This window comes from Myxocyprinus asiaticus, chromosome 4 (genome assembly GCF_019703515.2).
Source record: "Myxocyprinus asiaticus isolate MX2 ecotype Aquarium Trade chromosome 4, UBuf_Myxa_2, whole genome shotgun sequence".
Classification (NCBI taxonomy): Eukaryota; Metazoa; Chordata; class Actinopteri; order Cypriniformes; family Catostomidae; genus Myxocyprinus; species Myxocyprinus asiaticus.
The window spans coordinates 7,051,486-7,192,058 of record NC_059347.1 but is presented as its reverse complement, the minus strand read 5'-3'; the positions used below and the strand labels follow the sequence as shown (position 1 = coordinate 7,192,058).

Genomic DNA, 140,573 nt, shown 5'->3' with positions numbered 1-140,573 from the left:
CAAGCAGGGTTGAGCCTGTACCTGCATAGGAGACCTCCTGGAGAAATAAAGGCTACTGCTGGAAGACATACACCGATCAGCCACAACATTAACCACCTGCCTAATATCGTGTAGGTCCCCCTTGTGCTGCCAAAACAGCTCTGACCCATCGAGGCATGGACTCCACAAGACCTCTGAAGGTGTCCTGTGGTATCTGGCACCAAGACGTTATCAGCATATCCTTTATGTCCTGTAAATTGCGAGGTGGGGCCTCCATGGATCGGACTTGTCAGTCCAGCACATCCCATAGATGCTCAATCAGATTGATATCTGGGAAATTTGGAGGCCAAGTCAACACCTTGAACTCTTTTTGTCATTTTTCTTTTTTTTTTACAGTGTGGCAGGGCACATTATCCTGCTGAAAGAGAACACTGCCATCAGGGAATACAGCTGCCATGAAGGGGTGTACGTGGTCTGCAGCAATATTTAGGTAGGTGGTATGAGTCAAAGTAACATCCACATGAATGCCAGGACCCAAGGTTTCCCAGCAGAGCATTGCCCAGAGCATCACACTGCTTCCACCGGCCTGCCTTCTTCCCATGGTACATCCTGCTGCCATCTCTTCCCCAGGTGAACGACGCACACGCACCAGGCCGTCCACATGATTTAAAAGAAAACGTGATTCATCAGACCAGGCCACCTTCTTCCACTGCTCCATGGTCCAGTTCTGACACTCACGTGCCCATTGTAGGCACTTTTGGCGGTGGACAGGGGTCAGCATTGGCACTCTGACCGGTCTGCGGCTACGCAGCCCCATACGCAGCAAGATGCGACGCACTGTGTGCTCTGACACCTTTCTATCATGGCCAGCAATAATTTTTCAGCAATTTGTGCTACAGTAGCTCTTCTGTGGGATAGGACCAGACGGGCTAGCCTTCACTCCCCACACGCATCAATGAGCCTTGCGCGCCCTTGACCCTGTCGCCGGCTGTCCTTCCTTGGACCACTTTTTGTAGGTACTAACCACTGCATACCGGGAACACCCCACAAGACCTGCCATTTTGGAGATGCTCTGACCCAGTCGTCTAGCCATAACAATTTAAAATTTTAAATTGTGCTGTGTTAATTTGATGTTATTGTAAATTGGTACTGTCTCATCACTGTCACGACTGCTATGTTGATCGGAACTGCACCCAAGAATTTCACACACCATTGCACTTGTGTATATGGCTGTGTGACAATAAAGTGATTTGATTTGAGTTGATTTGATTTGGCCCATGTCAAAGTCGCTCAGATCCTTACGCTTGCCCATTTTTCCTGCTTCCAACACATATAATTCAAGAACAGGTTATTCACTTCACCTGTCAGGGTTTTAATGTTGTGGCTGATCAGTGTATAGGCCCTATGCAATATCAAAACATTTCCAAAAACTGGAAAATGCTGCCTTTGGAGGCTGTTTGAAAATAAGGTGCTTTTTAAAACTGTACTGAGACCAGTTTCCTTAAGAGTTCCATTCATTCAAAAAACGTTGTCGGTTAAGCCGCTAACTGATTAAGCAGCCAGCAAGGCATCATAACCGTTAAGCTAAAAAAAAATATAACATGCAAATATAAATGTAATGTCAGTTGTAGAGGAGGAGGTTGGGGGTTATTATAATTAATTATTTCATTTCCATTTTGGACATTTGCCAGGTAAAATGAGATGTGTAACATATATAGGAATGCTAATTACTACACATTACATCAAGAGGTGAAAAAGGGAGAAAACATGCCAGTAAAGTGAAACGATCAAGCAAGAAAAAGGTAAGTGTTTTTATCATATTTAAAATTCTTACATTGATCTTTACACTATCATTAGAAAGCTCATACTCCAGTTCTCCAGCTTCAGTAGTAGACCAATGTTTTACGACAGAAATGCCACATCAAAAGTCAGGAGTAGGCTCACATCATAGCATACAAAATCATACAGTATGATTTGTAATAAAGAATATAATAGTCACATTGCATACCTGTTTCATGCAAGCTCTGCTGAATAGGCCATGTCATGTCAATGCTTCAATAAACAATATAAATTAGAACTTTTATTCCAGTTTTTAGTTTTGCTCAAAAATATTATAATTTATCATGGATAGATTGCTCTCTTCTGGATCATGACTTTTAATTTCTGAACATAATTATTTAAATAAATATCATGTATAGGGATGTCAACTCATTTGATGCTCATAATGAGGATGTAATGTTTAACTTTCTTTCCTTCTTTTAAAATAATAAAAAAAAAATATATAACATGTAGATTAATTAATTATACATGTTAATTATGGAGTAGGTTTAAAAATATATGATTACTGACACTAACATCTTGTTTTCTCGTACTTGCTTTTTCCTCTAGTGTCTTTGGAATTTTTTATGTATGATTTGTATTTTCTCTTTAGTAAAAATATGTAATAATAATAATAATAATAAAAAGTATTTTAAAAAAAAGAGCATTTATTCCAAAGTGTGCACATTAAGAGAAATATGCTCTTATGTTTACTTTCGATTTCTTGGGGAAAAAATATTTTTAATATTTTCTGGTAAATTTTGCATTGGAAAAGCATTCAGCGGTGCTAATTTTCAGAAAGCTAGATGGCGCTAGAGTGTTATTTTTATTACATTTATTTCATTGTTCATTTGTTTTACTCCAATTTTAATATTTTTTGTCTTTCAGTCTCCCTCGATGTTCTTAGGAAGGTGCATATGTAAACGCGTTCAGCGGGAGACTGATGTAAACACAGAGAGGGTGCGCAAGGCTAAACCCGTCCGTGTAGTGCATGGTCATCCTGTGATACAATTTTGCACCCTGACCCCCGCCCCGGTGCAACTTAAAGAAATAGTTCACCCAAAAATTAAAATTATTCACTTACCCTTATGCCATCCCAGATGTGTATGACTGTCTTTCTTCAGCAGAAAACAAATAAAGCAAATAGAGCTCTGTCACATCCTTATAATGCAAGTAAATGGGTGCCAGCACTTAGATGGTCCAAAAGTCACATTTAGGCAGCATAAAAGTAATCCACACGACTCCAGTCGATCAACAAATGTCTTCTGAAGCAAATCGATAGTTTTATGTAAGAAACAAGTCGATAATTAAAATGTATTTTTTTTTACTTTAAATCGGCACTTCTGTCCAGGGCTCTGATGCTGTTTGAAATGGCCGAACTCTCGCGTGATGTTCGTTCTGTTTTAAATAAGCACCGCTTCCGAATTCTCGTGTGAACTCGCCGACATGCTTACGTCACGCGACAGCTACGTGATGCGTCAACTGCTGGCAGGAAGCACTTTTTAAATGTTGAAAACATTTTAATTATCTATTTATTTTTTACACAAACATATATATTTGCTTCAGAAGACATTCATTGATCGACTGGAGTCACATGGATTTCTTTTATGCTGCCTAAATGTGAATTTTGGACCGTCAAAGTGCTGGCACCTGTTTACTGACAGAGCTCTATCTTCTTCTAAAAATCTTTGTGTTCTGCTGAAGAAAGACAGCATCTGGGATGGCATCCGGGTAAGTGAATAATGAGAGAATGTTTTTGGGGGGTGAACTTCCTTTAATGCGGCCCTGTGTACAGCCAGTAAATGCCATGCCAGCTGACCCTGCTGACTGGCTTAATGTTTTATATATAATATTAATGTCCCTTATAGAATTAACTCACTATATGTTGTTTGTTTACTATGAAACTGCTTTTTGAGACAAGGGGTGGAGGATCCTTTTGGGGGATACGGACACACTGATGGGGGGCCCCCAAAAGGCTAGGACCAGCACTGCTGGAAGAGATGTTATTTGTTACCAGCAGGTGGTGCTCACCCTGCGTGCGGTCTGTGTGGGTCCTAGCCCCAGTATTGTGATGCGGACACTATACTGCAAAAAGGCATGTCCTTTGGATGAGACATTAAACTGAGGTCCTGACTTTCTGTGGTCATTACAAGTCCCAGGACACTTCTCGTATAGAGTAGGGGTGTTACCACAGTGTCCTGGCCAAATTCCCCCATTGGCCCTTATAAATCATGGCCTCCTATTAATCCCCAACCATAAATTGGCTCTATCACTCTACTCTCTCCTCTCCATCAATATCCGGTGTGTGGCAAGCGTACTGACGCACTATGGCTGCCATCGCATCATCCTGGTGGATGCAGCACACAGGTGCTGGTTTAGTAGATTCTTCTGTTGTCAATGTTAAGCACTTTGAATGTAGTGTCAGAAAAGTGCTTAAGTGTAAAATTCATTTATTCATTCATTCATTCAAGGAGTCACTCAGGATCACCTTACATTGTGTAATGGTCAACCTGACTACAATTATTATTATTTCCTGTTTTTTTCCTAACTAAATAAGCACATATCCCTTCAATATCTTCCTCTGGATTAAAGGATGTAGTTGCATCTGAAAAACACACGTAGAAGCTCACACACAAAACATGTCTGAGTAAGACTGTAGATTTGACACCAGGATTATGGGAATGTATTATATTTTATTTGAAGATTATTTTGCTGTGGAGATGATTATGATACATAGAGATCAGTGTCCAGTAGGTCAGAGGAAACCTGGGAGGTCTGCAGTCTCCTCTCTGTTATTTTCTCTGTAATTACTTTGATAGTAATATACTGTTCAGATCTTCAAATCCAAATGTAATCTAAGCCCCATAAGCTGATAAAACATGAGCCCTGGGGATTTTGATTTTGTTTTTTATTTTATCTTTCATTTATTGTTTATTGTTTTTTATTCATTGTTTATGAGGATCGTTTTTGGGGGGATATGATAACACTGCATTGTTTGTACAGTTAATGGTGAGATGGGGTTTGGGTCTCTTTTATATTTAATGTTGTAAGACATTTTCTAACTTTTTTTGCAATTATTTTTCTTGTTAAAAGTCCCCTGATGTTTCACTATTTAAAAAAAAATACTTTAAAATAAAGACTACAGACTCTACAAACCTGTCATGGCACATTTTCATGCACTGGACAACTGACTTACAACTGACTAAGTTATTACCACTTGACTCCATCTTTCTTATATATTTTGTTTATTTAAATTTCACTGCCTATTTGCACTCTTCAACAAGCACCATCACTCACCCTGTAAGTGTACATGTACTGTTATATTTTGTATTGTATTGCTATTGTGTATACTGTATTGTATGTGTATATTTTGTATATTGTGATTTTTCCTGGAACTATTTACCAAGGCAAATTGCTTGTAAGCTTATCTTACTTGGCCAACAAACCTGATTTTGATACTGGGTCTATTTAATATTTAAAACCCTCATTTCATTTATAAATGTTGCAAGTATTTTCACACTTTACAATAATGTTTTAGTTGCTTTGGATAAAAGTGTCTGGTAAATGAATAAATGAAATTATGTAAATGATGTTTTGTCCTAATATATAAACACACACTACCGGTCAAAAGTTTTGGAACACTTTACCGAAATGATTCCCATGATCTTAAAATTATTTTGATCTGAAGGCATATGCTTAAATGTTTGAATTTAGTTTTGTTGACAAAAATATAATTGTGCCACCATATTAATTTCATTATAATCTAAAATGTAATAATAAAAAATAAAAAAAAGTTTTTGAAATTGATGACTTGGACTAAGTAATAAAAGCAGCCAATAAGTGCCCAGCATATAGATAGGCAATCCTTCAATACTGTTTAAAAAGCAACCCAGGGTGATACCTCACGAAGTTGTTTGAGAAAATGTACATTTCTGAAAATTCTAGGCAAAGGGTGACTACTTTGAAGATGCTAAAATATAACAGTTTTGATTTTGGATTTTGTTTAGTCACAACATAATTCCCATAGTTCCATTTATGTTATTCCATAGTTTTGATGACTTTACTATTATTCTAAAATGTGGCAAAAAAAAATAAATAAAAAAAATAAAAAATAAAAATAAAACGTTTCAAAACTTTTGACCGGTAGCGCATGTATACACAGTGCATCCGGAAAGTATTCACAGCGCTTCACTTTTTCCACATTTTGTTATGTTACAGCCTTATTCCAAAATGGATTAAATTCATTATTTTCCTCAAAATTCTACAAACAATACCCCATAATGACAACGTGAAAGACGTTTGTTTGAAATCTCTGCAAATTTATAAAAAAATTTTTTTTTTTAAAAACACACACACACACACACGCACACACGCACACACACGCACACACGCGCGCACACATGCGTACATAAGTATTCACAGCCTTTGCTCAATACTTTGTTGATGCACCTTTGGCGCCAATTACAGCCTCAAGTCTTTTTGAGTATGATGCTAGAAGCTTGGCACACCTATTTTTGGCCAGTTTCTCCCATTCTTCTTTGCAGGACCGCTCAAGCTCCATCAGGTTGGATGGGGAGCATCGGTGCACAGCCATTTTCAGATCTCTCCAGAGATGTTCAATCGGGTTCAAGTCTGGGCTCTGGCTGGGCCACTCAAGGACATTCACGGAGTTGTCTCGGAGCCAATCCTTTGTTATTTTGGCTGTGTGCTTAGGTTAATCTTCCAACAGGACAACGACCCTACGCCCCAGTCTGAGGTCCGGAGCACTCTGGAGCAGGTTTTCATCAAGGATGTCTCTGTACATTGCTGCATTCATCTTTCCCTCGATCCTGACTAGTCTCCCAGTTCCTGCCGCTTAAAAACCATCCCCACAGCATGATGCTGCCACCACCATGCTTCACTGTAGGGATGGTATTGGCCAGGTGATGAGCGGTGCCTGGTTTCCTCCAGACATGACGCTTGCCATTCAGGCCATAGAGTTCAATCTTTGTTTCATCAGACCAGAGAATTTTGTTTCTCATGGTCTGAGAGTCCTTCAGGTGCCTTTTGGCAAACTCCAGGCGGGCTGTCATGTGCCTTTTACTGAGGAGTGGCTTCCGTCTGGCCACTCTACCATACAGGCCTGATTGGTGGAGTGCTGCAGAGATGGTTGTTCTTCTGGAAGGTTCTCCTCTCTCCACAGAGAAACACTGGAGCTCTGTCAGAGTGAGCATCGGGTTCTTGGTCACCTCCCTGACTAAGGCCCTTCTCCCCCGATCACTCAGTTTGGCTGGGCGGCCAGCTCTAGGAAGCGTCCTGGTGGTTCCAAACTTCTTCCATTTACAGATGATGGAGGCCACTGTGCTCATTGGGACCTTCAATGCTGCAGACATTTTTCTGTACCCTTCCCCAGATCTGTGCCTCAATACAATCCTGTCTCTGAGGTCTACAGACAATTCCTTGGACTTCATGGCTTGGTTTGTGCTCTGACATGCACTGTTAACTGTGGGACCTTATATAGACAGGTGTGTGCCTTTCCAAATCATGTCCAATCAACTGAATTTACCACAGGTGGACTCCAATCAAGTTGTAGAAACATCTCAAGGATGATCAGTGGAAACAGGATGCACCTGAGCTCAATTTTGAGTGTCATGGCAAAGGCTGTGAATACTTATGAACATGTGATTGTTTTTTTTTTTTTTCGTTTTTTATTTTTAATAAATTTGCAGAGATTTCAAACAAACTTCTTTCACGTTGTCATTATGGGGTATTGTTTGTGGAATTTTGAGGAAAATAATGAATTTAATCCATTTTGGAATAAGGCTGTAACATAACAAAATGTGGAAAAAGTGAAGCGCTGTGAATACTTTCCGGATACACTGTGTATATATATATATATATATATATATATATATATATATATATATATATATATATAAGAAAATATTTGGAGGAATTATTGTCAGGTGATCTACTGTAGGTACAGATGTGGTAAGAGTAACTCCATATACAAAGAGGAATTGTTCAAAAGGATACCTTTAATTTGTAAAAGGAGAATGTAAATAGATAAACAACAAATGTTCTCACATAAATATCAAATCACATAATGTTAACATTTTAATCTTGATACAAAAGAACACAGAGGGACGTTTTCCCATTGCACCAACAGAAAAGCATACAGGATACACTATTAAAATGTGTACTAAAGCAGATGCTTAGTGTGTAGAAAAATATACAACAGAAAACAACACGTTCATCTCATTTTCTTCCACTAAAATGAAGTCTCACTAAAAAGTTTTTTTGCATTATTTTATTAAATACACAAAAAATAGGAAAGAACTATTACAAAGCCCAATAGATTATCAGCAGGTGCTGGGGGGGAAAAACTAACGTAAATAAACAAGAAAAAATCCTGCACACTGCTGCTGCTGAAAAGAGTAAACAATTTCAGTATGTTTTAGTCATGCGACCTTCATAAGATATTGCATTTTTTCAGTAAAAACAGCAGCTTCACAATAGCCAGTTCAAAGCATTGCAGAGCATCTTTTGTTTGTTTGTTTGTTTGTTTGTTTGTTTGTTTTGGCCAATCCAAACCTAGCTGTTCACATAAATAGGAAGAAACGGGGAAAAATGCATGTTCTGTGAGCACATACAAATGCAATGACACATTAGAGGAGTCACTTCAACAGAGATAGTATATCTTACAAAAGTGTTTATGGAGCAATACGTCAAGACTGTTTATTCTACTTGTCAGCAGTCCTCTAGATTGGTGACTACAGCTGCACTATATATGAGATCAGAGATATCTCCAAGTGAGGTCTGATGGTAGTGTGACAGGGCCTGATTCTGTCTATGTAGAGCTCCCTCCAAACTGGCTTGATGTAAAGGAATCACCTGGTCCACAGGCATGGACGAGTACATGGTCTGATTGGCACTACAATAGGATTTCACTTGATGTCCAGATAAACCTTCAGGGTGTGCTGTGAAGCAGTTCATCTGCCAGAGACCACTTGACTGATTTTGGAAAGAATAGTGGGCTGGCCTGTCTGATGCACAATCGGAGAAAGATGAAGCTCCAGATGGATCAGGGTGTCTGTTCCCCCAGGGCAGAACTCCAGGCAGGTCTGGAGAAATGGGTGGTGGGGGTGGTGTTGGATGAGGAAGATTTTGAGACCAGTGACTAAGAGCTGCAGAACTCTGCTCTGAGGTGAAAGTCGATGGAAGTCTAGCTGCAGGTAAAGGGTTCGAGCTTACTGTCCTGCCTGGACTTACTCTCCTTACTGGTCTGGTCAGCTTCTTGCTTTTCATACTGCGAGCTCGTCTGTTTTGGAACCACACCTGCCAAGAAAAGATTAAAAAGTAAATAAAAATCACTTGCCAAACGATTTTTAAAAGATAAAATAAAATCTCATTCGCCGCATGCTTTCAGCTACAGTTTAATTACCTGAATTTTGCTTTCTGGAAGCAGTGTGAGTGCAGCTAGTCTTTCGCGCAGGGTGATGTCCGGGTACGGGGAAACCACAAAAGCGCGCTCCAATTCTGACAATTGAGCGCGGCTGAAAATAGTTCTCTTTCTTTTCCTCTGTCCCTCTGGAAGGATAGTTCTTTCCAGTTCAGGAGAAGACAACGTTTGCTCTGTTGTTACATCTAAATAATGTAAATGTAATTTGTTTAGCAAAGTGTTTAGCTACTTTTAACGCTCAACAATTACACAGCCTTCATGCCGTTTCGAAAGGTTGTGTAAAAGATGGGATATAGCCTATAATTTATATTATATATTATTTCCAGTAGGCTATAATTGCTGTTTTTACTTTAATTAATTCTTTATCACTGTCACACATGACGTTAAGTTTAACATTAAAAAAAAGGCAAACATTGGGTCATTCTGCCTTTTGTGTCGTGTGTGTAACAAAGAATAGCGGATGCCAACTTTTACGACGTGTTATTATAGGCAAAAAAATAAATAAATCAATCAAGTAGCTTTGTTTAATTTATAAGTGTTTTTTTAATCAACATTTTTTTAATGATGATTTTGGCCTGTGTTTCCAACTTGTCCTATTAACAAATATGCACATTACTAAATTTAGATAGTATTTAGTATTTATTTACTCTATATTTTTTATGTTTAGTGGACATAAAGACTTAAAATTATGTCCCTAAGTTATGTGTCACCCCCCCAATTAAAATAATACACAATAATTATGTACAAATAAATGACAATGACATCATCATCCTTTCTTTTTTTATCATTTTATCTTATATTTTAGGCTTGTTTGTAGAAGACAACATTAAATTGTCATCCTTGTTGCCACGATTTTGTACAGAAGGGATAAAAGATAAATAACTGGATATTTGCAGAAATATCAGCATTAAATTTGTCAGCATTTAAATGTGTCATGACCTTATCTAGAAATAGCTAAATGAACTGTAAAACTGTCAACCCTGTTGCTTTTATAAAGGCATAGCTATCCAATATACATGAAATAAATAAATACATTTAGCTTAGATGGCACATTGCAATTTCTTAACACTTAAAGACATTCTTTGTCTGATAGAATGTTAAAAATCTTTAAAGCATTTACTAAAAATCACATTTTTCAAATGTTAAAAGCGCCGATTTCGCGGAATGACCCAATAAATTCAATTCAATAAAAAAAAACGAAATGAACTATTTTAAATCAACATAATATATGCTCACCTGTAAACCGGACCATGTTTGTGTTGAAAATAAAATCTCTTTCTCTTTCCACGCTGACTGTTTTAACCAAATCGAACGACTGGTCCAAAAATAATGCCATAGCCCTGAATTCACGCAATAACCGTTGATTTACTTTAGCTGTAGGCCTACTCCTCCTGAGTAAGAGGTTTTTGTCCTGTCCACATCCAAAGATGAAATGTTTCAGAGTGCATCTAAACCCACCTAGTTTATACTCGCTCCTTTTCACACCCACCGGCGCCTATCGTCCTTCAAGGTGTCATTGTTGGCATAGTGACAGTCTATATCTCTATGCGACTCAACACACAGTTGGAGAAAATAGTTCAACGCCTTCCACTTTGATCCCCCACCCCCAGTAGTGACCCCCCCACAAGCATGTCTGACAGCTTTGTGGACAGGAAAGCAGAGATTCAGATACTGTCTGATGTCCTGCAATTGTCCACCAGAAATCCTTTATCAGGCAAATAACCAAACACTTCACTTGCCTGTCTGTCTCACTTATATAAACTCATATAAACCAGAGAAAATGTTGGACCAACGTTGGATCACAAAACAAGTTAACATTTTACATCGTATCAGTAACATATAATAGAAACCATTAAAAAATATTTTTGTTGTTGTATATATATATATATATATAATGAAGTAAAATGATATATAACATGAATAACATAATAGCCTACAATAATAGTTGATAACTGAAACCACTTTACAACAAAAAACGCAAATAAATGAAAATGAGTAGGCTAAATCACAAGTAATATGCTGAATAAACGTATTCCCTGCATGGTTGTGTTTTTCTAATATCGAGGGATATATTATTATCTAAGGATGATATTACTTGTGCGGATTAAGAACGGTGTACAACCGAATGAACAGTAATCTAAACCCGAGATTACCTCAGTAATCTGTGCGTTTTTTTTTTAACTTTGTAGGTATGAGGCTCCAGCACTTTCAGGTCAGGATTCAAAACACTCGAAAGACAACTGTGTTACCCTCTTTATGCATATCAAGGCGTGTAGCCTATCTATTTGGGCATGCCTGAGATAGTGGCAGAACAATTCTTTGATTTGTTCTAAAAAGTCACACAAATCTAACTCGTTCATTTACAGAATTAAACCTGGTAGGCTACTTTAGTCTTGGAATACACATATTTCACGTTTAGCCGATTCCGGACGCTTTGATACTGGCCCATTCGTGGTGTCACAAGCGCCAGGTACAGGGAAGTCGGCCCAAGCACGTACATCACCCAGACGTCTATTTGATGTGTGTTTTTTTATCTGGAAGGTTTTTGCAGTTCTTGCTCTTCTTCCATACATCTATTTCCTCTTAGATGTCATAAGGACATTCAGCAGATGTCTTTGAGACGTCTATGCTTTTTGTGATGTTTATTAGATGTTTCGGAGTCAGTTTAATGTTGAGGTCAGTGTAAATTGCGTCACTTTCTTTAGGGTTAAGAACATTGAGGATTTATCTGTGTTCTGATCGACACACCATTGCGTTGGCATCCAAACTTCTTACCAGTGCCTGAGCACACTCAAAAAATAATATGAAGGTTTACGCATTTCAATTTCATTATAAATTTCCTAGGCTGAGTAATCCTTATTACAATAAAATAAATTACATATTTTAAGTTTTATTAATTTAATTTGGTTAAACATTAGGCTACACAAATCAGTTTGATGGAATTTTAATATGAAATTGAAATCTTAAATAGGCTACAAACTTTATTTTATTATTATTGTTCGATTTCACAGCCTGGTAATATTTCACGTACAGTGAACTTTATTAAGGGGTATATTGCCGGGTGATTGCATTTTTTTTCTGATCTCAATGACATTTCTTCTAACCAAAAACAAACATTTTGCAGGCCTATTCAATTTATTCAAATAGGCCTCATTTGAATCGATTTATCTAAAATCATGCATTCATGTAATTGATTTCGAAGTTAATTGATTTACAAATACGTGGATAAAAAAAAAAAAAAAAAAAGTTTGACTAAGACAAATTAATAGTGATAAAAAAAAATAAAATAAAAATAAATAAATAAAAAAAACAAAAAATCATTTTTAGCATGTGATAATTTCAGGTAGAAGGCTGTTTAAGGCTAACTATGAGTGCACTTTCAGGCTATTTTAAAGAGCCGGTGGGGTGGGAAGAGATATACGCTAAAAAAATAATTTTAAGTCATCATTTTTATTTGTATAGCGCTTTTCACAATACACATTAACAGAAAGTGAAAACTGTCAAATCTGTAACGTCTTAGTTATCATTGTGTAGTTTGATTAAATTTGATTGTAAATTGTGTATAAAAATAAAAAATTAAATCAATAAATCATAATTGTATTTAGAAACCCAGTGTGCAAGCCTAAGGTGACTGTGGCAAGGAACACAAAACTCCATAAGATGTTGGTTAATGGAGAAAAATAACCATGGGAGAAACCAAGCTCACTGTGGGGGCCAGTTCCCCTTTGGCTATAAACAGCATGAATATAATGCCAATATTAGTTATTTATGTGCAGTGCAAGTCATGGTTTAAAATAAGTAAACTAAGTAAGTGTTAAGGGCCAGTGTTTAAACAAAGATTTTGTATGAACTGTAAGATTAATGACTAATGACTTTGAAGTTCATCCTGGATTAACTGCAGAAGTTCACATAGATGCACTGTCCTATGTTAGTTGGCCGATGAAGGCTTTTGTTGGAAAATAATTGAAAATCTATGTATTCCATTTTAAGAGTGTAGTCCATCATTAGACCAAGGTGATGCAGGCAGAGATCAGTGAGGTGCATCGCAGTTCAACCAGCAGGTCATTTTGGTGAGGTTTATCCCAAGTCCAAGGTTCAGGTGGTGGCATATGAATTATCCCATGTCTTATGGTTGGAGTTGACATCAGTTCATCCCCTGAAGTCCATCGTAATAGACTGAAGTGATGTCTGGCTGGCACCGGCTGCGTTTAGTCGTCATCACTCAGAGACACATAGCAATGTGGTCCGACACCAAGCAGGAACAAAGGTGGATCTGGCCGGCTCTGGTAACCTCTGGATATGAATCCCGAGGTTGAGACAGGGAAACAAATAGAATTATATTAGCGTAGACTCCATTCAAGTTTTTTGCAGAGTTATAAAGCATTATAAAGGTTTCTGGTTCTGGCAGACCTAACTAAAGCAGCCTAATTGTGAGTTGATGGATAAATTAGGTGTATGCCAGGCATACACCTACAGGTGCATCTCAATAAATTAGAATGTCGTGGAAAAGTTCATTTATTTCAGTAATTCAACTCATATTGTGAAACTCGTGTATTAAATAAATTCAATGCACACAGACTGAAGTAGTTTAAGTCTTTGGTTCTTTTAATTGTGATAATTTTGGCTCACATTTAACAAAAACCCACCAATTCACTATCTCAAAAAATTAGAATACATCATAAGACCAATAAAAAAAACATTTTTAGTGAATTGTTGGCCTTCTGGAAAGTATGTTCATTTACTGTATATGTACTCAATAATTGGTAGGGGCTCCTTTTGCTTTAATTACTGCCTCAATTCGGCGTGGCATGGAGGTGATCAGTTTGTGGCACTGCCGAGGTGGTATGGAAGCCCAGGTTTCTTTGACAGTGGCCTTCAGCTCATCTGCATTTTTTGGTCTCTTGTTTCTCATTTTCCTCTTGACAATACCCCATAGATTCTCTATGGGGTTCAGGTCTGGTGAGTTTGCTGGCCAGTCAAGCACACCAACACCATGGTCATTTAACCAACTTTTGGTGCTTTTGGCAGTGTGGGCAGGTGCCAAATCCTGCTGGAAAATGAAATCAGCATCTTTAAAAAGCTGGTCAGCAGAAGGAAGCATGAAGTGCTCCCAAATTTCTTGGTAAACGGGTGCAGTGGTTTTCAAAAAACACAATGGACCAACACCAGCAGATGACATTGCACCCCAAATCATCACAGACTGTGGAAACTTAACACTGGACTTCAAGCAACTTGGGCTATGAGCTTCTCCACCCTTCCTCCAGACTCTAGGACCTTGGTTTCCAAATGAAATACAAAACTTGCTCTCATCTGAAAAGAGGACTTTGGACCACTGGGCAACAGTCCAGTTCTTCTTCTCCTTAGCCCAGGTAAGACGCCTCTGCCATTGTCTGTGGTTCAGGAGTGGCTTAACAAGAGGAATACGACAACTGTAGCCAAATTCCTTGACACGTCTGTGTGTGGTGGCTCTTGATGCATTGACCCCAGCCTCAGTCCATTCCTTGTGAAGTTCACCCAAATTCTTGAATCGATTTTGCTTGACAATCTTCATAAGGCTGCGGTTCTCTCGGCTGGTTGAGCATCTTTTTCTTCCACACTTTTTCCTTCCACTCAACTTTCTGTTAACATGCTTGGATACAGCACTCTGTGAACAGCCAGCTTCTTTGGCAATGAATGTTTGTTGCTTACCCTCCTTGTGAAGGGTGTCAATGATTGTCTTCTGGACAACTGTCAGATCAGCAGTCTTCCCCATGATTGTGTAGCCTAGTGAACCAAACTGAGAGACCATTTTGAAGGCTCAGGAAACCTTTGCAGGTGTTTTGAGTTGATTAGCTGATTGGCATGTCACCATATTCTAATTTTTTGAGATAGTGAATTGGTGGGTTTTTGTTAAATGCGAGCCAAAATCATCACAATTAAAAGAACCAAAGACTTAAACTACTTCAGTCTGTGTGCATTGGATTTATTTAATACACGAGTTTCACAATTTGAGTTGAATTACTGAAATAAATGAACTTTTCCACGACATTCTAATTTATTGAGATGCACCTGTAATTTATCCATCAACTATTTATAGAGTCTTTAGTCTAGACTTAAATGGAGCGAGTGTGTTTGTGTCCCGAACAGTGTTAGGGAGACTATTCCATATAGTTTAGGAGCCAAATAGGAAAATGATCTACCTCCTTTTGTGGATTTTGATATTCTAGGAACTATTAACAGGCCAGAATTTTGTGATCGTAATGAACGTGATGGAATATAGCATGGTAGAAGGTCATTTAAAGGTGCAATATGTAACAATTTCCATGTAATTGTTTTTTTGGGGGTTTTTTGCCAACGTGTGAACGGCTTGTAACGCAACTTAAAAAATGAGCCCTTCCCGGACCTCCTAGGTTGCCTATTAAAGCCTGTAGACTGATTTTCATGCGAAGGGAGCAGGTCGCTTTTGCCAGGAAAATCCAAAGGATGTGACGTTTATGTGTGCTCCTGAGAGCTCCCTAGAGCCTTGCCTCAGTGCTTCTGCTATTCAACAGTGACAACAAACTGCAACACTAGGTAACGTTATCTTAGAGATGAAATCCAGCAAACGGCCGGCTCCCAGCACAACACCGACTCCTACACAAACTCTGAGTAAGCCAAAATAAATAAATAAATAAACATTTATCTTCTGAATCCTATCTGGCTAAATGGGAAAATGATCGTGGTCGAGCAAAAACTAGAGTGAACATCGGCAGGGCATTTAATTCCTGGAGGGACCTTCATTTGGTTTTGGGGATCAAAACCGACCCTGAATTGGCATTCTTCTTATTGGACAAGTAAGCTTACATAACTGCAAAGCATGTGAAAAATAGTGCCATAAAGACTGATCTGTGTAATTTTAGCTAACTTGATCTTGCCTGCTAACACTGACGAATTGCAAGCTACCTTGCTACTTACTCTTTATACTAAAAGTCAGGTATACAGGATAAATTTAAGCTAAGCAAATATGCTGGTTTCTTATTCGTAGTACAACATATGACATACAAAACATACAATAGTGCAACATAACTGCAGTGCAACAGTAAAATGTCTGGTATAATTCGGTAGTATGTAGCTCTATGTGTGTATAAGATGCTATGTTAGCTGATAAATAGTTTTAGTTTAGTCTCAAAGTTTGTAGTAAAACAATCATAGCTGTAATTTTAATTAAGCTACATCTGTCAGCATGATGCCAGTGAATCACATTCAGCCTCTTTGTATGTTACATCATTGTTTTGGTCGATGCTCGCTGGCTCGCGTCCCTATGGAGTGTGTGCACGAGCACGAGCAAAAGGTAGCTTTTGCAGTTCACTTAATGGCCACAGGTGTCATTAATAACAAGGGTTTCTGAATCTTACATACTGCACCTTTAAGTCCTGCAGAGCTAGACCATTCAAAGCTTTGTACTAGTTAACAAAATTTTTAAATTAATACGAAATTTAACAGTTAGCCAATGTAACAATGATAAAATGGGGCTAATATGATCATATTTCTTGGTTCTAGTCAGCACACTGGATGCTGCATTTTGAACCAATTGAAGTTTATTTATTGAACTTGTGCATTACAATAATCAAGTCTTGAGGACATGAATGCATGAATTCGTTTTTCGGCATCAGCAACAGAGAGCATGTGTTGTCATTTAGCAATATTTCTGAGGTGGAAGAATGCTGTTCTACAAACATTGGAAATGTGATTTTCAAAGGATAGTTTGGTATCAAATATAACACCTAATTTCTTTGCTATAGAAGACAATGTAACAGTATTTTAGCGGCATATTTTTAGAGGTTTTTGGTCCAATAATTAGTACCTCTGTTTTGTAGGAATTGAGTAGAAGGGAATTTCTGGCCATCCAATCTTTGATTTCATTGATACACTCTGTTAATTTGGAGAATTGTGAAATTTCATCAGATTTCGAAGAAATATAAAGTTGGGTATCATCGTCATAACAATGGAAACTTATTTCACGATTCCTGATAATATCTCCCAGGGGAAGCATATACAAGGAGAAAAGCAGAGGCCCTAAAACTGATCCCTGCAGCACTCCATACTTTTGTTTGATTTGACAATTCCTCGTTTACACAAAGTGGTAGTGATCTGCTAAATATATCCTAAACCATATTAACCCAAGTCCACATATGCCAACATAATTCTCAAGCCTATTCAAGAGAATGTCATGATCTATGGTGTTGAAGGCAGCACTAAGATCTAAAAGCACTAGAAAAGAAATGCTGCTGCGATCAGATGATAAGAGCAAGTCATTTGTAACTCTGATAAGTGCAGTCTCTGTAATGTGATGGAGCCTATATATACTATTTCTCTACAGAAATTAACATAGTTGGAGGACAGTACCTTTTCTAGTATTTTCAACATAAACGGGAGATTTGAAATCGGTCTATAATTAGCCAGTTTTCCAGGATCAAGCTGTGGCTTCTTAATAAGCAGTATGATAACTGCCATTTTAAAGTTTTCTATGTCCTAAGGATAGCGAGGAGCTAATAATATTAAGATCTGAGATTACAGGAAATATCTCTTTTAAGAGCTTAGTTGGTAATGGATCTAACATATATGTTGTGGCTTTTGATATTTCGATAAGTTGTGTTAGCTCTTCATGACCTATGACAGCGAAGGATTGAAGTTGCTCCTGAGGAAAATGATGAAATACTGTTTTCTGTGGTACTGTGACAGACGATTGCATAATTCCAATTTTATTTCTGATGATTTCTATTTTAACAGTAAACAAATTAATGAAGTCATTACTATTGTGCTGCGACAGAATATCTGGTTCAGTCGAGGATTTATTCCTAACCAATTTAGCCACACTGAATAAACCCCTAGGATTGTTGTGGTTATTTTATTTTTCTCCTCTTTTCTCCCAAATTTGGCATGCCCAATTCCCAATGTGCTCTAGAAGAAGTCTTTATTTTTGTCACACATTATACATTTGCACATATACAGTGAAATTCTTTTTTCCCCCGCATATCCCAGCTTAGCTGGGGTCAGAGTGCAGGGTCAGCCATGATATGGTGCCCCTGGAGCAGATAGGGTCAAGGGCCTTGCTCAAGGGCCCAACAGTGGTATCTTGGCTGTGCTGGAGCTTGAACCCCCGACCTTCAGTGACCCAGAGCCTTAACCATTGAGCCACCACTGCCCCCTAGGTCCTCGTGGTGGCGTAGTGACTCTGGTTGTTTAGGAAGCCTGACTGGAGTCACTCAGCATGCCCTGGATTCGAACTTGCGACTCCAGGTGTTGTGGTAATTTTTTATGAGTTTGCTAAAATATGCTGACCTGGCAGCTTTTAGTGCCTCTCTGTAGCTACAGACACTATCCTTCTATGCACCGCAAAATACCATTTTCTGAGCTGCTCTCTTGAGAGCATGTGTGTGATCATTGTATCATGGTGCAGGGCTTTTCTCTTTAATTGAAGGAGACCGACACTCTCAAGAGTGCTAGAGAAGACTGTATTTATATTTTCTGATATTACTTTAAGTTCTTCTAGACTTTTTGGCTTACTGAGTATATGAGATAAATCTGGAAGATTATTAGTGAAGCTATCTTTAGTGGTTGAAAGAATAGTTCTACCTGAACAATAGCATGGTGTAGATTGAGTAACATTAGCTGATCGCAGCATACAAGAGACGAGGTAATGATCTGAGATGTCATCGCTCTGCGGCAGAATTTCTATAGTATCAACACCAACTCCATATGACAGAATTAAATCTAGCATATGATTATGGAGATGAGCTGGTCCTGTCACATTTTGTTTGACTCCAAGAGAGTTGAGAATATCGATAAATGCTAATCCCAATGTGCCATTTTCATTATCTATGTGAATATTGAAGTCATCAACAATTAAAGCTCTAACCGCAGTATAACTACTAGATCTGACAGAAAATGTGCAAATTCACAAAGAAAATCAGAATACGGCTGGGTGATCTATATGTATTGTAGCAAGCACAAAAGACGACAGAGATTTTTTTTATTTTTATCTGTCGGTGTCACGTTAAGCATTATTAGTTCAAAAGACAAACTTATATCCTATCCTCTGAGTAACACCAAAAACTTCACTGTAAATTGCAGCAACACCTCGACCCTTCAGGCGAGGCTCATGTTTATAACAATAACCTGGGGGAGTAGATTCATTTAAACTAATACAGGTGCATCTCAATAAATTAGAATGTCGTGGAAAAGTTCATTTATTTCAGTAATTCGACTCAAATTGTGAAACTCGTGTATTAAATAAATTCAATGCACACAGACTGAAGTAGTTTAAGTCTTTGGTTCTTTTAATTGTGATGATTTTGGCTCACATTTAACAAAAACCCACCAATTCACTATCTCAAAAAATTAGAATATGGTGACATGCCAATCAGCTAATCAACTCAAAACACCTGCAAAGGTTTCCTGAGCCTTCAAAATGGTCTCTCAGTTTGATTCACTAGGCTACACAATCATGGGGAAGACTGCTGATCTGACAGTTGTCCAGAAGACAATCATTGACACCCTTCACAAAGAGGGTAAGACACAAACATTCATTGCCAAAGAAGCTGGCTGTTCACAGAGTGCTGTATCCAAGCATGTTAACAGAAAGTTGAGTGGAAGGAAAAAGTGTGGAAGAAAAAGATGCACAACCAACCAAGAGAACCGCAGCCTTATGATTGTCAAGCAAAATCGATTCAAGAATTTGGGTGAACTTCACAAGGAATGGACTGAGGCTGGGGTCAAGGCATCAAGAGCCACCACACACAGACACTACAGTTGTCGTATTCCTCTTAAGCCACTCCTGAACCACAGACAACGTCAGAGGCGTCTTACCTGGGCTAAGGAGAAGAAGAACTGGACTGTTGCCCAGTGGTCCAAAGTCCTCTTTTCAGATGAGAGCAAGTTTTGTATTTCATTTGGAAACCAAGGTCCTAGAGTCTGGAGGAAGGGTGGAGAAGCTCATAGCCCAAGTTGCTTGAAGTCCAGTGTTAAGTTTCCACAGTCTGTGATGATTTGGGGTGCAATGTCATCTGCTGGTGTTGGTCCATTGTGTTTTTTGAAAACCAAAGTCACTGCACCCGTTTACCAAGAAAATTTGGAGCACTTCATGCTTCCTTCTGCTGATCAGCTTTTTAAAGATGCTGATTTCATTTTCCAGCAGGATTTGGCACCTGCCCACACTGCCAAAAGCACCAAAAGTTGGTTAAATGACCATGGTGTTGGTGTGCTTGACTGGCCAGCAAACTCACCAGACCTGAACCCCATAGAGAATCTATGGGGTATTGTCAAGAGGAAAATGAGAAACAAGAGACCAAAAAATGCAGATGAGCTGAAGGCCACTGTCAAAGAAACCTGGGCTTCCATACCACCTCAGCAGTGCCACAAACTGATCACCTCCATGCCACGCCGAATTGAGGCAGTAATTAAAGCAAAAGGAGCCCCTACCAAGTACTGAGTACATATACAGTAAATGAACATACTTTCCAGAAGGCCAACAATTCACTAAAAATGTTTTTTTTTTTTTTTATTGGTCTTATGTAGTCTAATTTTTTGAGATAGTGAATTGGTGGGTTTTTGTTAAATGTGAGCCAAAATCATCACAATTAAAAGAACCAAAGACTTAAACTACTTCAGTCTGTGTGCATTGAATTTATTTAATACACGAGTTTCACAATTTGAGTTGAATTACCGAAATAAATGAACTTTTCCACGACATTCTAATTTGAGATGCTCCTGTATATTCATCTGGTTTAAGCCAGGTTTCAGTCAAACAGAGCACATCCAAAATATGATCTGTAATAATTTCATTTACAATTTGTGCTTCGGTTGAAAGAGATCTAATGTTTAGTAGCCCTACATTTATATGAAGTTTATCTTCTATTTTGATTTTGATTCTGCAGTTTTACCGTAATCAAATTTTGTATAAATGATTTAGGGAGGAGTTTGTGTTTGGTAGTTCAGGGAACAGATTTAAGCATTTTTATTTTATAACAAAATTCCATTATATTAGATTTATTAACCTTTAATAAAACAAGTTTTAATGTAACTTTAAGCATTACACAATTCAATTTGATTGAATTTAATGAAGAAAAAGTGTATAGATAAAAATCTCATTGAACACACTTTGAGTAATGGAGTTCGTTTATTTCACTAGTGACCACACGGGGTCGCCGTATCTTTTTTTTTTTTTTTCCTTCTCATCCCGGTCTTGTGATTCTGATGTTTTCTTGTATCCATCCTTTCACAGTTCTGATCAGTTTACTGTCCTTTTCGAAATTATATAATTCGATTTCGAATGATGAAACTTGTCATTTTTTAAATACGTCTACCTGCCCCACCTTAATATGCAGAGACAAATAAGCCATTTGTAGATTGATTTCCTTGAAAACTGCAAACACTTCAGATCCACCACACCCGTGTTCATCAAATATTTAATATCTTAATCAGTATCTCCAAGCAGTAAGCATGAGAAATTGAGCTGAATACATTTCCCGTTTTTATTTAACCAATAAAAAAACTAAAATAAAAAAAACGTGACAAAAAAAAAAAAAAAAAAAAAGAAAGAAATCATAGTTTGCTTGTGGTGCATAACACATCTGCATAAAGCACATTGCATGTTATTCCAAACCCAAAGGAAAAATATGAGTGTCTTGTTCCCTCAGTTCTATCATAAAATTAACTATGGGTTTTACAACAATAACCACAGTTTAACCATAGTATAACCATTTGTAGTAAAACAATGGTAATTATTAACTGATTACTACAGTCATGCTAACTGGCATATTGCTATAGTAAAACCATGATTGATTTTCATAAGGTTGGGTAGACCTATAGGCAGGGTTACTTTTTAAGTGTAATCCATTACAAATGATAATGTAATACAAATGTAATCAGTAACAATCCAGTTACCTTGATAAGAAATGTAAGTTTGATGAGCTCAAGATCGCATTTGAAAATAAAGTCAATCGTTACAATCTGCTTCCTTTCGAGAGAACACACACACACACACACACACACACACACACACACACACACACACACACACACACACACACACACACACACACACACACACACGAAAATGGAAGCACAAATGGCTTCAGGAGAGAGCAGGGCCAAAATAATAAACAAGAAGATTTTAGTCCAACATTTAGACCTGTAACTTTCTTGTAACACAAATAAAGAATTAGACAAAACTTCCCCATCTCCCTGCTAGCCCAGATAAACAGGAGAAAAAGGATTTCCCAAACAAAAATGGCACCCACCTTCTTAATGGTTTCCTCAATCACTTATAACTTTTACAATAGAAAGATTCTCTTACAAAAAGAGATTTAGCAGTAAACTGAATTTGAAACAACAGCAGCTGTACTACAACAAAGTATTTGGGGGAATGTGAAAATGAATCCCTGTCAGGGAGACAAGTTCTCAGAATTTCTCTTTCATCTCTCTCTGTCTGTGAGGCATCCACCAGCTTTTATGCTGGCCTTCTCCTTGCAAGAGCCAGTTGGTGTGAGGTTATCAGGCAGCAAATTAGCAGCAAGTGAACACGATCAGCACCTGACTGAGCAGAGAGGTAGCGCAGCAGAAACCATGGCAACAAAGAGAAACAACAATAAGTAACAGAAACACAATTAGTCCACAGATGCAACATGAAAACAAAGAAACAACAACAGTAATAATAATACGTCTCAGGTCGTAACAAGAGAAAAGCAATATGTTCTCAATGATTTTAATCATACCTTCTGAATGCAAACAAACTGTGCTTGAATAATGTTATGAGTGATGTAGCTATTATTACAGTGCATCCGGAAAGTATTCACAGCGCTTCACTTTTTCCACATTTTGTTATGTTACAGCTTTATTCCAAAATGGATTAAATTCATTATTTTCCTCAATTCTACAAACAATACCCCATAATGATGACGTGAAAGTTTGTTTGAAATCTTTGCAAATTTATAAAAAAAAAACAAAAAAAAAAAACAAAAAAAAACACACAAATCACATGTACATAAGTATTCACAGCCTTTGCTCAATACTTTGTTGAAGCACCTTTGGCACCAATTGCAGCCTCAAGTCTTTGAGTATGATGCTACAAGCTTGGCACACCTATTTATGGCCAGTTTCTCCCATTCTTCTTTGCAGGACCTCTCAAGCTCCATCAGGTTGGATGGGGAGCGTCGGTGCACAGCCATTTTCAGATCTCTCCAGAGATGTTCAATCGGGTTCAAGTCTGGGCTCTGGCTGGGCCACTCAAGGACATTCACAGAGTTGTCCCGGAGCCACTCCTTTGTTATCTTGGCTGTGTGCTTAGGGTTGTTGTCCTGTTGGAAGATGAACCTTAACCCCAGTCTGAGGTCCAGAGCGCTCTGGAGCAGGTTTTCATCAAGGATGTCTTTGTACATTCATCTTTCCCTCGATCCTGACTAGTTTCCCAGTTCCTGCCGCTGAAAAACATCCCCACAGCATGATGCTGCTACCACCATGCTTCACTGTAGGGATGGTATTGGCCAGGTGATGAGCGGTGCCTGGTTTCCTCCAGACATGACGCTTGCCATTCAGGCCAAAGAGATCAATCTTTGTTTCTCATGGTCTGGGAGTCCTTCAGGTGCCTTTTGGCAAACTCCAGGCGGGCTGTCATGTGCCTTTTACTGAGGAGTGGCTTCCGTCTGGCCACTCTACCATACAGGCCTGATTGGTGGAGTGCTGCAGAGATGGTTGTTCTTCTGGAAGGTTCTCCTCTCTCCACAGAGAAATGCTGGAGCTCTGTCAGAGTGACCATTGGGTTCTTGGTCACCTCCCTGACTGAGGCCCTTCTCCCCCGATCGCTCAGTTTGGCCAGGCGGCCAGCTCTAGGAAGAGTCCTGGTGGTTCCAAACTTCTTCCATTTACAGATGATGGAGGCCATTGTGCTCATTGGGACCTTCAATGCTGCAGACATTTTTCTGTACCCTTCCCCAGATCTGTGCCTCGATACAATCCTGTCTCGGAGGTCTACAGGCAATTCCTTGGACTTCATTGCTTGGTTTGTGCTCTGACATGCACTGTTAACTGTGGGACCTTATATAGACAGGCGTGTGCCTTTCCAAATCGTGTCCAATCAACTGAATTTACCACAGGTGGACTCCAATCAAGTTGTAGAAACATCTCAAGGATGATCAGTGGAAACAGGATGCACCTGAGCTCAATTTGGAGTGTCATGGCAAAGGCTGTGAATACTTATGTACATGTGATTTTTTTTCGTTTTTTATTTTTAATAAATTTGCAAAGATTTCAAACAAACTTCTTTCACGTTGTCATTATGGGGTATTTTGAATTTAGAATTTTGAGGAAAATAATGAATTTAATCCGTTTTGGAATAAGGCTGTAACATAACAAAATGTGGAAAAAGTGAAGCGCTGTGAATACTTTCCGGATGCACTGTATATCTAAAGGGGAAAAAAACACGGAAAACAGGGACATTGCCTCCTAAATAGGAAAAAAGAATATGTTCAAATGTAGAACAACTCCGCATTTTTAACCAAATCAAGTGAGTCCTCTATCTGTTACAGAAAATAGTTTATTTTCTCATCAAGCAAATACAGTTAGAACGGAAGCACTGAATTATGTCTTGGTTAACATGAAAAAATCTGACAGGATATACCTCAGATTCAAAAACACTGCAAAGTTGAATTCTGCCATGTATTGCAGTTAGCACATAGACTAATTGGCATTGACAGGGGCATTGCAGTCATTTTAAAAGTGGGGGGGACACAGCTGTCAGTAAGTGGCTGGCACTGACCCAACACTTACAGTGCAGTATTAATATATTACAATATATATTAATATATAAGTATGATATAAGTATTATATTAATATATACATATTATTTACTTTTAATTTTTGTAGTATTTTAAAGAGTCAAGTATTGCAAAATACTTGCAAAATGTAGAAAAATTAGCTGCAAAAATAAAGGGCATCTTGTGGAACACTTGCTCCTGTTTCACACATGACAATAAAAGACTGAGCACAAGCTGGCCCTAAATATAAGATTTAATCAATTACAATAATGACAATTGTGTATGTGCAAAATTTAAATTTTTACTCTGTGCTAGTGCATTATGGGATTTAAATGTATCCAAGTGGCTTGAGTGTTTTGACTAGGTTACCAAAATTAGTTCAGATCCATTTAATAATTCAATGACCATTTCTGGTGATGCCAGAAGGTGGTGTCAAATGAGTTTCTTGTGTGAAATGAGCTAGTCAGTGAATAATTTTTGTATATCTAGAGACCTACAAAGAGACTTTAGTAGAGGTTTTAAGCATTATAAGAACAAAGCAAATCTATTATTTCCCTACAGTTTGTGAGCTGCTGAGCATCACTTTTATCAAAAGACAACAATAATAGTCTTATAAATATTATAATGAGTTTCAATAACATTTGTATGTTTTCATGTATAAAAAAGCATGTCTACACATCTATTGATTAAGAACACAGCAGATCTATCTTTTTTCCTACAGTTTGTCGATTGCATACCAACATAGAGGTAAAAAAAACAGGAGCTGATATTAAAAATAGCTTTGCATATTTAACACAGATCTAGTGATCTGCTTAAATTGGCAAAAACAACCCATCAAACTACAACCCCAATTCCGAAAAAGTTGGGACAGTATGAAAAATGCTAATAAAAACAAAAGGAGTGATTTGTAAATTATATTCACCCTTTGCTAAATTGAAATCACTACAACTAAACATTATATGATGTTTTTCCTTTTGAATTTCATTGTTTTATTTTTATTTTTGTGGAAAATGTACTGTAATTTCAAATCAGATGATTGCAACACGCTCCAAAAAAGTTGCGACAGGGGTAATTTAAGACTAATAATAATTTGATGAGTTAAAATAACAAGGCAATGTGAAACAGGAGATGTTAAACAGGTAAGGTATTCGTGTCAGTATATAGGGAGCCTCCAAAAACAGCCTAGACCTTCAAGAGCAAGGATCAATCAAGACTTGTCAATTGCCAACAGATGCTTCAGCAAATAATCCAGCACTTTGAGAACAATGTTCCCCAAAGACAAATTGGAAGGATTTTGGGAATTTTACCCTCTACAGTGCACAATATAGTTAAAAGATTCAAGGAATCTGGTAAAATCTCAGTGCGTAAAGGGCAAGACGAAAACCACTTCTGAATGCGCGTGATCTCCGATCCCTCAGACGTCTCTGTCTTAAAAAACGTCATTCATCTGTAATGGATATCATGTACATAGGCTTGGGATTACTTTAGTAATCTTTGTTAGTCAACACCACTCGCCGCTGCATCCACAGATGCAAGTTAAGACTTTACTATGCAAAGCAGAAGCCATACATCAACACTGTCCAGAAAGCACTGCCAAATTCTGTGAGCTCAGTCTCATCTTAGATGGAAAGTAGAACAGTGGAACTGTGTTTTTTGGTCTGATGAATCCACATTTCAAATAGTTTTTGAGAAACACAGCTGTTGTGTTCTCCGGGCCAAAGAGGAAAAGGGACCATCCACTCTGTTATCAGCATCAGGTCCAAAAGCCAGTGTCTGTATGGGCCAAGGGTGTGTCAGTGCCCATGGCATGGGTAACTCGCACATCTGTGAGGGCACCATTAATGCAGACAGATATGTACAAATTTTGGAGCAACATATACTGCCATTCAGCACCGTCATTTTCAGGGACGTCCCTGCATTTTCCTGCAGGACAACTTCAAACCACATACTGCCCGGATTACAAGTGCATGGCTGTGTAAGCAGAGAGTGTGGGTGCTAGATTGGCTTGCCTGCAGTTCTGACCTGTCTTCAATTGAGAATGTGTGGCGCATAATGAAGTGCATTATATGGCAACGAAGACCCCATACAGTTGTGCAGCTGAAGACCTGCATAATGGATGAATGGGGGAAAATTCCACTTTCTAAACTTAACAAACTTGTGTCTTCAGTGCCCAAATGCTTAATAAGTGTTATTAGAAGAAATGGTGATGTTTTACAGTGGTAAACACTCGACTGTCCCAACTTTTTTGGAGGGTGTTGCAATCATCTGATTTGAAATGACTGTACATTTTTAAAAAAACAACAAAAAACAAGGAAATTCACAAGGAAACATCATATAATGTGTAGTTGTAGTGGTTTCAATATAGCAAAGGGTGAACATTTTTCTTACTGTCTCAACTTTTTCGGAATTGGGGTTGTATTACCTCACAAACATAATGTAAAAAGCATAACTTAATGAAGACTCGTGCTGATATAAACTCCACTTACAATGTGTGCTTAAAAAGATTGTCCTTTGTTTATTTTCTGCAGTGCATTTCACGTAATGCTGCCAATCAAGAACGATATGCCGATAAATAACTCTCATTTGTGTATTCCTCATCTCAAGATTATTAATTAAATGCTCATTTATCTATAACATGGATAAATGAGCATTGCTGGAAGCAACTTTGTAGAAATGAATGGAGCCGCGTTGATTAGACTGTCTGATGGCGTAAGGTTTGTTTCGGCTCATGAAACTCACCTGTGATTGGCTAGATGGTTGCTCAATCAGCCCAAAGTAACAAAATGCAAAGAATACTGTATACAAATCCACCATTTGTACTCAGAATGGAAAAGTGCAGGGGACGCCCTAGGCACTGATCATTCATTAACTTCTGAATGCAATAGGTAGATTACATGCTATATTCATCATCATCATCATTATTATTAATGCCTCCAGTGCCTGTTATCTTGTTTTAAAGAATAGATCAAAATAGATTTAAACCCTTTTTGTGTGTCTTGATTTACTTACTTCCTACTAGTTTTAAAATGTAACATTTGCCAGTATTTCTCCCTCACCCATACTTTTGAACTGTTCTTAACAATACATTTATAATAAGAATCAAAATCAGATAAATTATCCATTGCACTTTTCCCCTAAGAACTTAATAATATTTTCAATTAATTTGGTGTTCATGTGTACAATCTGGATTTTTTTTTTTTTTTTTTTTAACAAAGAAAAAAAGAAATGCTGTCCCAATTACAGTTATCATTACAACATGAACACATTTCAGAGAACAATTTTAGAGTTTCAACTGAAGTTAGGATGGAAATGAGAAGGTTGGGGGGGAGGGGTTAGAGTGGTAATTTCTCTGCTTCTATTCGTGCTCCTGCGAAAACGACAGACCATCTGATGGCGAAATTAGGGAACACTTATGACTAATTTTAGCTAGCCTAGCTAACATGATTTTTGAATTGGTCTTACCTTTAAATGCTTCTTTAAATTATGTATCGGGTCCTTGGAAAATCACTGCACCTTCACAGATGGAAGGAAAATAGCACTGAACTGTAATGTTCCCTTTTCTCTATTGAAGTGACAAGGATATCGGAATTTCCACTAAAATTATAATAGTCCTCCAGTGGCCATTGTGATGAAACAGCACTTTTTTTTTTTCTTTTTTTTGTATTAAAATTTTTTATTGATTCAAAAATACACAACAGAGAAAAACACACCACATACACATCAATCAACATTTAACATTTAACCCCCACTAATATCCCTCCCTAATCACCAACCCCACCCTGACCCCCAACGAACAACCATGTGGTCATGTATAATAATACACACACACACACACACACACACACACAAAGAAAACAAAAAAGAAAATATAATAAACATACATAATTAAACTAAACTTCTCTCTCCCATCCCCTCCTTGAGAGTCCCCCAAAAACGCTAAATAATTACCCCATTTCCTAACAAAAAAGTCCATTAGAATCTATGTAAAATCTTGAATTGCATAAGGCGAACCCTTGCATTTCTTGATGCAGACTTGACATTTTTTAGAATCCTAGCCAACGCTCCCTCCTCCAATACCAAATTTAAATATTTTCTCCTAATACACTGATGCATCATGACCTTTTCCAAACGCAGTAATCACCTTTCCCAGAGTATCTGCCACTTTGGGGGGGGTGGTGGTGCTACTCCCAAAAACAATACATATCAGGTGGCGCAGCTGTAAATACCTATAAAACTGAGATCTGGGAATCCCAAAATGTTGAACCAAATTTTCAAAAGATCTCAACACTCCACTCTCATACAGGTCACCGAGTGTAGTAACCCCCCCACAATCCACTCTGACCAGCAGAAAGGGGACTTATTAATACATAATTTAGGGTTCAGCCATATGCTTGGGGCAACATTAAAATAAATGTCCGAATTAAACACTCCGGACACTTTTGTCCATACCGAGTGCAAATTGCGAGATAACGGGTGTAACTTAACTTCTCCGATTAGTTTGATAGAAAGGCTTTGCAATGGCAAAATTGGGGCAAGAACTTCAATACAAAACCAGGGAGGGGCTCTTTCAGCTGGAAGCGACCAATGAGCCAAATGTCTGAGACCGAATGCATAGTAATGAAACAAAATCTTGGGTAGGCCCACCTTTGTCAATCGGCCTATGTAACTTATTCAAATGTAATCTAGGACGCTTACCATTCCAAATGAAGGACATCGCTATGCTATCAGATTGCTTGAAATAAGAGAGGGGGACATCTACAGGGAGAGACTGTAACAGGTAGTTAAATTTTAATAACATTAACCTTCCCAATCATAGATGAATGTAATGAAGCCCACCTGCCTACATCGCTCGAAAACCTTTTTATTAAGGGGTCAAAATTAACTATAAATAAATCAGACAATTTGCTGGGAACTTAATGCCCTTTTTGGGCCACTGGAAGGCGCCCGACTGGAAAGCCGTTACTGGGCAGTATGCTGTCAGAGCCAAAGCTTCGAATTTAGAGCAATTGACTCTGTATCCCCAGAATTTAGAAAAGGAATTAATAATTCTATGGAGGCAAGGCATAGATCTAATTGGGTCAGGGATGAATAATAAAATATCATCTGTGTAAAGCAAAAGCTTATGCACCACACCTCCCGCCACCACCCCTGGAAAATCATCTTACCTTCTTATCGCGGCTGCTAATGATTCCAGGGCAAGACAGAACAATAATGGGGAAAGAGGGCAACCCTGCCGGGTGCCCCTATCCAGAGTAAAATAATCAGAAATTAATCAATTTGTTTGTACCGCCGCTACCGGGTGTCTATAAAGTAACTTAATCCATCCAATAAAAGTATTCCTGTATATTTCCAAAATTTTAAAAAGATAATCCCATTCTACCATAACAAACGCCTTTTCGGCGTTCGGCGTTCAAGTGAGATGGCCACGACTGGAGTCTGATCATTCGCCACTGACCACATAATATTGATGAAACGCCTAATGTTATCAGAAGAGCTGCGGCCCCGAATAAACCCCACCTGATCTATATGTATAAGAGATGTCATAACTTTACTTAATTGGTTAGCCAGAATATTTGACAATATTTTTACATCTTGCTGGATCAGGGAAATTATACGGTAAATCTTACACTCACTTGGATCTTAGTCTTTTTTAAGAATCAGACTGATCTGGGCTTGTGTCTTGGTTGGAAGAAGCTTTCCATTCTCTAATGATACCGTATAAACTTCTAACAAAAGTGGAGCCAATTCTGTAGCATAAGATCTAAAAAAAAAATCAGTGGCAAAACCATTTGGCCTCAGAGCCTTGCCTGTAGGCAAGGCCTTAATTACCTCGCCAAACTCCTCCAAGGTTATCTCGGAATCAAGAGAATTTTTTTGCTCATTGGTCAATTTAGGGAGTTCTAATGGTTCCACAAAGTTTCTAATGTCTTGTATTTTAATGTAGATTTATCCACATAACCGCCCCGAAGGTGTGTTCCTCCACAAACAAGCTCCAGCCACTAGCGGGACCAGCACAAAAAAAACCCAAAAAAAACATTCAGTTTCCTCGGGCAGTCAAATGAATGTTCAGTGAGCCGGCCCGTTTGGCCGTTACATGAGTGGAACAGATGCCCTAATCACTCTTATGATTTGCAAGAAATATTCCACAAAACAAACTCCTTCCAATGGGAGGCATAAGCACAAAGATCGTGCAGATACATCCACAAACTGTCCCGAAGGAGTGTTATTCAACAAAACAAACTCAAGCCGCTAGGCAGAACCAACACAAAAAGAAACAAAGAAGGTACCCAGTTTCCTCGGATGATCAAGTGAATGTTCAGTGAGTCAGGTCCACTTGGCTGTATCGAGAGCATCACACAATGACTTATTCATTCCATTGACATTATAAAGGACATCGCTTGCAGTGGGCATGTAAATATTTTGCAGCCATCCCTAGTTTCTATTCTCAATTTGGCTGGGAACATCAGTGCAAAAGCAACCTTCCATTGATGTAAGAGTTTCTTGCATTCCTTGAATCGATCACGTTTCTCTCTTGTCGAATTTGCAAAGTCTGGGAACAAGAAAATGCTGTGGTTCTTCCAAGAAAGCCTTCCTTTACTCCTTGCCTCGCATAACACAAGATCTTTATCGGATGATCTCAGAAATTTGGCCAGAATTGCACGGAGCCTGTCTACCTCCACGGATCTCCAAGCCAGCTTATGGCCTGTTATGTCGAGCAGACTCGGGAAGAGTTCGTCTAGGAATTTCACCATACCTCTGCCTTCTTTGTTCTCAGGAATTCCAATAATTCGGAAGTTGTTTCATCGGTTACAATTCTCAAGGTCTTCCAACTTTTCCCAAACACCTTCCAAGTCCACCTTGGTCACTAGCAGCTAATTCCCTCTCCAATGACTCCAGATAATCGATCCATTTCTCGACATCCCCCACTCTTGTAACCAACTCAGAGAATTTTGTCGCTGTTAAAATTATTCTGTTACTACCCAAGCCTGCCTATAGGTACAGTAGCCCCCATGTTTACTTTGCCCTTTGTTTGGTGCTGCTGTTTGTGTACATGTGTCAGCAGGACTCTTGGTTTATGGAACATGGTACACAGTTTATTGTCACAGTTTTTATTTTGGTTTTGCTTTAGTTTTGTTTGCATCAAGTAGCAATTTTATTAATTTTTGTGTCACTATGTTCATAGAAGACAGTTTACAGATTTTTTTCTTACTGTAAATAAAGGTTAATTAATTGTATTTTTCAAAATAATGATAGGCCTACCAGTTAAGAGTTTAAAGATGATCTCATGGAGAAATTTCCCCAGATTAAATTATAATGGAAATGGAAATGGAAGTTTTGTAGAGAATAGTCATGGAGTGTCTTTTGGGTGACTGCAAGTGAATGGTACAAATACAAGGTCTGTAACAGATCAACTTTCTTATGGAGCACACATTTACATTTTAGTATCTTATTTATTCTTTTATTTATTTGTTAATTCTGTCATGCATTCATTTATTTATTATTTATTTGATTCTGTCAATGTTCAACGCAAGAGGTCGACTTGAGGCCAACGGGAGGTGCCTGTGTCACCACGTACCCCCTTTTCGAGAAAGCGGTTCTTTATTATTATAAATGAACGTAAATAAACAAATAAATAAAAATATCAGGGGTATACAAGTTATAAAACATTGTACACAAAAAATAAATAAATAAATAAATAAATAAATAAATAAACTCAACCTATGCCACCACCCCCTATGTTGAATATGCAAAACTTTACGCCTTTCTACGTCATAGACATTTAGCGGGAGTTTTAGCTTTTTCAACCCTTTACACACACACACACACACACCCCTCTGGTTGTGGAAGTTTATCGTTTAAATAGTAATTTTATTTTTTAGAAATGATTGGACAGAAAAGTATTAAATCGTTTTTCTCGCCAACGAGCAAAAAAAGAAATCAGGACGAGATAACTTCTTGCCACGGGGATGATGTGAGTAAAACACACTACTTTGCTCTGGCGCGTGTAGGCAGTAAAACATTTGACATGTCTGCACATATGGCTTCTAAATGAAAGCGATTTTGACTTAAAATTCACTTTTGTGTGACGGATTGTTATTGCCAGAGTATTCAAGCGGGATCATTCGTGAGAAAATAGGATTGTGATATTTCACTTTTTCCCGCTAAAAAAAATGTTTGCACATGTCCGGAAATAGTTTTACGTCACTTACCAAAACAAAAACTAGTTGCGGATTATTCCAAATGACATACTGAGAATATATTTGTAGAGCCAATCGAATCAAAATCAGTCTACATTTATTTTTTCTGTTAGTTCAGTTGCATTTATTGAACTCTCAAAAATTCTGGCCTTCATTGCATTTGTTGGACAGCTGAGTAGTTTCTATGTTATTTAAGTTGTACTTTCCGCGATAAATGAACATCAGAACTTTGATGTCGTTTGAGCTGACAGTCTGTTACAAATGTAAGAGACATAATGTTTTTAAACACTGCATTTCTTAGAATTTTAATTGTACCAGTGTCATGATATTTTGTCAAACGAACATCTACAAAATACACTACAATATCGTCCCAGGCGAAAAGGCAAAAGTTGGAGAGCAGCGACTTTACATGCTCGCCTTCACTGACACCCGAGCAACTGGAACGGATCGCCAAAAACAAGGCGGCGGCTCTGGAACGACTGGCGGCGGCACACCAAACTTGCCCGGACGGGTTCGGAGAGAGCTGGCGGAGCGCGCTCAACACAGAATTTGGGAAGGCCTACTTTAAATCAGTAAGTGATTGCAAATTAGAAAATATTTCGTTATTCGAAACAAGATTAATAGAGCAATGTTTCTCTTTCGCAGTTAATGGCTTTTGATGCTGAAGAGAGGCAAAAGCATACCATCTATCCACCTCCACATCAAGTTTTTACCTGGACACAAATGTGTGACATAAAAGATGTGAGTCATGTCCATACATAACACTAGGGAGAAGATAATAGGTCAGTCCTTTGCATAAGAGGAATACAATTTCCCCCTGGAGAATCCCACAGTCTCAGCCATGATGATTTTCCCTTGTAATGGCAGGTAAAGGTTGTGATACTTGGCCAGGATCCTTATCATGGACCTAACCAGGCTCATGGACTGTGTTTCAGTGTTCAGAGACCTGTGCCACCTCCACCAAGGTAATAGCTTGCAAGCATCTTTTAAACACATCTGAACATCCAGGCATTACAAGAATATATTTGATAAGTTATGATAAGGGCTATCATGATGTCATGCCATTTTGACACTTTCTTTTTACAGCTTGGTGAATATGTTCAAAGAACTGTCATCAGACATAGAAGGCTTTGAGCAACCCGGTCATGGAGATCTTACGGGATGGGCAAAGCAAGGTGTACTTCCCCCTCCGCTCTGCTTTTAATTACTTGCATATTATGGAAATTCCACTAATGATGCAAATTTTGGTTTTAGAAATAGTAGTTTTGTTTCATCAGCAGCAATTACAGTATTTACACACCCACACAGTGGTGTCATCGAGGTTGTTGTGACATCATGAGTTTTAATATGGTCTAAACTGAAGTTCTGACAAATTAATAATCAAACTTTGATCAGAAATAAAGTCTGTCCAATCTTTTAAACAATTAACATACACATTTAATCTGCTTAAACAATGCTTTAAGTGAGCAGTTGTTCGTTTTGTAATTCATGTGTCCAAATGACCATGTGATCATAGTATTCACTTCATCTCATTTACTTCATTTTTCTGACTATCCAGCAGTTAATCAATGCCAATGTGGCCATTTTATTGGTCAGTTTTTTTTTTTTTTTTTTTTTTTTTTTCTTGGTGCAGGGACCAGAAAAGAAAAGACACCTTTACCTGTTTTAAATAATAACAGGAAAGCATGAAAATCATAGGAAAATGTAGGGTCCCTTGTAAATAAATTTTCCTCATCTGTCTATTTATTCATGTTCATTGCAAAGTTAGGTTAATTGTCAATTTTTACCATGTAGGCATATGCCACTGTCTTGTTCAGATTTGTAGTAATCATATTATTAATTGGGTTATGAAACTAATATCAGTTGGGTTGTAACAATTGGGTCAAGGCATTTAAATATCACATAACCTACATACACTGTATGAGCAAAAGTTTGTGGACACTCCCTTTTAATTGGCATAGTTGGCTGTTCAACTGTGAGGACAAATCTTAATGCTACAGCATGCAGTGGCATTCTGAAGAACTGTTTGCTTCCAACTTTGTGGAAAGGGCCGCTATTTACAAATAATGTATTGAATCTTGTGTGGAAGAACTTGACTGGCCTGCACAAAGCCCAGACCTGAACCTCACTGAACACTTTTGGGATGAATTGGATGCCAACTGCGAGCCAGGGTCTATCACCCAACATCAGTGTCTGGCCTCACTGATGCTCTTGTGTCTGAATGAGGGCAAATCCATGCAGCTATTTTCCAACATCAAGTGGAAAGCCTTTCCAGAAGAGTGTAAGATATTATGGCAGCAAAGCGTGGAAATAAACCCTATGTGGTTTTGAAATTAAAGGGATAGTTCACCAAAAAGTGAAAATTCTCTAATTTACTCACCCTCATGATATCCCAGATGTGTATGACTTTTTTTTTCTTCTGCAGAACACAAATGAAGATTTGACATAAAGACACCATTAAAGAAATCCATACGACTCCAGTGGTTTAATACATGTCTTTTGAAGCAATATGATAGGTGTGGGTGATAAACGGATCAATATTTAAGTCCTTTTTTTTTTTTTTTACTGTAAATCTACACATTCATGTCCATATTCTGGTGTGGAAGTGACTTTCACTTTCACATTAAGCCACCTACTGGTTGGAGCTGGTCAAAAGTGGAGTAAAAAGGACTTAAATATTGATCTGTTTCCTCAAACACACCTATCATACCTTCAGAAGATATGGATTTAACCACTGGAATCTTATGGATTACTTTTATGCTGCCTTTGTCATTTTTGGACCTTCTGGTCACCATTCACTTGCATTGTGAGGACCAACAGAGCTTAAATATTTTTTTCTAAAATACATTTTTGTTTGTATTCTGCAGAAGAAAGAAAGTCATATACATCTGGGACAGCATGAGGGTGAGTAAATTATGTGAGAATTTTCATTTTCGGGTGAACTATACCTTTAAATGTCCAATATGCACATATGAATGTTGCTGTTCAGGTGTCCACAAATTTTGGCCATATAGTGTAAATGTAATTTGACCAAATGAATATGGGAATGTTCTTGTGCATATAAACATGGTCAATGAAATACAACCCCATTATGAATTGTGTTTTTAGGAGTTCTGTTGCTGAATGCTGTGCTGACTGTGCGCGCACACCAGGCCAACTCTCACAAAGACAAGGGGTGGGAGATCTTCACAGATGCTGTGGTATGCTGGCTCAGCACTAACTTGCAGGGTCTTGTTTTTCTTCTCTGGGGCTCCTATGCTCAGAAGAAAGGGGCTGCCATCAATAAGGTATGTTGGGTGAATAGAACTTGACGTTCAGTTATTACCTGAAAGAATTCCACAAAATTCTGTCGAATTTTACTTGTCAGGCCTAAATGTGTGACCAGTGACTACACTGTTGAGCAAAAATAATAAAACACATGTATAATCAGATTTTATCCTAAATTTCATAGATTTTATCCTACGTCAAAAGGAACAAACTGGGATTTATAAAGGGAGAAACTGATTGTGAATATCCTCACAATGCAAGTGAATGGTGACCAGAACTCTGACGGCCCAAAAATTACACAAGTCAGCATCAAAGTAATCCATAAGACTCCAGTGGTTAAATCTAAATCTTCAGAAGCGATATGATAGGTGTGGGTGAGAAACAGATCAAGAAGGTGCCCAGTAGATGGCGAAATGCATGAATCGCCAAAAACAATAGAAAAATATCTAAGTGAAAGTGGAGATTAATTGTTAAGAAAAAAAAGGACTTAAATATTGATCTGTTTCTCACTCACGTTTATCCTATCGCTTCTGAAGATATGGGTTTAACCACTGGAGTCTTATGGGTTACTTTCATGCAGACTCTATGTCCTTTTTGAAGCAACAACATTTTTGGGTGAACTATCCCTTGAATTAGTTAATAAATGAGTGACTCCACTTGCATACATAAGAATATTCTGATATCAGCATGGAGTCATATTGAGATTATGTATGCGTCATGTAATGCTTTATTTTGGATATCCACTGGAACAGAATATTTATTAATTGTCCTCTCTGTGCATTTCCATAAGAAATACATTTTGAGACGCATGAGATAACAGGCAGGTGTAATATTGGCCTACAGTATGTAATATGACAAATTTTTGGAGCGAGGAGAGAGAATAGTTTAAAGATGGCTAAATCAGTATATAGATGGAAATCTGTGAAAGCTTTGCTGATTTTGATGAAGTAACAATACTATTTATATTGTTGCTGATATTCCAAATGAGTATTTGCTGAATTGAAGCAAAAAAAAAAAAAACTTGTGCTTGGTTAAAATTTTGTATATTCTTTAATAGAAAAAATCATATTGAAATGCATGTGTCTAATAAGATTAAAGCTTTTGAGGTATATCTCTCAATCGTCATTTCATTCATGCCAGCCACAAAAAAACAAAACAAAAAAAAAAACATTTTTTATTAACATATTTATTTGTATTTTTATATATGTAGCCTGCTCTGGCATTATAAATAGTATAATTGTTTTACATTACAAGCTATTATTATGCACTTATAACCTAATATATTTTTTATTCACATTGGATTTGCTGAACTGTCATACATTTCTAAAGACCAAGGAGAGGCATTTGTCATGGCCAAATTCCCAAGCATTTGGTGTCTCTGAAAACCCCAAACTGTGGAATGTATTGGCTAAGAGAAACTTAAAAATCAAAAGCCCTATACAAAAATTAATTGCTGGGTCTCAGGAGGATAATGACCTTTAACAAACCCTGATGTATCAAATATGATACAATAAAAAATCATATTAAAATAAAATGTGATATTTTTTTTCCCCTAATAGGTTGAGAGAACAGCGTTTTTTTTATTTTATTTTTATTATTTTTTTAATCTAATATTCTGACTATTATTTCAAATGTCAGGCTTTTGTTTTCTGTCTCAGTATATTAGGATATTTGTGGGTGTCCTGTAGGTGGAGTCCATACACTTATTCACGATTTAACAAAGTGAAATGCATTTAGGAACCCCTTTTCATGCAGACGTTTTATAAATCACTCATGGGAACATTTAGGGAATTGTCATATGTTCACATATAGTATAATGTACAAGTGCATCTTCATAAAGATTTAAAACACAAAAACAGAGTGAGACTATTTTATTACCCATAATATATTATATTATTATCCCTAATATAGTATGTTATTTTATTAGATTTGTCTAAGCAACTCCAAAAATTTTAAAGCCATTTTTCTCAGTTTCAGTATTGGTGTAATTACTGTGTTTTGGCTTTGTAGGGCAGTACATATTTAATCAAATGTTCCAAGCAAATGGCTATACATAACTGTTTTTCATTGCTGATTTGTAGAAACGACACCATGTTCTGCATGCAGTCCACCCCTCACCACTATCTGCTCACCGTGGCTTCTTCGGATGCAAGCATTTCTCAAAGACCAATGAACTGCTGAGGAATGCAGGCAAGCAGCCCATTGACTGGAAAGCACTCTGATGTTTCCCTTTTTGGCTGAATCAACCATGCAAACAAAATGGAATGTTGTTGGTCCTGTTTTTAGTTTTTTGTTGTGTTGTTTTTTTTTTGTTGCATTTTTAAGTGATCAATGTGTTCCTTCTCAGTACACTATATAGTTGTTTTATATACTGGAAGGGTAGGTAAATAGTTTATATTAATTGCTATTCATTTAACCCCGTTCTTTTTTCACGCAGCTCCATGAATAACTCTTCAGATTTGTGTTTGTTCGTTAATGTTATTTTAGCTAAGTCACACTTCTATTTTATATAGAGGAAGGTTTCTGATCAGTGTGTATTTTAAAACTTTTGTCATGTACAACACTAACAGCAGGGGTGAAGTGTTCGTGTTTGTTATGCCTGTAAATACAATAAACTATTTTCCCACAGAACATTATTGCTTTGACAATCTAAATGTGTGTTTTAAGTAGGATGGACTCTGTTTTACGTTATCGGTAGGCATAAAAATGTGGTATTTCAAATAACGTTGTTTTGACTGACTTGCACAGTGTTTCTCGTTCTCCCAGCGTTAGTCAACCAATCGCGATCGGGTCGGTCATCGTGAGGCTACGACTGTTTTGAGTTAACGAAACATCAGCAAGTTTCAAGTGATAGCATTGAGGCTAATGTTGAGGGCGTGTTGGAATGTGAGCGCTTTGGAATAGCAACTAAAGCTATCTAACTTGACCCAAGTTACACTGAGGACATGACATAGTTCACAGTGTTATAGTTGCAATATTTCTTTAGAAATTTGAGAGCATTTACTGTTCGCTATGGCTACGCGAGAGATAAGGCAGTACCGAAAGGCAACGATGATGTTCAAGCAAGAGCAGGACTACGATTCTGATGCGATGGAGTCGAACATTTCATTTAAAAAACATGATGGACGTGAGCCTCAAGTCATCCACAGTGGTCATTTTATGGTGTCCTCTCCTCATACCGATCACCCTCCGAAGAAAGGTTACGACTTATACACTGTTAATAAACAAACCTGCCAGACGTATCACTTTGGAAAGACTAGCACATCGCATCTATCCGTCGATGCTTCCCTGATGAAGCTCTTTTGAGTGCATGACCCTTGCATACAGGTGAGTTGGCTAGTCAACAAAAATGAAATTAAGTTTATGTTGACCTGGTTTGAGCAAGAACCTTTGTTAGACCACAATAAATGTAATTCTGCCAACAAAGGACTGACTACGAACAGACCAGAGTGCTGCTAGTTGCCAAAAGTTTCAAGAAAAATGGTATGACTGACACTTAAGTTTTAAAAACAAGTTTGTGGAGGTGTCTTATATCAGTCTACTCTTTGGTGGTGTTGCTGATGAGGGGCAGTCAGTGGATTGTTTTAGTAAGCTGTTTAACTGCTCACCTTTGTTTATTTGTTTAGCCTTTGTTGGTCAAATAAACAATTATAGTTTCCTTTTTCTCTCTCTCTCTCAACCCTTTTTTCTCCCCAATTTGGAATGCCCAGTTCCCAGTGTGCTTCTTGATTAAGGGCAGTGTCTCGTTTGGAAGGCTGTGTCCTCCGAAGGTCTCATTTGTCAGCCGCATACGTCATCGAGGCTGTCTTGTTTAATAAAAGCGAGTAGGACACTTCAAATGCAGCCTTCGAATGCGACTTTCTTTCACGGGAATTTGGAGGATGCATGAGGCGTATCCTTCGTGGGCACTCACAACCCACAATTCTTTGCTTCAACGGAAATGTCTAAAAAAAAAATTTAAAAAAATAACGCCAATTTGCTCGTAAATATGATGTTCAAATGCAAGTAATGTTAATTCCCAAGTTGAAGTACCTCAGTAGATGGGTGCAGAGTATATAATATATAATTAATATAAAGTATTAGACTAAACTACACCTGTAAAATCTAGTTTCTTTTCTTTACATCATTATAACTATCCTAAAATACATTCCTCATACATTCCCTTCCAAAGGGACTTTGTTCCCTTCTCACTTGAAGCTTGTTAAAGAGTTGTGTGCTGTCATAGCAAACATGTTTTGTTTCCGTCTGTCCTAAGGAGGCTGTCTGGTTAAACGAGGCTTGTTTAAAGGAGGACACTTGGTATACAGCAGCCTTCAAATGACACATCCTACCTAGCATGCAGCCTTCGAAAGGAGACACAGTTAAGAATTTTTTCTCCCCAATTTGGAATGCCCAATTCCCAATGGCGCTCTAAATCCTTGTAGTGGAGACTCGCCTCAATCCAGGTGGTGGAGGATGAATCTCAGTTGCCTCTGTGTCTGAGACATCAATCTGCGCATTTTATCAGGTGGCTTGTTGAGCGGAGATGTAGCGGTGTGGAGGCTTCACGCTATTCTCAGCAGAATCCACGCACAACTCACCATGCTGCCAACACCAAGAGCGAGAATCACACATTATCCACCAGGAGGAGGTTACCCCATGTGACTCTACCATCCCTAGTGATGGGGCCAATTTGTTTGCTTAGGAGACCTGGCTGGAGTCACTCGGCACACCCTGGATTCGAACTCCCGACTCCAGGGGTGGTAGTCTGTTTCAATACTCGCTGAGCTACCCAGGCCCCCTATAGTTTCCTTTTTTTAAAGTTATTTAATTTCGTTTTAAGATGTTATACAGGTGCATCTCAATAAATTAGAATGTCGTGGAAAAGTTCATTTATTTCAGTAATTCAACTCAAATTGTGAAACTCGTGTATTAAATAAATTCAGTGCACACAGACTGAAGTAGTTTAAGTCTTTGGTTCTTTTAATTGTGATGATTTTGGCTCACATTTAACAAAAACCCACCAATTCACTATCTCAAAAAATTAGAATACATCATAAGACCAATAAAAAAAACATTTTTAGTGAATTGTTGGCCTTCTGGAAAGTATGTTCATTTACTGTATATGTACTCAATACTTGGTAGGGGCGCCTTTTGCTTTAATTACTGCCTCAATTCGGCGTGGCATGGAGGTGATCAGTTTGTGGCACTGCTGAGGTGGTATGGAAGCCCAGGTTTCTTTGACAGTGGCCTTCAGCTCATCTGCATTTTTTGGTCTCTTGTTTCTCATTTTCCTCTTGACAATACCCCATAGATTCTCTATGGGGTTCAGGTCTGGTGAGTTTGCTGGCCAGTCAAGCACACCAACACCATGGTCATTTAACCAACTTTTGGTGCTTTTGGCAGTGTGGGCAGGTGCCAAATCCTGCTGGAAAATGAAATCAGCATCTTTAAAAAGCTGGTCAGCAGAAGGAAGCATGAAGTGCTCCAAAATTTCTTGGTAAACAGGTGCAGTGACTTTGGTTTTCAAAAAACACAATGGACCAACATCAGCAGATGACATTGCACCTCAAATCATCACAGACTGTGGAAACTTAACACTGGACTTCAAGCAACTTGGGCTATGAGCTTCTCCACCCTTCCTCCAGACTCTAGGACCTTGGTTTCCAAATGAAATACAAAACTTGCTCTCATCTGAAAAGAGGACTTTGGACCACTGGGCAACAGTCCAGTTCTTCTTCTCCTTAGCCCAGGTAAGACGCCTCTGACGTTGTCTGTGGTTCAGGAGTGGCTTAACAAGAGGAATACGACAACTGTAGTGTCTGTGTGTGGTGGCTCTTGATGCCTTGACCCCAGCCTCAGTCCATTCCTTGTGAATTTCACCCAAATTCTTGAATCGATTTTGCTTGACAATCATAAGGCTGCAGTTCTCTTGGTTGGTTGTGCATCTTTTTCTTCCACACTTTTTCCTTTCACTCAACTTTCTGTTAACATGCTTGGATACAGCACTCTGTGAACAGCCAGCTTCTTTGGCAATGAATGTTTGTGGCTTACCCTCCTTGTGAAGGGTATCAATGATTGTCTTCTGGACAACTGTCAGATCAGCAGTCTTCCCCATGATTGTGTAGCCTAGTGAACCAAACTGAGAGACCATTTTGAAGGCTCAGGAAACCTTTGCAGGTGTTTTGAGTTGATTAGCTGATTGGCATGTCACCATATTCTAATTTTTTGAGATAGTGAATGGTGGGTTTTTGTTAAATGTGAGCCAAAATCATCACAATTAAAAGAACCAAAGACTTAAACTACTTCAGTCTGTGTGCATTGAATTTATTTAATACACGAGTTTCACAATTTGAGTTGAATTACTGAAATAAATGAACTTTTCCACGACATTCTAATTTATTGAGATGCACCTGTACTTAAAATCCTTATTTATGCTCAATTTAAAGTTACTGCATGTTTGTAAAATTAGACGCCCCTTTCTCAGGTCACGAGTTTTACTATTTGAGAATGGTGCAGATCATTTTTAATTTGTAACTTTAGAAAGCAGTCACAAAGAAAACGACATCAAATATTTAAAAACTATTTGCCTTGTAATTTTGTTGCAAATAAAGGTTATGAATGAATACATTTATCTGTTTTGTTAATGAACATCTTGCAGTGCTGCATTTGAGAGTAAATTGGCAGGAAATTTAATTTCTAGATTAGCTGGGTGTAACTAGTTGTCGTTTCTCTCATTTCTCCTTTAAAACCATAGATTTAGGGGCAATTCTCATGAAACTGAGCTGGAAGCATGGCAGTGAGGGTTTCTATATAATAATCAATATAAAATTATATTCTGAAAATTTAACACAAGACATATACATGTGTTCCATCTTGCACATAAAGATTACAAAGGATTTGTAATTGTCAATATAGTCTTCGTGTCTGCTTCGAAGTCTCTGCGGAACAATAATGGGCGTTTCTCAATCTATGGGTGTTTTCAAATCGGTATGGGCGTTTTTCAACTATAAAATTAAAGTAAGGATTCTCAATGTAGTAGGCAAATCGTGTAAAGCCCCGTTCACATTGTCAGCGATTCTGTCGCTAGATTTCGCTAGTCTCTGTATTTGTCGCTAGTGGCCGTTCCTACTGCTGTCACTCTAGCGTTATTGGTTGGCTGTACAACTTGCCATAGCTTCAGAAAAACTGATCACAGATGAGCTAGACTGCCAGTAAAACAAATATATAATTCTTATTTACAAGGAATCATTTGTTTTGCCTCTAATAATTATCATTCTGCATGGGAGAGTGATTTTATGTAAACTACAGCTGTGCTCAATGCATCCTGTCATGAACAAGATGAACAATATATTAATGTATGCATTAAACTCACTAACAATGTCGACAATGTCTGGTACATTATCCAATTTGATAACAAATCAGTTTACTTGCCACTAAAATGAACATTCTGGACGGGAAAGTGTTATAAACTGCATCAATACTCAATGCATTAAATAAAAACAAAGATCGATCTTTCAATGTATTAATCAAACTCGCTCAGAATGCTGACAATTTCTGACACTGTTTTCCATGCATCACTGTTTTATTAAATCCTTATACAGAAACATGATATAGAACAGGAAAATAAATGACAACAACAACAATTCCATCTTTCCTGCACTCGTCTCCATTATCTCACAGGAGACAGATGACGCGAGCTTCACTCTCTTTTATCATTGGCTGTCGCTGATTGATATCGCTCTGCATTTGCATCAAGTTGAACTTTTCTCAACTTTGTCTTGTCGCTTGACACGCCCACATCCTGTCGCCAACGGTTGCTGTCACGTCGTGTCGCCTGAAGCGACAGGAGACCATACATTTTCAATGAGAGCTGGCGACTTCTGGCGACACGAGCTGTTGCCACAAAGATCTCCTTTGGAAGCGACAAGACAAGTTGAGAAAAATTCAACTTGATGCAAATATCGAGTGACATTCACGAGCGACTACCAATGAGAGTGAAGACAGAGGAGCTTACGTCATCCGTCTCCAGGCAGGGTGAGTGTGAGATACTGGAGTCGACTTGAGTGCAGGCAAGACGGAGGAAAATTTTCTGTGAGCGAATTCACTGTTCTATATCAGTTGTCTGTAACCAAATCCATGGATATGGCCTAATAAAATGATGCATGGAAAACCGTGTCAGCATTCTGAGTGAGTTTGATTCATATATTGATATAGCGTTCGTCTTGTTTAATGGAATGACGCATAAAACACTGCTGCAGTTTATATAAAACACTCTCCCCTGCAGAATGGGCATTTTTAGAGACAAAAGAACTGATTCCTTGTCAAATTAGAATTATATCTTAGTTTTATCAGCAGTATAATCTGTAGTCAGCATTTTAAATGCTACTATGGACAGTTGTGCAGTCCACCAAAAATGTTAGAGTGGCGGCAGCATTAGGAACGCCCACCAGCGAACCAGACTGCAAAGTCTAGCGACATGCTGCCAACTGTGTGAACAAGCTTAAAGCGGTTGAAGAAAGCCCATCCTGGTTTAAAAACGCCCACGGATTGGAAAACGCCTATTTTTGTTCTGCAGTGACACAAGTCCCGAAGCTTCGCATCATGCCTAACAACTAGGGGTGTGCAGCAAAGCCATTATCTGTATTTTTATCTGTATCTGTTCATATGTCAAAATTATCTGTATCTGTCTCTGTATTTGGATAGAACCAAAAACCGGGCTTAAACCGGAAGTGCGTTAAAACTAAATGAAATGCCCATTTTTAAGTGTTACTTTTACATTTATAGTTTCTATTAATAAAATATGCCTTGTATATGCCTTTTTCATAATAATAGCCTAATAATAATAATAATAATAATTATTATTATTATTATTATTATTTAAAAAATATTTTATTCTTTTTTTTTCTTACCATATGAAGCTGAATTTGTAGGCTACATTAACTGTGGAATATGTTGTTAACTGTGGTTTCTCCTGGTATTTCAGATATTAATATATGCTTGAAACAGAATTTTCATTTGTCTGTGCATGTATAACAACATTATTCTGAAGTAGTGTCGAGCAAAATGTGAAATGTCAAGCACACATTTTGCAGTGAATAATAAATACAAATTCAAACATTAAAATCAAATAAATATAGCCTACAAACAGGTGAAAGTCCCGTAGGTCTATCAGGAATTTAGCACAGTTTAAAGAAGAAGAAGAAAAGACGGAGTTTCAGTTTCTTCATTTTACATAAGGAGGAATATTCTCTTAGATGAATACTCTGTGGAGAATTTAAACCTTTATAGAGCATTTTAACTTTTTTCGGAATAAAGTCTTAACCTTAACCTTAGTTAATAACCTTAATCGCTGATGTGGATATAAATGTAGTCATCTTTAAGAGACGGAAAGATGAGCTCCAACTTTAAATCACTTCAGGTCAGGAATTTAACATCGTGCTCAGGTTTAAGCTATAAATAAATACATGAGAATCACGTGTGAATCTTGTGATACATTAACATAGACATTTCAAGTGGAAAGTGTACATTGTCATATCTTAGTTAAACTGACAAGCTCCAGACGTGCACAATTAACAGATACCACAAACTGAGTCGAGACTGCGTCCATCCGGTCTGAAATCTCAAAAGTGCGCATTTTCATTCATAAGGTTTACACTTTAGAAATATTGGCTGCACAGATTCATAAATTTGTTGTAATTTTGGATATGTTGATTTAAAATGACACTTTATCCTTGTGCTTTTTGGATAATCAGTTATACAATTATTTTTTATATTATTCGGATGAATCCATTATTCATATTGAAGTCATTATTCGTGCCTTTCCAAATAAGGTATTCAGCTTCGGCAAATCCCTAATAACAACGCCCTTCAGCCGTGACTGTGTTCACAATATGCCACAGCTTTTATAAAATGGTCACCACATAATAAAAATATTAAGGACACAAATTTTCATAAAATCTTTAGATTTGTAAGGTAAAATCATTCATTGCCATCCTTCTGCCAGAAGATATAAATCAAATCACTTTTATTGTCACACAGCCATATACACAAGTGCAATGGTGTGTGAAATTCTTGGGTGCAGTTCCAATCAACATAGCAGTCGTGACAGTGATGAGACATATACCAATTTACAATAACATCAAATTAACACATCACAATTTAAAGTCTAATATACACATAATTACACACAACACAATATACAAATAATAACATACACTGTACAGTACAATACACACAATATAGATATACATTATTCAATAAAAAAAAGTATATATAGAATGTACAGTAGGTTGTACTGTATTGACATTCAGGCTGTCGGTTGATAGTAAGTTGTTAAGAGAGAATTTAATATAATAATAATATAATTTATGACAGTCCAGTGTGAGATATAAGAGTAAGAGTAATAAAGTGCAGTGCTGATGTATTTTGATCGTGGGAGATCAAGAGTTCAAAAGTCTGATTGCTTGGGGGAAGAAGCTGTCATGAAGTCGGCTGGTGTGAGTCCTGATGCTGCGATAATGCCTGCCTGATGGTAGCAGTGAGAACAGCCCATGGCTCGGGTGGCTGGAGTCTCTGATGATCCTCCGAGCTTTTTTCACACACCGCCTGGTATATATGTCCTGGAGGGAGGGAAGCTCACCTCCGATGATGTGTCTGGCAGTTTGCACCACCCTTTGCAGTGCTTTGCGGTTGTGGGCTGTGCTATTGCCGTACCAGGTGGAGATGCAGCCAGTCAGGATGCTCTCTACAGTGCAGGTGTAGAACCGTGTGAGGATGTGGCGGTTCATTCCAAACTTCCTCAGCCGTCTCAGGAAGCAGAGGCGCTGATGAGCCTTCTTCACAACGACTTCAGTGTGGATGGACCAAGTGAGTTCCTCAGTGATGTGGACACCCAGGAACTTGAAGCTGCTGACTCTCTCCACTGGTGTTCCATTGATGGTGATGGGACTGTGTTCTCTGTCTTTTCTTCTGAAGTCCACCATAAGCTCCTTTGTCTTACTGACGTTGAGGGAGAGGTTGTGCTCCTGACACCAGTGTGTCAGAGTGTGCACCTCCTTTCTGTAGGCCGTTTCATCATTGTCAGTTATCAGACCTACCACCGTCGTGTCATCAGCAAACTTGATGGCATTGGAGCTATGTGTTGCCACACAGTCATGTGTGTACAAGGAATACAAGAGTGGGCTGAGAACACAGCCCTGTGGGGCTCCATTGTTGAGGGTCAATGATGAGGAGATGTTGCTGCCTATTCTAACCACCTGGCGTCTGCTTGACAGGAAGTCCAGGATCCAGCTGCACAGTGTGCTGTTTAAGCCCAGAGCCCGGAGTTTCTCATCTAGCTTGGAGGGCACTATGGTGTTGAATGCTGAGCTGTAGTCTACAAACAAGATTCTCACATAAGTGTTCTTTTTTTCCAGGTGGGAGAGAGCAGTGTGCATAGTAGTATGCAATGGCATTATCAGTGGAGTGGTTGTTGCGGTAAGCAAACTGCAATGGATCTAGAGAGAGAGGCAGCACAGAGCAGATGTAATCTCTGATTAGTCTCTCAAAGCATTTGCTGATGATGGGGGTCAGAGCAACAGGACGCCAGTCATTTAAGCAAGTGATTTTTGATTGCTTTGGAACAGGCACAATGGTGGATGTTTTAAAGCATGTGGGGACTACAGACAAAGAGTTGAAAATGTCCGTAAAAACACCAGCCAGCTGGTTCGCGCACGCTCTGATGACGCGGCCCGGAATGCCGTCTGAGCCCGCGGCTTTGCGGATATTCACCCGTCGGAAGGATCGGGTTACATCTGCTACAGAGACGGAGAGTGAACTAACCTCTGTAGCTTCGGCCGCGAGAGCTCTCTCCGCGAGGGTGGTGTTATTTCCCTCAAAACGAGCATAAAAAGTATTTAGCTCATCTGTTAGAGAGGCAGCGGTGTTTTTATTCCATTTAAAGTCCGTGATGATGTTAATTCCCTGCCACATGCTTCTAGAGTTGGTGGTGTTAAACTGTCCTTCAATCTTGTTCCTGTACTGGCGTTTTGCTGTTCTGATGACTGGCTTGTTTATGCTCCTCCGCGTTCCCAGAATTAAGAGCAGAGGTCCGCACATTAAGTGCCGTGCGAACATCGCTATTAATCCATGGCTTCTGGTTCGGATAGATCCATGTTGTTCTGATCAGAACGACGTCCTCTACGCACTTTCTGATGAAACACATTACACTATCAGCGTAAAGCTCGATGTCGTCATCAGAGGCGGACCGGAACATCTCCCAGTCCGTGTGATCAAAACAGTCCTATAGCGTAGAGTCTGATTGGTCCGACCAGCACTGGATCGTTCTGAGAGTGGGTGCTTCCCGTTTCAGTTTCTGCCTGTAAGCGGGCAGAAGCAGAATGGAAGAGTGGTCCGATTTGTCAATTGGTGGGCGGGGGAGGGATTTGTAGCCATCCTGGAAGGGAGAGTCGCAATGGTCCAAAACCCGGTCCCCTTGTGTGTTGAAACTAATGTGCTGGTGGTATTTTGGTGCGACTGATTTGAAACTGGCTTTATTAAAGTCCCCAGTCACAATGAACGCGGCCTCAGGGTGCGCGGTTTCCTGCTTGCTTATAATCCCATACAGTTCCTTGAGTGCCCAGTCTGTGTCGGCTTGTAGCGGGATGTACACAGCAGTGATAATGACCGCTGTGAATTCCCTCGGTTGCCAGAATGGTTGACACAGAAGCATGATAAATTCCAGATCAGGAGAGCAGAAAGACTTGATAGAATGTACGTTCCTCTGATCACACCAGGATTTGTTGATCATAAAACATTCAATGGCTGAGTCTGGAATCTCCGCAGACATCCAAGTTTCCGTAAGGCAGATAATGCAGCAGTCCCTCGTCTCTAGTTGGAAAGAGATCCGCGCTTTCAGCTTGTTATCCAGAGACTGAACATTTGCCAGTTGAATACTGGGTAGCGGGGCTCGATTTGCGCGGAGTCTTACTCTGATGAGAACGCTGGCTCTGTTTTCCCTTTTCCTCCTGCGTTTCCGCGGCCGAGCAGCACAGACAAAGGGGTCCGCTTGCGTGTTTGTAAACAGCGGGTCAGCATTGAGGAATTTGAAGTCTAGTTTATGGTGTGTAATTGCTGAACCAGTGTCCAAAAGTGTTTGTCTGTCATAGACAATAAAGCAGACAACATCCAAGGCAAAAAACATAAGAACTGTAAACAAAACAAACAAAACACTACCACGTTGTGTCGGAGCTCCCAACGCAGCAGCCATACTCGGCGCCATCTTGAGTCCAACACTGACATGGGTGTAGCCATATAGTCCCTGGCAGTAAACAGAATGTTGCTAGGCAACAAGAATAACTGTCAGTTATGGGTGCTGCAGAGTGATACAAACAGAAGTTCTGTGAAGAGGTCAGAGCTGTGCTCAGGACCGGAACTATACTTTTATAATGTATTTGATTTTTAAAGAATTTTTGGGTTAATTTCTCATTACCGCAAAGTGTACAGCTTCAAAATTAGGACTATTAAATGCAGTATGAACAGTTATTATTTTTTTATTTCAATAATGCATGTTGTACCTTAGACCTAATAGTAAATACAAATTATTTAGGCTAATTGATGTTCCAAACATCACTATCTGAATAATAAAATGAAAAAAACCTGGTGTCCATCAAGCTGTTTCTCTGCATCCCAACACTTTTTTTTGGCTGCCTTTTTAAAACAAAATTTTTTTGTGAAATAAATGCTAATTCTGCCATGATGCATTAGCAAGAGAAGTTCAAACATGGATAGCTGGAAACATGTCACCTCACTTTTTTCCACTAAAAAAGTTGCAGTTGTGTCTATGTGACCTGTTTCTGACACACTGCATTCTCATTACTGCAAGTGATGCTAAATTTGTGAGACCATGGATTTAATTATCAATTCTGACAACTAAATTAGTTGATGTAAGATGAAGCAATAATTTTTTGCTCACTTGTAATGGATATCCCTATTATTAGCGCATTTTTTGTTAGGTCACCTCATTATGGCAACACACTTTATCATTACCATAACATTTGAACTGCTGCTGAAGTTTGATTGGCAATGTCTAGAGATATTATCATAAGCATATACTGACCAAAAAAATATTTTGATAGGTTACCTTTTCCATTTTTGTTACATGAATTGTTTTGTGTCTCATAATAGACTTATTTAGAGTAGCGCCATATTTGATTTTTGACTTTGGAAATTAATGAGATGTTTTTCAAAACATCCATCCACAAAAACACAGAGACAAGGACTATCCCACACAGCCTCATTTTTGTTTCTACAAAAAAAAAAAAAAGAAATATGGCACTACTCTGATTAAGGTCCATTGTTTTACTTAAAAAGCCCATATTATGCTAATTTACAGGTTCATACTTTTATTTTGGGGGTCTACTAGAATAGGTTTACATGCTTTAATGTTCAAAAAACACATCATTTTTCTCATACTGTACATTGCTTTTCCCCTCTCTTCATACTCTGGCCGAAACGCTCTTATTTACCTCCTGTCTCTTTAAAGCCCCTTTTCAGAAAAGCCCAGTCTACTCTGATTGGTCAGCTGGCCTAGTCTGTTGTGATTGGTCAACCACGTAGAGCGTGTGTCGGAAATGTTACGCCCCTTACATAACCGATTTTCAGCTCCGGAGTCTTCCTGAGCAGCTGTAAACACTACTGTAACTATGGTAACAGTGGCGATGGTTTTTGTCATACCAGCTCTAGCCCGAGTCCGATAATGAAAGTTTGGAAGAGCAAGCTGATCGACCCGAACCACCTTCACAAGCACGACTTGAGCAGGACGTTTCACAGTGGTAAGTTTTAACTTACTAGCTTTCTTACAAGTACACCGTTGATTACTTTTGAACCTAACAAAGCTTCAAGTAAAAGACACATAATGCATCTGAGTTAGTCATCTTTTGCTGGAATGGGTGTAGCCGAACTTTTTTCGCCAGAGCTATGAACGGAGAACAGAGGCTTACTTCCGGTTGGACATTACCGGGTGTATTAGAGAGTTAGTGAGCAAGTTAGCTGTGGACTACCGATAGCAGATCATTCAACTGATCACAAAGAATAGTCAGGACATTACTGATGTAAAAAACAGCACCATCACTATTTGAAAAAAGTCATTTTTGATCAAATATATACAGGCCCCATTTCCAGCAGCTATCACTCCAACACCTTATCCTTGAGTAATCATGCTAAATTGCTAATTTGGTACTAGAAAATCACTTGCCATTAAATTAAATACAGTTGAAAGCTATTTGGCTCATTAAATGAAGCTTAACATTGTCTTTGTGTTTGTTTTTGAGTTGCCACAGTATGCAATAGACTGGCATGTCTTAAGGTCAATATTAGGTCAAAAATGGCAAAAAAAGATCTGCTTTCTCTAGAAACTCATCAGTCAATCATTGTTTTGAGGAATAAAGGTGATACAATGCTTGAAATTGCAAAAAAGACTTTTCATACAAAGGTGTACACAGTCTTAAAAGACAAAGGACAATTGGCTCTAACAAGGACAGAAAGAGATGTGGAAGGCCAGATGTACACCTAAACAAGAGGATAAGTACATCAGAGTCTCTAGTTTGAGAAATAGATGCCACACATTTCCTCAGCTGACAGCTTCATTTAATTCTACCTTCTCAACACCAGTTTCATGTTCAACAGTAAAGAGAAGACTCAGGGGTGCAGGCCTTATGGGAAAAATTGCAAAGAAAAAGCCACTTTTGAAACAGAAAAACAAAAAGAAAAGGTTAGAGTGGGCAAAGAAACATAGACATTGGACAACAGATAATTGGAAAAGAGTGTTATGGATCTTAACCCCATTGAGCATTTGTGGGATCAGCTAGACTGTAAGGTGCATGAGAAGTGCCCAAAAAGACAGCCACAACTCTGGCAAGTGCTAAAGGAAGCGTGGGGTGAAATGTCACCTGAGTATCTGGACAAACTGACAGCTAGAATGCCAAGGATCAGCAAAGCTGTCATTGCTGTATGTAGGTGATTTTTTTGATGAGAACTCTGAAGTAGTTTAAGAAGGTCTGAACATTTTTTTCAAACTGTAATAGTATTTTTTCATGTTATTAATGTCCTGACTATATATTGTGATCAGTTGAATGCCACTCTGGTGAATAAAAGTACCAATTTCTTTCCACAAGAGCAAAATCTGTACATTATTCCATTTTGGCCACCATTGTATATAATTATATAAGACTCTTGAGATCGACCATTTTGTTACACAGTTTTAGGTAAAAGCCGGCCCACAGCTGAATAGTAAAGCCTTACCAAAACAATAACATTACATAGCAAGTTTGCCGAGCACTACCGTGGATTGCAGACGTACAATTACCTTTGGTAAAAATAAATCCATCTCCACAATTGATCACTATTCACGATAGTAAGAACGACAAACAATCTGCATAATTTGACACAATTCTAGTTAAAAGTGGGCACGCACACAGTAACATTAGCTAGCGGGTTAGCAGAGGCCTACAGCTGCGCACTGGGTGTACACCGTAGCTACAACACAAAACTCCGCATTTGAACACTCGGTAGCAGATAAATCCACAAATAATAAAGCATACTTACAGGTTGCGATCCTGAAGCACTAACATTGTCCCAACAAAGTGGGAACTGCACCATCTTTCAGGAGTAACCGACTTGAAAATCCAGCATTGGTTGTGGTTGTACTGCTGAGGAATAGTAGTAAAAATACATTTTAACCACTGATTCTTCAATTCGTCTGCCTTTGGAAGTCCAAACAAAGAGGTTTTGCTTTCGCAGTGAAGAAAACAGCATCATCTCAACATGGCGATAACACTAACCCAACTCATCCTGGCCTCGGCTATAACTACCTTTGTTTGAGGGTGGGCCAAAGAAGCCCTTAGGCGGGCATTATGCAAATATTTTACATAGTGACGTAGATACTTTACGGAAGAAATGGATGGACTACAATCCAGGCGATTTGTGTAGTTCTTGAGCAGTGTTGTCTGTGGGAGAGAATAATCCCTTTTGCATGGACTTTGTGCTTTGTAAATTTGCAGATGTTTTACATGTACAAAGAGCTGTTACACACTAAAGGAAAGGTAAAATCCCAAAAAGCATAATAGGACCTCTTTAATTAATTAAGCTAACAAGCCTTTTATAAAGAGAGGTGTAGATTTTGTTTTGTTGTTTACATGAAACTTACACCAATAGTTTAATGGCAGGTCCCTTGTGACAACTTACCACATATAGTGTGACAACATCAACAATAGCTTTTTTGTAGTCAAGACTATAATTATTTATATTATTGTAACAAAGTTCTTAGGATGGGGTGCAAGGAGGAATCGAGAGATGGTGAGATTAAACTCAAACAGGTAATTTATTTTAACAACTCAAACAACTCAGCAAACTCAGCACATGCTCTTTCGGTGTTTTCTGTGTGGGTAGCTCTCTCTCCTCACTGGCGCCCGGCTCGCTCTTAAAACCCGTCTCCACTCTCACTGCAATGACAAACAGCTGTTAGAGACAATCATTGCCAGGTGGTGATTCTTACCATTCTCATCTCCTGATTTTGCTCTCCATTCACAAGCCGGCGCTCAGCCACGCCCCCACCACCACAATTATATATTATCATTTTTATTATTTTTTGAGCTAACCATCTACTTAGATGTTTGGCCAAAGTTTGATTTGTTAATGAGAATTTATCTGGACATCTCCAGAAAATGTCTTTAAAAATGTGAAAAAACATTAAAATATGTCTTGATTTTATGGTTTACAGTGATTTCAGACTTCCCTTTTCATGTTACAAAAATAAATTAAAAAAATAAACAAAATCATTCATTTAAAAAATCTTGTGTGGCCTCAATGAAATCAGTTTTAAGTGAGATTACCTTTACATGACAGGTCATTTAACTGAGGCCTCCCCACTTTTGATATGATTAATGATATGTGACTTTTGCAGAATCATCAATAATTTAATGTTTACAAGTCCAGTTAATGTCAATCAGGTGTCAGTAAATAAATCATCAGAATGTAAGTCAACAGCAACACAAGTGCCTAGCGTCTTTCACATTCTTAATTAGCCTATTAGGGCTGGCTGATATGATGATAAATATTATGGCAACGATATAGTGTCAGTCAGTAGAGATTTTGCTATATTGTTTATATCGCTATACACCGATCAGCCACAACATTAAAACCACCTGCCTAATATTGTGTAGGTCCCCCTCGTGCCGCCAAAACAGCACCAACCCGCAACTCAGAATAGCATTCTGAGATGCTACTTCTCAGCACAATTGTACAGAGCGGTTATCTGAGTTACCGTAGACTTTGTCAGTTCAAACCAGTCTGGCCATTCTCTGTTGACCTCTCTCATCAACAAGGCATTTCCATTCGCAGAACTGCTACTCACTGGATGTTTTTTGTTTTTGGCACCATTCAGAGTAAATTCTAGAAACTGCTGTGTGTGAAAATCCCAGGAAATCAGCAGTTACAGAAATACTCAAACCAGCCCATCTGGCACCAACAATCATCCATGCGATTATCTAATCAACCAATCGTGTGGCAGCAGTGCAGTGCAGATATGGGTCAGGAGCTTCAGTTAATGTTCACATCAACCATCAGAATGGGGAAAAATGTGATCTCAGGGATTTGGACCATGGCATGTTTGTTGTTTTTATTTTTATTTACTACTTTATTTGCCTGTTCATCTTCATCCAACAACAAACTCTGATTTTGTCAATCATACAATTCCAATGCTATTCAAGCTATGAAATATCACACTTTAATTTGACTTGTCATCTGTTTTTTGTTTTTTTCCAGATTTCTTTGTTCAGAAATGTTCAACTCTGTGTTTTGCATGGTGGAAATCACACAACCACACTATCTTAGCAAGATCTTGCTTTTCTCTAGTTTTTGTACCCGAATCAAGTTGCACAGCTTGTTGCATGGACTTCCATGTGCCTTGTTTGGTTTGGCAACATAGTAGGAATCCCTTGGCAGCCTTGTCATTCCTGATCTAAGAATAGCCCATGTTTGTATACCCATGAAATGGCCTTAGTTTTAAAATCAATCCATTATCATTACTGTATACAGAGCAGGAACTAAAACAGCAGTGTTCCTTTTTTGCCTTTGTAAAGCAGTTGTGCGTGTTATCACTGTAAGGCAGCCCTATTTATCTGGCCACCCCACAGGCCAAATCCGGCCTGTTTGAATTTTCAGTGGCCCGCGTGAGTTTGTCAGTTATATCTCTTGCTTATGGTAAAAAATTGTATTTTTTGTATATCTACTATTATTTCTTGTAAGACTCTTAACACCCGCTCCACGGTGTGGAGAATGTGTGTCAGTCATTCGTTTTGAAATAATCGTCAGTTTGACTGAATGGGAAAATTAAATGACTAAAATGACAGATGTTACGAACAAACATGAACTTACAATGAACAATTGTATTTTTATGTATTTTATTCATCAGTAATATTAAATAATATTAATAAATGCTCATAAGATTATTGTTCATTTTCAGTTCATGATACTTGCATTCACTAATGTTAATAAATACGACCTTATTGTAAGGTGTTACCATGTTATTATTGTTGATTTTTTAATGCATTAATACTGCAACCAAAGTCAAAGAATTATGTGAAGAGGCACTATATGTTGATGCAATGCTCTTGCTTTTACATGTCATCAGTCTGATTTACTCTCTGTTATGGACCATTATTGAAAACACTTTTTAGTCGATTTTGTATGTTTTTGTCAGAAGTTCCTGCTAGGTGGAGATGTTTCATGACAAAATAAGATGAAGTCTAACACAGATGTAGTATTTATATAGTGAAGAAATATTGTATGTCAGACTGTTATCTGTAGATAGAAGCTTTTTGCTGACAACATAATTCTGGCTCGGCCCACATGCCCTGAAGAACTTTTCCATTTGGCCTGCTCGTTGATGAAGTTGAATAACCCTGCTGTAAGGCCTGAAGTGTAGAGATAGAAGCGCCTTCGGATTAAACAATCCTTGATGAAATCTGATGTGGAGTTTATTTAAAATTTTAATTGTAGGGTGAAGAGATAAATGGGTAATGAACAGAGGGAAATGGGCATATAACATCAAGGTTACAGTTTATATATTTGTATAAGGGGGAAGTGTATTTAGAAGTGTACCTGATTACCATTTTTCTAAAGTTTTTCACCACTTTTAATCAACTTTTAATCAAGTTCATTTCAGTTGCCCTGCAGACAAAAGTACAAATATAATATAATATAATATAATATAATCATTTTAAGAAAATGCTGTTTAAATTGGCTTAGAGTAGATTGAGTGTAGCATGCCATACTGCAGGATATTGTCTCACTGCAGGACATTTCAAGGAACTAAAGGGACCCAAGCTAGCTAACCCAAAATGCCATCCCAGATGTGTATGACACAAATTATGATATTTAGAAGAATATTTCAGTTCTGTAGGTTCATACAATGCAAGTGAATGTGTGCCAAAATGTTGACGCTCTAAAAAGCACATAAATGCATCATAAAAGTAATCCATTAGTTAAATTAATATCTTCAGAAGTGATATGATAGGTGTGGGTGAAAAACAGATAAATATTTAAGTCATTTTTTGCTAGAAATTCTTCTCCCTGCCCAGGAGGGGTCAATAAGCACGAAGAATGTGAATCACCAAAAACACAAGAAGAATGTAAAAGTGATCTGCGTCTCACACCACACGCTTCTGAAGATATGGATTTAACCACTGGAGTCTTCTGGATTACTTTTATGCTGACTTTTGTGATTTTGTGAGCTTAAAAATTTTGACACCCATTCACTTGCATTGTATGAACCAAAAGAGCTGAGAAATTCTTCTAAAAATCTTAATTTGTTTTCAGCAGAAGAAAGAAAGTCATACACATCTGGAATGGCATAAGGGTGAGTAAACTATGGGGGAATATTAATTTTTGGGTGAACTATTCCTTTAAGCTATTTGTACTCATTGTCAACAGTTAGAATCCCATATGCCAGCATCCACACAAATAAGTGAATTTATTTAATGGTGAAAATCTGTGTCAGAGGAACTGAATAGCACACTGAATTATTGAACACTGAAGTAGTTCAACACAAATTTATTAATTTAATCAATTAAATAATTGAAGTAGTAAAACTCTCCAAATGTGTTCATTATTTCCTGTTGATGTACTTATTAGCATAATCATCAAGAATCCTAGAGTGAGTCCGCAGAACTCAATTGGTGACAAAAATGTAAGGATTTTTAGAGAAATACATTATGATTTATGATAAATCAAGTGATATAATAATGCCAGTAAATTTAAATTGTATTTCTTCGTCATACTGTATTATGTTTATATGCCTCTCTATTTTACAGTTCATTATGAGGTCAATCACACCATAGAACAATTTCCACATTTTACTTGAAATTGCTAAAAATTAAAAAATATAAATTGAATAGATAATTTTATCCTTACAGAAAAAATCAGTTTTCATTGCTGTCAAGCCAGATGAAGAAAGTTTATTAGAAAAAAAAAATATTGTCCTTTTTCTTAGAGCATAGTAAAGTTACACATAACATCAATTCCAAAATACACTTTAGGGTAAAAACATGACTATAACTTCTAAATTGCAAATATAGTCACAGCAAAAGAGCTTTTCTATATACTATATACTATAACTATTATGCCTTTGAGCGATTATTCACAATGTAGTCTGCGTACTTTGATGCTTTTGACAAGCAAGTATCTTCTAAATGATAACAACAACATACTGTATCTCTGGCTCATGAACATATCTTGTAATATAATTCAGATGGGTGACCATTATTTTATTTGTTTTGTGTCCCCTGTCTATAAGTGGGAGGTTGGTGTCACCAAAATGGAAAAACTTCAAAGGTCTCAAGCTGTTGTGGAGGGACAAATTTCGCCTCAACAATGCTATCTGGAGAGCCTGGTATATGCAATGTAAGACCAACAATGAGAGATGCATATTGCTCCGAAATGTTTAAATAGATTGTTGATTTATGTCTGCAACTCCTCTCTCTCTCTCTCTCTGGAAGATGTAGAGAAGAGACAGAATCCTGTTTGCCATTTTGTCACACCTTTGAATGGCAATATGGACTCAGGAGTGCATCGACCAACAGAGGTGAGTCTTTTTAGTGTGTCACTTGACAATCCAAATATATTTATAAATACGTGTAACTTTCTAATGATAGCAACTTTTCTGTCAATTAGGCAGTAGCGACAGAAGAGGAGTACTGGAAAAGGCGAATTGAAATCGTCATCAGAGAGTATCACATGTGGAGAAAAATACTTCAAGAAAAGGGTAAGTTTTCAAGATGTTATTTATTGTTGTCAACTGTTCTACATTCACTGGTCTCCATGTGTTCAATATTTGCAACATTAATGCATTAATAAATTAGATTGAATTAAAAGCACTCAAAAGTTTAAAATTTTTGCAGTTACAGAAGCACAAGGATGAAGACCTTTCCAGCCTTCTCAAGGTGATTGTAAACTTTTTGAAGAGGCACAGTAAGAAACTAGTTACATTGACATTTATGCATTTGGCAGTGCATTTATTCTAAGCGACTTAGTGCATTCAAGGTATACATTTTATCAGTTTGTGAGTTCCCCTGTGAATTGATCCCATGATCTTGGCATTGCTAGCAGTTGAGCAATATGTACCCAATTGTACAAATAGTTCCATTTTAAAATTATCTTATAATATGATATACAGTAATAGATTAAGCTTTGCATTAAGGAATTTGCAAAACATTGTTTTGATTTGTATGCGCATGCTCTTAAAGCAAGTGTTTTTTTGTTTTTTTTTGTTTTTTGCTTTGCTGTTCATTTGTAATTAACTTGTAATCCTACAGACTACAATGTCATGTGTTATGTCTCATGCTGTACATTCAAAAGAACCTGTTCATTATAACCATGTTTAGAATCATGCATTTTCAAAAAATGAAAAATAAACTGAACGGCAAAAAAATTATTTGGTTTCTGTATTTTAAGGCAGTCATTACCAGAGAATTTGTGGTGGTGGGTAATTAACACTTATTCACAAATCCAATGGAAATCCAGGTGTTGTCTTCCCTTCTTCCCAATGGCATGAACACTCCTGAACATTACGTTCATCTTGCTTCTTGATTTATCGTCATTCCCCTCAAAAATTAAGATGGCGTTACTGTGAATAAGGTCCTTCCATAGGGTAATTTCACTACAACTCAACCAGAGGTCCTTGGTGCAAAATTATTTTTATTTTCTTTCTCCCCAGTTTTGGAAGGCCCAATTCCCAATGTGCTCTAGGTCCTCGTGGTGGCATAGTGACTCACCTCAATCCAGGTGGCGGAGGACGAATCTCAGTTGCCTCCGCATCTGAGACCGTCAATCCGCACATTTTATCACGTGGCTTGTTGAGCACGTTACCGCGGAGACATAGCGCGCGTGGAGGCTTCACGCTATTCTCTGCGGCATCCATGCACAACTCACCACGCGCCCCACCGAGAGTGAACCACATTATAACGACCACGAGGAGGTTACCCCATGTGACTCTACCCTCCCTAGCAACCGGGCAAATTTGGTTGCTTAGGAGACCTGGCTGGAGTCACTCAGCACCCCTGGATTTGAACTTTCGACTCCAGGGATGGTAGTCAGCGTCTTTACTCGCTGAGCTACCCAGGCCCCTGCAAAATGTTGTTTTGATATATTTTTTACTGGTGAAAGATGATCATCAAAAAATTATGAAAGCTAAAATATGAAATTCCACAGTTCAATATTTACTAAATAATCCAATATTTTTTTTGAGAATGGTATAAATTATAATTTTCACCTATGATTTTGTAGCAAAATTACAAGTAAAAAAAATTACCATTGAAAGGTGGCAGTATCATAATTTTAGTTTGACACAGAGATAGGAAGGTCTGTTACTAAAATCAGTTGACTTCAGCAATCCTGTGAGGACATGGAACATCTTTACAGACAGCAGGATAATCTATGTGAAATGTCCCCTTTTGAAACCCAATTGTTTGTCTTCTAACAAATTGTTCTTAGATGAGAAAACTCAAGTCAGTATGATCTTTTGACTTGTGCCATTTCTTTTAATCAGCCTGAGTTTTGCGTATAGAACACTTCTGAGAGCAAGTGGTATGCAGAAGACTGGACAGATGTTGTAAAGGCTAGAGTGGAGAAAAAAAGGGTTTGTAGCAGTATGTACTTCAAGAGAGATGATGTGGAGGGAAGTGAAGTGGAGATCATGGATGTAAGGCATGAGAGAACAGAGGTTAGAAATGGTTAAAATGTATTAAGAGTATTAAGAACCTTGGTACTTTAAAAAAATAGGGCCAGCTGGTTGTCCACTTTGTAGGTTGCTGGTCTGCAGAGCCAATTTTGGCCAAATTAGGCCAGAAGAACTATGAATTCAGTAGGGGTTTCACAAACTAGCACAGACTAGTCGACTACAACTAACATGGCCTTAAAATATAACAGAAATTCTAGTGTTCTGCGTAATCATTTAAAAAGGCAGCCGCGCTGGCACTAGCTTGTGATTTTCAATAGAGCCCGACCGATATGGGATTTTTGAGACCGATACTGATTTTAGAGGGGGAAAATTCACTGATTACTGATATGGTGGCTTATATATCTAATTTTTGAGCTGGAATGAAAACAGACTTTCTATGTGGATTGTGCACCGATATGACTATGCAAAGGTACTCAGAAGGCTGCTTTCTTAAATATTTTTATCAAAGAATATTTGACATTATTATTATACATTGTCAACAAATTCTAGAAATGTACACTGAGAAAATAAATAATAAATAAAAATACAATAAATAGCTAAATAAACATCAGTACTGTATGTTCAGTAACAGTCAGTTGCTGACTATTTAAATAAATAAATAAAAATACAATAAATAGCTAAATAAAAAGCAGTACTGTATGTTTAGTATTAGTCAATGGCTGACCATTTAAATAAAGAATAAATTAAAATTATAGCTAAATAAACATCAGTACTGTATTTTCAGTATCAGACAGTTGCTGACCATTTAAATAAAGAATAAATTAAAATAAAATAAATAGCTAAATAAACATCAGTAGTACTGTTTAGTATCAGTCAAATGCTGACTATTTTAATACTGCCAGTCAATTAGGGGCAGGATGTAAAACAAGAAGCATTTACACCTGCAGAGTCAAGAGATAAACAGTGGCAACGGTGTTACACCGTATTCTGCTATTCAAATTCAGGGGAAACTTTCAACGGTGGAAAATCTGACTTTTAAATATTAAATTTTATAAATGCAACGACTGGAATTGTTCAGTTGAAGGGAGTACCAAACTGCGAATCCTGAATAAAACAGTTTGGTGAATACATGTTTACACATTAGCTTCCACTCAGCTGACTAGCAATGAAAGTAGCTACATGGTTAGCTAGTTAGCTATAAGCTCATTGTCACGGAGAGCAAAAGATGGACGTTGTTTATTTACTTTCCAGCATTGCATCTCACCAACTAGGTAACAGTGTAGCGTGAAATCAACACTCAACAGACACAATCCACCACCGCGCAATTGTCTGCTGTCTGCAGAACCACCGTCAGCTCAGCTCTGTAAACAGTAGAGTCAGAGCGCACTCTGCTAGACAAACTACGTTATGACACCAATTCTGAAGCATTGTTTTATGCATTAAATGTCCTGAAAAATAGTTTTCATATCTGTGCATACTGGTAAACATATACGTTGATACCGATATATCTGTGAAAGGCTAATATCAGCCAATAATACTGGCCGACGGTCGGGCACTTATTTTCAACATGATCAGCACAACTTTGTGTGTCGGGACATCTGACCTGGATGCTTTTCACTCCTTAAAAAACGAGAGTGGGCGACAATTTAGACAAGCACTTTTAAGTTGGAGTATGATGACATGACGGAACACATTCCCATTGTCGCCTGCATGCTATATCCCGTGGCCCCCCGTAACCATCCGAACAAGTGGCTGCAATAGGATGGGGAACACCCTACAGCTACAGGTAGTCCAGGCTAAGCTGGACCCACCTACTGATTGTATTGGTTGGTGAATGCGATCTCTGCCATGTGGGGCTGAACGACATCACAACTAGTTGAATTTGACTCGACTAAGGGCTCGACTAGTGAACTATTAAAAATCAGTAGAAGTGCAAAGCCTTGAGTACAGCAGCTTGAGGATTGTATAGGTAGACGCTATTTTAGCGCTATAAATTAAAGAGATATAGTGGTAGGAAGGTCTCATGTGTTGTCTCTTGCACTTGAAGTAGGAGTATTGCCTGTTGTCAATGTGCTGAAAGATAAGAGTGGAATAAAAGAACAAAAATACTTGGGTTTTTTTGAGGTGCCTTGTTGGGCTCCTTGCTTTATAGACATGCACATGCAAATCTGTACAACAAAAACCAAGTATGCAAACTGAATTAAAAAAAAAAATAAGTAACATGTTTCCTGATTTCCCAGTTTTTACATTTACAAAGTCTTATTGAACAAAATCATTACAGCAACATACCCACAGTTAAGGTTGTGGGACTATTGGGTTTTATATTTTTAAAAGGTGCCAGAGAGCTTACACTTTTGTACACTACCAGTATAAAATTTATGCACACCTAAAGTTGAAGTCAGAAGTTTACATACACCTTAGCCAAATACATTTAAACTCAGTTTTTCCACAATTCCTGACATTTAATTGTAGAAAACTTTCCCTGTCTTAGGTCAGTTAGGATCACTACTTTATTTTAAGAATGTGAAATTTCAGAATAATTGTAGAGAATGATTTATTTCAACTTGTTTCTTTCGACACATTCCCAGTGGGTCAGAAGTTTACATGCACTTTGTTAGTATTTAGTAGTATTGCCTTTAATTTGTTTAACTTAGGTCAAACATTTTGGCTAGCCTTCCACAAGCTTCTCACAATAAGTTGCTGGAATTTTGGCCCATTTCTCCAGACAGAGCTGGTGTAACTGAGTCAGGTTTGAAGGCCTCCTTGCTCGCACAGGTTTTTCAGCTCTGCCCACAAATTATCTATCGGACTGAGGTCAGGGCTTTGTGATGGCAACTCCAATACATTGACTTTGTTGTCCTTAAGCCATTTTGCCACAACTTTGGAGGTATGCTTGGGGTCATTGTCCATTTGGAAGACCCATTTGTGACCAAGCTTTAACTTCCTGGCTGATGTCTTGAAATTTTGCTTCAATATATCCACAACAATTTCCTTCCTCATGATGCCATATATTTTCTGAAGTGCACCAGTACTTCCTGCAGCAAAGCACTCCTACAACATGATGCTGCCACCCCCATGCTTCATAGTTGGGATGGTGTTCTTCGGCTTGCAAGCCTCACCCTTTTTACTCCAAACATAACAATGATCATTATGGCCATTTTGTTTCATCAGACCAGAGGACATTTCTCCAAAAAGTAAGATCTTTGTCCCCATGTGCACTTGCAAACTGTAGTCTGGCTTTTTTATGGCAGTTTTGGAGCAGTGGCTTCTGAGCAGCCTTTCAGGTTATGTTGATATAGGACTTGTTTTACTGTGGATATAGATACATGTCTGCCCGTTTCCTCCAGCATCTTCACAAGGTCCTTTGCTGTTGTTCTGGGATTGATTTGCACTTTTGCACCAAACTACATTTATCTCTAGGAGACAGAATGTGTCTCCTTCCTGAGCGGTATGATGGTGGCGTGGTCCCATGGTGTTTATACTTGCGTACTATTGTTTGTATAGATGAACGTGGTACCTTCAAGCATTTGGAAATTGCTCCCAATGAAGAACCAGACTTGTGGAGATCCACAATTTTTTTTCTGAGGTCTTGGCTGATTTCTTTTGATTTTCCCATGTCAAGCAAAGAAGCAGTGAATTTGAAGGTAGGCCTTAAAATACATCCACGTGTACACCTCCAATTGATTCCAATTAGCCAATCAGCCTATCAGAAGCTAATTGGCTAATTGCCTAAAGGCTTGACATCATTTTCTGGAATTTTCCAAGCTGCTTAAAGGCACAGTTAACTATATGTTAACTTCTGATGCACTGGAATTGTGATAGTCAATTAAAAGTGAAACAATCTGTCTGTAAACAATTGTTGGAAAAATTATTTGTCATGCACAAAGTAGATGTCCTAAATGACTTGCCAAAACTATAGTTCGCTAATATGAAATCTGGAGTAGTTAAAAAATTTGTTTTAATGACTTCAACCTAAGTGTATGTAAACTTCTGTCTTCAACTGTACTTATTCTTGGTTATTACTATTTTTCACATTGTAGAATATACATTAAAACTATGAAATAACTTGCTAGAAAATATGAAATATACAAATATATTGAGTATAAGAATTATGTAGTGACAAATAAAATAATATATTTTAGATTCTTCCAAGTGGCCACCCTTTCCCTCTCTGCATTCTCTTAAAAAAATGATGATCAAAGTAAAAATTTTAAATGCCATAGATCAGTATTTACGGAGTAATTCTTGAGCCGGGTATAAATATTTATACATACAGTGCATTCATACAGTATTCAGACCCCTTCATTTTTATTTTACATTTTGTTATGTTGCAGCCATATGTTAAAATGCTTTAGATTCTTTTTTTTTCACATCAATTTACACTCCATAACCCCATAATGACAAAGCAAAAACCTTTGCAAATTTATTAAAATGAAAAAACTGAAATATCACATTGACATAAGTATTCAGACCCTTAACTCAGTACTTAGTTGAAGCACCTTTGGTAGTGATTACAGCATCAAGTCTTTTTGGGTATGATGTGACAAGCTTTGCACACCTGGATTTGAGGATTTTCTGCCATTCTTCTCTGCAGATCCTCTCAAGCTCTGTCAGGTTGGATGGGGACTGTCGGTGGACAGCCATTTTCAGGTCTCTCCTGAGATGTTCGATTGGGTTCAAGTCCGGGATCTGACTGGGCCACTCAAGGACATTCACAGAGTTGTCCCTAAGCCACTCTTGCGTTGTCTTGGCTATGCGCTTAGGGTCACTGTCCTGTTGGAAGGTGAACCTTCAGCCCAGTCTAAGGTCCTGAGCAGAGTATGTAAGCGGAGCGGAGTGGAAGTGGAGCGAGGAGTGTAGCGGCATGATTTTGCCTGGAGCGATGAGCGGGTTTTTAAAAAATCGGAGCGTCATTGTTTTCTCTCGCTCCAAGAGCGTTCCACTAATGCTCCATCAGGAGCAAAACACCTGTTAACAGCCCTTAATGCAGTAATTCACCACGTGTTAAGCAGTGTTAAACACTGTTGGCATGAAGGAAAGATGGAATTTCTGATATAACCAGAAAGAATGAGATAAAAAAAATACAAATTTAAAATCTAGCGGCACTTGGTAATATTCGACGCCCAAGGAAGACACAGTTTACCAATAGGGAAACGAATTAGCGGAAGATATACGTCGCATGGGGTTACCTATGGGGAACCAACACATGCGGAGCACCTACCCCAGTACAGGGCTTAGTTAGCACATGTACTGAGCCAGCAGCGAGTTTCTCCGCAAACTCGTCTGCCACAGGGCTCGGAGGAAATCATCCAGGGAACACAGTTTGTGAACAGTACTGGGAGTCAACAGCGCACGTCTTCAGCTCAGGGGAGGTGAAAGGCGCTATGTGCAAGCAATACACCCGGCCAGCTGTCCCGTACTTACCTGCTTGTGCCTGCCACTACACAGGACGAAACCGGTTCCACCCGGAGATTGTAGAACCTCGCAAAGGTGTTGGGTGTTGCCCAGCCCGCTGCTCTGCAGATGTCTGTTAGAGAGGCACCACTGTTCAAGGCCACACTCCTGGTAGAATGGGCTTGTAGCCCTGCCGGGGGAGGCACGTCCTGGGCATGATTTGCCATTGTTATGGCGTCAATGACCCAGTGGGCAATCCTCTGCTTGGAGACAGCGCTTCCTTTCCACTGTCCATCAAAGCAGACAAAGAGATGCTCAGAGACTCTAAAGCTCTGCGTGCGATCCAAATAGATGCGTAAAGCACGCACCAGACACAGCAACATCAGGGCTGGGTCTGCCTCCTCCTGGGGCAGCGCTTGCAGGTTCACCACCTGGTCCCTAAAGGGGGTCGTGGGAACCTTGGGCACATATCCCGATCGGGGTCTCAGGATCACGTGAGAGAAGCCCAGACCGAACTCCAGGCACGTTTCGCTGACAGAGAACGCTTGCAGGTCTCCTACCCTCTTGATGGAAGTGAGTGCAGTCAGGAGGGCAGTCTTTAAAGAGAGTGCCTTAAGCTCAGCTGACTGCAAAGGCTCAAAGGGGGCTCTCCGTAGACCCTGAAGAACCACAGTGAGGTCCCATGAGGGAATGAGGCATGGTCTGAAGGGATTCAACCTCCTGGAGCCTCTCAGGAACCTGATGATCAGGTCGTGCTTCTCTGAGGACTTACCGTCCACTGTGTTGTGGTGTGCCGCTATAGCGGCTACATACACCTGCATGGTCCTTCCAACCTCTCCTGCAGAAAGGAAAGCACCGATCCGACTGCGCATTTCTGGGGGTCTTCGCATTGGGAAGAACACCACTTAGCAAACAGATGCCACTTCAGGGCACACAGGCGCCTCATAGAGGGGGCCCTAGCCTGAGTGATCGTGTCTACCACCGCGGGTGGTAGGCCACTCAAGTCTTCCGCATCCCGTCCAGGGGCCAGACATGGAGATTCCAGAGGTCTGGTCGCAGGTGCCAGATGGTGCCCCGTCCCTGAGAAAGAAGGTCCTTCCTCAGGGGAATTTGCCGGGGGGGGGGGGGGTGGCTGTCGCGAGGAGTGTGAGGTCCGAGAACCATGTCTGGGTGGGCCAGTAGGGTGCTACCAGGACAACCTGCTCCTCGTCCTCCCTGACCTTGCACAGGGTCTGTGCAAGTAGGCTCACTGGGGGAAACGCATATTTGCCGAGAGATCCCTCGGTCAGGGCGTGGGAGCAGGCAGTGGGAGGATTCATGGGAAGCAAACAGGTCTACCTTTGCCTGCCCGAATCGACTCCAAATTAGCTGGACCACCTGAGGGTGGAGTCTCCACTCTCCCCTGAGGGTAACTTGTCATGACAGCACATCCACTGCAGTGTTGAGGTTGCCCAGGATGTGAGTGGCTCACAGTGACTTGACTCCAGTGCTCCGGTGCTGCTGACTCCAGAGGAGGAGACGGCGGGCGAGTTGTGACATACAACGGGAGCATAAACCACCTTGATGGTTGATGTATGCCACCGTTGCCGTGTTGTCTGTCCGAATGAACACATGCTTGCCCTGGATCAATGGCCGAAACCTCTGCAGGGCGAGCAGAATTGCCAACAACTCCAGGCAGTTGATGTGCCAGCGTGGCCGCGGGCCTGTCCAGGAGCCGGCGGCTGCGTACCGGTTGCATACAGCGCCCCAGCCCATTTTGGAGGCGTCTGTTGTAACCACGACGTGCCTGGAGACCTGCTCTAGGGGAACGCCTGCCCGTAGAAATGTGAGGTCAGTCCAAGGGCTGAAGAGGTGGTGACAGACTGGTATGATGGCCACGCAATGTGTCCTGCAGCGCCATGCCCATCTTGGGACTCGAGTCTGGAGCCAGTGCTGAAGCGGTCTCATATGCATCAACCCGAGCGGAGTGGCCACCACTGAGGATGCCATATGCCCCAGGAGCCTCTGAAACAGTTTCAGTGGAACTGCTGTCTTCTGTCTGAACGCCTTCAAACAGGTCAGCAACGACTGTGCACGCTCGTTCGTGAGGCGCACCATCATCGAGACTGAGTCCAACTCCAAGCCGAGAAAAGAGATGCTCTGAACCGGGAGGAGCTTGCTCTTTCCCCAGTTGACCTGAAGCCCTAGTCGGCTGAGGTGCAAGAGCACCAGGTCCCTGTGTGCACACAACATATCCTGAGAGTGAGCTAGGATTAGCCAGTCATCGAGATAGTTGAGGATGTGAATGCCCACTTCCCTTAACGGGCAAGGGCTGCCTCTGCGACCTTAGTGAACATGCGAGGGGACAAGGACAGGCCGAAAGGGAGGACCTTGTTCTGATACAGCAGACCCTCGAATGCAAACCGCAGGAAGGGTCTGTGTCAAGGTAGAATCGAGACATGGAAGTACGCGTCCTTCAGGTCTACCGCCACGAACCAATCTTGATGCCGGACGCTCGCTAGAATGCGTTTTTGCGTCAACATTTTGAACGGGAGTCTGTGTAAGGCCCGGTTCAGTACTCACAGGTCCAAGATTGGCTGCAACCCACCGCCTTTCTTCGGCATAATGAAGTAGGGGCTGTAAAACCCCTTCTTCATCTCGGCCGGAGGGACAGGCTCTATCGCACCCTTCCGTAGGGGGGTAGCAATTTCTGCGCGCAAGGTAGTGGCGTTCTCGCCCTTCACTGAGGTGAAGTGGATGCTGCTGAACCTGGGTGGATGCCTGGGGAACCGAATCGCGTAGCCACGTCGGACAGTCCGGACCAGCCATCGCGACGGGTTGGAAAGCACAAGCCACGCGTCCAAGCTCCGGGCAAGGTGGACCAAGGGGACAATCTCGACAGACTTACCTGGCTCCTTGTGACCACTCCCGGAACAGCCTGGGATGGTGAAGGAAGAGGCCTGTCCCGTGACCCGTGGAGACCGTCACATCGGGGACGGATTTGTGCCACAGCTGGGCACGCAGGGGCGGGGAGACCGCCGCTGGAGCGCCAAACCTGCCAAAATGGAATGGCGGACGGTGGTCGTGATGACGGCCATGCGCACCAGGTATGTGACCCAGGGAACAAGGAAACTGCTGTTGCTGAACTCTTGGGTACCGCAATCACTTGTTTGTGTAAACAAGATCCAGCACGTTCGCCCCTCTCGTTGCAAAGTCCACATGCTGATGGAATTTAGGGAGCACTGACTTTAGATTTGCATGGTTGAAATCTCCAGCAACAATAAATAGTCCATCAGGGTGAGCGTTCTGCAGTTCGCTGATAGCCCCATGCAGTTCACAGAACGCCTCCTTAGCAATAGCATTGGAGGGAATGTACACTCCGATTATGAGGACAGTTGTGAATTCCCGTGGTAAATAAAATGGTCTGCATCTAACAGTCACAAACTCCACCAGCGATGAGCAGTAACTAGAAACTAGCACCGAGTTCTTGCACCATTCCGTGTTGATGTAAACACATAAGCCATCACCACGAGCCTTACCACACAGAGCTGCATTTCTGTCTGCACGGAACGAGGCAAGCCCATCTAGCTGAATGGTGGTGTCCAGAAATCTGTCGCTGAGCCACGTCTCCGTAAAAACAAAGATGCAGCGGTCTCTAAACTCTCGCTGCGTAATCTGCTGGAATCGGATGTAGTCCAATTTATTGTCCAGGGAGCAGACATTTTAGAGCAGGATAGACAGGAGAGCCGGCCGGCTAGGGTTTGTTTTTAGCCTAGCATGGACCCCTGCCCTCTTGCCACGCTTCCACTTCCAAGCACACCCCTTACGATGTACCCCCTGGCCACCAGCATCAGGCACGCTGAGGACTGTAGGCCTGGTCCCCGCAGCAAGCTTAGATCACGTAGCTTCTCCAGCAGGTCATCCTGCAGCTTAGTTGTTGCATGATTTCTATATTGTAGCAGTGTCTGGCGATGGTAGACACGAACACCGGTTGCTCCAATGTCCATGTGCCGTAAAAATCAGGCTAAGAAACAGAAATAGCAACATATTGGATCCGGAGCGGCCGCTGGTGCTACTGCTGTGCCACCATCTTGATCTGATCAAGATTTCAACCTTTTAGTACTGTTCCACATAGATGTTAAAAGGTTCCTATTCTCATTTTCTAGTGAGTCTGGTGCCTTCCATTTATGGCATTTTAATGGCCGTGGATTATGATAATTGTGAATGAATGTGCTTGGCCCTATTTACGAATGTTTGGAATTCACTAACACGTTTAACTAATAAATCATGGGTGTATGCAGGCTGAAAGAAAGTTTTTGAGATGGTCCATTTTACATGCAAATTACTCCCAATTTACTCATATATTTACAAAAGTTTCATGAATGACACCCATTGTCAGTCTGTCAAATTTGGCTTTTTTAGGCTACTAATAACAATCATACGAAATTTAAACCACAGACCTGACTTTTTTATTATTTATTATTTTATTTTTTTTTGTATCTCTGTTTAGCCTCTGCTTTGTTATTTTATTATTGAGGAAACTTGCTTTTATTATTAATGAATGGTTAACATTTTCCATTAGGCAAATGCTGGGCACACATCTTAGTGATGCAAGTGCATTAATTGTTTATCTGAGCATTAAATTTTTGGTGGGTGAAGTGGTTTATCATAGGATAGGATATTACTTAACATTTGCCTTTCATACTTTACAATTTGAAATTGAGTGGGATGATTAAACTTTTTTTAAAACCTTATTAGGTAAGAATTTGCTTGTATCTTCTACAAACATATTTCTACCTATATTTCTCATAAACCTTTACTGTACACTGTCAACAATAAGGTTATGGCTGTAACCACGGTTCCCTAAAAGGAGGGAATGAAATGCTGCGTCACTTAAGCTGATGCTAGGGGTTATCCTCGCAACCATAGCCAATCTCTGAAACTCTTTAAAATTTTGCCAATTTTATTTAGCAGATAGCTCTTTGTGCTCTACTTCCCTCGCATGCATCAGCGGCCATAAATAATGGTGGTACACAGCGCTATCTTTTCATAATATTCGACTGAAGTGTACAAGCGATACTCAAACCTTGTAGCGAAGATTCAGTATTGCTGCCAGCTTACTCAGTTTTTCATTCCCTCCTTTCAGGGAACCATGGTTACAGTAGTAACCTTATCATTCCCTTTCAAGTCACTCATTCATGCTGCGTCACTAAAGCTGACGCTGGTGGAATGTACTGTATACCGTACTGTGCTACTGATTCGCACGCGCAATGATGCCTACTATCCAAAGGGGTTGTAAAAGACACCAACAGCGTCTCCTCTTCATATCACAATAAGAAGGGATTAGTAGAATGATGAATGGATGGATACACATGGCGATGACACTAACCGGTTCGGTCATTTGCCTTGTGCGATCGACGTACTATATCCACGCAGTGCTCTTACAGGACACAGTGTGTGTAGCCTTTCCGCTTCTTCTGAAGGGTAATAACCTGCGCCCTGAAGGGAGTGGTCAATACTTTTGACACGTAGCTTTTCCTGGGTTTAAGAATGGCTTTTAATAAGCCTAGTCCAAACTCTAAGCAGGATTCATTGACCGACAGCGCTTATGGTCCCTGACACGTTTTACTGAAGCCAAAGCAAAAAGCAGTACAGTCATTAATGAGAGTACGCGTAAACTCACTGTATCCAATGGTTTGAACGGCAGGCCCGTGACTGCTTTTAACACAAGCACCAAGTCCAAAACCGGCACGGTGATGAGGCGAGACGGTATCAACCATCTCACGCCATGTAAGAATTTAACAATCAAAGGAAGTCTGCCTATTGATAGACCGTCCAGTGGGGTATGTCCGGTTGCAATGGCGGTGTCATACATTTTGAGAGTAGACGGGGTGAGACCCGCATCTAAACATTCTTGTAGAAAGTGAGGAATAGACCCTGTACAATGCACCGTACAGGGTCCTCGCCTCGAGAAGAACACCAGTCAGCAAACACTCGCCATTTCAACATTTATAAACATCTTGTTGAAGGGGCCATTTGAGGGCTAGAGTGTTCAGGCCCGGTGCGGCATGAGTCAGGGAGTACCACAGGCAACAATGTGTTGTCTCTGGTGATGCAAATAGATCTATTTTGGCTTTCCCAAATCGAACCCATATCATCAGAACTGACTGGGGATGAAATCTCCATTCTCCTTTTATAACGCCTTGTCGCGAGAGCAAATTTGAGGAGAGGTTTAGGTGACCTGGAACGTGTGTCTCACGTATCGATAGGAGATGTTTCTTGCACCAGAGGAGCTGGTGTGGCAAGTTCATCAATGGCCATGATCGAACTCCCCTTGGTGATTTATGTAGGCCACAACCACTGTTTTCCCGGTTCTGATCAGAACATGAAACCCCTGGATGGCTGGTCAGAAAGCCGTTAATGCTAGAAATACAGCAAGTAGTTCCAGACAATTTACGTGCCAGGTCGTTTGAGCACCTGTCCAGGTGCCTAAGGCTGGGCACCCATCGCACAGGGTTCCCCAGCCCATGTTCGACGCATTCGTTGAGACCACTTTGTGCCTGGACACTTGAGTGCTACACCCGTCTGATAGAATGTGGCAGTTTTCCAAATGGTTAACATGGCTAGACAGCAGCATGACACCACAAGACATAAGCACCCGTGTTGCCATGAATGATGGGGCACATTCAGTCTGAGCCAGCACTGAAGTGGTTTCATCCGCAGTAGTCCCAGTGGAGTGACCACTGTTGCAGAGGCCATGAGGCACTGGGCCCATTAAAAAAGCTTAATCAGAAACGTTTTACCCAGCTTGAAAGTGTTAAAACACAGGTGAATGGAATGAATGCGTTCTTCGTCAGGCTCGCTAGCACAGAGACTGAGTCAAGATTCTTGCCCAGGAATGAAATCTGGTGTCTGGGCGTGAACATGCTCTTCAACCAGTTAACTTTCAGTCCCAAATACTCCAAATGTGCAAGTAATAGGTCTCTGTGTTTGCAAGCTTGTTCCTCTGACTGTGCTAAGAGCAAGCAGTCATCGAGGTAATTCATAACACGAATGCCAATCAGCCTCAGCGGAGCGAGAGCAGCATCTACACATTTCATGAATGTGCGAGGAGCTAAGGATAAGCCAAAGGGCGGGACTTTGAACTTGTAAGCAGTGGCAGATTTCAATGGCCTGTGATGAGGGGCTATGTGCACATCAGCATCTTTCAGGTTGATGATCTCAAACCAGTGTAGGGCTTTACTGGTTGTTTAGATCAGTGTTACTATCAGAAATAATTAATAATTATTTCTGTAGTTATTAATCAATATTTAAATTAATTAATTGGATCTAACTCATTAAAACCTCATATAGGACTCCAGTAAATGTAGTGTGCTACGTTTAGGAGCAAGTTTGGTTATTAGCAATAATTAATAATTATCAAAGATAATTATTAATTATTAAAATCAATAGAACATTGATGAGAATCAATGTTAGCTTTTTTTTAATCCTTTAAAATCAACACTTATCAATTGTTAACATCGAAGAAACATTAAAATTAACACTAGCTTATTGATCATTCTAATTCAATCAAAGATAATTATCAATTATCAAAAATCAATAGAATATTAATAAGGATTAACATTGACGGGGCAAAACCCTGAAATCAGGGACTAATAACCGAATATTAAAACAGTCTCAATATTAGATTGTTTTCTTAGGAAAATCGACATCCGAAGAATATCGATTTTCGAATAAAAAAAAACAATGAATGAAGGTTTGAATCCGAGCACTGACATCCCGTCAGCACGACACAGGCGTATGCAAAACAAACCAAAACACTTCTCTTTGTAATATAAACAAAGTTTATTTATGCAGTAATATCAATTAATAATTAATACAATGCAGTCAATAAACTTCCGACTTACAACTACAAACTAAACAGTGATATGATTAGATATGGAAATAAAAATAATCCTATAACACAAGGTGTGTGTGTGACAGTGTGTGTGTGTGTGTCAGTGTGGTTAGTGAGAGAGAGAGAGAGAGAGAGAGAGATGATTAAGTGACAGCCCGAAAGCTGATTTCGCGATAGCTGGAGATGAAGCAGCCGTGTTCATCACTCAGAGACGCGGTTTTACGAGCGGGGCTCGTAAAAGTCCCTTGTTATTTGACTCTTTAATAGATGAACTCAGTTGCTGTCTCACCCGCGATGGCGAAAATGCACAACAGTCCAATTTGGTTGGACTACAATACAGCAAAACAAATTCGTGATAATTAATACCCTGAGTATTAATAATTAGCGGACATGGCGGTCCGTAAACTGTACAAGCAAAAACCTTGAAACACAAGAATAACACGCTATAATATTCTATCTCTGCCCAGACGTAAACCTCTTACTTGAATCGCATGAGGACACAGGTAGAATGTGTTTTCCTCCGTCCTTTAACTTTGACCCGGTTTCTTGAGGCTTGTGTGATGACTAGAGCCGTTTCCTCACGCTGTCGGCGGCCGGTACGGCTGTTGATTCTCAGAGGGCGGTACGGCTGTTGATTCTCGGCGGGCTGGCGGAGAACTCAGAAATGTCGACTTGATTGAAGATGGAAGAGAAATCTTTAATCTCTTCACTTCTGTAGGCCAACGGATGAAGATGCGAATTGCTCGGCGGTCTCCTTCGGATCCGTTAGAGTGTTTGGTTGAACACAGAGTAATCTCAACTCGTCCAGCGAGATGGAGATTGTATGGCTACAGTTTCAAGTCGGACATTACTTCCTTATGCCACGAGGTTACACCGGAGAGCAGCAAAAAGCTACGTCCGTATTCAGTGAACGAAGTAGCCGGAAGCAACTTTGGAAGCATTTTCAGAATTATTTGAAGTCCGGATGATGTCATGTTTGAGGGACGTTCTGTTGTGTGCCTCATCCAATAGGAGTTGAGTGCTCGATCCTTTAGTGGGCAAGGCTTCATTGATCTGTAGTCTGTTTAGGACTCCCTTTGTTTGATTTTGGCGCGATTTTATCAGTAAGATTTATGACTTAGAAGGAGGGGGCTTGAGGAATGTTTTTTATGACTGTTAGGCCTGCCTTTGTCTTCTATCTGAATACATGAGGCCCAACATTCCCCCCTTTGTTCTGAAGAGTTGGTTGTTGTCCAGCATCTTTAGAGCAACTGAAGGGCCGAACAGTTCTTGTCGGTTCACAGTAACCTGTGGGTTACGCCATCCATGTATTCCTGATAGGAAAGAGAAATGGTTGCACAGTCCATACAGTTCATTAGAGTTCACAGAGGTTTTATCGTCTGGACAGAGATTGAGGCACATCTGGGCATAGAACTTCTAGCTAATTCTAAAACTACATTCATCACACATAAACATTTCAAGTTATTGGAAGGCACAGCATTAACCATAACACAATCCTTTGTTGTTCTTTGGTCATAACACAAAATCAAAGTAGAACCTGACATTGGTTACTAGGAACAAAATGTTAGAGGAAAGGAGGGTTAAAGGTTAAAAGGCTTATCCTTGGAAATGATGGAGTTAACCTGTGTGATGGGCTCAGACTGGTGTGTAAAACGCGGCTGTATGAGAAGTGAGTCCAGTCTGGCCTGTAGGTGTTGAATGTACCTGTACATGGCGTGTGCAATAATTGAGATGATGATCCAACCACTAAGGAGGAGCCAGAGGGCAACCAAACTGATAGGGTGTTCTCGGTAAGATGACGATCTGCTTATGTGACTATGAAATATAGTGGTCAAGCCAGTCAGTTTGAGACTGAACTTCACTAATTCCATCCCTTCAGCCTGAAGCTGCTGTCGAAGGGTGTCATCAACGGTGAGCCCGTGACCTCTAAATGAGTCCAAGATCTCAATTTCTGCGTCATGTTTGTTGACATTGAGATGATGGAGGACAATATCGTCAGTGTGCACGCTGGCTCCTTGAGGAACCATTAAGAACACCGTTTGGTTTGGTAGCCTTGGTTTAGTGGCCTTAGTTTAGTGGCTGTATCATGGCAGTCGTATGACTTCGGTGGCTGGTGTGTTAACGAGCCAGCAACTGCCTGCTCGCTCTACCTTTGTCTCTGTTCCTTCATCTTTGATGGACATGCTATCATGACACTTGTTCATGGAATGCAGCTCTTTGGCCGCAGAGGTAGTTAGTCACCTCTCTAACAAAGGGGTTGCGTTTTGACAAACCCAATGAATGTACTTTGTCTTAGTACACGTTTAGGTTAGAGATAAGGTAGAGCGAGGGGTCCTCATCATGGTAGGCGAGTGTTGGTGGTGTTTTGAGGTGAATGTGTGCATTACCTCTCTGAAAACCAACATTAAATACAGATTTTAGTCTATATATATTCTGCCTATGACGGTAGATTGAGGATAAATCCTATTTTGAGGTTCTGAGGATTTACATTGTTTGGAATTTCAATGCCAAAACTATATGCCATGTGTATCTGTGAAGGTTGCACAACGGAGATAGTAGCAGATCTAAGGATTTGTTCGACAAGGTCTAGGGAGACCAGGTAATCTGGAATCCTTCCACCACTCAGACTGTTGACTGAGGAGCTAATTTCCCTGAGGTCCTGCATTAGATCTCTAACGATACACGCATAAGTTGTTTTCTCTGACAAAATCCCTAAAGAGTGCAAAGTGTTATCAATAAGAACGGATTGCAAATTTACAGTGACTATAGTACCCTGAAGGGTTTTACCCAGGCCCTGTAATTGTTCTTATTGGAGTCGTCGTCTCTGCTGGATTTTTGGACGATGGCGACGTGTGTATCTGAAGCTGTCGAACTGTTTTCTGGACCAAGTGGTCTCGGTATGTCAACCTGAGCCCACATGTCCACGACGGCAGTCAATGAGCGGAGCCAATCGGTTCAGTAGGTCCTGGCCAACTAACAGTGGTTCCGTATTAATGGGACATATATAAACAGGGTGTACTAGCGTAATCCCTTGAAAGGTGTCAATCCAGGCCCGTTTTGTGATAGACGACCTATCTTGCGTGTAGCTTGTGATGCTTGCGTTGTAGGTCTCTGTCTATAACGGTTTGCCAAGGGAGAGCTTTGCTCTAGCCACCTCTGCGAAGGTGTTGGAACCCATTAGACTATTTCGGAACCGGTGTTGAGTAGTCCGTGGGAGTTGAATGACCCACGTGTCAAGCGTTGCCCTTACGGTACAGATCGCCCAAGAAGGTCAGAAAAGGAGGGTGTGGCATGTTAGGAGTGACTGTTTTGGGGAGCAACTTGGACACTGTTCCCCTTTTCCTGACCTACAAAGTAAACTTTGGTGTTAACGGGAGGGGGTACATCGTCTAGTCATACTAACGGGGTTTCAGTGCTGTGTTCCTTTGAGGAGGTTGACGGACCCGGTGAACAACGGAGCACGTCAAGCTTAGTTACTAACTCAGTCAAGCGTCTCCTAATATCCTCCATTTCCTCTCTCAAATCTTGTTCTCTGAGGGGATTTGAAACCTTTCCTACCCACTCACCTTCTTGTTTGGGTTTTCGTTTGAAACACGCATTTCCTTTCGGCCAGCGAACGTTTTGTTGTTTAGGCCTGCCGTGACCCTGGGGGTGTGTCTGGTTACCACCCCCCTGGTTATGTTGCTTACCCTGCTGGCGGGATGATCGGCGCCTCTGGGGTCCTGTTCTAGCATTCACCTTAACGTGAGGCGTTTTGTTGCCTTCAAACGCTAGGTCTGCATATGAGGCTTGGATCCCCAGGGCTCTGGCGTCGCCTTCATGCCCTCGGGCAGGGCGCACGCGTGTCTCCCATGCCAGTTGCGCGTACTTTCTGATTTCCTGCATGGTGGGGTTGCCCATTCTGCAGTGCATTGTGACGTCATATCGCACGCACTCGTGGAGGTTGTGAAGGAAAAGAGACTTGAAAGCTCGTTCCTCCTCCAGACCTGGTGCATTACTTCCTTGGAAGTACGTGGTTCTCAGGCGTCTATAATACTCACGCGGAGGCTCGTGCCTCTTCTGGGTGATGGCGAAAGCAGCTATGGTAGCGGAGGCTTCGTCGATATACAGCGAATACTCCTCGCGTAGGGCTTTACACAGAGCTGAGTAGTGGTTTCGTGTACCAGTCGGTAGCGTTTCCATGAACGCATGGACACTCCTTACCGTGGTCTTCCATATGAGCTTGAGTTTTTCGCGCGAGGAAGCGTAAGGCAAATCAATCAGGCAGTGCTCAATTTCCCTAAGATAATTGTCGATGTTTGAATCTCGATTATTTGGGTCAAAACGTTCTATGTCCCCTGCGAGGGACTCGAGTTGTCGGATGCGCAAGCGTTGGTGTCGGTATGACCACGGGTCGTCCGAGTCATCCGAAACATCATAGTCACTCGGATCGCTATAGCGATGAGGACGACTTCCTCCCCTTCTTGGTGGGGAAGGAGTCCAGTCGACGTATGGGGGTGGACCCCGGGTTGCGTACAGCTCCCTGGCTAATGGGATATTTGAGCCACTTACACCACTCTGGGCTTGAAAATAATTGTCCCCCCTTCGTGGTGTGGAATCAGTCGGTTTGAAACGCAAGGTGGCGTGACTAAAAACTGACTGAGGAGGGCAACTATAAGGAGGGGCACTTGCATCCAACCAGCGGGCCGCTGGAGGATTTTGAAAGGTGTCTTGGAGGACGAAGTCAGAGACTGTACCACTAGGGGCAGCTCGGCTCCTAGCGTGTGTTCCTGGGTTTCTCAGGGGCACATTTCTACGCGTAGCGCTAAAAGGGAGCCCTCTTCTATGTCAGATGTCGTGCGGTGCGTTTCAGCTGCACTTACCTGATCAGACTCTACTTTTAGCTGGGCAGCTTGAAGCTGCCTGCGCAGGGCTTCGTTTTCCTCCTGCATCCGGGCATTATCTTTCTGTGCCTGGACTTTCTCAGCTTGAGTGCACCTAATTTCTTGGTGCAGGCTGAGATTTTCCCTCTGCACCGCATGATAGCTGCTCTGCAGCTGTGCGAGCTGGGCCTGGTGCTCTGCGGTTTGCAGTTGGGTTTTGCGGTGATGAAGAAGGAACATTTGGCCCACAAGGTCCAGGATTGTGCACATTGGCTTCCCGACCGGGTTGTTGACATAATCAACTAGTTCCTGCAATGCTTCATCACAACGACTAACATTGTAGCCGTTAAGGTTATTTCTCTCCTCTATGGAGAGACGGAGGACAGCAGCAACTACATCTTGCAGTGCTGGGTCGACTAACCTCTGTGGAGCTTCAGCTCCAGTCACGCAGGGCGATTGGTGACTCATTTTACTGGGGCCGTAAAAATTCTTGTGATAGTGGCTCTGACAGCTTGTTGTTTTAAAGTTGATATAATGCTAGCACAAAAGCACAGTTGAGAGGCTTCAACCTGTGGCTTACGGTCTACTGTTATGTAATGTGCAAATTTCACTGCGTTCTCTCTTTGGTGGATGTCAATGAAGTGACTTGGCACCTTTCTGTAACATTTAGATGAAAGCGTTATGAGTTAAATAACAACAACAGCAGGTTTTAAGCAGACTATAGTAAATTTACCAACCCCTAATTCACTCTTAAGAGCACTTTCACACCACACTGGCTTATGTTTGGCAAGTTTTGAGAAGTAAATTGTCAAACAGAACCAAACTTTGAAGTAAGGATTTCAAGTTATTACTTTGGATTCTTATGCATACACACTGTGACAGAACTGGCACGTAGGATGCCTCACACGGGGCACCAATTATTATGTAGGGCTTTACTGGTTGTTTAGATCAGTGTTACTATCAGAAATAATTAATAATTATTTCTGTAGTTATTAATCAATATTTAAATTAATTAATTGGATCTAACTCATTAAAACCTCATATAGGACTCCAGTATATGTAGTGTGCTACGTTTAGGAGCAAGTTTGGTTATTAGCAATAATTAATAATTATCAAAGATAATTATTAATTATTAAAATCAATAGAACATTGATGAGAATCAATGTTAGCTTTTTTTTAATCCTTTAAAATCAACACTTATCAATTGTTAACATCGAAGAAACATTAAAATTAACACTAGCTTATTGATCATTCTAATTCAATCAAAGATAATTATCAATTATCAAAAATCAATAGAATATTAATAAGGATTAACATTGACGGGGCACCACCCTGAAATCAGGGACTAATAACCGAATATTAAAACAGTCTCAATATTAGATTGTTTTCTTAGGAAAATCGACATCCGAAGAATATCGATTTTCGAATAAAAAAACAATGAATGAAGGTTTGAATCCGAGCACTGACATCCCGTCAGCACGACACAGGCGTATGCAAAACAAACCAAAACACTTCTCTTTGTAATATAAACAAAGTTTATTTATGCAGTAATATCAATTAATAATTAATACAATGCAGTCAATAAACTTCCGACTTACAACTACAAACTAAACAGTGATATGATTAGATATGGAAATAAAAATAATCCTATAACACAAGGTGTGTGTGTGACAGTGTGTGTGTGTGTGTCAGTGTGGTTAGTGAGAGAGAGAGAGAGAGAGAGAGATGATTAAGTGACAGCCCGAAAGCTGATTTCGCGATAGCTGGAGATGAAGCAGCCGTGTTCATCACTCAGAGACGCGGTTTTACGAGCGGGGCTCGTAAAAGTCCCTTGTTATTTGACTCTTTAATAGATGAACTCAGTTGCTGTCTCACCCGCGATGGCGAAAATGCACAACAGTCCAATTTGGTTGGACTACAATACAGCAAAACAAATTCGTGATAATTAATACCCTGAGTATTAATAATTAGCGGACATGGCGGTCCGTAAACTGTACAAGCAAAAACCTTGAAACACAAGAATAACACGCTATAATATTCTATCTCTGCCCAGACGTAAACCTCTTACTTGAATCGCATGAGGACACAGGTAGAATGTGTTTTCCTCCGTCCTTTAACTTTGACCCGGTTTCTTGAGGCTCGTGTGATGACTAGAGCCGTTTCCTCACGCTGTCGGCGGCCGGTAAGGCTGTTGATTCTCAGAGGGCGGTACGGCTGTTGATTCTCGGCGGGCTGGCGGAGAACTCAGAAATGTCGACTTGATTGAAGATGGAAGAGAAATCTTTAATCTCTTCACTTCTGTAGGCCAACGGATGAAGATGCGAATTGCTCGGCGGTCTCCTTCGGATCCGTTAGAGTGTTTGGTTGAACACAGAGTAATCTCAACTCGTCCAGCGAGATGGAGATTGTATGGCTACAGTTTCAAGTCGGACATTACTTCCTTATGCCACGAGGTTACACCGGAGAGCAGCAAAAAGCTACGTCCGTATTCGGTGAACGAAGTAGCCGGAAGCAACTTTGGAAGCATTTTCAGAATTATTTGAAGTCCGGATGATGTCATGTTTGAGGGACGTTCTGTTGTGTGCCTCATCCAATAGGAGTTGAGTGCTCGATCCTTTAGTGGGCAAGGCTTCATTGATCTGTAGTCTGTTTAGGACTCCCTTTGTTTGATTTTGGCGCGATTTTATCAGTAAGATTTATGACTTAGAAGGAGGGGGCTTGAGGAATGTTTTTTATGACTGTTAGGCCTGCCTTTGTCTTCTATCTGAATACATGAGGCCCAACACCAGTCCATAGGTCAAACATGAGACAGAATTTATGTAAAGAGAGGGAGAGGACTCAAAAGCAGAGTAGAAGTGAATGGGCTTTTTTAATACAAAAATAAACATAAACAAACAAAAACTACCCCGAGGGGGAAAAACACAGTCCCAGGGCATGGAGTCGATAAAATTGGCTGGGCTGGAGAGAGGAAGCCCCACAGGCTGTGCGGTCCAGAGCCAAACAGGTCAGGACCAGCAGGGGAACAGAAATTAGGCTACCAGAGAAGGAGCAAACAGGCACGACACCCAAACATGGAAACATGCACAACAAACTGACACAGGACAGAGAACACAGGGACATTAAATAGGGAAGGAAATGAGGAGGTTAACGAGGGAAGGCAGGTGAGGCAAATTAACTAATGACAAGGTAGCAAGGGGATGGGGCCTAGACATAAGACTGACAGAAGAGCACATGGCAAACGAACACCGTCATAGACCATGTGCTCAAATTAAAAACAAGAGACAGAGAGCACATGACCAGGAATTAAACACTAAGCCATGTGCTCAGACACAGAACATGTGTATCAGGATCCTGTCACCAACTTCTTTCGTCCTCAGCATCCAGCAGGAAATGCCCGGAAGATGGCATCATGCTTCCGCATAATAAGCCAGATGACACAGGAGTGGTATCGATGTTTGTATTGTGTTGATGCATGAATTGGAAAAGACCTCTTTATTGTGAATATGTTTGTGCCCCGAGCAATTGCATTGGGGCATTCATTCTTTATTGGTTCATGACACAAAAAGCCAACAACATTTGAAATATTAACTCAATTTTCTTGTCGTCCAGGAAAACGACTCAAGCTCTGCTGGGTCTCACTGGATGACCCGGGTCCACTTGGCGACCAAAACAAACATGTCCGTGGACTCTGGTCCCCGCTTCATGCCAGTGACATCAGGAGCACTGCTCCGGATTGGTGGGGGCCTCCCACCATAATGAGGGCGCCTCGGGACCGCAACCTTGCACTTGGGCCAGGGGCACTGGGACAACACCGGGAGCTCTGTGGTGGTGCAGCGGGTGCGCTGAGTTTGCGAGGGCATTGACCCGAGGGAGAGCATGAGCGAGTTGGAGGTGCTACAGAGGCCTGCCTTTGCTTCTGTGCCACCTGAAACCTTAAGGGAAGGCACTAATGGTGTCACCAAACAAGCGCTGTTGAGACACCAGGGTGTCTAACAGCACGGCTTTGTCCCTCTCACACATCTCCAACAAATTAAGCCAGAGATGGCGCTCGCCGGACACCAGACTACCCATGGATCTACAGATGGCTTGGGTGGGGATCTTGGCAGCCCAGAGAGCCATGTCAGTGGCACAGCACAGCTCTGTGAAGGACTTGGGTTCCGGCCCGCTCATGTCTATTTCCCTGAGCAGACCAGGATGTGCAAAGCCAAGCCAGCCTAACCGCCGCTCTGTAGGCCTTGCCTAAGAGAGTAGATTTCATCCTACAGGGCCTAGATGGATGAGTGGGCCTGGATTTCCATGCCGGGGTCGAGGAGGAGCACTGGTGGGCCGCTACCACCTCTTCATCCAGAGTAATCAATGTATATCCCCGCTTCACAGTGCAGTACAGCATTGTGAAGGCCGCGACTCCCCAGATGAGGCTCCCATGTCTTCGAGAGCTCTTCATTTAGTTGTATGGATTACATTTTTGCTGCCTTTATGTCTTTTTTGGACCTTCAAACTTCTGGCTATCATTCACTTGTATTGTGAGGACCTACAGAGCTGAGATTCTTTGTTTTCTGCAGAAGAAAGTCATACACATCTGGTATGGCATGAGGGTGAGTAAATGATGAGAGAATTTTCATTTTTGGGTGAAGTTTCCCTGCAATGTCTTTCATTCAGATTAAGTTAGTTTCATTGAGCCAGCATAATTTAGTTGGATTAGGTCAAATCATTGTACTATAGTAGTTTTTACTCAACTTAATTAGATTTGTCAAACTCAATTTACTAAGGTTTTTTAAGCAATTTTTTTGTGTTGGTCCAACTTAATTTATTTTATTAATCATTAGTATATGCCAGGTGAGCAAGTGTAAGGACAGTGAAACTGTTGCACTGTCAATTTAATAGCAACTGCTTATAGAACAAAGAGGCACTCAAATCAAATATCACTTGAAAATCAAAGTCCCTCCTCAACCTAAGCACAAGCACCATTCATCACCACACTGGTAACCCCCAAAACTCCAGCATAGCAGACACTGTTTTTAAATACTAGTATAACAGAACATTAAACTCCTGTTCTCAACTTGCTCAAAAATGCATAAAATAACACTTAATTTCAACACTTGTTTAATGCTACATTAATACCACAAACATTATTCATGTAGTCCCAACTCAATTGTATTAAGTAAACTTCCAGTTTACAGATTTAAATGGATAGAATGCACACACACACACACACACACACACAAAAGAATGTGACAAAATGTTCTAGAATTGTGTTGCTTTAGTTTTAATTAAGTAATCTGAACAAGGAGCAAAAACAAGTTTTGTATGTGTATATATTTTTTTAAATAATGAAGCAAACATCATTCAGTATGCACTGTCTATTCATACATAGTCACATTTTTGCCATTATTTTAAGATACTAATTTAGGACATGACCATAAGCATTATTTAGATACCATTTAGATATATAAATACACTATATACTATATATATATATATATATATATATATATATATATATATATATATATATGATAGATAGATAGATAGATATAGATATTATATATATATATATATATATATATATATATATATATATATATATATATATAATTGCCATATTGTTTTATTAAACATGATTTTATTATATGTAACATTGTCAACCAGGGTGTACAAATTTATAGGATTGCTTGAAAATAAGCACACAGAAACAGATCTTTATTGTCTTGAGATCTTTAAACATCAAAGACTTTTTCCTTGACATGCGGAAATATAATACTGATTATTTCTGTTTATTTATTTGATACTTAAAAACAGCATTAATGTATAAATAAATACAAAATAAATAATAATAAAAAAAACAATAAGTAAAAATAAATATGTCTGGTAAAATTAAAGAATAAATAGTAGGAACAAAAATATTACTTTTACCAGTACCATCACGCCATAGGTTTGGTAATCCATTGTATGAAAAGCACAAGTATGCTTCTCACCTTTTCTAAATTCTTATAATCTATCTGATTATGTTGAAAGGCCGCCTCGCAGATATCTGCTGGATGTGAGCCACACGTTCTGTTTTTTAGGTCCTCGAGACATTGTCTGATGGCTTTCAGCTTGTAATGTAGCTCTTGCTCCATATCTAGCCCATCTAGATTAATCACCTCCTCCAAGTAAGAGCTGAAGGTAGAGATGAGCGCACAGTTCAGGCAATCATGTTCTTTTGCCTCCCTAATGCATCCAACAGTGTAGGCCCCTGTGTGGTTCCTCAGGGCCAATACGTTTTTGTTCTCCTTGAAAAAGAAGAGGCCAGTCACTGATTGGAGAAACTCATTTAACTTACAGTTTGTTTTTTCAAAGCCAGTGTCAAAGATGCAATGTAACTGGTTAATTGAGTGTTTGTTATTTGTGACCCAGATAATGTTCTTTATTAAGTCACTATTATAACAGAAAATAAATTATTACAGAAATGTAAAGTTAGCTTTCACAGCAAAATTCAAGTTCAAAAACCCACCAGATATCTCAGCGCTGTTTCACCCAACATCTTCATGTGTTGCATTGGCTCGATAGATGCAGATAGATTGGTGTGTGGTAAAGAGAGTAGCAGAAGTAAAACTACAAAGATAGGGAAAATTATCAAGATAAAGTCCTTAAAGTGTATCATTTAAAAATGTATCTCTAAAAGAATAAGCTGACATTTATAGCTACATATATGGATAAACATACAGTATATATGTCCATCACTCCTAATTTACAATAGTTTTTCACTCATCTTGAGCTAAAAGGAAATTCATCTGAGCTACATAAATAATCTTATTTAATACTTGGACTGCAAGCAAACTGATGCTCAAAGAATGAGGATGTGCTGCACAATCTCTGCTTCATCTTACACCAAACCTGATAGCTCCACTTAATCTCTATCCTAGTAAATGTTGTCTGATAACTAACATAGAATGTTCTGCCTCTATAAAAATTTAAATCATACTTACCAGCAGTGCAAAGCTCAATTCTGTATGTCATACTGAGAAAGTTTGTTAATGTCTGTTGATGTTTAGCCATATTTAAGCTGTCACATTGCTCATCTCTAATCATTCATCAGTATATCCTGTGTAGTGGGTTTAAAGAGCTTTTACTAATGGGGAATTTACAGGTGTGATGCACAGTTTTACAAAGGCTCATGGTTCTCAAGAATCAGAATCTCTTTTTCCCAAACTATACTTGCTTATGTTAAGAATTTCTTTCAGACCAATGATTGTTACAAAGTTAGATAATGTAATGTTCAGCTGGTTTATTCTAATGTAGATCTGTAATGCAGAGCTGTCATTTAAATTAATAATGTCCTTGTAAAGACAATACTGTTTCAAGATGATCATAAATGTTGTTTTAGTAAAATTATCATCAGATTGACGAAACCTGGTGTTTCCTTCAACTGAGGATCAACTTCAAAATAAAGGTTTAAAGAACATACAAACCAGTATGCTGATCTGAAGAACCTATAATGTGACATCAGTAACTTTTTTAATCTCCATAGAACTCAAGATACAACCCCTATACAGTCAAAAATATTTCTTTAAATGTAGAAAAATATTGTTATAACAATGTTGGTTAATTTATTTTTCTCTATGGCAGTAAAAGTTTTACGTTTTTTTATGATGCAACTTGTACCATTTCTTATGAATTAACCATCTCGTACTATTAGTACTACATGAGATCAGGTTGGCAAAAAACTTTTGCTACCAGATTTTGGAACAGTTGAAACATCAGCGACAATAACAAGATGACGTGGCATGGAGCAGGCTCAGGCGTGGCTGTGACATGGCATGGAACAGGCTCAGGCGTGGCTGTGATATGGCATGGTGCAGGCTGAGGATCCGTGGCAAACGATGGCGCTAGCTCAGCGGCCATGTCGTGGAACTCTGGCTTGGCGGCCATGTCGTGGAACTCTGGCTCGGCATCCGCCTCCCCCACAGTGAACGTAGAACCAGTAATCTGCAGGGCAAGGTCGATATACTGAACTAGCTTGAGGGAACTGCGACCGCCAGGCATCAACGAGGAGATCCAAGACGGAAACAGTCATTAAAGTCCACCCGGCAGGCCAGATCGCAGAAGTCCTCCACATAATGCTCCAGGGGACGATTCACCTGACGTAGGTGGAGGAGCTGGATTGCTGGGTTCATATTGCGGTCAGATATTTCTGTAACGTTTGCTGCTGGCACTGGCAATGACGATGACGATGGAGTGAAGAACCCAAGAGAAATTTATTAACAAATGTGAAATCCAAAAAACCCTAATTATTAACATGAAACATGAACTTGAATATAAACTTGACTTGACATGAACAACGTTACCAAACATATAATACCTATCCAAGAACAATGGAAAACATGAGGGCTTAAATACTGGGACAAGGGAGAACATAAACCAATGAACAAACAGAACTCTAAACAAGATAACAAGACAATAATCCAATGAAAACAAGACACATGAACATGGAGGGAAACCTGAATCACATGACTAGGGACACATGACATGAAACAGGAACTAGATTTTCAAAATAAAAGACATGAAAAACATGAATCAACAGAATAAACATGACAATACATATACAGTATATATATTAATAAAGACAATTAATTAATTTACAAGTTATTTATCATTTCAAAAAAGTTCACATAACATCTTCATATATTATCAAGTGAAGTAGGCCTAAGCATCGCATCTTTACCTCATAATTTTCAAAAATCAAGAAAAGAAAAATCTTCTATCTATGTTATGATATACATATTTTAAGCAATTCCCATTTACGTTAAAATTCCAGACTTTGGTTACTAATTTTAAATGTTACTTTGTCCATTTGATATATTTCCAAAATAATTTCCAGCAAACACGATCAAAATGATTTCACCTTTCCTTTTATGAAAACATTGGAGAGTTCTCACATAAAAATGTGTATTTCCAGTGCTCTGTTTTCACATATTTTTGTTGTAACTGATAGCTAGAAAATGTTTACTTCATTTTATTCATTATTTGCATTAAAACAAGGATCAAATTAGTGCTTTCAAAGCATTGGACAGCTTAGTGAACATTCATTACAAGTATTTAGTGTACATTTGGAGAAGTACATTTGAAAGTATACAGATGCCTCCTTGCTTGAAAAAGTTCCTCATGAAATCATATTATATTCTCTGTTCTGAGAACTGTAGTACTTTTGACACTTAAAATGGAGATGAAGATGTTTTGCTCCAAATTTTTAATAGGCCTATTAAACCTTGTCATAGCATCATAGTGCTTCAGTTCTCCACACAAGGTCCACATTAATAGGTCAATGCAGAACTTTCTCAATGTAATTTAAAGACTGAAAAACGTTGTGATTGAACCATTGATAGTATGTGATTCACACATTAAAGACCACATACTGTAAACATCTAAAGTTTTGATGTAATGAGAATTCTCTAATCCTGATATCTTTTACATAATCTTTATTGCTGTCATCATATCTAGTTGCAAAATCCAGACTATGTTTGTTGATGGAGTTCATAAAAATGAAATCAAAGCAAAATACATTTACACAACTGTGTCGGTTTGCTGAGACAGTTGTTAGATTATAAATGCTAAATGTCAGTAGTAGCTATGAGATGACTTAGAGATTTCTTTCTAGTAGAGTCTTTTGACCTGTAGCAAATTCACCTAAAAATTAGGACACTGTAAAACCAGTTAAATGGAAAACTTAAAGGAATATTTCACCCACAAATTAAAATTTTCTCGTCATTTTCTCACCCTAATAGAATCCCAGATGTGTATGACTTTCTTTCTTCTACAAAACAAAAACAAAGCTTTTTAGCAGAATATTTCAGCTCTGTAGATCCATACAATGCAAGTGAATGGGGACTCAAAAAAGCACATAAAGGCAGCATAAAGGTAATCCATATAACTCCAGTGGTTAAATCTACACGTCATGTAAATAAACTGCACTTGGGTTCTTCACATCATCGTCGTCGTCTGCTCTTGACTTCCGCCTGCCTACAACGTTACAGAATACCTGACCCAACAAGATGGACCTAGCAGTTCAACTATTTCATCTCCCTTAGGGAAACCGTTCCCTTGAGGAGTTTGTTGAGGACTTTTGTGGACTATGTATTTTGGTGAGTTTCAATGAGTTTCTCTGATGCCCAGGGGCAGAATTCATTGGACTCTGGCTGAGTATATGGTTCTGTCACGTTTATGTATGTTTTTGTCCATTTTTTGATTTTCTTGTCTTTTATTTTGTAGTTTAGTTCCTGTTCCTGTTTCTTGTCATATGTCATGTGATTTCCTGTTCCCACAATGTTTCCATGTGTTTTGTTCTTATTGGTTCCTTGGTTTATTAGTCTCGTCTTTTTATTGGTTCATGTTTCAGTTGTCTTGTTATCTTGTTATCAGTTCTGTTCTGTCATTGGTTCTTATGTTATTAGTTATTGGTTGTCTTGTAAACTTTTTACCCCATGTCTGTATATTTAAACCCTCATGTTTGCCTTTGTCCTTTGTCAGGTATTGTTTGTGAATGTATTGTTGCCTCTTGTCATAGTTCTTAGTTTTCGAAGTCGAGTTAAGTTCATGTTCATGTTCATGTTCATGTTCATGTTTATGTTTTGTTTTGGTTTTCACATTGGAAACAAGGAGATATACTGTTATGCACTAAAATTAGAAAAATAAAGTATCCTATGGGATTTACAGTGATATGTACAATTAAGTACATTATGGAATATACAATGTGAAATATACAAAAATTAGTTGAATAAAATGGATATCCACTGTAAAGTGATTAGGTAGAAATAGTAAAAGAAATTGGAAAATTGTAAAAAAATAAAAAATAAAAAATAGTAATAGCACAATAATAAAATTGCATGTTTGAGTGAGTCCAGTGCACTTTAAGATGCAAAAGTTGAATTACACACTGTCCTGAGAAAAAAAAACAAAAAACAACAACATTGTTTTGTAGCTGCTTGACTAATTATCTCCTCACAAAAAAAAAAAAAACACTTTGTACTTCTCTTCAGAGAGAATATATGTTAATGAATTATGTTTTTTTTTTACTGTTTAATTTGCAAGACTTTTGCATTTAATTAAGCCCTTGTACTTTATAAATGTAAGAATGCTTGTGTACTCTGCTTTTGTTTATGTCTTTGATGATGCAGCTTTTGATACTAAGTAAAACAAAAAAAAAACAAAAAATTTTTTTTTTGCATTTTATTTTGCCAAAATTTGAAATTGCATTTACATTATTTTTAATCTAGCTCCTTCACTTAAGTAATAAGTGAATAGCTTCAACAAAAGTATATATATTTTGACACTAATGGAGTGGATGTACACTCAAGGCTTGCACAAGCTGTTAGAGAACATTCACTCCTTCCTCAACTGATAGTGTAGAAACCCCAACTCTACTCATCATTTGCTTGCAGTTTTAATTTCTATCTTGTAATCAGTGAGAGCTTGGCAGTCTTTCCTTTAGAAACATATTGATGCATTTAATACTTTGTAATACTTCCTCTTTGGTTTTAGTTCTAACTATCTTTGTGTATCTTGACTGTGTTATTTTAATTTGACGTCAAGCACTTTGTAATTGATGTTGAAGAAATGTCTGTTGAGGTTCACCAATGGTTTTGCTCCAGGCCCAGGTTTTCCATTAGACACCAAGTGGCTCATTCGTCCACTGGGTTAATGAGTTGCTGATAATGGCACATAATGACAAAATTGGGGAATTCCTTTCTGAACATATAATCTTGATGTGGGTATCACTGGGGAAGAACTTCATGACCTCATGACGATTACAGTGGAGAATTTTGCAATCCCTTGGTTGATGCCGGGGGGGTTATCACTTTTTTACTGATTCCACAAGTAAGTGTTACATTTTCAAAACTCTTGCCACAATATTGTAACAGCCAGTCTTTTATTCAAAAAAACATGCTATCTGTGATGTAAAGACATGTAATCTGGTTTAATCTACAAAACAGCTGAATTGTCTTAATAACTACCAGTTAATTAATGGTAACACTTTACATAAACTATCCGTTTGTTAAAGGTTTATAAAAAGGTTAAATAATGACTAACATGTAATTTACAAATGCATTATAAATAACTGATATGCGGTTATAACAAGATGTATGCTTGAAAAAAAAGGCTGACTAATGTGAAGTGCAATTAAGCATTTATAAGACTTATTAAGCATTTATAAAATGCCTATAATGAAGCCATTATATAATTAAGCATTTATAAAATGGCTTACTATTCGGCAAGTATTGCATTAAAGTCCCCCTTTTAATTCATGTTTTATAACTGTATATCAGTGATTTATAATGCATTTGTAAATGAACTACTAGACACTAATGAACCCCTCTATAAACTCTTAACAAAGGGAACATTATTGGAAAGTTTTACCTTATTAATTAACAAACAATTCTGTTCAGTAAAAATGTTACAGTCTTAGAATGTAGGTTACAGTTGACACATTGGGAAATACATTTACATGACAATGAGCATGTTTACATGCATGTTCTAACACCAATTATTATGCTTAATAAGATGACAAAGTGTGGTCATGTAAATGCTTTAAACAGGTTTCCTTTATCTGTGTCATAAACAGCGAAAAAATAAACCAATCGACACAGATAGATTTCTGCCCATTGCCCTGATTTTGCGTAGTGTACACACTTTTACAGGCCGGCTTATTCAATGTACACAAGTATTGTGCGCATGCCTCTTCACGTTTTGACGTCAAAAGAGTAATGCGGTTGTTTCAAATCTCATGTAAACATGGCTTTCTTTCTTTATCATATTTTTTTAAATGAGATGGTTTTTGGGAATAATCAGCATATTGGTGTGCATGTGTCCATAATGCCAATGTGTAATCAAAGAGTGTAATCTGATGATATGACACTGCCATAGGGCCAATTGGAGAGTATAGACACACACAGTAATGTAATTTACCACAACTCAAATATGTTGGAAAATAGAAATTGTCCAATGAAAATGTGAGTGGTGCTTTCCCGTGCAAGAATCACCACCACAGTGTTAGAGTGTTGTAGGTGGTTGCCAGGACGCTGCTTGTGGTTGCTTAGGTGTTGTGAGAGGTTTTTTGCATTGCTTTTATTCTGGATTGTCTGGCTCAGTTCCACCTTTCATTGTAATTTTCCACACATTTTATCGTCCACCCGGTGAATACCGTAAGTCAGATGGCTTAGAAAAGCAATAGAATGCCTGTCCTCAACAAGCCTCATGATTTTTGAGGTATGATTCATGTCTGTAGAACAAATGGTGTGAGTCGAGAACAAATCCCCAACCCTAAGTATGAGTAATAATAATAGTGATGCATGGCTTAGTAAGCACCATTAATTACTGTGCATTTCTTCTTGTTAAAAATGCAAATGCTTACACGAGTTTACGTATATGGTAACATGTGAAATAAATCCCAAAGTATGAGATGGCAAATGCACATAATAGTCAGACCAGTTGAAGATCTAAAGGTGTACTCAATGGTCCATTTATTAATCTTTAAATGATGTTCAGCTATATATATATATATATATATATATATATATATATATATATATATATATATATATAAAGTTGTATATTGAAATATGTAAAAAGGTTACTTTTAAATGTTGAAAATTTTGCATAAAATGAAAAATACGTAAAAGAAGAAATTAAAGAGTCTGCAGATATAAATATGAAGCAACCTCATGATGCATTAGGGTTAACACTGTGGAAGGGACTGGCTTGGCGGCCAGTGGGGTGGGGACTGACTCGGTGGCCGCTATGGAATGGGATGCCTCCAGGAGAGCTGCAGTAGAATCTGACCCCTCCAGGTGCCTCCTTTTGGGAGTTGCCGCAGATTCAGTTCCTTCTGGGAAGTTGCAGTGAGGACAGGTGCCTCCTGGGGATCTGCAGCAGACTTGAGCACCTCCTGGGGAGCTGCAATGGACTCTGTCACTTCGGGGAAAGCTGCAGCTGGCTCAACCTGCCCTTGGGAAGCTGCTGCAAAAGATGAGGTGGAACCTCTTCTCCTTCCTCTCCATCCAAGGGTCGTCGGGAGAACAGGAATGTGGCTAACTGAGAGCAGGGTGTTGGGACAATCAACATGGGCAGGCGGCCATTGGAGTGAGGTCATCCAGAAATTGCCAGAAGGAGAGAATTCTCACTCCTTCCATCTCCCAGGCATGAATAAAAGGCATAAATCCAACACCAACAGAGAAAAAATCCACAACGAACTAGTGCAAGACAGAGCACACAGGGAGATTAAAAATAGGGAGGCATAAAGAGTGTAATGAGAAAGACAGGTGGAACAGATAAACTAATAATCAGGCAAAGGAGTGGGTGGGTTAGCACTCCAGACAGGGGCTACATCCGAAACCAGGAAAATGCTGCCTCCAGAGGCTGTATACGGAGGTAGGAAGGGATCAAGGCATGTCCGAATCCAATGTTCGCGTCACATCCTGTCTACTGAAATACCTTCATCTGATCGATTTATGATGGCAGCATAGATGTATCCTTCAATGCCTATGAAATCCCACAATCCTGTGCACGCCATTTCACAACGGTTGAGCTGTAGAAAAAAAATTAGGTGGTTGATAGCCATTTTTAGCGAGAAAGTAGTATTGTAGTTATTAAATATACACTTGGTTATCGCCAAAACTCCTTTGATTTTGTTCTAGATTATTAGACCGTTCAGTCCAACATGAACCATGAAGCGAACGTGTTACCTTTAGTGGACACCAGATGGCTAATCAGTTGCTGGTATCCTAGCAACAATATGACATTATGCTTCCTTAGTTGCCTGTCCGAAACCAATTTCTGGAGGTGCCTTTATACGCAAACGCTGTCTGTTGAGTCATTGACTGATAGTGCAGCAAGGCAACAAGACAGCTACCTTTGGTTTCGGATGCAGCCAGGGAAAACAAAAGAACAGAAACAAGACAAGGAAACAAACAAGAGCACATGGCACAAGAACACAAATGAGATTGAGAACCATCCCTGATAGCACACGTACACTAACCAGACATCTGTTTGATGTGTGTGTTTACATCTGGAAGATGTATTTTTTAGGCTGTTTGCTCATCTGCAAAATGTCTATAAGACATTTCTTCTCGGATGTCAATGAGACATTCAGTAGATGTCTTTGAGATGTTTTTGACTTAGAATGTTTGTAAATCTGATATTTTTAAGATGTTTAGCAGATGTTAATTAGAATGTGATGACTTCTAGATGAAAATATCTAAAACAGACGTCTCGGAGATGTACGTGTGCTATTGGGGATGTGCTCTCTCTCTCTCTCACACACACACACACACACACACACACATGCATCACAAGAGAAAATACATGGATGTCAGGGAAGTATTCCAGAAAGCAAGTTTAGCTTACCTTGACACAAACCTCCCTGAACTATTGTTGCTTCAACTAAACACTGATTCCTCATGGGTACTGGTTCCAAAATACCAGTTTTGGGTTAGTTCACTCAAGCCTGAGTTTGAAACTTGGAGTCTATGCCCATTCACGATGAGCTCAGAAAGACATTCTCAGCAGAGCACCGAATCCACAAATCACGAAAACGGACACTAAGAAGAAATGTGCACCAATTCAGAGGCCTTTGTGTTATTTGTTTGCTCTGACTGAACTTCATAATAGGAATTAACATTTATATTTTTTTATATTATAATAAAAACCTATATAGGTTTACTATTTTTTATTTTAAGTTTAATTTTACTGGTATGTACCATGCACACTGTAAAAATTTTTTGACATCTATAGTTGTATCAAGGTGGTTTTTGAGTTGACAACTAAATTGTTCAGTCAACTTAACATATTAAGTTGTGATTCTATCAACTTTTACTTTAGTTAAATCAACAAATGTATTTGTCTTCTCAACTCGCTTAACAAAGTTGTCTGTCTGGGAGCCTGGGTAGCTCAGTGAGTAAAGACACTGACTACCACCCCTGGAGTCATGAGCTCGAATCCAGGGCGTGCTGAGTGATTCCAGCCAGGTCTCCTAAGCAAACAAATTGACCCGGTTGCAAGGGAGGGTAGAGTCACATGGGGTAACCTCCTCGTGGTCGCTTTAATTTGGTTCTCGCTCTCGGTGGGGCATGTGGTGAGTTGTGTGTGAATGCCGCGGAGAATAGCGTGAAGCCTCCACACGCGCTCTGTCTCCGCGGTAACGTGCACAACAAGCCACGCGATAAGATGCATGGATTGACAGTCTCAGACGCGGAGGCAACTGAGATTCGTCCTCCGCCACCCGGATTGAGGCAAGTCACAACGCCACCACGTGGACCTAGAGCGCATTGGGAACTGGGCATTCCAAATTGGTGAGAAAATAATAATAGTAAAAAATAAAAATAAAACATTTGTCTGAACAAAGACTTGCCCAGCATGCACTGCAGCATGAATGAATGAGGTTAGTGTTGTAGGCAGAGCCCTTCTAGGGGAGCCTTCAAGCTTAGCCTAAAATAGCATAACGCGGCACTCCCATAGACCATGGGCGGTGCAGTGGCGAGGAGACAAGGGGCCATTCTTTTTGAATGGATGTCTATGGAGGAGATGCTTCAGTGTGCTGAGTGAACTGCTTTTGTGAGGAAACAGTTCATGACTTAATGAACTGACTGTCTTTGTGCTAATCTTCAACATGTTTTACACTTAAAAATCCTTTTGGAATGAACTATATGTCGAGTTTACTATGATAAATATATATTTTATAAGAGAAGTCACAGATGATTTTGTGACTGGTAGGTGTCACTTTACGGCTCTACTCATTCATTTGTATGGAATCCGCAAACGGTGAATTACTGTCGTAATAAGCTAGTTGACCGTTACGCTCTCTCCTATGATAGAACCGTGGAGGTTATTTCAGTAATTAAAAGAATCTCTGGTTGGATGTGGCCTATTTTTTTTGTGTGTGCAATTTGCAGATTTTATTTGTGCTGCTGTTTTTGTTTTTGTCAATACTGTTGATTAATAGTTGTGTTGTGAAGTTAAGAGCTCATCTTTTACTTGATGTTTGTTGAGTGTCACCTTTACTGAGGTTTGTGTGTCAAGTGTTGACATCTATGTGCCTCCGATGTAGCCTGTGTTTCTCAAGAAGAGACCATCCACAGTGCAAATCTTGCAGGGTTTACTTGACAATTAAAATTAGGTTTACTGAATGCTAATTTTACAGTGGCAGGCCTTAAAATTCAGAAAACTAAAGTGAAATTGTTTTAACTACATCCAAATTAAGTTCAGCTAATTAAACTGAATTTGTACAACTACATTCAATCAGTTCAGATTACTTTTTTAATTTGTGAGAAAATCTTATTTAACTAAGTCAGTGAAACAAAAACAAAAAAACCTATGCAAAACATGTTCTAAATATGAGTTGAATCAACAAAACATTTTTTTTTTTACAGTGAACTGTGCATGCTTATTTTATTTTACTGCATGTCATGTGAACTGTATGTACTTATATTTTTAATATAATTTGATGTTCCCTGTTTAACATTGGGGTTTCTGAAAACTTGCTTTGAATTAACATCATATCATCTTTCATTTCCCACTGTTGCTGATGGTGTCATTGTATCAATAGACCCTTTTTCAGTTGTAGGATATCCCACAGTTCTTATAATTTTCCATAGATTTAATGTATGCTTATCAGTAGGCCACACATGATTATTCATGTGCATTATAAGATGTGCTGTAACAGAGGTGGAGAATGATGGGAGGCCCACAGAGTTATATGTCCATTATTTCCTTTTCTTATTTGGTGTGGCAACATCATATCCCATCCATGTGTTGTTGTGTTGCAGTCAGCATGGACCAATCTGTCCCTGATGGTTCGTCCTATAGAATGAACAAAAAGTGCTAAGTTGGTGAATAAATCCTTGCTCGCATTGTCAAATGTTAGAAGATGGCAGTGTCTCTTGATTATGTTCTTCAGTTTTAATGGTACTGTAAGTCGTGGAACAAATGATATGTGAAGAATGACTGTTCTTAGATATTTTTTTCATTTCAGTCTGAACTGATCTGGTGTGTGGATTCCAATTACGTTTTTTATCATACATATTGAATCAATGCACCGAAAACTACTTGTGATTAATAATTGGTGTGGGACTTCCCTGTGTTTTTGTTTGCATTTCTTTATGTACATGAATTATAGTGATAAGAAATCAAATCTCTTACCTCCATGCTATATCAGTGGTCCATGAAACAATCAAATATTATCTAGTTAGTGAAGAAGAATGATGAGTGATGAATTTTATTGCTTAAGCTTTGAATTGGCAGACATTTCCTGCATATTGATACTATGTAATGTAATTTATAATTAACATTAACACTCATTGACTGAAGGAACTGTAAAAAGAATGTTGGTTCTATAATTTCATTCTATCTATATTTATAGATATGTCAGTACAATTTACAGCATGAAATAAAATGATTTATTAGATGGGCTAAATATGAGGTTCATAGAGTAAGTTGCTATACTTGCTCTACTCTAAGGTTACTCTACTAACATACTCTGAAACAGGGCCAGATCTAGGGGTGTGCTAGGATGGGCTTTGCAACCATCCATTGAGCTGAAGAAAAAAATGTTGGCAGAAGAGGCGTATAATGTATAAATCTATGATTTTATTAACTTTTTCGAACTTCGCAAAACTCTTGGTTAATGCAGACTATGTGTGGAGTCTTGTGGAAAGCCACCAGGCCACAAGTCCACATGAAGTGTGGCATTTGGGACAAGGCCAATGAACTGCTTTCAGAGTGTTACGGATCACCGTTTATGGTTACCATACAAATTAATGGTTTGAGCTGTAAACTGACACCTGTCGTAAGATTGTCTGTGACTTCCCTGAAAAACAACATTTTTAATTGTTGTAAATGCCACACATAGTTCACTCCAAAAGGATTATTTAGTGTAAAACATGTTGAAGATCAACGTACATGAGGTCAGTTCATTAAGTGATGAGCTGTTCCTCACAAAATCAGTTTATTCAGCACACTAAGCATCTCCTACATAGCCATCCATTCAAAAAGAATGGCCTTTCGTCTCCTCGCCAGTATTCCGCTGCGTTGCTCTTTGTTTTGCTGACCTTGTAGGCTCCTCCTCTGTAGAGGAGTTCTGTGATGGCTCCCATACTTCAGTTTAAATGTTGGTAGCTTCTATGACTTTGCTATTACCCTAAAATGTGTAAAATATTACAGTAATATAAATATTAACCACACATTTAAATATATACAGAATATATATCATGACGAAAAATTCTTTTTTTTTTTTTTACATCTGCTTCAAATATCAGTCAGATCTAATTCCAACTCCCTGCAGTACAGCGAGGAGCAGCCGAAGGGTGGCGCTGTAACGCAATGCTCTCCATAAATTTCCAGAGAAGAAGAAACATCCGGGTATTGTTGTTCAACAGCAAAAGAAACGGATGAGAGAAGGAGGTTTACGAATTTGGTGACTAACAACAGCGATTTAATCGGATAGATAATTCATTTATTGGATGACATGGCGGCAAGTACATTAGTTTGATTATTTTTCTGTGTTTAAAACGTATGACGAAAGCTTAAAGTTAACGAAACGGGCATTTATTAGCTGCAGCCCATACTCGGAAAATGGCGGATATAATAAGATAGAAAGGAATAAATCGTAATATTCAAAGCAACGGTGTGAAATAAGATGCTGGTTGATAAAGGTCAAACGTATTGTGTATATGAGATGTTAAAAACGTTGTTAGAACGAACTCTCAAGCAGCATCAACAACACAGACAGGCGGTAATTAGTTAAAGGAACAGTTCACACAAAAGTGATAATTTAATCATCATTTACTCACCTTTACGTCGTCTCAAACTCGTATGACTTTCTTTCTTCTGCGGAACACAAACGAAGGTATTTTTATAGAGAGATGATGTCTTTTTGTCCATACGATGCAAGTGGATTGTGACAAAATTTTCAGTCTCCAAAAAGAACATAAACGCAGCATAAAGGTAATCCATAAGACAACAGTGGTTGAATCCACGTCTTCTGAAGCGATCCAAGACACATCGCTGTTTAGATGTCTTCTGTGACTACTTGTTTTTGGATTTCGAGGGAGGGTCTCTGATTTCATTACGACATACATCAATCATAACACCAGTGAAATGCATGATAATAAACCAAGAAAATTAAATTTTGTTTTGTTTTGCAAATAAAACCGGTGAGCTGTTTCCCCTAGGAGTTTAAATTTAATGTAAGGACAAACTCAACAATTCTTTTTAGGGAAGTAGCTGTATGAAAGGAGCTTCAGATGTTCGTGCTTGTCATCTGTGTCCGTGCATGTTGATTTCAAACACACTGAAGAAGATCTATGAAGTCCTCGGGCTTGTTTATGTATCCGCTTTTTTAAATTTTCAGATCGGAATGAAGTCAAAAGACTATTAGCTGTAGTTTGTCATCATCACTTGGCGACAAGTAGCAGTGGAGTCCGACATCAAGTAGGAACGGAGCTGGATCTGGCCGGCTCTGGTAAACTCGGGATATGAATCCTGAGGTTGAGACATGGAAACAAATAGAATAATATTAGCGTAGATGCCATACAATTTTATGTAGAGTTATAGATCATGATAGATGTTTCTGGTTCCGGTAGACCTGACTAAAGCAGCCTAATTGTGAGTTGATGGATAAATTAGGTGTATGCGCGGCTAAATAGATGAGTCTTTAGTAGAGCCCGACCGATATGATATTTTTGAGACCGATACCAATTTTAGAGAGGGAAAATTCACCGATTACCGATATGGTGACTGATATAGCTAATTTTTGAGCTGGAATGAAAACAGACCTTTTCTATGTGGATTGTGCACTGATTTTGCACCGATATGACTATGCAAAGGTTCTCAGAAGGCTGCTTTCTTAAACAAATATTTGTATCAAAGAACATTTGAAATTATTATTATACATTGTCAACAAATTCTAGAAATGAACACTGAGAAAATAAAGAATAAATAAAAATACAATAAACAGCTTAATAAACATCAGTACTGTTAGTATAAGTCAATTGCTGACCATTAAAATAAAGAATAAATTAAGATAAAATAAATAGCTAAATAAACATCAGGGGCCGGTTGCACCAGCTATACATACGTTACAACTTAGCCTAGTTGTGGCGTAAATGGGCACTAAGTCACAATTTACGCTCTACTAAATATTTGAGTGTTGCACCATTAAATTTATGTAGGACGTAAACCTACATATAAACTAAATGTATACGGCAGCCTCCGACCAGGAGTAACTGATCGAATAAAAAAGCAGACTCATTTAATGACATCAATGAGCTCATGTTTTGGTTGACAGGCTTCAGTCCTTTCGACATACAGTATGATGTTGACATTTACACTCGTTTACATTTACGAGAGAGAAAGAAAAAATTTTTTAAGCGGCTCTTCAGCATGAAATCGATCTAACGGTGCAGTTTTTAGGGTGCGTCACCCAGTGTCAAGTTTCAACACTCAAAATATGTATATATAGGATATTAAAATGAATAAATGTCTATTTTTCCAGCCTGTTGTATTAGTATTTATTTATCACCCCTCATTTATTTTAGATACAGTTCCTATATATTATTATTTACACAGGGCAAATATGCTATTTATTAAATCTACTTTTATTACGTATCCTATTTTAATGTCTGGAAAACCTGACTTTTAAATATTACATTTTATAAATGCAATGACTGGAATTGTTTGGTTGAAGGGGGTACCAAACTGAATCCTGAACAAACACTTTGGTGAATACATGTTTACACGTTAGCTTCCACTCAGCTGACAACAATGAAAGTAGCTACGTTATTAGCTAGTTAACTATAAGCTCGTTGTCACAGAGAGTAAAAGATGGACTTTATTTACTTTCCAGCATTGTGTCTCACCAACTAGGCAACAGCGAAGCATGAAATCAACACTCACCACACACAATCCACCACCGCACCGTTGTCTGCTGAGCTGCAAAAAGATGTTCTGATGTTTACCTTTCAATATGCTACATTACTTAATGCACTGACAAACTATAGCTGGCTAACATAGCAAACAGATGTGATAAACATGAGTGACATGGTTGTCAGGGACAGGGATAAGGTTATATTAGTTATATAAAATGATGGGGTAATTTTTTATTAACTTTCCAGTATGTATTTCACAAACTAGTTAGCAATTTGAGGAGAAGAGATCACTCAAATCCACACCATTTAACTCCGCCCTGTCTGCAGAACCACCGTCAGCTCAGAGTCAACTCTGTAAACAATCGGCGCGCGCTCTGCTGGACAAACTATGCTAAGACACCAATTCTAAAGCATTGTTTTCTGCATTATATGTTCTGCAAAAAAGTTTTCATATCGGTGCATATCGGTAAAATATAAGCTGATACCGATATATCGGTCGGTTACTAGTCTTTAGTCTAGACTTAAACTGAGTGAGTGTGTCTGCATCCCGAACAGTGTTAGGGAGACTATTCCATAGTTTAGGAGCCAAATATGAAAAGGATCTACCTCCTTTTGTGGATTTTGATATTCTTGGAATTATTAAGCACAAATTTTGTGATCGTAATGAACATGATGGAATATAGCGTGTCAGAAAGTCACTTAAGTACTGTGGAGCTAGACCATTCAAAGCTTTGTATGTACACTGAACAAAAATATAAACGCAACATGTAAAGTGTTGGTCCCATGTTTCATGAGCTGAAATAAATATCCCAGAAAATTTCCATACGCATTGATTAGATTAGATTAGGGCCTAATGAATTTATTTCAATTGACTGATTTCCTTAAATGAACTGTAACTCAGTAAAATCCTTGAAATTGTTGCATGTTGCGTTTATATTTTTGTTCAGTATAGTTAAAGAATTTTAAATTTTAACTGGTAGCCAATGTAACGATGATATAATTGGGCTAATATGATCATATTTCTTGGTTGTAGTCGGCACTCTGGCAGCTGCATTTTGAACCAGTTGAAGTTTATTTTTTAACTTGCTGGACATCCTGCCAGTAATGCATTACAATAATCTAGTCTTGAGGTCATGAACGCAAGAATTAGTTTTTTGGCATCAGAAACAGAGAGCATGCGTCGTAACTTAGCAATATTTCTGAGGTGGAAGAATGCTGTTCTACAAACATTGGAAATTTGATTTTCAGAGGACAGATTGGTATCAAATATAACACGTAAGTTCTTTGCTGTAGAAGATGACGTAACAGTACATCCATCGAGAGTCAAATTATAATTTAGCGGATTATTTTTAGAGGTTTTATGTCCTGGTACCTCTTTATTGTCAGATTTGAGTAGATGGAAATTTCTGGCCATCCAATCTTTGATTTCATTGATACACTCTGCTAATTTGGAGAATTGTGAATTTTCATTGGGTTTAGAAGAAATATAAAGTTGGGTATTGTTGGCATAACAATGGAAACTTATTCCTGATAATATCTCCCAGGGGAAGCATGTATAAGGAGAAAAGCAGAGGCCCTAAAACTGATCCCTGTGGCACTCCATACTTAACTTTTGTTTGATTTGACAATTCCTCGTTTACACATACATAGTGGTAGCGGTCTGATAATTAGGACCTAAACCATGCTAATGCAAGTCCACTAATGCCGACATAATTCTCCAGCCTATTCAAGATAATGTCATGATCTATCGTGTCGAAGGCAGCACTAAGATCTAAAAGAACTAGATGAGAAAACGGCCTGGATCGCCTGCTTGGATTGTTGTGGACTGACTGTCATGGTTTGTGAATCAGAGGAACTTTTGATCCTGATCCTGAAATTTTTGATTCTGGATGATAGAATACATGCTTCAGAGGAAGATATTAGATGAGCGCTCGATGGGAAGAAAACACTGGATTTTTGTGAGGTTCGTGAATTACATCTTTTTAAATGAGAAATCTGTATATTTGCAGATGGTATATAATAGAAGTTTTATTAATATTTGCCTTTTATCATTAGAAAAGTTACAGGGAATTGTTGAGAAGAGTCTGTTAGAATACATGCTTCAGAGGAAGATTTATGATGCTTGATCTGTTGATGTTGAGTGAGGTTGGTTTATTACATCTGTTTAAACGAGATATGTGCATATTTGGAGATGGAATATGATATTAGTTTTATTGATATTTGCCTTTTTATCATTAGACAAGACAGTTAAAAGTTACAGGGAACTGTTTAGGAGGGAGAGAGAGAATGAAACAGGAGAGCACTTTAACATTATGAGCTCAAACGCATCTGCCGCGGCTCTGATATGCGGACCGTTTTGACACTGTGTTGCACACTGGTCTGTTATTGTAGTAACACGATGGCATGTAACAACAAAACAAACAGTGACTGGTCGTTTACATGTCTCGGTCGCTTCACATGCAAGCAGGTGATTCTCAGTGCCCTCAAGAAACAAGTTGGCCAAAGGGGAAACATTTTTGGCCAATGCCGATAATTAAATAATTCCAAATATCGGCAGATTTATCAGCCTCTGCGATATACCGGGCGACCACTACTCTCCACCATTGTCAACAGGCATACATGTAATCTGTATTTGTTATATTATTGTTATATATTGGATTTGTTATATTAGCCATGGGTGGATTAATATCATTCTCAAATTATTATCATGTATATGTATTGTGATTTATCTCCAATCAGGCAAATGATGCCGAATTCAACGACTGTCTGTCTGGAAAATTGCAGACAGACCAGGATCATCGAAGAGTCGGGCTGGAAATGACTAAAAAATCTAAGCGCTCGAAGCATTCACGCTCCAGATCACGCTCAGTGGACCGAAAACGAAAGTCAGGTAAACAATTCTTTAAAATCTAAACACTCACATACTTTACCTTAAGGCAGAAGCATACTTTACACAAGTATGCAAACACAGACCAGAGTGGTCCAATTGAGGGCATCTACACACTAGGGAAAGCTCATACATAGCGTTTTTTACACATGGGAACGCCTATGGTCTATTTGAAAGGCGTGTACCGCAGAGGAAGAGGTGGGTTCAGTTTGAAAAAGAGCAGCAATCCTGTGGCTATCACTAATGGAGATGGTTATCAAAGACATTTTTGACAATATAATCTTGGCTAGCTGCACTATGTCTATTGCAGGGTTCCCGCGGATCCTTAAAAAGTCTTAAAATGTCTTAAACTCAGTTTTCCAAAATTTAAGGTAACAAAAAGTCTTAAATATCTTAAATGATACAACAGAAGTCTTAAAGAGCACCTATTATGGTTTTTCAAATATTACCTTTCATGTAGTGTGTTATATTGCTGTTTGTAAATGTAAAAAAAAGTCTGCAAAGTTTCAAAAATCACTGTGCACGAAATATGGAATTATTGACACCCAGAAGAAAGAACCGATTATGAATACCTGAAAGGAGTCGTTAGTAATTCCAGACTTACTTCCTGTACTAACCTACGTAATTTGGTAACAAAAAACCCGCCTCTGGTCTGTTTACATGTACAGCCAGTGCAGGCTGTTAGCTGTTAGCCTCTGCTAACCGGCTAACTCATGTTATTGTCAAACTACATATAAACTTACCACAGAGAAACGTCCTGTTCTTGTCGTGCTTGAAATGGTGGTTCGGGTTGATCTTCCGATGTGTCGCTATTGGACTCGGGCTCAAAATGGTAAGGTAAAACAGAAATTTTTTTCAGACAGAGCTGAAATTTTGGCATTGATTTTGAAAATATGACTGATCATGCTTTTATTTAAGGATAGTGATCATATGAAGCCATTTATTATCACATAGTTGTTTGGCTCCTTTTTAAATCATAATGGTAACAGAAATCACCCAAATGGCCCTGATCAAAAGTTTACATACCCTTGAATGTTTGGCCTTGTTACAAACACACAAGGTGACACACACAGGTTTAAATGGCAATTAAAGGTTAATTTCCCACACCTGTGGTTTTTAAATTGCAATTAGTATCTGTGTATAAATAGTCAATGAGTTTGTTAGCTCTCACGTGGATGCACTGAGCAGGCTAGATACTGAGCCATGGGGAGCAGAAAAGAACTGTCAAAAGACCTGCGTAACAAGGTAATGGAACTGTCTAAAGATGGAAAAGGATATAAAAAGATATCCAAAGCCTTGAAAATGCCAGTCAGTACTGTTCAATCACTTATTAAGAAGTGGAAAATTCGGGGATCTCTTGATACCAAGCCGAGGTCAGGTAGACCAAGAAAGATTTCAGCCACAACTGCCAGAAGAATTGTTTGGGATACAAAGAAAAACCCACAGGTAACCTCAGGAGAAATACAGGCTGCTCTGGAAAAAGATGGTGTGGTGGTTTCAAGGAGCACAATATGACGATACTTGAACAAAAATGAGCTGCATGGTCGAGTTGCCAGAAAGAAGCCTTTACTGCGCCAATGCCACAAAAAAGCCCGGTTACAATATGCCTGACAACACCTTGACATGCCTCACAGCTTCTGGCACACTGTAATTTGTAATATGGTCACAACCATAAGTGCTATGTTTGGAGAGGGGTCAACAAGGCCTATAGTGAAAAGAATAATATCCCCACTGTGAAGCATGGTGGTGGCTCACTGATGTTTTGGGGGTATGTGAGCTCTAAAGGCACGGGGAATCTTGTGAAAATTGATGGCAAGATGAATGCAGCATGTTATCAGAAAATACTGGCAGACAATTTGCGTTCTTCTGCACGAAAGCTGCGCATGGGACACCCTTGGACTTTCCAGCACGACAACGACCCTAAGCACAAGGCCAAGTTGACCTTCCAGTGGTTACAGCAGAAAAAGGTAAAGGTTCTGGAGTGGCCATCACAGTCTCCTGACCTTAATATCATCAAGCCAGTCTGGGGAGATCTCAAACGTGCGGTTCATGCAAAACGACCAAAGACTTTGCATGAATTGGAGGCATTTTGCCAAGACGAATGGGCAGCTATACCACCTGCAAGAATTTGGGGCCTCGTAGACAACTATTACAAAAGACTGCACGCTGTCATTGATGCTAAAGGGGGCAATAAACAGTATTAAGAACTAAGGGTATGCAGACTTTTGAACAGGGTTCATTTCATTTTTTTCTTTGTTGCCATGTTTTGTTTTATGATTGTGCCATTCTGTTATAACCTACAGTTGAATATGAATCCCATAAGAAATAAAAGAAATGTGTTTTGCCTGCTCACTCCTGTTTTCTCTAGAAATGGTACATATATTACCAATTCTCCAAGGGTATGCAAATTTTTGAGCACAACTGTATAAGGCGCACCCTTGCATCTCTAGATGCAGTTTTTATGTTTTTTAAAATCCTAGCCCATTCTCCCTCCTCCAATTCCAAATTTAAATCTTTCTCCCATGATCTCTTGAGAGTGGTTGAGACTCCGTCCCCCAGACTCTGAATTAATAAAGAGTAATACACTGATGCCTCATGGCCTTTTCCAAAAGCAGAAATCACCTCTCCTAGAGTATCTACTGCTTTAGGGGGGTATATGCAATTCCCAAAAATAAGACAGCAAGTGGCATAGCTGAAGATACCTAAAAAACTGAGATCTGGGGATCCCAAAATATTGAACCAAATTTTCAAAGGATCTCATCACACCATTCTCATAAAGATCACCGAGTGTATTAACCCCCCTCGCAATCCACTCTGACCAACAAAAAGGGGACTTACTAATGCATAGTTTGGGGTTTACATTTAGATAAATGACTGAATTAAACACTGGACACTTTTGTCCATACTGAGTGCAAATGTGAAACAACAGGGTGTGATTTAACTTCTCTAGTTAGATTGATAGAAAGGCTTTGCAATGACAAAATAGGGGCAAGAACTTCTTGTTGAATGTAGAACCAGGGAGGGGCTCTTTCAGGTGGAAGCTACCAATGAGCCAATTGTCTGAGGCTGAATGCATAATAAAAAAACAAAATCTTGGGTAGGCCTAGCCCACCTTTGTCAATCGGCCTATGTAATTTATTGAAAAATGTAATCTGGGGCGCTTACCACTCCAAATGAAAGACTTCGCTATGCTCTCAAATTGCTTGAAGTAAGAGAGGGGGACATCTACAGGGAGATACTGTAGCAGGTAGTTACATTTTGGAATACAGTTCATTTTAATAACATTAACCTTCCCAATCATCGATAAATGTAATGAAGCCCACCTGTCTACATCACTCAAAAACCTTTTTATTAAAGGGTCAAAATTAACTCTAACTAAATCAGACAAATTTGTTGGGAATAAAATACCCAAATATTTAATGCCCTGTTTGGGCCCCTGTAAGGCGCCTGGCTGGAAGGCCGTTACTGGACAGTATGCTGTCAGAGCCAAAGCTTCAGATTTAGACCAGTTGACTTGTATCCTGAGAATTTGGAAAAGGAATGAATAATTCTGTGGAGGCAAGGCAGAGATTTAGTAGTCCAGGGCTCGACAATAAGCACTGCCCGATGGCCCGGGGCCAGTGAGAGAGAGATTCTGGCCAGTTGCTTGAACTGTCACTTGCCCGATCGGGCCAGTGCTGCATTTAAAACATTAGTGCAAGAAAACAACAAGTGAGAGAGTACAAAAATTACACTGAGCGAACGAAGTATTCTAACCTATGAGCAAGCGCGATTCTATTTAGCTCGCAAAGATACGCAAGCGCATAATATACTGGATGCGCCAAGGCACAGTCGCATGCAGACACCGAGTGCACTCTCCTCATACTGTCCTCGCTCTTTTCCAAGTGTCTTAGCAGCAGCTATTACCAATGTGTAGAAAATAGAAGGGAAAAAAAACCCCACTTAATGAATTTCGTAGCGGGATTGCACGTCTTGCGCAAAATTTTAAGTATCCCCGCACATTCCATATTCACAGTGCGTGAAATCCCCACATTTTTCGTTTTTACATGTTGGTGAAAAGCAGTAATCCACACATTGCAACACAAGAAATCAACAGTTTCTTCCTATAGGACTGAAAATCCATGTCTCTCCGTGCATATGTCTCATCATCATCTCTCTCCGTGCAGTGTAGACTGTTTAACATGCATGCGCTCTCGTAAAGGGACAGAGCACTCGTTTGATTCCCACTGTAAAAAAACAAACACATTTTCTCTCATTAATTCTCTTTTAGAGATGAAGCACCGAATGAGACGTAATAAACTTAGTTAAACACGTGTCTGGAAATCACAAGCTGCGCAATATCCAAAATGTAAGTATAGATTTAATTAGGTAATGTTTCAAAATGTAAATATTAATTCGACATTATAATGGCGTTTGATATGAAAAGAAGCAAAATCACTATGGCTATTAGGCTATTCTATCAGAGCTGTTCAGCTGCAGGGTGAAGATGAATATTCAAAACAGTCTACTTCATATCATCCTCATAAAACACCAGTTACATTTCTCATTTCTGGACCGTACAGGTATTTTTGTTTTTGTGCTTTGTGCATCAGTCTGTGTTGGTCTTTAGGTTGTCTGATTTCATGTTATATACAGTACACATTGTTAATTGTCCCTAATGTATATTACACATCACAATCGATTTGGTAGCAAGTCTCTTCTCAGGGATTCCCATGTTTATTACATTCAGCCAATAATCACATCTTTAACTCCGTAATTAAATCTTTGATCCTGTGTGTGAAAACAATATACTTGGCCAAAAGTTGCATGACAGCATGACTAAACGGGTGACCAAAAACAAATCATCTCCACCACAGAACTCTTCACTTAAAAACTCATGTGTAAATGGCAGTATGGCTGAGGGTAATAAGATGTATTTATGAATTGATATCTGTAAAGTGCTTATATGGGATTACATAAGGCATAAATCACATCTCGCAAATTATAAATGCGATCAATTTTGTGGGACGTTGTGTGACATATGTAAAAAAATATTTATCTTCGGACACATTTTTAAAGCCATGATGATAAAAACAGCTATTTATAATTTTTGTGTTGGGGCCAGTGAAAATTTTGGCAGGGCCAGTAAAAATCTGAAGCACTGGCCCAACCGGGCCAGTAGAAAAAATCCTTAGTGTTGAGCCCTGTAGGGCCAGACGAATAATAAAATATCATCTGCATAAAGCAGAAGTTTATGCGCCACGCCTTCCACCACCACCCCTGGAAAATCATCTTCCCTCCTTATCGCGGCTGCAAATGGTTCCATGGCAAGACAGAACAATAATGGGGAAAGAGGGCAACCCTGATGGGTGCCCCTATCCAGAGTAAAATAATCTGAAATTAATCCATTTGTTTGTACCGCTGCTACAGGGTGTCTATAAAGTAACTTGATCCAACCAATAAACGTACTCCCGAACCCATACATTTCCAGAATCTTAAAAAGATAATCCCATTCTACCATATCAAACGCCTCTTCGGCGTCAAGTGAGATGGCAGCGACCGGAGACTTATCGTTCGCTACTGACCACATGATATTGATGAAACGCCTAATATTATCAGAAGAGCTAAGGCCCCGAATAAACCCCACCTGATCTATATGTATAAGAGGTGTCATAACTCACTCCACACTCGCTTGGATCTTTGTCCTTTTTAAGAATCAGACTGATCCGGGCTTGTGTCATAGTTGGCAGAAGCTTTCCATTCTTTAATGATTCCTAATAAACTTCTAACAAAAGTGGAGCCAGTTCTGTAGCATAAGATTAAAAAAATTCAGCAGCAAAGCCATCTGGCCCTGGAGCCTTGCCTGTAGGCAAGGCCTTAATTAACTCGTCAATCTCCTCCAAGTTTATCTCAGAATCAAGCGAATTTTTTTGCTCAGTCATCAGTTTATGGAGTTCTAATGATTCTACAAAATTTCTAATATCTTCATCAGTAGATGAAGACGTGGAACTATAGAGATCAAGATAGAATTCTTTAAAAGCATTATTAATATCGATGGCAGAGGTAAAAATTTCACCACCAGCAGATTTCACTGAGGGAATGGTAGAAAAAGACTGTCTCTGCTTTATATATCTAGCCAAAAGCTTCCCTGCTTTTTACCCAACTCAAAGTATGACTGTCTTGCCCTGAATAGCAAAAACTCCACCTTCCACAACAAAATAGTATTATATCTGTATTTCAATCGGGTGAATTCTCTGAGGCCATCAGACGACATTCGGTGCTTCAGCTCTGCCTCTGCACTTTTAATATTTCCTTCTAGCTCCACGAGTTCACGTGCTTTGGCTTTTTTGGTAAATGAGGCATACTGTATGATCCAGCCCCTAAAAACCACCTTAAGTGCCTCCCAAGCCACACCTACAGAGGATACTGAGGACCAGTTGGTCTCTATATAAACATTGATTTCAGTCTTTAACATTTGTTGGAAATCAGGATTTTGCAAAAGGGATACATTAAAGCACCAACTATATGATTTATCTCCATATGTGGCAACACCTCTGAATTCACCAGGGCGTGATCGGAGACTAAAATATATATATAACAGATGAAACGAGGGACTTGGATATAAAAATAAAAAAAATCTATTCTAGAATAAATCTTATGAACTGATGGAAAAAAAATTATAATCCCTACCAGATGGGTTCAAAAGTTGCCAAATATCTGCAAGACCAAGATTTTTACACATCCTATGAAGTGTCAATGTTGCTCTAGGGGGCTTACACACTTTTGCTTCACTATGATCAAGGACTGAGTCCATCAAAAGATTATTATATCATGAGGGGTGCCAGCTGCCTGCAACATCCCTTCAAGATCTTTGAAAAAGCCCTGATGCGTTAGGTGCGTAAATATTAGGGATGTGCGGGACTAGTCGACTAAACGGTTCTGATGCTGCTAGTCGACACTGGAATTACTAGTCGGTTTATATTTCCCCCCATTAAACTGATAATAGTTTTTACACATTTACGTTTGGCTTTATATTTTTACTGTCATATTAATGTTACATATTTTAAATAGAATTAATAATACAAATATTATTTAAAAAAGAGGATATCTGGAGCAGATACAAAGTTTCATTTCACCTCAGGCTGCGCGTGCTTCTTCCCTCTCTCACTCGCGGCGCGCGCAGGAAAATGTCCTCTTGCTACACAAGCAAACCCAGCAAAGTAGTTAGGAAATCACTTCGGTGGTGCGGGAATCGGCTTTCCAAATGTTTGAAAGTCCCTATGGATGTTTTCACATTTGAGTCTTCTTTACATCTGTGCATGCTTGGATGTTATTTTTCCGCTGAGCAGGCTTTTTCAAGCGCAGGATAGACGCCTCAGGTGAGTCAAGTCCTGTCTTTCACCGGACCATGTCGACGGGTTAATTTTACTCATCAAAAAATTTATGCTTTTGAGTAAGTAGCCTAGAAAATAACTGTTTTAGACTAGGTATGCAATTTTTTTAATCTGCTGATTAAGAAGGCTATTTTCAACGAGGTGCCTACTGCTTAACGAATTAAACTGTCTTTGATTCTGTGTGCACGTCATGTTTAGAATACATTAGGTTTATTGCAGGCTACATCACAGGCCTATTTTTTCTATCCTATAGCTACTTTTTTTTTTTTTTTTTTTAACATAACTGTTATTGGTTGACGTTCTTTACCGAACAGCTGTCATATTAGATCCATGGCTAATGCACGACTGCACGTCGTGAAATACACGCAACTTTCCAGTGTATTTTTTTTTCTCTCTCATAGATTTGACTTGGTCTACCTGTTAATTATTTTCAACAATGTCCTGACTGTTTTAATATGTTAAGTAACTTTTACTTGGTGATTTCCGTTTAGAACAGGCTTTTAGGGTTGTTCTATTGATCCTGCACTATTCTTTCAATTGTTTTCAATAAATATGTCTATTAAATATTCGCTAAGGTTGATTCAGTGAATGCGTGTCATGTTCTATATTTAATGTACAATGATCATAATTCAAGGCGAGCATGTCGCAGATTAATGCTCCTTTTTAGTAGAATTTAGCATCGGATTTGGAATAGATTAAGTATTTTAAATGGGTCGCATACATTTTTTTTTTTTAACTTTTCTGAAGGTTGGTTTCTCTTTAGACTAGTCAGTTACAAAACTTCCATTTAAACGACAGTCAAATTAGTGGTAGCGCACATCCCTAGTAAATATTAGCCAAAATCAACCTTTGCCCCTGAATTTCTGCTAAAACAATAATGACTCTGCCTACTTTATCTTTAATCTGTTTGAGAAATTTGAATTGTAGATGTTTATTTATCAGTATAATAACTCCCCTGCTCTTACTTGAGCCAGCACTAAAGAAAACATGTCCACCCCATATCTTCCCAAATTTTTCAGCTTCCTGCAGGGAAAGATGTGTTTCTTGAAGAAACACTATATCATATTTCTTATGCTTAAGAAAAGAAATAACCTTCCTTCTTTTTATAGGGTGCCCCAACCCATTCACATTCCACGTGGAGAGAGATAATCCACTCATATTAACAACTGAAATATAGATATAATAAAAAATAAATTTTAAAAAATTGTGTCAAAAGCAAGATTATATAGACCACATTCCCCATTCGTGCAACAATCAAACCCCGAACTTCCCCCTGAACAAAACAAACAGAAAAAATAAAAACGTGCGCATTAACCCCGAGCACAACAGCGCCAACCGGCGTCAATCCCTCTAAATGCAAAGAGTCCATGTACGCCTACTAGAGCCCCCACGACAACTTTGCCATCGGATTGCTCAAATGTTGTGAGGCAAAATTACATAACAGAAAATACTTTGTAAAACAAACCCCAGCCAACAGGCAGAATAAAAACAAAGAACATGTAGATTCATTCACAGAACTGTCTTGAAGGTGTGTTCCTCCACAAAATAAACTCCAGCTGATATAAAGCCGTTCAGTTTCCTCGGACAGACAGACAATTGTTCAGTGAGCCGGCTGTTATGAATGCAGCAGATGAAGTAATCATTCCGGTGTCCTGCAAAAATATTCCACAAAAACAAACTCCAGCCAACAGGAGGCATAAGCACAAAGAGCGAACAAATTCATCCACAAATGACCCGAAGGATTGTTATTCAACAAAACAAGCTCCAGTCACTAGGCGGAACCAGCACAAAAAATGAAAACAATAAGAAAAACAGGCATCCCTGTTCCTCGGATGATCAAGAGTCAAATTCACTCGGAGGTCGCGCAAAAAAAATACACCATGACTTAGTCCGTCAACTTTATAAAAGACGTCCTTTATGTGAGCATGTAGATATTTTGCGGTCATCCATAGTGTCCATTCTCAATCTGGCCGGGAACTTCGGTGTAAAAGCGATCTTCTGTCAATGCAAAAGTTTATTGGAGTCATGCCACAAAACAAACTCCAGCCGCTAGGCGGAGCCAACGCTGAAAGAAACAAAAATGGCACCTAGCTTCCTCAGACAGTCGAGACATTGAACAGCGAGTCAGTCCACTCACATAAGAAACGCCCAATGGTTTACTCACCCATAGTTTGTATGAAGGCTAGTGCCTTTTTGGGGCATAAAAATACTTTGCTACCCTCCTTGGTGTCTATTCTCAGTTTGGCCGGAAACATCAGTGCAAAAGCAATCTTCCGTTGATGTAAGAGTTTCTTACATTCCTTGAACCGATCGCGTTTCTCTCTTGTCGAATTTGCAAAATCCGGGAACAAGAAGATATTGTGATTCTTCCAAGAGAGCTTTCCTTTGCTCCTCACCTGACGCAACACGAGATCTTTATAGGATGATCTCAGAAATTTGGCCAGAAATGGTCGGGGCCTGTCTCCCTCAGCAGATCTGCGAGCCGGGACTCTGTGAGCTCGCTCGATTTCCAGCTTATGGCCTGTTATATCGAGCAGACTCGGGAAGAGTTCGTCAAGGAATTTCACCATATCTCTGCCGTCTTCATGCTCAGGAATTCCAACAATTCGTATGTTATTCCTTCAGGTCATATTTTCAAAATATTCAAGTTTTTCCAAAATAAATTCCAAGTCTGTTTTAGACGCGGGCAGATTACTGGATAATTCCCTTTCCGAAGACTCAAGAGAATTTTGTTTCCATCGCCGTAATCATTCGACGTATTACAGTGAGATCTTCCGAGTCAGCAACAACCTTCGTCAGCATCATCGAGATGTTGGACAGTTGACGCTGGATATCATCTCCCGACGAGCCTTCCAAATCGATTCCCCGGCTCGCAGGCCCGTCAGAGGTTTCAGCTTGATCATGTAAGTGTCTTTTAATGTCTCCAGAGTCTGAGGATTTTGACTTCTTTGCCATGTTATCCTCAAAGAGCAAATATGTAACTGGGTGTATCGAATCTCACCGGATTATGACATGAAAACAATCACAAAACCAGCAAAGTGCGCAGAGCTAGTCGCTTGTCGCATGGCGTCACGTTGCACCCCGAGAAACATGTCTTGACTATTTTAAACTTGCATATAGCCTACCCTGTTTTACTGATAAGCATTGTTAAGGCCATATTGTATGTGTGTCCTTGCCTGTTTAAGTAAGTGTCTGTGATACATGATTTATTTAGAGATTGTGTTGGTTTGTTTTGGTATGGTTATACAGTATTAATTTTATTTGTTCAGATGTTGAAAAACTTCTTAAAGTCTTAAATTTGATTTTAAAAACTCTGCGGCAACCCTGTATTGTGACAGTAGTACACCTTAGTTATATACCTAGCAGAACTGTCTGAAAACATGTACCTTTGAAAAACAGGACACAACTTCAAAACGTCGTCTCTTCCTTTTTCTTCTCCTGACTTGTAGGTGCACTTCATGATGAAAAAAACCCTTTGAGCGTGTAGTTACTTTCTTCCTTACCTCTCGGGCCACAAGGGGACCCCCTATCGACCATTTTAAGGACTGTTAGTGAGTTTAAGATTGTGAGGTCTTTGTCCCTTAAACATTTCCTGCTAGTTGTTAAATTCATTCCAAACAACAGTGGGAGGCGCTTCATTTATTGTGACTTAAATACGATTACAGTTACTAACGTTAACACGATTGTCAAAAAATATTATTAAAATGTGGAAATGTTGTTCGGTGGCTGTGTGCTCTCTGGATACCTGAAGTTAAGTGTTTAGATCTCTGAAAAACAACTGCAAATGGACACATGAATTGCTTCAGAGAAGTGAGATGGCTAAATACGTGCAGTACTAACAACTGTAGCACACATCCTATCTCTGGTAAGTGAATGAAATTTATGCAAACTAATTGTAAGTTTGAGAGGTAGAGCTCTATAAGTGACTATAGATCACTCCCATTATAATGAATGAAGCTGCACAAGTTATTTACAATTACATTTAGTCATTTAGCAAACGCTTTTATCCAAAACGACTTAAATATTTTGAAAATAACACGCAATTTGTCACACAAAAGTCAACAATATCTGCAGTATCGAACTGCTAAGTTCTCAGAGTAACTGGTTGTAACAAGGTAAAAGGGAAAGGAGGTGGCGAGAACCGGCTTAACAACATAAATAATCATTTAATGATTAACATAAACAAAAAGACAAACACATGCCGGGCAGCTGCCCATAACACTCCGGTCGCCTTTATCCCTCTCGAGGGTTTCATAAGCCTGATTAGGGGCCGGGTGTGCAGCATCACGACCCGGCCCCACCCTCCTCCTGTCCACACTCCTCCCTCCTTTCCTTCAGGGAGTCCCCGGGGGGGGGGGGGGGGGTCATCCCCGCCTCTTCGGACATGGGAGGGTGACAAAACAATAACAACAAAAAAAAAAACGAGAGGGAAAGGCCAACATGGAGCGACAGCGGGAGAGAGAGCGGAGAGTGGGAAAAAAAAAAAAACTCACCGGTTCTCCGATATGCCGTAGTCTGATCCTCGGCCACTCCTCCACCCTCTAGTGGACGACAGCCGTGCCTCCCTGGGCGGATTGGAGGCAGTCCTCCGGCCCCTGGTGGACAGAACGCCCCACCGTGTTTTCGGTGGACGGAAGGGGTCTCCCCTGCCCCTGGCAACGGTTCTCCCGCTCCAGGCGGTTGGCCAGGAGCCCCTCCCCGCTTGTGGTTGGTGGTCCTCTCGACCCCGCCGCGTTTTAGCGGCTGGTAGGGGTCTCCTCCGCCCCTGGCAGCGGCCCTGACCGCTCCAGGCGGTTGGCTAGGAGACACTCATCCCTTTGCGGTCGGCAGCTGTTCCTCCGCTCTTGGGCGGCCGGGCTCCTCCGTACCCCGACGGATGGCCGCGGCTGCTCCATTGGGGTGGATGGTAGTGGCGAGGACTCTACTACAGCGCATCCCTCCTCCTTCCCGGGTTGCGGCACCAGTGTAACAAGGTAAAAGGGAAAGGAGGAGGCGAGAACCAGCTTAACAACATAAATAATAATTTAATGATTAACTTAAAAAGGCAGACACAAACACATGCCGGGCAGCTGCCCGTAACGCACTCTCTCTGGAACTGCTGCCTCCGGTTGCCTTTATCCCTCTCGAGGGCTTGATTAGCCTGATTAGGGGCCAGGTGTGCAGCATCACAACCTGGCCCCGCCCTCCTCCCTGCCACACTGGAGTAGCAGAAAGAGACAAGAAAATTATTTTATAATTTTAAAAAAAGAAATCCTTAAGGGGGCCGCACACTGGACGTGCCTGGCGGACGACATGGCGTGTTCTAACAGTAGTTTTCCATGAATGTACACGCACCGCCACCGCCACTCTGTGTCTGTCGGCGGCGCCCACCTACAACTCTGGAGGCTGCTCAAATTTCTGCTGTGCCATGGAGCGCAACTTGAATATTTTCCATTAAATTTGACCCAAATCATTATCAGTGGACATATATTATTTACTCTGGCCTTGTTCATTCTTTAAGAAGGGAAAAACCTTGATAACTTTTGTATATACTGTCTGCCACGTGAACCACATCGGTGTGCCCTGTGTTTAACAGATAATAACAGTTATCATCTAAAGCATCTAAACTACAATTTCATTGCCTTTCTCGAATAGACGCTCAGTATCAACAACACGTTTGGATAAGTCACTTCTGGTAAACGTTTGATGTTCTTTGAGAAAACATGTTAACTCCGAGCCTTATTTAAAGGATCCTGAAATGATACCGGAAGTACTCCCTGGCCAGTAGCATTCTAATTCCTTGGTTATTGTTTACATCCTTGAAATGGTCTATAACTGTTTAATTGATCCATAACAACTGCCTTTATTTAGAAAGTGGTGCAAAAATATCGATGACCGCATCTCCTGCTCAGGGGTGATGTACACTCCATAAACACTTCTTGTCCAATAAAATGCACTAGAATGAGAACGCACCATCCCTCTAAATTAAAAATTCCACATGCATCTGTTCAAATCCTGCAGTAAGCAGACCAGAGGAAAGAGATACAACGTGAAAATCAAATAATATAACAGAACCTTCCATTCAGACACATCAATGCTCATCTGAAGATGGTCATGGGCCTCTTCACCAGAGGTATCACCCTACTATCTTGGCTCGAATAGATATGGCCTTACTTCAGAAATGAATGCAGGCACGTTTTCTTTTTACATCACACGTAACGTGAACGTGGTGTTGAAAAATCTTCCACAGTTGAATGTAAAATGTCTTTATTGCTTGCGTTCTGTTTTGGCAAGCTGGTGCATAAACCAAAGAGTGTTGTCTGTTTAAAAAAAAAAGCAGCCTTCAAAATGTTTTACACCAACTTCCTGTTTCTTGGAAATATGTCAACACGTGATAGAAAATTGCATTTGTGGAACGATTTCATGCAGTCTTTGAAAATCCTTTAATGTCTTTTTAATCCTTCAAACATTCATTCATTTGTATTTTCAGTTACACACTAAACTCAGTTAGACATTTTCAATTCATCCACTTTTAGGAGACAAGAGGCACAGACGAAGCCGGAGCAGAAGCAAAGAGGTAACTAATTTTAGTCCATTGAAGTCATGTAGACCTAAATTAAACTGGTCACATCAGCAGTAGTTTTACAGCTGGCATTTCTAGTTTTAGCCAAGGGTAAGTATGAAGCTTAGATGGAAAAGAATGAAATGCCAGACTGAGATGAAAAGCACTGAGATAATCACATCTAAGTGCATGTAATGTGATCTTAGATTTTATTAATGTCTTTTTGGGAGCTTTTTTAACATCCTTTATGTAGATCACATGATAACATTTCTATAATAAATTATACTCAGCGTGCTAATGCACGAAGAGACACTCTGAACAGAAGACGCTGCTGACAGATAGCAAAATTATATGCCTACTACCTGGACAGGTAACTATCAGTCATTCAAACTTATTTGCCTACAAAAAGATCTGTATCTCTTTGTCACGCAACACTAGTTTTTGACTTTTGTTGTCACCAGTTCTGATTTGCTATTGAAACAGTGAATGATAATTCCCCACCTATGTGAATGCATGCACATTAGGACAAATTAAAATAATGCATTTATTTGGCCTTAAAGTCCGTATGAAACATCATTTGCATTCCATTTTACTTCTGTAATGTGATGTGTTGTCGAGTGAACCAGAATATTCAATGAGTAAAAGAAGGACTTGATTCTGTCTACTGTAAAATGTTTGGATTGTGAAAAGAGGGTGTTATATACCAGAATGTAGCCAGACCTGAATGCAAGTTTGATCTTTAAATATTATTAGTGATGCATCGAAAGGAAAATTCTTGACCCACTGGTCTGAAAACCAAAAATTTGTATTTGTTTGGAATAACTAAACAGATTCTAAATATTGTAATATAATAATGTCAGCCAACATGAAAAGCTGATTCAGAGGCAGAGCAAGTTATTACATTTTGATGAAAGTTCAAACAAATACAAACTTTTATTCTTTTGGAAAACCTTGCACTGATTTCATTGGATTTCATGCTGACTTTAATGTTGATAAAAAATAAAAATAGTACTGGTACATTAAAAAAAAAAAAAGATTGAATCAAAGAAATCTTTGTAGGGTGCTCATAACTAGTTTTGGTTCTGTTTGCTCTGTGAATTGGGTGTAAATGTGCTGGATAAATGCACTGATCAGTGTTAAATGAAACTGTACACATTGCACTTGTTGGATGGTGGTGGAAGTTGGGATAGGGCTCATGTAGTCTGAAAAATGTAAGTGTTTTTCTTGTCAAAATGACTTGGCAAATTTGTCCACAAGCCAACTTACTAACTCTCTTTGTTGCACTATTTTCCTGAAAGAGACAAATTCTTCTTAAAACAGGCACGGAAGAAGGACTCAGAAAAAGCTCTGAAATGTCGAAGTGGATTGGAGGAGCAGCAGGAGTTGTCAGATAAGGGCCGTGATAGGCTGTCTGAAGACATGGAGGAGCGACACCGCCGCAAAGACAGGAAGTCCTCCAGGACAAGAAGCATGTCAAGATCACGCTCAAGGGAAAGGTACAAAGTTTGACATTTCTCAGTTGATTTGTTTTAAAGCTGTCAGACCATACTCTTCTTTCCTCTGTAATATTGTTTTTTAATTTAATGACAATTTTCTACCCTCTCCCCGCCCTCTCGGGAACGCTGCTTTTCATTCAATAGCAGTTGATAGTTGACTCACTTTAAAGTAAAAAAAAAAGCCCAATTCACTCAAATCATTGACTTAAATCATTGATCAACTCGTGTATACAGAGCCCAAATAAAATATGGTGATACGTCAGTAACATCAGACCTCGTTGGTTCGTGCGAGTCTGTGACCAGTACAGAGCACATTCATATAGGCATTATGGCCAAATCTTAAAGGGATAGTTTACCCAAAAATGAAAATTCTCTCATCATTTACTCACCCTCATGCCATCCCAGATGTGTATGACTTTCTTTCTTCGGCAGAACACAAATGAAGATTTTTAGAAGAATATTTCAGCTCTGTAGGTCCATACAATGCAAGTGAATGGGTGGCAAAATTTTGACGCTCCAAAATCCAGTGGATTTATTAATGTATTCTGAAGCGAAACACTAGGTGTGTGTAGGAAACAGACAAGTATTCAAAACTTTTTACTAAAAATGTTCCCTTCCGGCCAGCTCGTTGACGAGGGTGGAGTTCAAACTGCCTCTTGTGTGACATTAGCGCGAAAGGCTCCTCTGCGTAGATATTCATACGTAGATCCCTTATTGGCAGCTGTTTCTATGGACCGCGATACTGTTTCCACACAAAAGCAGTTAATGCAGCAGTCTGAGCAAGAAGCTCAGTCTGAGGTATCTCCTCCATTCACTTGTATTCAAACGGATTCAAACTTCTCTCTTTGTTCCAAGATGGCGCCGCAGTTGACGTATTCAAACCAGTTGTAAACAACACTGCGCTTCCGGATTTCACGTGTCAGTTCTTGCGTAAACTTTCAAACACACACACGTCTTGCGAGAGACGGCGTGTATTCGACCCTCCTGAATTTTTAGTAATAAAAGTTTTAAATATTGATCTATTTCTTACACCTTGCATTTCGCTTCAGAAGACATTAATTAATCCACTGGAGTCGCATGGATTACTTTTAATCTGCCTTTGTGCTTTTTGGAGCTTCAAAAATTTGGCACCCATTCATTTGCATTGTATGGACCTACAGAGCAGAAAGTCATACACATCTGGGATGGCATAAGGGTGGAATGATGAGAGAATTTAAATTTTTGGGTGAACTATTCCTTTAACAAGTGCCTTTTAATTTGCTAATCCCTCCCGGATACACACCGTGTTCCTCCCATTTATCCTCAGCATGGAATTATGGGTTTTCCCCATTGCCTCAATTTTGTACTCAATCGTTTGAGTTATTAACACCTTAAAATCGTAAGTAAATACATTTTCAAGATAAATAAATTCAAGCAACATAGATATTTGAGTTATGAGCTCAAAACTTGACATTTCAAGTGCAAATGTCTCACACCCCGCCCATTTCAAAGCCAAAACAAATAAGAATGTTATGTAGTTGTCTAGTTATGTAAGCGCTAGCTAGCTAGGAAGATAAGTTAACGTTGACAACTCTGACATGGTGTCACTAGTGGTCTCTCCACTAACAGCAGGATGATGTCCAGGATCTCGAACCATGGAAAGTTCTTCCTTTGGGCACCGCTTTGTCCATTGTGCATCTTAACAGATTTGTAATGTGTCCGCAAATTTTTTTGCTGAGATGCAGGTGCGTGATGTCACACAAACATGTCGGCACCCAGAGATGTACAAAGTTAGTGATAAACATTCACTTTTATTAAATAATATTGATCAGTAAGTCAAAGTTCCTATGTTACAAGATATTAAAGCTTGTTTAACAAACGTTTGAAGAGACTGGTGTACAAAACACAGTCAATTAAACTCTCTTTGGATGATCGTACACATGTAACACAAATGCTAGCATAGCAGCATTGTTTATTAGTTCGGTTGCGAGGAGACTTCTCTGGTGACAGACGAACACCTGTTAAGCTAACGGGAGCATTGCAGTTTTGGTTGTTTAAACGTCATATTCCAAGCATCTGGCAATGGAATTCCTTTATGATCTGAGAATTCAAGTAGGAATATCCCACATCCAACTTGAATGAAATGCAGCATGAGTATTTTGCTAAACTCCGCCTTTGACATTGACCGTGCCTCAATCCCCAGTTGGCCTTCTTTGACCCAAGGGTAATCGGCGGGCCAAATGCCATTGGTCCCGAATAAGCCCCTAGGAGGCACGATTAAGTCCCGGAAGTGACAGTGGGAACGCAACTGGCCCTGGCATGCACTAGTGTGTCCTCATATGGCCCGACAGTGGAAACGCAGCTATTGAGGTTTAATCATGGGCAGTCATGTGTCAGTGCATTCATCCTTGTGACATCACAGAGTTGTGGAAGTTCAGGGGCATTTTTGCTGCTAAGTTTTGATAAATGCTATTTTTGGGCTGGAGAGGAAGTTTTAATATCTGAAGAATGTGTTTGTAGTACATCAAGTCTCTAATACCTCAAAAGATCAATGAGCATTTGATTCCTTATGACCCCAACAATATAGTCTAAAGTGAATATGTTCTAATTTAAAGTTGACTTGAATGTAAACTGTTTTACTCAAGACGACATCATAGTCGAAACCGGGACAAAAGAAGATCTCGCTCACGCAGCGGTGACAGGAGATCTAGGAGTCGCGAAAAGAAGAGACGGGCCAGATCTCGATCAAACTCTAAAAGCAAACACAGACATCGCAGCAGGAGCCGCAGTAAGAGCAGGTGGGCTAATTACTCTTGTGTTTGGGAGCTATTGTTTTGTGTGCTAATGAAAATGGGGATTTGGCCTTCAACTTTGAGATGGTCCAACTTAGGGAGAAGAAGAAGAGGATGGACAAAGTGAGGAGGAAGAGTCGAAGTGGGTCAGTTAGCCCTGTGACCTTCAGGGGCAGAAACACAGCCATGGATGCTCAGGAAGCTTTGGCCAGAAGGTAGAGTGGTACAATGTAAAATCTCTGGTGTTGTCTCCATTAATAATTGAACAGACATTAGGTTGAAAAACAAACCTTGATTATTTAATCCCTGTGGCCTGCTGTCGAGTATCACAGATAATGTTTTAAAATGATATCCTTAGCACTCAAACATTACATGTGTTAATATAAGTATGATTTGAATCTTTCTATTTGTGTCATCACCAGCAAAAATAACATAGAATAACAAATTAATTACTAGAAGTTCCTCCACCAAGTAGATCAACAATTTAGACAACTTTACAGTTGAAATTGCTCACTTTTTTGGGCTTTACATTTCTGATTTGAAATCCCTCTTCCCATCTTGCCTGCAAAGTTTCCGTTAAATGTTTTGTTTAATACACCTTGAGGAATGTATCAAAATTGTTTGTGGTGCTGGATGTCATGCTACAGATTCGATACACAGACACAAGGTAAAAAAATGTGTATTCAAATATCCTTAATAATGTAACTTGCCATTTAATTTTACACATAGTAACCACCGTACTGACTACCACCATAAAGCTTTGTGTAGCATGCACCATAAAAAAAAATTCCTACTGAAATGGAAATTGTTTTTTTTTACAACTGATATTTTATAATTGTTTTATACATGACTTTTTGCACAATGGTTAAAAAATTATTAGACTAAAGCAATTAAAAAATACACAATAGTGTTAGCTTCTGAATGTTTAAAATGAGTAATAACTGGTCCATTTTTAAGTACCTTTGTGTCTTAAAAGGTTAAGCTATTGTTTATTATGCTGAGAGTTTACTCAGAATGAGTAATCAAAACCAAAAAACATCCAGTGAGCAGCAGTACTGTGGGCAAAAACGGCTTGTTAATGACCGAGGTCAGAGGAGAATGGCCTGACTGGTTCGAGCTGACAGAAAGGCTACGGTAACTCTGACCTCTGTCATTAACAAGCCCTTTTTTGCCCACAGAACTGCCGCTCACTGGATGTTTTTTGGTTTTCGCACCAATCTCTATACACTCTATATACTATTTTACGTGAAAATCCCAGGAGATCAGCAGTTGCAGAAATACTCAAACCAGCCCGTCTGGCACCAACTATCATGCCATGGTCGAAATCACAGAGATCACATTTTTCCCCATTCTGATTGTTGATGTGAACATTAACTGAAGCTCCTGACCTGTATCTGGTTGATTTTATAGATTACACTGCTGCCTCACGATTGGCTGATTAGATAATCGCATGAATATGTAGGTGTACAAGTATTCCCAATAAAGTGGTGTGTGTGTGTGTGTGTGTATGTGTGTGTGTATATATATATATATATATATATATATGTGTGTATATATATATATATATATATATATATATATATATATATATATATATATATATATATATATATATATATATATATATATATATATATATATATATATATATATATATATATATATATATAAATATATATAATTTTTTTTTGGGTATAAAAATGTGATACTGCTTTGTGGAAGTAATAATGAAAGAACTTTTAACTGTTAAAAGCACCATAAAAGTTGTCCAGATCTCAACTTTTTTTTTCCATACAAGTTTCCTGTTACCTGCATTTCACAGATGGTTGGATCTTATGTTCTATTGTACAAATTGCATGTCATGTTAGGATCACGTATCAGATTTAAAACACTTAGATGTTTAAGATATACACTTAGGGATAGTTCACCCAAAAATGAAAATTCTCTTATTTACTCCCCCCCTCATGCCATCCCAGATGTGTATGACTTTCTTTCTTCTGCAGAACACAAATTAAGATTTTTAGAAAAATATTTCAGCTCTGTAGGTCCATACAATGCAAGTGAATGGTGACCAGGACTCAGAAGGTCCAAAAATTACAAAGGCTGCATAAAAGTAATCCATACGTCTCCAGTGGTTAAATCCATGTCTTCTGAACCAATATGGTAGGAGTGGGTGAGAAACAGATGAATATTTAAGTCCTTTTTTACTATCAATATCCACCCCCAACCAGTAAGTGGCTTAATGTGAAAGTGTAGATTTACAGTAAAAAAAAAAAAAAAATTACTTAAATATTTTAAGTAATTTTTAAAATATTTTAAAATATCTGTTTTTCATCCACACCTATCATATTTCTTCAGAAGACATGGATTTAACCACCGGAATCTTGTGGATTACTTTTATACTGCCTTTTGGGCCTTCAGAGTTCTGGTCACCATTCACTTGCATTGTATGGTCCAACAGAGCTGAAATATTCTTTTAAAAAACTTTGTGTTTTGCAGAAGAAAGAAAGTCATACACATCTGGGATGGCATGAGGGTGAGTAAATGATGAGAGATAATTTTCATTGTTGGGTGAATGATCCTTTTAAGATGATATGCTCACCGTTTGCATTGATCACAATGACACCTGAAGCTGGACTAGAGTTAAAAGAAGCCATACTAAATTGCTTTCTAGAATTCTGTTATTAAACATATTTTCTTCACATTTTAAGGTTGGAGAGAGCAAAGAAGCTTCAAGAACAGAAGGAAAAAGACATGCTGGAAAAACAGCAACAAGAGAGAGCAGTAGGCAAGTAACCACCACTAGTCATCTGCCTATGGGTGTAATCACTTCACATGTGGCCCACTACAGCAACCTTCAGCTCTAAATCCATCTAATAGTTTGTTGGTTGTATCTCAGCAGCAGCTCCACTGTTGTGTGATACGGTCAGCGCCGCAGCCAGTCCAGCCCTGAACGTCGCTGCGCTGCTTGCCTCTGGCACACAGGTCACACCGCAGATAGCTATGGCTGCTCAGATGGCAGCACTTCAGGCCAAAACGCTGGCAGAGACTGGCATTGCTGTGCCAAGCTACTACAATCCCTCAGCGGTCAACCCAATGAAGTTTGCTGAACAGGAGAAGAAAAGGAAAATGTTGTGGCAGGGGAAGAAAGAGGGGGTGAGTGCAAGCAAGCTGCTGTTATTTAAAGTGTCATGTAATATTTTAGGGCTGTCAAGATACCAAAATGTCTTTTGTTCATGGTAATACCAGTGAAATTTTCAATATCACTGCGAAAACTAATATGCGATTTATCACACTCCTTGTATTAAAATAAGTTAAAAATAAATATTAACAAAAAAGGGAGTGTTCATTCATTTATTTTCATATTATTATGAAGTCTTATGCAGTCTTATATTGGACACCTTAAATCATACCTATGTTTATGTTGTAGGACAAGTCGCAGACAGCTGAGCTTTGGGAGAAGCTCAATTTTGGCAATAAGGACCAAAATGTAAAATTTCGCAAACTGATGGGCATTAAAGTAAGTGTTCTGCTGTGTTGGCATTTCTACATTTTTTGAACAAGTGTGGAATGTAGAAATTTGATGCTTGTGTTCGCTGTAGGGTGAAGATGAAGGTAGTTCATCAGGAGCAACTGATGAAGAAGGTCTTAAGACCCTGCAACAGCAGGAGGAGATGTTCCGCAACCTGGACGTGCAGTATGAGATGGCACGCTCGCAGACACACACCCAGAGGGGGATGGGCCTTGGCTTTTCCTCCTCTTTCTCCTCAAGTGGCATGGATGCCGTCTGAACATTCTGTGTTGTGTAAATTCTCATTGGTTTTACAGCCCTATAGCTGCTTTGTATGTGTTTGTAGAAAATGCTGTCGCATTAGCTTGCATGGATATTGGTTTCATCAGATGTCATTTATTTAGCGTCCAGGTTCATCTTGGAAGAATGCACATGTAAATACAGTTGATCGCTTAAACGTGTTTTGTCACTTGGTCTCTGAAAACTGTGTTTGATTTTGCCAAGCTTTCATTGGGATTTATGGTTGGGAATGTGATTGTATTTTGTATTAAAACTGTCTGTTGACAGATTCTTGCATAGTCTGATGTACTGATATTAGAGATATCGCAAGTGCTCATGAAAAACTATGTTGGGTTGTTGTTCTAATATCAAGGATTCTGGCAGGTAAACAAATTCACCCAAAATATCTGTATCTTGACACTCACAGAATACTGTGAAATTAACACTTCTGGACTTCAAGTAAAAAAAACCTAATTGAAATAGAGATTCCTGATATAAATGTCCTAGGGTTGTAAATGTCCAGCTGTTTGCCATTCAGTCTATTAAATTAAGCAATATGGTACAAAAGAGATGTTATAGAGGAAAGTGGAGTAAGCAGTCACGTGTGCCACTTTTTTACTTTTAGTTGAGGTATAGTCATGGCAAAAGGAGACTGTTGTTGTGTTAAGATTAAAAGACCTATTTATATTTTAGTGCGAATCACTGGTAAGACATGAATGGATCTCATTTGTAATAATAAATTTTTTTTAAACATAAATGTGTTTATACAAAAAAAATAAAAAATATCCTGTACATTATTCACAGATTTTTAAAGCAATAGTGCTTATCCCCCCCCCCCCCCAAACCCTCCGTTATGTTCAAAACCTACATGACTTTCTTCTGTGGAACACAAAATATGATATTTTAAAGGATGTAACATTCTGTGATTTCCATGCATTAGCAGTTTATAAAGACTCACTTTAAAGCTTAAAAAAGCACCCAAAAGTGTCAAAAGCAATCTGTGCAATTCATGCATTACATTCCAAGTCTTCTGAAGGCATATGCTCACTGTGTATGATGAACAGACTGAAAGTTAAGTCGCTATTCGTTATGAAATCATTGATCAACCTCTGTAAACAGCACAAATCAAATATGAAAGGCAATAAATTAAATATCATTTGTTTTTGTGTCATTATGTTGATTACGAGACACATAAGAACCAGAAAGTTTGATGTTATTGACGTGTTGGCGCTCTGTTTACAGGATTTGATCAATGATTTGAGATTGAATGATAATTTTAATTTCAGTCTGTTCATCATCATACAAAATGCCTTCAGAAGACTTGACATTTGACTCATGAGTGGCATGGACTGCTTTATGACACTTTAGGGTGTTTTTTTTTTTTTTTTTTAAGCTTTAAAGTGAGTAACTATCAACTGCTATCGTATTGATATCAGAGAACAGAACATCTTTTAAATATCTTTTGTGTTTTGTATACGGGTTTGGAATAGGAGGAGGGTGAGAAAATGACATTTAATTTTTGAGTGAAAGATAATCAAAATAAACCAGTCAGGAAAAGGTTTAATACTAAGTTTATTTTAATGTAGTAAAACAATTGTCAACAGCGTTTTTTTGTTTTTCATATCTTTAGAAACATTTTTTGATTGAAGAAATTTTTTTTTTCTTTTTTTTAAAGGATCCATTATTTTCACGAACAAACAAAATATTAAAAATTCAAATTTCTTAAAAGAAATTTGGCCCCAAGTTAAATCTTTTCAAAGTGATAAGTGTAATAGTATTTCCTGCATTTGAATGCAAAACTTATTCCCTGTTATCTTTTAGTGATTTTACCTATTAGATGTTGGGCCCTTTCTATATGAATGGCGACTTGACTAAAATTGTGCACAGTTTCCCAGATTAAGGAGGCTTCACAACTTGCTCACTGACATATTTTACCCTTCTATCCCCTTCTGTCTTTTCTGTGGAACACAAAAGGAGATGTTAGGCAGAATGATAGGCATCAATAACCATTCACTTTCATTGCATCTTTTTTCACAGAAGAAATAAAGTCATGGGTTTCAAAGTCATTTTTGGGTGAACTATCCCTTAACATATAATCTAACCATTATTATTTGCATATTAGACTGGAATACAATACATGGGCAACTCCTGTAACTAGATTGTGATTGGCAAATTCCAGGATAAGCAATAAGATGGGATACTCGCTGTGCCTTTTCCAGCTATCTGCTTCTTCACTCAGACCCATCCAGTGTGCCAATATATTTTGCATAGCTTCTGGGAAGAGTTCTTTAGCCAGCTCCTCTGGAGGTGGCAAGTTTGTAATGTGCTCAATGTGTTGTGCCTTAAAACCTTCAACACGACGGCTAATGGTGTTGTTAGCTGCATTGAACTGCTGGCCAAGCCAACCTGCCACAGCCTTCAGCAGAGTGCTTGAGTAGATAGAGTATCCTTGAAACTGAGTCTGAAACAGGGCCATCACTGTATTTGTCAGTCGGCCCTCATCAAATTTCCCAGTTAAATAGCATTCAACATAGTCCAGTATCTTCATGGTAGTCTTTAATTGGTCCTCCTCAATATCTGTTATGAACTTGAGTTTTTCCCCAATGCTGTGAAGTTTCTGAGCAAGTAAAGCAGACTGGCTTAAGTTTGTTTGCTCTGTTGAGGAGCAATAGTCATGGTCTGTAGATGATGAATTAGTAGACTGGTCTCTGATTAGTTTAGGGAATCTCAAGTCATTGTCTCCATTTGAGGTTAGATGGGCTTGGGGTGATGCACAACTAATATTATTTACCAAAACTGCTTGTGCCTCTTGATCAGTTTGGGGTTGAACATCCACTTGGGCACTAAGATGATAGGTCATGTTTAGTTTGTTATCATTGATGCGGGATTTCCACAGATCCTAAACAGAAAATATTTTTGAAACAGTATTCATTGTACAGTTTGAAGATACAAAGACTGATTCTTTTTATCATTAAATGACACTCTCATGTTACCTGAAAGGACTCCATAATTGAGAGCTGATCTTGTTTGCTATACAGTTCAAAAGCCACTCTGAAAACTCCCTGAACACTGTAGAACCACAGACTGTTGTTGGAACAAGGAAGTCGCAAACCTTGGAATCTGCAGTCTAGACATTAAATAGATAAATATTAACATATTAAACATTCAGGGAAAATATTATCCTTTGCCCAAGCCAAAAAATGATGACTAGATACCTGATGAGAAAACCAGTTTAGTTGCTAGTCCTCGCTTAGCAAATTTGCCATGGTATCTGGGATGGTTTTCACTGCGAATGTCTGTGGCTGAGAACAGATCAGCTCCAAGAAATAGAGGAATCATTTGATCCTTCAAACATAAATAAATTAATGAGCATTATATTGTATATAATAAAATACAATAAAATTGTAAATAATTATAAAATTATATATATACCGTATATTTACAGTACACAGCATAAATGAGTACACCCCCTCTGAAACCTAACAAATTCAGCTCTCTCTCTTTACAAATAAGACATATCTGGTGTTCATTTATAATGTAATGTTTAAGCAACTCTGACAACAACCCTAACATTTTTCCAAAGCCACTGCTGAATTCCTATGGATAAACAAGATAGTACAGGTGCATCTCAATAAATTAGAATGTCGTGGAAAAGTTCATTTATTTCAGTAATTCAACTCAAATTGTGAAACTCGTGTATTAAATAAATTCAATGCACACAGACTGAAGTAGTTTAAGTCTTTGGTTCTTTTAATTGTGATGATTTTGGCTCACATTTAACAAAAACCCACCAATTCACTATCTCAAAAAATTAGAATACATCATAAGACCAATAAAAAAAAACATTTTTAGTGAATTGTTGGCCTTCTGGAAAGTATGTTCATTTACTGTTTATGTACTCAATACTTGGTAGGGGCTCCTTTTGCTTTAATTACTGCCTCAATTCGGCGTGGCATGGAGGTGATCAGTTTGTGGCACTGCTGAGGTGGTATGGAAGCCCAGGTTTCTTTGACAGTGGCCTTCAGCTCATCTGCATTTTTTGGTCTCTTGTTTCTCATTTTCCTCTTGACAATACCCCATAGATTCTCTATGGGGTTCAGGTCTGGTGAGTTTGCTGGCCAGTCAAGCACACCAACACCATGGTCATTTAACCAACTTTTGGTGCTTTTGGCAGTGTGGGCAGGTGCCAAATCCTGCTGGAAAATGAAATCAGCATCTTTAAAAAGCTGGTCAGCAGAAGGAAGCATGAAGTGCTCCAAAATTTCTTGGTAAACGGGTGCAGTGACTTTGGTTTTCAAAAAACACAATGGACCAACACCAGCAGATGACATTGCACCTCAAATCATCACAGACTGTGGAAACTTAACACTGGACTTCAAGCAACTTGGGCTATGAGCTTCTCCACCCTTCCTCCAGACTCTAGGACCTTGGTTTCCAAATGAAATACAAAACTTGCTCTCATCTGAAAAGAGGACTTTGGAACACTGGGCAACAGTCCAGTTCTTCTTCTCCTTAGCCCAGGTAAGACGCCTCTGACGTTGTCTGTGGTTCAGGAGTGGCTTAACAAGAGGAATACGACAACTGTAGTGTCTGTGTGTGGTGGCTCTTGATGCCTTGACCCCAGCCTCAGTCCATTCCTTGTGAAGTTCACCCAAATTCTTGAATCGATTTTGCTTGACAATCGTAAGGCTGCGGTTCTCTCGGATGGTTGTGCATCTTTTTCTTCCACACTTTTTCCTTCCACTCAACTTTCTGTTAACACGCTTGGATACAGCACTCTGTGAACAGCCAGCTTCTTTGGCAATGAATGTTTGTGGCTTACCCTCCTTGTGAAGGGTGTCAATGATTGTCTTCTGGACAACTGTCAGATCAGCAGTCTTCCCCATGATTGTGTAGCCTAGTGAACCAAACTGAGAGACCATTTTGAAGGCTCAGGAAAACTTTGCAGGTGTTTTGAGTTGATTAGCTGATTGGCATGTCACCATATTCTAATTTTTTGAGATAGTGAATTGGTGGGTTTTTGTTAAATGTGAGCCAAAATCATCACAATTAAAAGAACCAAAGACTTAAACTACTTCAGTCTGTGTGCATTGAATTTATTTAATACACGAGTTTCACAATTTGAGTTGAATTACTGAAATAAATGAACTTTTCCGCGACATTCTAATTTATTGAGATGCACCTGTATGTCATCCAACCTCAACCCTATTTAAGCACCTGTGGGGTGCAAGTCAAGCATCACTCCCCATTAAACAGAGTACTCAAGGAGGTCATCCTCCAAGAGTGGAAGAGGATGTGCATGACAATATGTCATGAACTTGTACACTTCATGTCAAGAAGGGTCAGAGCAGTATTTAAAAGTTATGGAGGACTTTCTAAGTACTAAAATATTGCACACTATTTGAATTTATTCAAAGGTGTACTCATTTTTGCAACACTTAAGCAAAACTGCCTAATTTAATTATTTTACAGATATTGATATCATATATTTCGATTATGTTATTAAGTATATGTTAAATACATTTCAATTTTGTCATCTTCGCATAAATTGTAATAGTAATCATTTAGAAATAGAATTATATCTTTATGTTCAGAGGGGGTGTACTCATTTATGCTGTGTATATATAAACACACACTGGCAGCCAAAAGTTTGGAATAATGTACAGATTTTGCCTTTATGGAAAGAAATTGATAATTTTATTCACAAAAGTGGCATTCAACTGATCACAATGTATAGTTAGGACATTAATAACATGAAAAATTACTATTACAGTAAATAAACTACTTCAAAGAGTTCTCATCAAAAAAATCCTTCATGTGCAGCAATGACAGCTTTGCAGATCCTTGGCATTCTAGCTGTCAGTTTGTCCAGATACTCAGGTGACATTTCACCCCACGCTTCCTGTAGCACTTGCCATAGATGTGGCTGTCTTGTCGGGCACTTCTCACGCACCTTACAGTCTAGCTGATCCCACAAAAGCAGTGTTTGATATAATGGCAAGTCATTTTCTAGTACCAAATGATCAATTTAGCATGATTACTCAAGGATAAGGTGTTGGAGTGATGGCTGCTGGAAATGTGGCCTGTCTATATTTGATCAAAAATTACTTTTTTCAAATAGTGATGGTACTGTTTTTTACATCAGTAATGTCCTGACTGTACTTTGTGATCAGCAGAATGCCACTTTGGTGAATTAAAGAACCAATTTCCTTCCAAAACAGCAAAATCTGTACATTGATTTTTCATGGGACGAAACAGGCTACAAAACTGAACCATTTATGAATATTTTAAGGATTCTATTTGGATTAACTTATTCAAGAGAGGTGTTGTTCACCTATGTTTGGGTGCAGAGGTAGACAGATCCGTTTTACCGATGAAACACTGCCAATAGTTGTTTTTTGGAACTATCGGTTATCTGCAAAAATCTATGCCGATAGCAAATTTTTGTTTATTATTCCTTATCACTATATATATATATATATATATATATATATATATATATATATATATATACACACACACACACACACACACAATTCTTCATCTGGTGGGCTATACAAATTTAATTTGTCAAATACTTACATACAGAGCATTTTGTCACAGAGCCAATTCTCTTTATTTATTATTTCTGAATATGAGTACCTGGTGTATTTCGGGCTTGTTTATAAAAGTCCTGCATTATGCACCAAATCTGAACTTTACTGGTTATTATTGGGATTTTGGTTGCAGAATATACTGCTTTTGGGATCATTTTTATTCATTTTGGACTCTTGTAGCCTCAATGTCTGTGCCTGTCATAGTAAGGAAAGAATAAGATTAAACTGTTTTTAATAACTATCGGCCGATTAATCGGTTATCACCTTTTCCACCACCTTAGTTATCGTATAAGCAAAATTCACTATTGGTCGACCTCTACTCTCCTTTTTCTTCCATTTTTTTGCCTTGCCATTAACTCATGGATCTTCAGATACAAAAAATAATGTGTCAAATGTTTATTATAAATATGGACAAATCTGGAATTCACTTCAATGAATGAAACAATCGAGACTACACGTGGTTTTAAAATGATTTTCGGCTTCATCAATTAAGTTTTCACCACGGAAGATGCTGACAAAATAACCATATTTTTCATCTCACACATGAATTTAAATTGAGTCATTCAGATTTTCTGGTGTAGCTACGAATAGAAAATATGTGAATATTTTACATTTCTTTACAGCTTGTGTGACGGGTTGACATATGGCTGGACTAGAAGTAGAAAAATAGAAGATCTTTTGCGCTAGTTATATTAAACAGAAAATACCCAGTTAAAACTGAAAATGATAACAAAACAAAAAAAAAAAAAAAAAACAACAACAAAAAACAAACATAAACTCACCATTTTATATTGAAATTAATATAATCTATGCTAACATTATTTCATTTGCTTCCTTCTCTCTACTAAAACCTGTGTCAGCTTCGTGTACAACTCCCACTACATATGTGTTGCTAAGCGACGACTGCAACTCAATGTACTATGATATGTACATGGTGCTCAAAGGGTAACTTTATGTTAGTTGTACACTTACCTCACTTGTGCTTCGTTTAGCAACTTTAAATGAGTTATTGTTCGCCAGAAAAAGGAATCGTATCCTCCTTTTACCACACTCCCAATATGACATACTGATGGGAGAAACTCCACTAGATGACATGATGCTGTAAAGACACAACAGTCACTACACCGAAGAGTTACAAATGATCGAAACTTTCAGACGCAGATCTTTTGCTAAGAGCGTAAACACAAAGCATTTAAGCAATAAAAAGATACTTTATTTTGTGCATCCAAATTAAAAATTGTAGCCTTTAAAATAGTCAACGTTTGCTATCTAACGCTTTAAATGCGTTTGAGTATTTCTCATCCGGTCTTTTTCCCTCACAAGCTTTTGTTTTACTTCCTGTCCGTTGTCTTCTGGCCAATCAGCGTTCAGCGTTTGCGCGTTTAGCCTTTCGCCCTTTGAACCGTGAGCGCATTTTGAACATCAAACATGGCTGCGGTAGATTTCGGAGACACTGAACTCTTCGAGCAGTTCGAGGAGAAAGTGCCAGTCGCTAAACACATTCGAATGACACATAATGATGATGACGACGACGAAGAAGGTTCAGATCAACTTCGACAGTCATTAGAAGAGTGCGAAGAGAGAATACAACGTCTGAATGCAGAGAATATCCTTAAAGTGCATTACCCATTGGGCGTGCTGACGGTTTCTCATTGCATGCTTAAATACATTTGACTGTTTATAGTGGGAAATGTTGATTTCTTTGCACCAGTTTGCTTTGCGGTTGAAACTATCTGCACCTCGAAGTGTAGATAACAAACATTGCACTGCACATTGTGCTCAGCTACGTAGAGCAACAACAATGTCAATGCTTCTCGGATGTTTGTGTTTATCTGTTACGATCACAGTATGACCGCAGAGTTTCAGCTTTAATCTCTAAAATATACTACGCGTTTCCTCTCATCGTGTATCTTTAAGGGATGCACCGATTTAGACATTTTGGCCAATACCGATTATTATTTTTTGTTATGACTAATAACTGATATTATTATAAATCTACACTGTTTAACCTGTTTTGTTTTACGAAAACCATTTAAGCTTTAGCTTCAGTCAAGGTGGAATTTTACTATCTGCAGTGACATCAAAACAAAATGTACAGTAAAAAAGACGGATAAGTGTTTATTATGGTGAATAGTAGGATAATGTGGGTCTGGGACACCGAACCTTTGATGTGGTTATTTCTTGCTCTTATTACAATCAAGTCCTGTTTTGATGTTAGCAATAAACTTCAATCGCGTGATTGAAGTGTCATTTGTTGGTCTGTATTTTTTGGAGTGACACTCGGTGAATTGCAATATGCAAAAAATGTGCCAGATTACCTTAATTCACCTTACTTCTGAAATATGGCATAGAATAAGTGTACACTGATTGAATTGAGACCAAGGAAGCTCTGATACAGTCTGCCTAATACCAGCCAAATAAGACCAATACTGATAATAAACACTAGAAAAGAATAAATAAAATATAATTTTCAACTGAGATCCACCTTTACACTACAATTAAACCTTTTTGTTTTGTAGAATGTTTACTGAAAATATTTGAAAACATAAATTGTGCGTTATCCATTGTCTAGGCTGTTGGTACGTTACTGAAATGACACAAGGGAGAGCTGAGGCTTTGTTAATTGGCCAAGCAAAAACAATGCAGATAATCTCAGAATGACCAAATACCGGACAATATCACTAGTAGTCACTTATTTTGTGCATGCCTAGTACGTACCTCTTTGTTTGACTTTACATTTTTTTGCTTTAATCCTATGTGATTGCCTGTTAATGTTAACTATTTGTCTGTTGAGGTGTCCACCCACATGTTTGTGTATTATGTTTTTTGCACCTTGACGATGATCCACATGAGGAACTGAAGAGAAAGTTAAATATATTAAGTCGTCCTATGTGAGTTAATATTTTCACAATGTTTTAATATACAGTAAAACTGGGCATTTATGTGCAAATGTTTATTCACTGTGATTGATTGATTGTTTGCTCATTTTTATGCCAGGGGTATAAAAATTGAAAATTCCAAAACCGATGGGCCACTGTACCAAGTTCTTTTTGGAAACAATAGCATTTCCAAGTATGTATTTGTTCCATAACCCTTTGATTTGAATGGGTCACAATTTCAGTGTTTTGAAAATTTCTGTTTTGTTAATTAAAGCACATGAGACTCTTTATGTTTTCAGGCAACATCGGCAAGAGATTGAAGACTTCATCTTCCATCTTGTCCAGAAACACCTACATGAGCAGAACAATGTTCCAGACGGCTCTGCTCTTCATGTCAACCCACATGTGTGTATTTAATGTCACTGGACAAGCCACTTGTTATAACGTACGTCTCAATTACCAAACACATTTATTTTATTTTTTTCAGTATTCAAGTTTTGTCATGGAGGAGAGCTACAAAAAGAAGGCTTCCTGTACCTCCAAACATATCAAAGATGCTTTCAGTGTGAGTTCTTCAGACCTGTGACTTAACATTAATTATTCTTATACAAGACAAATCAAAACAAATGTAACCAGAGCTCATATATGCTTCTTGCTTTGTAGATGATAGGGAGTGTTTTGTACTTCACCAACTTCTGCATTGACAAACTTGGCCAACCGCTGCTGAATGAAAACCCTCAACTTACTGAAGGATGGGAAGTTCCCAAGTATCCTAAAAGTTTATAGCCAGTGTTGCACCTTAATCTTATCCTACTGTGCTCTTGATGATTTAGAGAATGCTTTAAGTGTATTTTACTCATGTTTATGCACATCACTGCTCCTGAATCACTTTTGCAAAGATACCAGCAGGTCTTTGGCCAGGTCATTGCCTTTGAAGGCCAAGAGGTGCAAATAAAGGAGAAAAGGTATGTAAACCTGTTAGAAGGGATAGTTAAAGAGTGCAACATTTGGGTGCCGGAAGTAAAAAATTCCATTCATTTTTTCAATAGGAAAATTTATTTTTAATTTACAAAACTTTCAAGACGTATGAACAATGAGCTCTGAGCAATGATAAAATGTTGATTTAGAAACCACAAGTCAGTGTGGTTTCATTTTAAGAAATGTTTAATTGTTTAACTGCTGAATTCCTGGTGAAGAACTACACTACCCATAATCCTGAAGAGAAATCCACCAATTAGAGAAGTCACTGTTACTGGAGAGCAAAATTGCTGCTGAACTCTTCTTTTGCCACAAATTTTGCTTTATGGTAACAGTGACCGACCACTCCCATGAAGCATTCTTGATGTAATGGCATTATGCTCCTTTTCAAATACCTATTTGCTTCAAATCTAATTTTGTAATGTCATTCATATCGTAGCTGGTTGGTTTGGTTCATTTGGTTCATGGCTTCAAACTCTTTTGGAAGATTTTTTGAAATCCCTATGGAGAAAACGAATGGGAAAATAGTCCTGGAACTAAGGCTGCTGAAAAAGTGAACAACTGTTGTACTTTTTTGGCTTATGCTGCTTTCACATGCTATCTGAATTGTCATGAATACAAGTTGCAAACTTGGAAGTTGCACATGAACGCCCCCTAAAATCATAATTATGATTGGGAAGTTTGGCGGTAATTTTGAAACCGGAGTTAACGAGTTGTGATGACCCATAAGTTTAGTTTAATTAGTGAATGGTAGGAAATTACTTCAGAATACAGCTACCTTGTAAACTGTTGCAGTTTCCATTGTATACATTTATGTATATCTGAAAAATGTAATCATTGTCCTCAATGTTTCCAATTCTTTCTCAGAAATGGGAAGTTGTTTTTTCCGTCAAGCAAGTGATGGCAGCATAAACTATAAGATGTTTTCTAATATTGATATTTATGGTACTGCAATTTTCTTTGAAAGTCTTTTTTTATTTTTTTCCTTTTATACTTAATTCCTTTTTAAAGGTTTTACTGTGAAGCAAGATATGCAGCACATATCTGATTAGCTTCTTAGCTTTTTGGTTGAAGACAAAAACTGTTTTGTTTACAGACCAAGACCATGCTGTTTTAACTGTGGTTCTGTGGACCATCAGCTGCGAGACTGTCCAGAGGTGTTTCTCCTTACTTACAGACAGTATTTCTGTTAATGCTTGTTTAAATCTATTACATTATTATGTTAATATTAGAATGTTCTTAAGTCACTTTCACACATACAGTCTTTTCTGTATATTTAATGGCATTTTTCTGTTTAGAGGTCATGTGTGAACAGGCAAATCAACTCTGACAATTTGTGTTCGTAAGAAGTTGTTATATTGCCTAAAGTTCTGAACTGATGCCATGTGTGAACAAAGTCGTAAGACTTAATAGTTTGAGCATGTACAGGGTAAAAAGTTTAGTCAAATTGTACATTTGCTGAAAGGGAAAGAGCTTCTCTCCATCCTAGCAGATGAAGAAATTGGTTGACAGATTAATAGAACAGTTCAGTCCAAAGTATAGTAACCGATTTTGTGTGTGCTCGCCTGGAATTGGTTGCATTAATTAGTGGGTCCACAAGGTGGCAACACTAACAGTTCGCTTGTTGCTTTGAAGAAATAGTACAAGAACTCAATGTTAACGATAGAAGATTAAAACAACTGGATGTGCGCATCAAGAGTGCGTAAGTGAGAAGGTCAAGAGATACCTGCATTAGTATATAAGTCGAGTCTGAATGACTATAAAGACATCTAAACTCCTGAAGACAAAAAGTCCAGTATGGCATAGCAGTCGACCCGTGTATGCATGCACGGTCAATTGGAGTATACTTTGAAAGGCCAGAGTGTTCAGCTGTACACATACGCTAGCGTAAAGCCGAAGTATACTTTGGACTTCAGAGGCTCTCTTACTTCATGATAAAGTTAATGACATCACAGGTTTTGCAGATCACAATGCAGATAATAGACAGAAAGCCTTTGCATGTGTTAATAGCAGATGTAGTACATTTACCAGTAAAGGTAATCTGGCAATTTTACTGCAATTTAATGGGTTTGAAAGGGGCTAATGTGAGCACATATACAACACAATTATAAATTGAGTCTATAGTATAAAATCTTTGAGGGGCTTTGAGTGTTTTAAACTTTTATTTTATTGTTTAAGCCTAAAGATATGGCTCGCATCAATGAGAAGAGGAGGGAGTTTTCACAGAACAACAATCAGAGCAACCAGCGATACCATGCAGAAGAGGTCGAGGAGCGGTTTGCAAAGTACAAGCCAGGAAAAGTGAGGTCAGCCGATTTTTTTAATTTTTTTTTTTATTTAATACCCCCAAAACAATAAGGCCCAGGAATAGACAATGATTCAGTGTTTATTTAAAAACATAAATGATAAAAACATCAGAAAATTTAGTAGCCATTGACTTTTTTGTTTTGTTTTTTGCCTAGTGCTAAATTTGGTCACACATGCAAGTAATTTACTTGCATTGTAGAGGGTTGTTTTTCCACATCTTGCACATCAAGACAGAGGAATAGTTCACCCAAAATTAAAGCTCTTTTATGATTCACTCACCCTCATGTCGTTCCAAACCTGTATCACTTTCTTTTTTGTGTGGATGCAAAAATTTTTTTTTAAAGAATGTCCAATTTTAAAAGACCCAAATTTGTCATAAAAGTAGTCCATTCGAATTGTGCGTCATATTCCAAGTCTTCTGAAGACATACTATAAGTTTTGGTAAGAAACAACCCGAAGTTAATTTACAGTGAAAAGCTTGACTTCTGGCATGGCTTTCCTTTGCATGTTCATGAGTGCATGAGAAAAGACCTTACAAAAATCGAGAGTTCATGGCAAATTTGCCGCAAACTTGCTGCAAATTCAACACTGTTCTTTTTCACATGCAAATGAGCTTTGCGGCAAATTTTCCATTGTTGCCAAAGGTTTGCTACAAGTTCACCACTACTGGTGAAGAGCTGCAAACATTTGCGGCGAATCAAAAGCTAATTTGCATGTGAAAATAATGAGTGGCAAGTTTGCGGCTAATTTGCCAGAACTCTAGATTTTTTTGTAAGGGAGTTCATTCATGTGCTCATGCTCAGACTTGCATTGTTTTGATATAATGAGGTTTAAAGGAATAGTTAATCCAAAAATGTAAAATTCTCTTATTTCTCACCCTCATGCCATCCCAGATGTGTATGACTTGTTTTCTTCAGCAGAAAACAAACAAATATTTTTTTAGAATATGTCAGCGCTGTAGGTCCATACAATGCAAGTAAATGGTGATCAGAACTTTTTATCTCCAAAAATCACATAAAGGAAACATAAAAGTAATCCTTAAGACTCCAGTTGTTAAATCCATATCTTCAGAAGCCAAATAATATGTGTGGGTGAGAAACAGGACAATATTTAAGTCCTTTTTAACTCTAAATCTCCAATTTAACTTTCACTTTCAGATGTGAAAGTGAAACTAAACAGACACTGCATGTGACTTTCAGATGTGAAAGTGGAGATTTAGAGTTAAAAAAGGACTTAAATTTTCATCTGTTTGTCACCCACACCTATTATATCGCTTCTGAAGATATGGATTTAACAGCTGGAGATTTATGGATTACTTCTGTTTCCTTTATGTGATTTTTGGAGCTGCAAAGGTCTGATCACCATTCACTTGCATTGTAAGGACCTACAGAGCTGAGATATTCTTCTAAAAATGTTTTGTTTTTGATCAGCTGAAGAAATAGTCATACACTTCTGGGATGGCATGAGGGTGAGTAAATTAGAGAATTTTCATTTTTGGGTGAACTATCCCTTTAAGTACAAGCAATTATGAATGAGTTTTTCCTCAGGTATTCAAGAGTGTGCAAAGAAGAGTTTTGACGGAAGTCAAGATTTTCACTGTAAAATAGCGTAAAAATCCTGGGTCGTTTCTCACCAAAACCTATTGTATGCCATCAGTGAGCCACTGTCAACTGCCATTTGTATTGAAATCAGTGAAAGGCGCATCCTTTAAAATTCCTCCTTTTGTGTTATGCAGTAGAACAAGTCATATGGGTTTGGAACTAAATGAAGGTGAGTAAATGATGACAGAATGTTTATATTTAGACTAACTATTTCTTTAAATGATATGCGATTGATATTGTCTTTGTAGTCAAGAGCTTCTTGATGCCCTTGGGGTCACAGCAAACACCCTTCCACCGTTCATCTATCGCATGAGGGAGCTGGGCTACCCGCCTGGCTGGTTAAAAGAAGCAGAGATGGAAAACTCTGGTTTAATGCTCTATGATGGCAAGGGTGGGTTTTGTGCTGTAGTATGTATTGGACTGAAAGATTTTGATCTTGAAGAAGCAGAATTACAGGATTGTAGCTTTTTAAATAAAAACGGTTTTGTCATTGACTGTTATTTGCTTGAAATTTTCTTTTTAAGGAACAAATGATGGTGAGCGTTCTGAAGATGAAGAAAACCTCAGCCAAAAGATATCTTATGATGTCTCCCGGCTGGTTGATTTTCCTGGATTCAATGTCAATCCACCACCCAACATAAGGGATGTAAGTGTACACAAGTG

General features: G+C 39.0%; 6 protein-coding genes across 14 annotated transcripts in view; 4 read left to right on the top strand and 2 right to left on the bottom strand.

Moving 5' to 3' along the window:
* Positions 1 to 8,490: 8,490 nt before the first annotated feature.
* Positions 8,491 to 10,605, bottom strand: LOC127436088 (homeobox protein SEBOX-like). Its single transcript, XM_051690022.1, has 3 exons — positions 10,475 to 10,605; positions 9,221 to 9,423; positions 8,491 to 9,114 (listed from the first exon to the last, which is right to left on the bottom strand). Exons 1-3 carry the CDS (start codon positions 10,572 to 10,574, stop codon positions 8,527 to 8,529), a joined length of 891 nt encoding a protein of 296 aa, XP_051545982.1. The 5' UTR covers positions 10,575 to 10,605; the 3' UTR covers positions 8,491 to 8,526.
* Positions 10,606 to 32,799: 22,194 nt separating this feature from the next.
* LOC127436077 (uracil-DNA glycosylase-like) lies at positions 32,800 to 39,099 on the top strand. Its single transcript, XM_051690012.1, has 7 exons — positions 32,800 to 32,980; positions 33,581 to 33,778; positions 33,852 to 33,947; positions 34,074 to 34,171; positions 34,293 to 34,381; positions 36,315 to 36,493; positions 38,555 to 39,099. The coding sequence occupies exons 1-7, from the start codon at positions 32,891 to 32,893 to the stop codon at positions 38,693 to 38,695; spliced, it is 891 nt and encodes a 296-aa protein (XP_051545972.1). The 5' UTR covers positions 32,800 to 32,890; the 3' UTR covers positions 38,696 to 39,099.
* A 186-nt stretch (positions 39,100 to 39,285) lies between these two features.
* Positions 39,286 to 84,226, top strand: LOC127436300 (MLX-interacting protein-like). 4 transcript variants are annotated; one of them, XR_007896363.1, is made up of 6 exons: positions 39,286 to 39,800; positions 57,312 to 57,348; positions 58,285 to 58,391; positions 58,493 to 58,572; positions 58,662 to 58,752; positions 58,889 to 59,406. XR_007896363.1 is itself a non-coding variant. In XM_051690383.1 (6 exons), the coding sequence occupies exons 1-5, from the start codon at positions 39,784 to 39,786 to the stop codon at positions 58,906 to 58,908; spliced, it is 321 nt and encodes a 106-aa protein (XP_051546343.1). In that variant the 5' UTR covers positions 39,286 to 39,783; the 3' UTR covers positions 58,909 to 58,930; positions 82,408 to 84,226. The 4 variants fall into 4 exon arrangements, 2 of the variants coding, with proteins under 2 accessions (XP_051546343.1, XP_051546335.1); XR_007896362.1 differs by having other exon boundaries at positions 58,487 to 58,572; XM_051690383.1 differs by lacking the exon at positions 57,312 to 57,348 and adding an exon at positions 82,408 to 84,226 and having other exon boundaries at positions 58,487 to 58,572; positions 58,889 to 58,930.
* Positions 84,227 to 98,171: 13,945 nt separating this feature from the next.
* rsrc2 (arginine/serine-rich coiled-coil 2) lies at positions 98,172 to 125,843 on the top strand. 5 transcript variants are annotated; one of them, XM_051689684.1, is made up of 10 exons: positions 98,172 to 98,296; positions 103,431 to 103,581; positions 117,467 to 117,507; positions 118,813 to 118,988; positions 121,613 to 121,765; positions 121,858 to 121,974; positions 124,471 to 124,547; positions 124,662 to 124,915; positions 125,190 to 125,279; positions 125,362 to 125,843. In XM_051689684.1, the coding sequence occupies exons 1-10, from the start codon at positions 98,291 to 98,293 to the stop codon at positions 125,548 to 125,550; spliced, it is 1,254 nt and encodes a 417-aa protein (XP_051545644.1). In that variant the 5' UTR covers positions 98,172 to 98,290; the 3' UTR covers positions 125,551 to 125,843. The 5 variants fall into 5 exon arrangements, with proteins under 5 accessions (XP_051545644.1, XP_051545635.1, XP_051545669.1 ...); XM_051689675.1 differs by having other exon boundaries at positions 124,659 to 124,915; XM_051689692.1 differs by lacking the exon at positions 98,172 to 98,296 and adding an exon at positions 102,590 to 102,654 and having other exon boundaries at positions 124,659 to 124,915.
* Positions 125,844 to 127,104: 1,261 nt separating this feature from the next.
* si:ch211-110p13.9 (uncharacterized protein LOC562347 homolog) lies at positions 127,105 to 133,467 on the bottom strand. The gene is made up of 4 exons (XM_051689771.1): positions 133,118 to 133,467; positions 128,765 to 128,894; positions 128,543 to 128,676; positions 127,105 to 128,448 (listed from the first exon to the last, which is right to left on the bottom strand). Exons 1-4 carry the CDS (start codon positions 133,238 to 133,240, stop codon positions 127,657 to 127,659), a joined length of 1,179 nt encoding a protein of 392 aa, XP_051545731.1. The 5' UTR covers positions 133,241 to 133,467; the 3' UTR covers positions 127,105 to 127,656.
* Positions 133,468 to 133,546: 79 nt separating this feature from the next.
* Positions 133,547 to 140,573, top strand: part of LOC127435629 (zinc finger CCHC domain-containing protein 8-like) — a 13,839-nt gene continuing 6,812 nt past the window's right edge. For both annotated transcript variants that reach the window (XR_007896259.1, XM_051689230.1), the window contains exons 1-11: positions 133,547 to 133,753; positions 134,996 to 135,036; positions 135,143 to 135,217; positions 135,324 to 135,429; positions 135,512 to 135,589; positions 135,688 to 135,791; positions 135,924 to 135,989; positions 137,099 to 137,159; positions 138,181 to 138,308; positions 140,159 to 140,301; positions 140,435 to 140,556. Coding sequence is in view for 1 of the 2 variants with exons in the window: in XM_051689230.1 (XP_051545190.1) it covers positions 133,574 to 133,753; positions 134,996 to 135,036; positions 135,143 to 135,217; positions 135,324 to 135,429; positions 135,512 to 135,589; positions 135,688 to 135,791; positions 135,924 to 135,989; positions 137,099 to 137,159; positions 138,181 to 138,308; positions 140,159 to 140,301; positions 140,435 to 140,556 (1,104 nt within the window). In the remaining variant the exon portion in view is untranslated. The remainder of the gene's footprint in view (positions 133,754 to 134,995; positions 135,037 to 135,142; positions 135,218 to 135,323; positions 135,430 to 135,511; positions 135,590 to 135,687; positions 135,792 to 135,923; positions 135,990 to 137,098; positions 137,160 to 138,180; positions 138,309 to 140,158; positions 140,302 to 140,434; positions 140,557 to 140,573) is intronic.

Excerpts from the sequence above, each read along its gene's own strand:
- LOC127436077 (XM_051690012.1), top strand. The coding sequence starts at position 32,891 with ATGATTGGACAGAAAAGTATTAAATCGTTTTTCTCGCCAACGAGCAAA. Across the intron at positions 32,981-33,580 it reads CTTCTTGCCACGGGGATGAT|GCGAAAAGGCAAAAGTTGGA; the intron begins GTGAGTAAAACA and ends ATATCGTCCCAG. Across the intron at positions 33,779-33,851 it reads GGAAGGCCTACTTTAAATCA|TTAATGGCTTTTGATGCTGA; the intron begins GTAAGTGATTGC and ends TCTCTTTCGCAG.
- rsrc2 (XM_051689675.1), top strand. Across the intron at positions 103,582-117,466 it reads GGACCGAAAACGAAAGTCAG|GAGACAAGAGGCACAGACGA; the intron begins GTAAACAATTCT and ends ATCCACTTTTAG. Across the intron at positions 124,548-124,658 it reads GCAACAAGAGAGAGCAGTAG|CAGCAGCTCCACTGTTGTGT; the intron begins GCAAGTAACCAC and ends GTTGTATCTCAG.
- LOC127436088 (XM_051690022.1), bottom strand. The coding sequence starts at position 10,574 with ATGGCATTATTTTTGGACCAGTCGTTCGATTTGGTTAAAACAGTCAGC. Across the intron at positions 9,424-10,474 it reads AAACATGGTCCGGTTTACAG|ATGTAACAACAGAGCAAACG; the intron begins GTGAGCATATAT and ends TACATTATTTAG. Across the intron at positions 9,115-9,220 it reads TTCCAGAAAGCAAAATTCAG|GTGTGGTTCCAAAACAGACG; the intron begins GTAATTAAACTG and ends TTTTCTTGGCAG.
- si:ch211-110p13.9 (XM_051689771.1), bottom strand. The coding sequence starts at position 133,240 with ATGTCATCTAGTGGAGTTTCTCCCATCAGTATGTCATATTGGGAGTGT. Across the intron at positions 128,677-128,764 it reads TAAACTGGTTTTCTCATCAG|ACTGCAGATTCCAAGGTTTG; the intron begins GTATCTAGTCAT and ends TTTAATGTCTAG. Across the intron at positions 128,449-128,542 it reads CAATTATGGAGTCCTTTCAG|GATCTGTGGAAATCCCGCAT; the intron begins GTAACATGAGAG and ends TTTTCTGTTTAG.
- LOC127436300 (XM_051690383.1), top strand. Across the intron at positions 58,392-58,486 it reads GAGAGCCTGGTATATGCAAT|ATGTAGAGAAGAGACAGAAT; the intron begins GTAAGACCAACA and ends TCTCTCTGGAAG. Across the intron at positions 58,753-58,888 it reads AAAAATACTTCAAGAAAAGG|TTACAGAAGCACAAGGATGA; the intron begins GTAAGTTTTCAA and ends AAATTTTTGCAG.